This window comes from Phocoena phocoena, chromosome 15 (assembly GCF_963924675.1).
Source record: "Phocoena phocoena chromosome 15, mPhoPho1.1, whole genome shotgun sequence".
NCBI classification, from domain to species: domain Eukaryota; kingdom Metazoa; phylum Chordata; class Mammalia; order Artiodactyla; family Phocoenidae; genus Phocoena; species Phocoena phocoena.
In genome coordinates this window covers 82062078-82203797 of record NC_089233.1, presented here as the reverse complement: position 1 = coordinate 82203797, position 141720 = coordinate 82062078, and the positions used below count along the sequence as shown (strand labels likewise).

The following is a 141720-nucleotide window of genomic DNA, read 5'->3' as shown; positions in this document are numbered from 1 at the left end:
ATGCATTCTCACTGTTAGGACACACACAGTAAGTGCTCAATAAATGGAAGCAGTCGTTACTTTGAAGGCCTCTGGTGGTATCAGATTTCTCTGCTAGAACATTCGGTATCTATAAAAGTCGGCAGTGTTTTTCATTGCCTCACTGTTTGGAAATGCAAAAAACTTGCAAACACTCAGATATTCTCCAGTGCAAGACTGATGCAATGCTTTCCATATACACAGTGGAAAACTCTATAAGCTGATAACAGGAACAAAGTGCATACTGCCTGGCTACCCGTTGGGTGCAAAGGCCATTATCCCACTTTAGTCCATTATATTTGGGGGGACTTCCATCTTCTGTATTATATATGTCTGAAATGTTTGAACCATTTTATAAGATAGGGATTATTTTGTCTTTAGGAAAAAGGGAAGGAGACGTGAGTCTCATGTAATCACAGTCAGCAAAGGATCTTTGTATTTCTGAGACTTTGTCTCCCTCCTTCCCAGACTTGGCTTCAAAGAGTTTGGGGTTCTTAAAGCAGAAATCCTTGTTCCTCATGCTTTTTGGAACTCGTTTTGCTGCTGAATGTAGAGTAAATGGGTCTTGTAGGTTTGATTACAGTCTGCCGTGAGGGCATCACTTATTTCTCTTCACTTGCCCTGTGCCGGTTCTCAGCCCACCTGTCTTTACACAAAGTTTAGTGCTGCCTTATTTGGTGGCTTTAGTGGGAGTTGTCCCCTAGCCCTCACTGTGGAGGTAGCAGCAGATGAGGCCGTACCCTTTCTACCTCGTGCACCTCTTTCTTCTACCTGCCTTGAAAACCATACCCACGTGCTTGAAAACTGTTTTCTTAGCCCTGCATGTGGAGGTGGTGCTGGTGGCTGGGCAACCCTTGAACTCCACTATGTGGAGTGCCCAGTGCCACTCGGCATCCCTGCCCGGTCCTGTCACTCAGGTTCATTTGCCAATGCCAGCCGTTCTGTCGAGCAAATGGGTTTCATTAAGAGACACTACCAGCCATCCAGACCTTCTCAGGTAACTCATTAGCATGTTGTCTAGACAAGGTAAATTCTGGAAAGAAAATAACAGGGGGGCAGGCAGAGGGGAGCAGCCACCAAATCTGTGGTTGGGGAACCTCTCAGGTGATTGTCCCAAAATCACAGGGCATCCAATGACCAGTGGCTTCTATTTCTACCGCATTTGATGGGAAGTTGGTTTGGCGTCTCTATCAAAGGACTGGTTCATGGCTCCGCAGTCAGGACCAGGAGCCAGGACCTCCCTGAGAGCAGCCCAACTTCCCAGCAGCAGGCACAATTCACCTTGGTTTTTGTAGTAGCTAATAGCATATGATCTGTGGCCAGAGTTCCCGGGTTCACACTTGAGTTCTGCCACTTATTAGCTGTGTGACCTTGGGCAAATTATCAGTCTCTCTGGACCTCACTTTCTCTGTCGTTAAGAGGAGGATGGTAAAGTATCTGCCTCATAGGTTGTTAGGAGGATTAAATGAATTAACACGTTTCACCCATTCATTCATTAATACAAACATTCATAAGTAAAGAGCATAGAATGGGGCCTAGCACATAGAAAGTGCTCAGTAAAAATTAACTGTCATTATTACTACTACTGTTATTATTATTATCATCGTCTTACAATTGTGATGAAAATGTAGGTCAGTGTAAGCACATGTTCAAAACTCTGGCCACATCTTTTCGTCTTTCTGTCCATTTCCATCACTTTGATCAAAAGTCTGTCTGTGTTGCCTAAAGGTTATATTCTGACCCCCTTCAAGATCCTGGAGTTTGTTAACTGTAACATCAGCTTTGCCTCCATAGAACTTGGCAATCTCACCTGTTTATTTCGCTCCAGCCATCACCTGCAGTCTCCCACATGATCCTTCATCCTCATGCAGAATGCCACCTTCCCTCCTCTGGTCGGTGTGGTCCATTCCTGGGGACAGTCTCCTCTGTAAGTCTTCCTCACTCCCCTGCCCACCCCATCTCTTGCCACTTCTTGTTCCTACAGCTCCTAGTTTGGGGAGCACTTACATAGAATCTTATATGCAGACCCGGCCGCCTACTCGGTCTCTCATCTAAGATCCTTTTCACTCCAGTTAAGAAAATATTGATGAAACCTTTACAGGGAAAATTATAAAACATTGTTTAAGGTCATGAAAGAAGACCAGAATCAATGAAGACATATGCCATATTTGTGGATGTAAGACTCAGTATTATAAAAAGAAGAATGTGTCCAGATTAACCTAGATCCCATGAAATTCCAATAATTCTTTTTGGAATTTGCATTCTCAATGGACTTACCAAATCAATTCTAAAACTGTATGGAGAAACAAAGGGCAAGAATAACTTAGATAAATTGGAAGAAGAAGTTGGGCCGATTTAACTTACCAGACATAAGGCTTGTTACAAAGCTCCAGTTATTGAGAGAAGCTGATGTTGCAACAGTGATGGATAAAGATGAGTGGAGACGTGTTCCATGACTCAGGTGACCTTGAAGATAAGGGTAAAGGATGGGCTACTTTCAAAACTAGTTGCTATGACAACCATTTTTCCACGTCAAAATTTTTTTTTTGATTCCTACTGTGTATCATACTCAAAATTCACTTCAGAGTGGTTTAAAGACCTATGTGTGGGAATTCCCTGCGGTCCAGTGGTTAAGACTTCCAATGCAGGGGGTGCGGGTTTGATCCCTGGTCAGGGACCTAAGCTCCCACATGCCTTGGGGCTAAAAAACCAAAACATAAAACAGAAGCAATATTGTAAGAGATTCAATAAAGACTTTAAAAGTGGTCTACATCAAAAAAAAAAAAAAGACCTATGTATGAAAAACAAAACTTCAAAAAAGAAAGCACATGACTTTGGGTAGGGAAGGATTTCTTAAATGCTCTAGGTCGGAAAGGTCAGGAAGACTAGTGGCCAGGCTGTGGGCCTGGAGTCACCACCTGCCAGCAGTGTGATGTCAGACACCCAGCTTCATCTTTCTGTACCTCGACTCTCCTCGTCAAGGATGGGTGAACATTTGAGAAGACACTATCAACTGTCTCCCTCCCCCAAGTCCTTCTCCTTGCTGGCAAAGCCCACCTCCCACTATGGGAGATGAACAGTCGGGCTAGTTCCTTGCCAGTGAACGGTGGGGCTAAGTGGAGGGCTCTGCCCCAGTCCTGGCAGACGACACTGGCGGCCTGCGTGCCTTCAGTTTAGGGCAGAGGCTTCCCTTCCTAGTAGAGACGGACAGGACAAATGCCGCTCGTCAGAGTATTGTCACATCTGCGTGTGACACCTGGAGCTGCAGCAGCATTCCGTGACCATGAGGGAAGAAGCCAGTCTGCAGCTGATGGGGGAGCAGGAAGATGCAAAGAGCCTGGTCCTTGGAGAGTTCATGGGGACACCAATCCCACCTGGTACAGCCTGCCAGCAGACATCGAGTGCTGGGAGAAAACCCACCTTCCCCCTTGTTCTATCTGCTTTTAATCGGCCGACCTGTGACCTGCTATCAGAACTGTTCTGACTGATGCAACAATGGTCCCAGTGTCATAGGTTTGCTGGGAAAATTAGTGAGGTAACGATGTTTGTAAAACACTTAGCATGGTCCCTGGTGCCTGAGAGCACCGGACAAAGGGCAGGCCTACAGTCGCTGGAACACAGAAGCCCTTCACTGTGGCAACCGGAGTTAAGCTAACAGGGCCTCAGAGGCACTCGTGGAGCACATACAACGGTTAAAGCTCTGGTGAGTGTTTGATGAGCGCGATCTCACCGAGTCCTCCTAAAGATCATTTGTGGTTGGTGCTATTATTATGTTCATTTTACAGATCAGGAAACTGAGGCTCAGAGAGGCCTCAGGGCCTCAACTGAGGCTGAGGCTCCCAGCAAGAAAGTGGTGGAGCTGAGACTTGAATCCAGGCCTGTCTCCCAAACTCCAGAGCTTGTCCACAGTGCTGGACTGGTTGTCCTGGGACAGGAGCCCTGCTGGTTCCCGTCCCAGGTGGAAGCACTTTTGTGCGATCAATAAACCCTGCAGAATGAAGTGCCTCTCGGCTCCTGTAGATCCCAGCTCAGGGCCTCCGGTCCTTTCTCTTCCCCTGCCTGTGTTATGGCTGGTCCTGACGTGCTCCCCAGAGAGGCAGGGAAGGGCCAAAAATGCCTGGCTCAGACGCCTCCTAATAGAATTAGAATGTTCTTGTCAAGATGGATTTCTTCTGCGGATGGCCAAGCAAGCCAGTACTCAGCTGCCAGAGGCAGAGGACAAACACGATGTGTCACCACAGCTGACACTTTGTCTGCCGGGCTGGGCCTGCGAAGTGGGGCCTGTTATTTGCACTCCAAATCCAACTTGACTGGGAGAGTTTTCATAATTTTGATAACTTTGGGCTTTCCTCCCATGTTTCTGTCATTTCTCCCCTTCTTCTGAGGCCACTCTCCATGTCAGCTTGCAAGAGCTCCATTGCTGGGACATGGTGGCCCCTACCCTCTTTGGGGGTCTGATCAGCCCAAGACAGGGACAGCAAGGTGCTGATCTGGGGTAGGGGCCCCGGTGGTCTTCCTTGACCATCTTAACATCACCTCCTTCATGGAATTCCACAGACCGTGGGGAACCCTGGGTCAGAAACTGCTGTTTCTGTTGGCTTTAAATTCTGTCCCTGGCTCTCTTCAAGGATTTCTTGGCCGGCTTCAACCTGGACCCTGCACAGCGGATCCCCTCCAGAGCACAGGACTGGATGCTAATGAGGTCACCACCGAGCTCCCGGGGGGTTTCAGAGGCGAGAGCAGCTGGGAGGCTGAAGCCTGCAGATCACAGCCTCCTCGCGATGCCGCTTGTGCGGCCCAAGACTTGGTGTCGGAGGACAATTGCACACAAACCTGAGTTCTTTTTCTCCTTGTCCAGTGTTCTGCAAATCTACCCACCCCGTTTTGCATGCTTTGCACCCAGGAAAGCCGGCCATACTGTCCTGCACCTGTGAATCCCCATCTCCGCTGGCCTCTCACTCGTCCAGCTGCTGCAACTCAGGGTTTAGCATCTACATTTTATTTACCCCGTTGAAATTCCATTGCGGTGGTCTTGGTTCTTATGTACTGGTCACAGATGAAGGACGTCCTAATTGAGACTGCGTTGAGCTTTTGGCCACTCACTCAAAAGAAGGCAAAATACAGGACTCGGGAGGCCCCTTCCCAGGTCAGCTCAGCCGGCAGGGGAGGCGTGCGTGGATGCCATCTGCTGGGGGCTGCCTGGTCCTGTCTTCACACTGCTGTCAGCTCTGAAAGCCGGGGTGGCGGCAGGGGTGTGTGTGTAGCGAGTCCACCCCCAGGTCGACCCCATAAACCATCCCTCTCTGTTGCCATTTCAAAACCCCTGGTATAACTTTCACTGCTATGTGGTGGCATTTACTTTGACCAAAGCATTACAGAGTCACAAATACATCCCTTCTGGGACTTTTCTCACTGCCCCTCTGGTTCTAAGATTCCACATTTTCAAAGAAACTGTAAATTGTTTCCCCTTCAGCTCCCGTCTGTCTCTTTCCCTTTGGGCTGCTTCACATCACCTCTGACATTATACTATATCTGATACTCTAGCTGACTCTAAGGCCACTGCCTGTCCTCTCCCACTGGAATGGAAGCATCAGGAGGTCAGGGGCCTCGCAAGTCTCCATCCCCTGTGTCTAGAGTAGTACCCTGGGCATGGCGCGAGCTCAACCAGTATTTCATGACCAATTGCGTTAGTCCATTCACTAAATATTGACTAGTGGATGTCCCACAGTGTGTGTGGAGTCCTGTGGAGGGCATGAATAACAATCAGGTGTACAGTTTATGGACAGCTGGGTGCAGATGCTGTGCCATGTACGTGTTTCACATCCATCATCGTGTTGAACCAGGGATCAGTGGGGCCGGTGGTCAGAAAGCTGGACTCCACTGTCCAAATGCCTGGGTTCAGTTCTGGCCCCAGCACTTGCTAGGTCTGTGACCTCAGGCAAGGTGTTCAGGCCCCCCGCCGCGTCAGTTTCCTCATCTGTAAATCCCTCTTATCTGGGGATGCCACTAGTACGTGTCTCATTGGGATGTTGCCCAGATTAGATGAGGTCATGCCTGTAACACACTTAGAAAGGTGCCCTGCGCGGGATACAGGCTCAGCAAAGGCAGCCGTCACTCATCCTTACAGCAGCCCGACTAAACAGGAACCGCTAGGATCCCCATTTAGCAGAACAGGAAACTAAGCCAGCGTGTTAGCAGACAAAGCCAAACGAGACCCACCCTGCCCCTCAGGGGTTTGCAGTGTAGGGTAGAGGAGGAGACAGCAGCATTGCACTGCGCTCAAAAAAGCCAAATGCAGACAATGTACTTCATTTTCACCACTCAGTTCCCAATCCTTACAGAGGGACTGGCTCCAAAGCCTACACCCAGCTCACAAAACTATACTCCACGACTTCCAGAATGCCTTGGACTGATCTGTGTCATTTCGAGAGAATGCCAATTATGCAAGGGCGCTTGGGGTGTGACCTCAGCATCATGTGATGGTAAGTATCTTACACAAGTAGCAGGATGTTTGAAGAGTGCTCTGTGAATGGAAAAGTCTCCAGTAATAATACCACAGCCCGGGAGCATCCCGAGTGATGGTGTAGGGTGGGCATACTGTTCCAATCCGTTCACAGGCTAAATTCAGTTACGGGTTTCCTAGCATCTCTAGCTAATGTCCATTCATACATAGACCGTTCCACTTCTGCTGTAAGAGTGCTGAGCCTGGGGACTGAGACGACCAGCAGCAGAGTTCCCACGTGCTTCTTATTCCTTAAGCAGAGGTGAAATGCTCCATGCAAGGCGAGGCTGTTTGCTACAGCCTCACCTAAGAGAAGCTCTAGGCCCTGCATAGCAGGCTGGAACCTGCCTTAGACTAAGGCCCAAGAGGGGTAGTCATTACCCGGCCCTGGGCTTTGAATCTTGCCGATGGTGGTATTTATATTCTTAAAGCCTGGCTGAGCAGGCAGGCATTTCACTGGGGTGGACCTCGTTTGAAGAGTTAAGTCATCAGCTAACAGTGTCTGCAGATGATTTCGTGGAGACCACCCGGGAGATGGCCAGGGGCTTGGTCTCCTCTTTAGTCCTCAAGGTCACCGATGGCAATGGGCGTTAATGGGCCAAGGACTGGGTAGAGGAGGTAAGGGTTAATAATAGTCATCAGTGTGGATGAGTACTTCCTATGGGCCATACGGTGCGCACGGCGTATTTATAAGGCTCATGAATGGGAAGTATGATCCCCGTTTTACAGAAAAGCAAAGCAAGTCTCAGAGAGGTTAAGTAATCTCAGCAGAGACTACTTGATGTGTGATCTCTGATGTCTGGGGTGGATGATTCCACATTCCACACTCAGCCTTAATTGGTCCTTAATTCATCCTCTTAGGAAAGCAGGAAAGAAGACAGTCTCTGAGAAGGGGAAGAGGGAGGAGAAATGAGGGGACAGGAGGATCAGGGGAAGAAAGGGTTTCGGGTGTAAAGGAGTGAGGTTGGGTGGCCTTGATGATTTGCCCCGAGCCTCCCGGAGGAGCCCGAGCCTGTTGGGCAGGAGTGTCTGCTGGCAGCCGGCTACGGAACTCCCAGGGCAGATGACGGAGGTGTGGCACCGCAGCAACGCCAAAGCCATTCTGTGTGTTCTGCCCCAGGATCAGCAGGACTGTCTAGGTTGCGAGTGACGGAAAACCTAATCAAACCAGCTTAACAGAAGAAGAAGTACTGGCTCACATAACACGAAAGTGCAGAGTCGATGGCTTCAGGCAAGGCTGTGTCCGGGTGCTCCAGCAATGCTTCTCCCTGCGTTGTCTCCTTTTCTAGGCAGATGGTCTCTAAGAAAGACGGTGGTCAGCAGCCCCAGGCTTAGATCCAGTGCTCTCAGCAACTCCGGTGGAAAGAAGTGCATCTCACAAGAGTTCCAGCAGGAACTTTAGCACTGAGTGGCATAGATGCTGACTAACCTAGCCTGGGTCCATTTATGGCAAGCTCAGGATGGGCCAGTCCGTTGCAAGTGCCTTACTTGTTCTAGCCCACTGCGTTCTCCTGGACTCAGTGAGGTAAGTGTTGTTCTTACTCCCATTTTACAGAAGGGGAGAAAGAGGCTTAGAGAGACTAAGGAAGGACCTTGCCCTTGATCACCCAGCTAGAGCTGCAGAGCTGGGATCTGTAGGCTCCAGAGGAGACCACATGCAGCGGCTGTGACGCGCTGCCCGCCGGCTGCGTCTCCCATGTGTCCCCTCAGTGCTCGTGCCCCTCGTGGCTGAAGACGAGGAGCTTTCATACAACATGGGCCCTAAGGCCAGGGCCTCTAGTGAGTTGGGGCTCTCTAGACAACGTAGTGTCTGTCTTGTCCATCCCCAGGGGAAAATCTGGCTGTACTGGACTCCGGAGATGCAGCAAATGGGGTCTTCACCAGCGTATGTTCCGGAGAGATTTTTTTTTTTACATAGTTTTTTTGCTTGTTTACTTTTTAAAAAATTGAGATGAAATTCATGTAACATAAGTAACTCTTTTAAAGTGAACAATTCAGTGGCCTTTAACATAGTCACGATGTTGTGTATCCATCACCACTATTTAGTTCCAGAACATTTCGTCACTCCAGATAGAAACCCCACACCCATTAGGCACTCACTCCCCATTTCCCCTCTCCCCCCAGCCTCTGGCGGCCACAACTCTACTTTCTGTCTCTACAGATCGGCCAGTTCTGGATATTTCACTTAACTGGAATCATACAACGTGTGATCTTTTGTGTCTGGCTTCCCTCACCCAGCATATTATCTCCAGGTTCATCCCTGTTGTAGTAGGTATCAGCACTTCATTCCTGTTTGTGGCTGAATAATATTCCATTGTATGGATATTCCACGATTTGTTCATCCATCCATCAGTTGATAGACATTTGGGTTGTTTCCACCTTTGGGCTATCGTGAATAGTGCTGCTCTGAACGCTAGTGTCCAGTGTTTGTTTGGGTCCAGAACTGAATGTGTTTTCAATTATTTTGTGTACATACCTAGGAGTGGAATCACTGGGTCATATGGTAGCTCTATGTTTAACTTTTTGAGGAACCGCCAAGCTGTTCGGAGGGATTTTCATTTCAGTTGAGTTACAACTTTTATATTAACTACACGCGTTGTTAGTACACAGCTTGATACATTTTTCCACGTATAAGGACCATTTCCGTCCCCCTACGGTGCTTCCTCAGATCTCTTCCCCAGCAGTACCTCTCCTCGTCCCCCCAACACTCTCACCATAGGTTAGTTTTGGGACTTTATGGAAATAGATTCGCACAGCACGTTCTCTTCTGTGTCTGGCTTCTGTTTCTCGGCATAATGTCTGTGGGATTCATAGGTGTTGCGTACTGGTTTATTTTTTATTGCCGTGTAGTATTCTACTGTGTGAACAAGCCGTAATTGATCCATTCTATTTCTGATGGACATTTGGGTTGTTTCCAGTTCTCGGCTCTTAGGAACAAAGCTGCTTTAGGCAGTCCTGTGCTTATCTTTTGTGGGGATAGACACACATGCTCCTGCACATGCCACGGGGAGAGTGGCTGGGTCCCGGAGTGGGGCAGGGATGTGTTTAGTGTTGGTAGTTGCTGCCCAACGTTTTCCAAAATGTACAACCTACTGTGCTTTCAGGCCAGCAATGCATGAGCTTTCCAGTTGCTCCATATTCTCACCCACACTTGATATATATATTTTTTTTTTTTCTTTTTTGCGGTACGCAGGCCTCTCACTGTTGTGGCCTCTCCCGTTGCGGAGCACAGGCTCCGGACGCGCAGGCTCAGCGGCCATGGCTCGCGGGCCCAGCCGCTCCGCGGCATGTGGGATCTTTCCGGACCGGGGCACGAACCCGCGTCCCCTGCATCGGCAGGCGGACTCCCAACCACTGCGCCACCAGGGAAGCCCGAGCTCTTGATTTTAATACATGAAGAAATTCACTTTGCGGATGTGTCATAACTAGCCCCCCTTGTTGGATATATTTAGATCGTGATTGATCTTTTGCTGCTACAAAGAGAAGTGCATTTAATGACCATGTACAAAGCTGGTCTTGCCCCTGTACAAGGGGAGGTCTCTAGGATTAGTTTCTAGAAGTGGCATGGCCGGGCCTGTGAACTTGGAATCTTGATGGATACTCCCAGATGACCCTCCAGAGGAACTGTCCCACCAGCAACGTATATGGGAGCCTTGCCAGCATGGCGTATTATCCCAGCCTTAGTCTCCTCGGGGAGGAGGGGTGCAGGGCAGGGGCGGAAGAGTAGCTTCCCGGGCATCTGGTCCTCTTCAGAGGTTTCAAACTCCTGATGCCCAAGCCAGCAACTTCCGCTGACATCTTACAGATTTTATAGAAGAGTGGATAGCAAATGCCCGTATCCCTGTGGCCTAAGTTCCACCACTAACATTTGCTAAACTTGCTTTTCCTCATTACCTGTCCTGCTCGCAGACATTAGTATAAGACAGCCCAATTTTAAAAGTTATTGTGAAAAGTTTTTAGATAAATGCTAAAGTTTCATAGATTGAGGTATTATAGGACTAGAGTGCAGAGTTATTTTATTCATTCATTTAGATTTTTGAACTATGTGTTGTCATAGCCTTCTAGGACAAGTGTGTCTCTTTCCCTTCTCATCCAGAGGGTACATCTACCAGATTTGTGACCCAGGAATTTTAGGGTAGCTTTTCAATGTTAAAAGTATATGTAAAAGTTGTCATTCACGTTTGTTCATTCACTCCTTCACTGATTCATTCATTCAAAAACACTGGATGAAGTCCTTTTAGGAGTCAGGGACTGTTCAAAGTACTAGCAGGCATCTCAAGACTAGAACAGGTGAGCAGTGCATTGTATGTAGAAGATGCTCCATCGATATTTGTCAGACAATGAAATGAATCTCTAGAGAACTTTCCAGCAATGACATTCTTGGATATTGGTTGGTTTATTTATCATGTTTGTGTGGGTGTGTGTGAGTGTGATGGTTTCAACATATGAGTTTAAATTCCAGCTTTTACAAGTAGTCAAAATTGTAATATGTACAAATAGATGCGCACATTACAAATTTGTAAATTCCGCAGTTTACGGTGTCTGTGGTTTGGGATAAATTGTTCAAGTCTCTGAGCCTCAGGTTCTTGACTGTCTAAAGGGAGATAATAACCTAACCCACAGACTTGTTCAGGAGAGGAAATAAAATGAGCCTTAAAAAGTGCATAGCACACAGTGCGTGCCCACAGTAACTCTCACTCTAGTTATGCCTATGACCTGGACAGCTCTGTGCCGTCTAGCGGATTCTGAATGGTTGCAGGGGAAGGAATGTCCGAGGGAGAGGGAAGGAAAGGAGGACTGTGCCCACCTTGGCCCTCTGTCCCGCTGTCTGCTCTTTCCTCTCCCACCTTGAAGCAGCCGCATCCCAAAGTGGAGGAACCTGGTCTGCCAGTTCTGAGCCCAGGGTCTCCCTGGTCTGAGCAGCCCGGAGGTCTCTCTAGGTGGCCAGAGCTGGCTGACACAGGGCACTGCATGTCCCGTTCCTGCACCTCTGAATAGCAAGTGTCTCCTGGGCTGGCCCTCGGATCTCCGAGGTCAAAGTCACACTTGATGAGCTGACGTTCCTTTTGCAAAATATGCGACAGCCCTTTCCAGGTCACTGCAGTGGAATTTGACCCCTGGAGCCCAGCTCTCCCCCTTTCCAGAGCCAGGCTCTTGCCTGGTCCGTTCCCACCACCTCCTAGAAGCTCAGCCTCTGCCTCCTCTGAGGAGGGCAATGACGGCCATCTGCATTTCAATGTCTCTTTATTATTATATTACTATTTTTAGATTATAAAAGCCATATAGTCTTATCGTAAAAATATTGAAACATGAATGTCAAAGTAAATCCCTTTCCCCAGAAATCAGCATTCTGTGAAAATTCTCTTAGAATTTTTTTTTGCATATCCCGACAATATTTTTTAAACAAAAATGAGATAACACTCTGCATATTATTTCATCACCTCCTTTTTTTAACTTTAGGGACATCTTGGACATCAGTCTAAATCAAGAAATTTTTTTTTTTTTTTTTTTGCGGCACGCGGGCCTCTCACTGTCGCGGCCTCTCCCGTTGCGGAGCACAGGCTCCGGACGCGCAGGCTCAGCGGCCATGGCTCACGGGCCCAGCCGCTCCGCGGCACGTGGGATCCTCCCCGACCGGGGCACGAACCCACGTCCCCTGCATCGGCAGGCGGACTCTCAACCACTGCGCCACCAGGGAAGCCCGATACATTCTTTTTTAACAGCTGCAAAGAATCTGTTGTATGGATGATCTGTAGTATGTTATTCCCTCCCCTATGGGTAGCTGTTTAGGTGGTTGCTAACCCTTTGCTGTTACAAATCCTTTGCTGCAACAAACAGCCTCGTGCATGTATTGTGAGGCACTTGAGGAATCATGAAACTGAAAATTGGAATCGGAATCGGAAAAGTAGAATCACGAGGCCAAATAACCGTGCTAATATTAATCAAGCACTTACTAGGTCCCAGGCATTGTCTAAGGTGCTTTCCATTTATTAATTAATTTAATCCTCACAGCCATCTTTAAAACAGTCACTATTAGTCCTGTTTCCAGGTGTGGAGACTGAATCACAGAGCAGTTAAGTATATATGAGATCATAGCTAGTAAGAACTGTGTTTTAAATTTTGATCTAGGGACTTCCCTGGTGGTGTAGTTGTTAAGAATCTGCCTGCCGGTGCAGGGGACACGGGTTCAAGCCCTGGTCCAGGAAGATCCCACATGCCGCGGAGCAACTAAGCCCGTGCGCCACAACTACTGAGCCCGCGCTCTAGAGCCCACAAGCCACAATTACTGAGCCCGCGCACCTAGGGACCATGCTCCGAAACATGAGAAGCCCGCGCACCGCAACGAAGAGTAGCCCCCGCCCGCCGCAACTAGAGAAAGCCTGCACGTAGGAACGAAGACGCAATGCAGCCAAATAAATAAATAAAAATAAATAATTAAAAAAATTTTTATCTATATTCCGATACTGACCTCCAGAAAGATCGTTTCCAAGTATGCCCTGCTGTCAGGAACTGAGAACCAGAGCTCACATTTACCCAGAGCTTCATCGGTGCTCTATGTATCATCCCACTGCAGTCTTCAAAAGCACCCCATGGGGGAACAACAATGGTTGCTGGGGATCACCGGCTGGCACAAGGAGAGTGAGGATGATGACGCCTGTTTCATTTCCAAATTAAAGAAAATTTATGTGCAAGTGGTCTTAAGAAGTCCATGGCCACCCAAGGGTTTCCTGGACCCCCCAGATGGCCCCTCTCCCTAGTCATTCCCTGCACACGTCGTTGGTGGATTTGAGTCGTTGGTTATGGCAGTGACAGTGCCTTTGGAGGTCTTTGGGGGCGGCTGGGAGTGATTTGGGCGCAGAGCTGGGCAGAGTTTCCTGAATGAAAAGGCAAGACTCTTCCCAGGGTTAGGAGCATGGGGTGGGGGCAGAGAACCCCTGCAAACGTTGTAGATGGGAGTGACCTTCCACTTCCAGAAACAACCACGTGAGTCCTTTGTGCGAGTTTCTAGCACTCCTGGGGCGGCCACCTCCGGGCCCCTCCCCATCCGCTGTCCCACCGCAGCAGCAGCAGCAGCAGCAGCAGCAGCAGCGAGCACACAGTGGTCTTGACTCCTCTGGGGCCCCGCAGGCATCCACCTCTGGGTGAGGCCACTAAGTCGCTCACACCTGAGTGTCAATTGCTTTACTCAGCTAATTAGATCAGCACCTTGCCTCCTGGATGCCCAAACCTCCCCCGAGGGCTTATCAGAGAGGAGACAGACTTATTTCTGAGGGAAGATAGCCCAAGGCTGACGGGTGGAGCCAGAGCTGCCCTCAGGAATTCCAGGAGGAAGACGGCAAGGCTGTTTCCTGGCCACTCGCGGGGAGGAGGTTGGGGTAGAGTTAACTGGAGAGGGTGGACGGAGGGAGGAAGGTGCCAGGCCTGGGGATGGCTTGGGTCCCAAGGGGACCGGCAAAGCCCTCAGGGTGGCGGGGTCACTCCTGCACTGGTCAGGCAGGCCCATGGCTGCCCCAGCTAGGATGTGACCCCACCGCATGCAACGGGTCCTGTGTACCCAGCTTCTCAGTGGATTCTTTGTGTCTCCTCTTTGGCACATCTTCACCTGCCCACTTTCTTTGTTTCTTTCTGTCTCTGAGTGAAGACAGCAAGCTCTGGGGTGCGGGTGATGCCCTGAGAGACCGCCAGGTGTCCCCCTATCTAAGATCAAGTCCAGATTGCTCAGTATGGTGGACCTGGGGCTGACAGTCCTGCCGCCTGGAGCATCCCCGCACCTCCGCTCACACCCCAGCCTCCAGCTGCACCCAACTGACCATATGTTTTCTCCTCCGAACCTTTGCACAAGCTGGTCTGTCTCCCCAGAACACCACCCCTCACCCCAGCCCCAGGGACAGGGTAGGTTTACCCCCTCCTGCAACAGCAATTTCCTTGAGTGACCCCTCCCTCTGGGCAGAGTGTCCCTGCCAGCCAGGGGGACCCTTGTGTGAATTTGTATGAGACGCCCCTGTACCACGATTAGGTGGGATGTTAGCAGTAGGGGGAGCAGGGTGAGGGGCACGCCGAACCCTCTGTACTGTGTTTGCAACTTTGCTGCAAGTCTAAAATTACTTCCAAAACAAAATGTCAGCAAGAAAAGGCACCCTTCCCTCCGTCCTACTGGGCTTGATTTCCCGTCCCCAGGGCAGGGCAACCTGTGTGACTGGACCTATCGGACCTGTGGGTCAGCGTCTCTTCTTTGTCTGTCCTCCAGCCCCGTGTGGCCCCCACTGATACAGAGCAGGGCCCGATGGAGAAATGGCTCAAAACACACACTCGTTGGCTCATTGATCCTTCTGGTTTTGTCTTCTCAAACCTTTAACACAGTCACTTTGACCTGTAACCTGCTGTTTGAAACCATTTTGCTAAATGTCTCTGCCTTAGGCCGAGTCCCCTTGAAGCAGACACTGAGACACGGATTCACGTGCCCGGGACTTCCTGAGGATGTGTGTCCAGGGCAGCTGGACGGGGCGGGCAGACGCCAAGCATGGGGGGTTGTCAGGCGTGCCCAATGCCAAGCTCAGGACCCCGCCTGGTGGGAGTTCTGTCCAGAGTGTGAGTGACACTCGGAGCTCAGCCTACCTGGAGGCAGGGGCTGGACTCTCAGTCGTCGGCTAAGGGCCGCTGGGACCTCAACAGCCAGGTGTCTTGGGCTCCCTGGGCCTGTGACGCAGCAGGAGCAGCTGCAGGAGGAGAGCACAGAAGCAGAGAGGGGCGTCCGAGGGGGCACAGGCAGACGCTGGCTCTTGGCATCTGCAGGGCAGACAGTGAGACCAGGAAAATGGATGTTCAGTGGGGGAGGAACCTGCCAGAACCCACAGGCATGAGCCGGAGCCCACGAGGACGGACCGGAACCTGTGTTGGTTCTTGTCCCCTCTGACCATGGTGATGGGGGTGTCTTGCTACGGCCGGGACCTTCACCAAGGAGCTGAACACACACCCGGCCCAGGAGCTGGAGGACCTGCAGGAAGAGCCAGGAGAAGGGGGGGCAGTGGCAGCCCCCTGTTATGAGTCGAACTGTGTCCGCCCCAGAAGATAGGCTGAAGTCCTAACCCTCAGGGTCTCAGCGCGTGACCTCACTTGGAGATGGGGTCGATGCAGATCCTATTTGGTAATTAGTTGCGGTGATAAGTTGAAGTCCTGTTAGAGTAGGGTGGGCTCCCAATCCAGTAGGACTGGTGTCCTTGAAGGGAGAGGGCAAGGTGGACACAGATACATGGAAGGAAGACGACGTAAAGATGCAGGCAGAGATCGGAGGGGTGCAGCCGTAAGCCCAGAACGCCGGAGCCGCCAGAAGCTGGGAGAGGCCAGGAAGGATCCTCCCCTAAAGGCTTTGGCCCTGATTTGATACCTTGATTTTGGACTTCTAGCCTCCAGAATTTCGAGAGAATAAATTCCTGTCATTTTAAGCCATCTACGTTTTGGGTGCTTTGTTATAGCAGCTCTAGGAAGTGAGTGCAACCCCCTACCCAGGCACCGCAGAGAAGGGAGTTCCAGGAAACAGGTCGCAGACTGGTCACGGCAGTGTATCAGAGCCACCCAGCCTCTTAGATGAACGTCACCACCTCAAGGAGGAGCCCTGAGCCAGGCCCCTGCCCAGCTCCTTACTGGTGCCAGCCGTGCACGGTTAAGTGGCGTTGGGTCACTGGGCATCCTTGCCGGCTCCCCCGGAGACCATTCGTTCTGGCAGACGAGCGTGCCATCTGGTTCCTTCTCTCTGTTGTCTCTGGCCTAGCAAAGTGCCTGGCACATTGTAGGGCCTTTGGTAACTGACAGAAGGGGGCGGGCTTTGCAGGGAGAGAGGCGTGACCATCGCTGGGCTGGCATCGCAGCCTCAGTGGGCGGGGGAGCTGGGGCCTCCTTTTCCCAGACCCGCACTGGTCAGCAGATCAACGTCTCAGAGAAAACCCGGCTTTTCTTCCTTGCTCCTTTGGACAGACAGCCCCCAACCCTGACTTACCAGTTTCCTCCAAGTGCTGATTTATCAGGACAATAATAATCTTGGGGATGATTTATGGTTTGGAGGGATTACCAGCCTGTAGTGGTGGAGCTGATAGGCGTTTATTACCTACTTAACCATTTAAGTCGAACAAAAAAGGAAAGCCTTGTTGCACAAAAGGTGATGAATGTTTCTGTTAAAACACCCTGTTAACATGATTCATTAACATGACAAAGAACGGCTTGGTCTCCTGACACCAGCTATAGGAGGTTGGAAGATCCCACCAGACCTGCGCTCTGGGGGCAGGGAAGGGGCCGGTGCCGGCGGGAGGCTCCAGGAATTCAGGGATTTGCTTCGACTCTGCTTGGGGTGGGGTGTGGGGCATATCTGCCCAGGTCTCAGGCCAGCTGCTTTGTGGGATTTGGGTCTTTTTGAGAACCCTGACCCACATTCACCTCCGGCAGCGGCGCTGCAAGCTGTACTGGGAAGGAAGTAGCTATAAAAAGAATCCCAGAGGTTTCCCTCAAATCTCCTCCTTATTGAATCATTTCTAAACAGCAGAGGGGTGGGGTAAGGATGTCACGACTGTGCCGCCTGGTGCCAGTGTCAGGTCACTCAGCAGCTGACACAGAATAGTGGATAATGAGCCTTTAATGAATAGAAACGTGGCAGAAAGTGATCCAGTGGAGTGACCAAGAGCTGGGGGTGGGCAGTGGGAAGGGTGCTGTGGACGGGCCTGGGTTTAAACTCTCCCTCCGCCCCGCCCTCACTGTGCGATCTTGAAGAAGTCACTTCTCTCTGAGCCTCAGTTTCCTTGCCTGTAAGACGGAGCTGACACCTGGACCTAGTTCCAGGGTTGTCGCCAGGGTTCAGTGAGAGAATCATAGCAAAGCTCTTGGGTCAGTTCATGGGTGGAGTGCAGCACGGCGCCTGGCACAAGTGGGTGCTGAATAAAGGCTCTTTGGGGGTGTATCCAGGCTGCTTCATGAAATTCCTGGTTCATCAAGGGCACCATCTGGGCAGTGCGCTCCAGGATCAGCCCTTCTCTGGAGTTCTGCCGGCTTGTTACTGTTTTTGAAAAAATACAGATGACGTTTATCCAATACCACCTCGTCTTTCTCCCTTGATTCTCACCCCAGCCCCACGAGGTCTGCTCTGTCATCAGCTCCATTTTCCAGATGAGGATTGTTGAGGCTCAGAAAGGGTTAAGTGACACCCCAAATCACATGGCCAGGAGAGGACGGGTGCCCAGTTTGAACCCTATCTGTCTGAATCTTTGGTATTTAAAAGTGTATCCTGCCAGCTGGGAGAGGCAGGAAATGGGCAAATATTTCTTAAGGAATCACGTACCAGAATCTTTCATGCCCTTTATCTCATTGAATCACTATGGCAGCACTTCAAAATGGTATTTTATTAGTCTTGATTTATAGCTGCTTGCTCATAGAGTGTTAGTCCTTCAGTACAAGGAGTGACTTTGGGGAGGCAGGCTGTCTTTGGGGCAAACCACTTTCAGGTTCAGCTTCACTATGGAGCTGTGTGACCCAGCATAAGTTGCTTAACCTCTCTGTGCCTCAGCTTCTCGATTGGTAATCCTGGCACCTACCTCCTAGGGTGGTTTGAGGCTCCATGACTTTATATCTCCATGAGGGGCTCATGGTCAGGGCTCAGTACTTGTTTTCTGTGATAATTGGGCAGCGGCGGGCAGGACTCCGGCAACATGGCCCCCTCTGTCCCCACACACGTCATTCCTCAGAGGGTTACAGCGATCTACAGGGTTTCCATCACTAGAAACTGTTCACGCCGATCTGACCCCATTGATAACAACTCCCCCAAACACACCTCCCTGTTTCTCTTTTATTTGAAGATGAAATTCATATTTCTACTATCTACTATAGGTGTGTCTGAGAGCAAAAAAAAAAAAAAAAAGTAATTTAAAAGCCTGGAATTCAAAACCCGCAAACCTTTGAAGCTAGAGCCAGCTGAAAAAATTGTAGTCAACTGTAGTCATTCATGTTTATCACGAAGAGAAAAAAAGGTTCACTCCAAACAAAGGCGCTTACCGGGGAGAGGGAAAATATGAGAAGTATTTGGTCAAATGCCGTCCTCTGAGCAGCTTACCCAGCAAGGCATTTCACCCACCAGGGGCTTGGCCTCTCCCCCCCACCCCAGGAAGTTATTAAGTTGAAAATAATTAAGGTTGCTACGTGATTTCACCTCTTGTGAAACCGCTAGAAAGGAATCTCGTCATTGTTTAATTAAAAAACGAAGAAGGGAAAGAAGGAAGGAAAGAAGGGGAGGAAGGAAGGAAGGAAAGAGGGAGGGAAGAGTGATGGGGGAGGGATGGGGAAGGGAAGAAAGGAAACCATGTGATGTGCTTAGAGGATGGGGCTCTCCCGGGGTGGGGTGGGGGGGTGGGGGGAACACCTCTTCTTATCACAGAATGAGCTCATTTCCCACTCAGCTGGAAAGTGGTCCCTGCCAGGCCTTCCCCCTGTTGCTCCCACCCCTTGCCGGCACCTCTGCGGTTGCCTCTTTCCTGCACCCAGGAGAGAACAAAGGGATTCTGAAGTTCTTTTGGCACCATATGCCAACTTCTTCTAAAGGCACACAGGGTCCCAGTTAGAACACCGAGCAGAAGTTCTGGATTCAGACTGGCTCCAGCGTTTCCCCGTTATGTGGCCTGGGGAAAGGTCCCTGGCTTTTGCTTGACTATGATTTTACTTACGTGCAAAACAGGATCGGTAATATACTTGTTCTGCCTGTGTATTTAGACTGAACTCATTTTTTTTTTGGTAGGTCAAAAATGGCCAAATATCAGTAATTCCATAAGGTTCTACCTGAATCAGTTAAAAAGGAAAGAGCATGGGAGTGTTTTGAAAGTGGTTAAGTGTTGTACCGATACAGTCACTAAGTCATCCCACAGGTAGTCGCTGAGTGTCTCCGAGATGCCAACACGGCTAAGTCAGCACGTGCTGTGGACCCCGCTTCATCCTGCGACAACCCCGGGGATGGATGCGACTGTTCCTCATTTTATGGATGAGGAAACTGAGGCTCATATGTCCAGAATCACATACCCTAGGACATTCAGTGGAATGTAGGGCAGCCAGAATTTGAACTCGAGCAGTCTGGCTTCCAAACCCAAGCTCTTCATCGTTAATTAATCAATCATCAGTTATTTTTTTTAAAATCTTTATATTCATTCAATAAATATTTACTGAGTTTTTAAAATGGGCCAGGCACTGTTCTAGGCATTGGGAATACAGTGATAAGGAAGATAAAGTCCCTGCTCCTACGAGAGAGAAAGACAACATACAGCAGATGAGTAAAAAGTATTACAGATGCTGGTAGTAACAGGAAGGAAGATAAGGGGTGGGGTGGAGAGGCTATCGTATAATGGGAAACTCTTAAAACCTTTGGAATTTTCTGAGCAATAGGGATGATAGGAGCATCTTTTGTTATAGTATTTGGTGTTTGGCTCTGGTTCCTGACACGGAGCTCCTAAAGCCTTTGGAATTTTGTGATAGCAACATGTTTTGCTCTAATGAGGCGACTCTGGGCAGATCCCTGAATAGCTTCATGACGGGGACTGGTCAGCGGAAAGACTGGATCTTGATGAGAAGCTTGGGACTTTCAGCCCTACCCCCGCTCCCCATCTCAGGGGAAGGGCGAGGGGCTGGGGATTGAGTTAATAGTTGATCATGCTTATGTGATGAAACTTCCATAAAAACTCTAAATGATGATATTCAGGGAGCTTCCGTGTTAGCGAACACATCCACACGCTGGGAGGGTGGAGCACTCCAACTCCACAGGAACAGAAGCTCCTTTATAATAAACCAGCAAATGTAAGTAGTCCTTGAGTTCTGTGAACAGTTATAGCAAATTACTGAACCTGAGGAGAGGGGTCATGGGAACCCCCAATTTATAGCTGGTTGGTCAGAAGTGCAGGAGGTCCAGGACTTGTGTTTGATATCTAATGTCAGGTTAGTCTTTTGGGACTCAGCCCTTAACCTGTGGGGTCTAACTCCAGGTCGTTAGTGTCAGAATTGAATTGAATTGTAGGATACGCAATTGGTATCCAGAGAGTTGGAGAATTGGTTGGTGCAGGAAAAAACCCACACACACATTTGGTGTCAGAAGTGTTGGGAGTAGAAACAGAGCATATAGTTGGTGTCAGAAGTGGGATTTGTTACAACAGCCCTGGCTCATGGAAACATGTGGCTTGAGAAGAGAGAGGATGAAAGGGTGGGGGATGAGGAACTTTTGATTCCTGGGTGGCCACGTGGTCACCCAAGGTGTGGAACAGCAGGAATGCTGCAGTCAGTTACTAAAGATAAAAGTTGCTCATGGAATTCAGAGCTGGATCTAACTCCTAGGGAGTTGGTTCACTGGATGCATCAGGAAATGTAAACTAATAAGAAAAAAAGCAAAATATATTCAATATAATGCTTTGGTTATTGTTGTCTGTAAGAGCTAAAATGAAATTAAAAGAGAATTCTGGGTTGGACCTTGATGCAAGACGAAGCTCAGATTTCAGTCAGTCTGTGCTTGGCTACCACCCTCAAAGCCACCCATAAAAGGAAAAATTATGTGGGGACCACAGAGAGTACCCCCAAGGCCTCTAGTCACCAAAAAAGTAGTCCATGTGAGGGGAGGGAAGAGTCAAGAAACTTTTGAAACCAAGGGGGATAGTGTGAAGGAGTTGTCTCATTTTGTGGATCAGTGTCATCAGATTCCTGAAGATCCTTAACTAAAATGAATTTTGAGAGTGATTACCTCAGGGGCAGTAGCCTCAGTTTGTAACACTGCAGAGTAGAAGAGGCTCTTCTGATGGGTGGTCTGGCTGCTGATATTGGAGGAGGCCAGGGTGGCTGGGACATCTGGAATGGAGTAAGAGCAGTAAGGGCAGCCAGAGAGGCAGAGCAACCGTGAACCGTGGCCTGGGCTTCTGGAGGAGGCCAGGGCCACCATCCAGGCAGAGGTGACGGGGGCCTGGGTCTGGGTGCAGGCGTGAGAGGTGGGTGGAGTCAGAATATACCTTGAAGGTAGAGGGGGCAGCACCTGCTGGTAGACTAGGTGTGTGAGAGAGAAAGAGAAGGCTGTTGTTTTTGTTATTCCAAGTCCACAGCTAATAACTTGCAGAGGGGGGACTAGCGGTCCAGGCTCTTGATATTGGTCAAATGTTGTCCACCGTTCATTCATTTCACAAGCATTGATTGAGTGCTTGCTGTGTGCCTGTGCCTGGCGCCGAGGCAGACCTGCTCTGCTCTCATACAGCTTACGTTCTCGAGGGGAAGGCAGATTCCAAGTCACAAGTGTCCTAATGGCTACTATAATCACGTGGATGTAGAGAGGTGGGGGGTGCCCCAGGAATACAGGGAGAACCTCATTACCCCAGGCTCCCCTGGACCTGCCGAAGGACAAAGCTGGACCAGAAAGATAGCCAGTGTCTCCTGACCTCCTCCCAGGGGCTGGGCAGTATGCAGAGCAGCTTGCATCCGGGATCTCATTTTAATCTTGGTAAGAACCCTAGGAGAAAGGAATTATTTTTATTCCCCTTTTATAGATGAGAAAACCCAGGGTTCGGGGGAGCAGGGGCAGGTAGCTCAAGGTCACACAGCTGGCCGGGCCGAGACTCAAATCTCGAGATTTGGATCCTAAGTTTCACTGTCTTCTCTGTTCAGCATTCTCTGATATCAGCCCCTTCCCATTACTTCTTGGAGCAAAAGGGAAGTGATTAATAAATCAATATGTCACATAATAAGCATGGTTTACCTCCAGACAGTCCCCTGTGATAGAAGCAGGTGTGTTTTTTTGGGAGGGGCTGAGCATGAGGGAAACTTGATGAAAGTCCAGAATTTTCCCCACAAAGTCCACATGACCTTTAATTACTTACAGATTTAATAGAATATCATTCCACATGATTTATTCCACTGGAAGATTGATTAGTAATATAACTTGAATTGTATTCCATTTCCCCATGCAATTTAAGATGATTTAGTGCCAAATAAAGACTAACCTCAAAGCCCTCGCTTCAAAGAGCAGCAGTCCCCCTTCCTGTTCGAATGCATGTGGGAGGGAGAAATTGTGCCTCCCCCCACCCCCATCCCTCCCACCCACCACCCACCCCCCCATCCCTCCCACCCCCCTCCCACCCCACCCCCCCACCCCCCCACCCCCACCCCCGCACCCACCTCCCACCCCACCCCCCCACCCCCTCCCACCCCAACCCCCCCCACCCCCTCCCACCCCACCCCCCCACCCCCCTCCCACCCCCCACCCCTGTCAGAAAGCAATTCTATCTCTCCTAACCTTTAACTAAGTGAGGATCTGGATCCCTGCAATCTTGGCCGTGGGTCTGGGTCACTTTCTCTTAGCCCAGGGTTTCTCAGCCTCGGTACTGTGGACATTTGGGTCCGTTCCTTCTCTGCTGTGGCCTGTCCTGTGCACTGTAGGGCGGTGAGCAGCACCCCTGGCCTCTGCCCACCAGGTGCCATGAGCACCCCCTGCAGTTGTGAATAACTAAAAATGTCCCCAGGGCTTCCCTGGTGGTGCAGTGGTTGGCAGTCCGCCTGCCGATGCAGGGGACACGGGTTCGTGCCCCGGTCCGGGAAGATCCCACATGCCGTGGAGCGGCTGGGCCCGTGAGACGTGGCCGCTGAGCCTGTGCGTCCGGAGCCTGTGGTCCGCAACAGGAGAGGCCACAACAGTGAGAGCCCCGCGTACTGCAAAAAATAAAAATAAAAATGTCCCCAGACATTGACACCTGTCCCCTGGGAGCAGAATCTTCACCCCTGGCTGAGAACGACCGATCCAGACTTCACTGATGTGGGGAGAACCAAAGTATGTTCTTTAGAAAAGAACAAATGAGCACAGTTAAAATCTCACTTGCACATGTATAATTAAAAGAGGGGAAACTCTCTCGGAGGGATAAATCACACCTTTTGTTTCTTGTCCCTCTGGTCCCTGTTGTTACATAGACAGCATCCTGCAGGTCCACCTGGGAGGCCCTCGGAGGACACTCAGGTGGGCCTCAGGTTTCAACAGGGGTGTTGAGCAGGCAGCACGTTGTGACGTGTGAGTGGCTGGTACATTTCAGTCTGTTTCTTCCCTTCCGTGTCAGATCCTGCAGGAACCAAAGGGACCCCGAGGCCTCCACATGAAAGCACAGTGGTCGGGATGTGGCTCCCCCAATGCAGGCTGAGTTCTCGGGCCAGGGAAACACATGTTGCACTTAGTACATTGGCTCTACCAGCTCCTGGGTTTTCAGCTTTTGGGAACCCCTGTCCCTCTGGGATGACATTTGATGTTACTGTGTGTGTGTGCGTGTGTGCGTGCACGCATGTTTGAGTCTCTTAACACGTTGCAGACACTAATTATGGAAATTTGTGGGACAGTCCGCCTCACACCAGCCCCCTTCCCTTTTCCATTTTAGACAACAAATAAAACAGCCCTGTTCTCCTTTGCGGCAGGACCACCAAGGCTGAGCAAAGGGCCGCCAGCCCCTCCCGACGGTTCCCTTGTGCTCTGCCCCGCTTGGCTCTTTCAAGGACGGCTCAATGAGTGGCCTTGTTGAGACTTCCACTAAGGCCCGGCCTAGAAGGGACCATTAAAAACAGTTTAATCAGAACAAAAGAAGTTCTGTTCTTATTGTCCCCCTGGTTGCAGTTTGGATGCAGCAGCTGAAAATCTATCTGCACTAAGCCACAAATCCGGATCCAGCCATGCCTCGAAGTTCGCCCTCCACAGAGATTTCTGGATGGATCTTTGGAGCAGATAATTTACAACGAAAGCAAAATGCAGGGAGAAGCCTTTTTATTTGGCACAAATGTTTCCTATTAAAAGCCTTCGAAAGCCCCTGGTAACTGGAGTGCTCCTTTTGCTGCCCCAGCTCAAGGTGATCATATTTATGCGTACAGAGCACCTTAAAAGAATTCCTGGCTTGGATGCCCATCCTGTCTGCGAGGAACAGTGTGGAACCTGATTGTGAAAAAGTATACAGAGGCAGAGGCATGTGAAAGGGAGTGTCTTTTGGTTGATTTTAAATGCCTGCCCTGGAAGCTTTGTGGTCAGTGATTTTCTGCTGCTGAGGAGTTCCAAACAGGTAGGGGCATTTGTGGTAAGCTTCCCGAACCGTCCGGAAACAGGGAGAATTGCCCCGAAGTGGAGCCGCTTGTGTGTCGTGAGGGGATGGGAATTTTTGTGGCCAGCTTTCTGGGACACAAAAGAAGCTCAGTGCTGCCTATTCTTTGGAATAGACCATCTAAAAGAGGTTATTTTTAAATTTTTGGTTTTCTAAAATTCGTTTTTAATTCTATTTTTTTCTGTATCGGCAAAAATGAAATTCCTAGGGAGATGAGGTTCAGAAGGTCATCTTATTTGACCTCCAGGTTCCTCGTCCAGATTTTTCCAGAATGGGCAGCTTGTGGGGTTGTGGGCTCTTTTTGCTGGGCAGGGCCTAATGCAGCTCAGAACCGTTTTCATCCCAGCTCATGAGTAGCTCTGAACAAAAGGAGTCAAAGGAACAAGTCTTACTGTTTGGGCCTCAGCTTGGGGGAAAATGTGTCTGTTAAGGCCCGAGGAGGACCCTCCTGTGCAGACATCAAAGAACTAGCCAGAAAGCGACACGGGAACGGCTGGGTGGAAGCATTTCCGTGTGATGTCGAATAAAAGCCCCAAAGAGAATTCAATGCCAGGTGGATGTTTCTCTCCTGGTGCCCAGCAGCCCCAGAGTCCAGGCCCCTGTCATTCTTTCTCCCCCGTGGAATTCCTACGTGCCCATCTTGGGCAGTGAGGGTTATGAGGCTGTCATGAGATCAGTACTTGTGATTAGTCACCATTTCTTTTTTTTTTAATAAATGTATTTATTGTATTTATTTATTATTTTTGGCCACATTGGGTCTTTGTTGCTGTGCGCGGGGGCTACTCTTTGTTGCGGTGCGTGGGCTTCTCATTGTGGTGGTTTCTCTTCTTGTGGAGCACGGGCTCTAGGTGCGTGGGCTTCAGTAGTTGTGGCACGTGGGCTGAGTAGTTGTGGCTTGCGGGCTCTAGAGTGCAGGCTCAGTAGTTGTGGCACATGGGCTTAGTTGCTCCCGTGGCATGTGGGATCTTCCCGGACCAGGGCTCAAACCCCTGTCCCCTGCACTGGCAGGTGGATTCTTAACCACTGCGCCACCAGGGAAGCCCTAGTCACCATTTCTTTTTTTTTTTTAATTATTATTTATTTTTGGCTGCATTGGGTCTTTGTTGCTGTGCGTGGGCTTTCTCTAGTTGCGGCAAGCGGGGGCTACTCTTCGTTGTGGTGTGCGGGCTTCTCATTGCGGTGGCTTCTCGTTGTGGAGCACGGGCTCTAGGCACTCGGGCTTCAGTAGTTTGGGCATGAGGGCTCAGTAGTTGTGGCACGAACGCTCAATAGTTGTGGCTCACGGGCTCTAGAGTGCAGGCTCAGTAGTTGTGGTACACGGGCTTAGTTGCTCCGCGGCATGTGGAATCTTCCCGGGCCAGGGCTCGAACCTGTGTCCCCTGCATTGGCAGGCGGATTCTTAACCACTGTGCCACCAGGGAAGTCCCTTAGTCACCATTTCTTAAGTAATTAGCATATGATGGGCACTTTCCATGGATTTTCTCGCTGACTCTTCCTGGCAACATGGGGGAGATAAATGAGAGAAATAAGTCTCCCCATTTTACAGATGGGAGAATGGAGACTCGACAAGGGTCAGTAAACTGTGCAGGCCCCCACGGTGAGCAGGTGGACGGTTCTGATCAGCAGGCCTGGGTGGGCTTGAGGTTCTGCTCCCAGTGATGCCAGTGCTACTGGCCCACCAACCACACGCTGAGAATCAAGGATTTAATGCAGGAGCCGGTCAATGTTTTCTGTAAAGTGTGGTTTACAGATTGTAAATATTTTTGACTCTGCAGACCATATGGTCTCTGTCCCAGCTATTCAACTCTGCTGTGTAGCATGAAAACAGCCACAGATAATATGTAAACCACTGGCGTAGCTGTGTTCCGGTACAACTTTATTAACTAAAATAGGTGGCTGAATGTGGTCTGTGGGCCTTAGTTTGCCGACCCCTGACCTAGTCCCTAGACTAGATGCGCAGTCTGCACCTCACGGAGATGGAGGGAGGCTGAAATGAGTTCGGCCTGTGATGTGCTGAGGCAGATGCTGCTGGTTGCTGGCCCTGTTTCCCTTCTCCCCTCCTTCCTTTCTACCAGAACCAACATGATGCCAATTAAAAATACCCTCTGATTAGCCTCTGTTGCAGCTAAGGATGGCTGTGTGGCCCTGCGATGGCTGATGAGATGTGAGGATGAGATATGTTGCTATCAGGAAAGGCTGTTGTTTCCCCTTGTCCCCCTCCTTCTTCCGTTCATCCTGCCTGGAAGACTGATGTGATGGCTGGAGCTGGGCAACCGGGAGGACACTGAAACCATGAGGAAGCAAACCACAGGCTTCGGACAGCAGGGCAGGAAGCTTAAGAAGAGGAAGGTCATTGTGGTGTTTTCTGAGAAGCTACATCAACCTTGGACTTCCTATCTGTACACTTCCAGTATGGGAAAAAACCACACCGTCTTTTGGTCAAGCCATTATGGGCAGGTTTCTGTTAATACAGCCACGTGCAATCCTACTAGTCCAATTCTGGATGAATAGTGAGTATTTAATAAGTGATTGATATTCAGTGTTGGTAATGTCAGAAGTGAAATCTTTGACCTCTTGGGCATCTTGAATGATGGGTAGGGTGGTAAGGTGGCATGTTTTGTCATGGTATCAATTTTAATGCCTTTTTCCCCCTTTAATTCAGTGAGCAGTTAGGAGGTTGGGTAAAGAAGTGGAAAGAACAATGCCTTTGTATTTTTCATGCTGTCATAATTGTGCCTGTTTCTCTCCTTTCCCCAAAGACACAGTTGACCTCTGTCTGAATCATCCCTGTGCCCCTGGGTACTGGTACCTGCAACTCACCCACCACATGCTTGTAGAGGCTCGGGGGTGGAGACTTCTTGCCCAATATGATGGTTAATTTTAAGTGTCAACTTGACTGGGCTAAAAGATGCCCAGACAGCTGGTTAAACGTTATTTCTGGGTGCGTCTGTAAGAGTGTTTCTGGAAGAGATTAGTATTTGAGTTGGTCAACTGAGTAGAGATGATCACCCTCACAAGTGGGGGTGGGCATCACCTGATCCATTGAGGGTCTTAATAGAGTGAAATATGGTAGAAGTGCCAATTCAGTCTCTCTGCCTGTGCTGGGACATCCATCTCCTGCCCTTGGACATCCTCACTCCTGGTTCTCAGGCCTTCAGACTCAGACTGAATTACACCACCAGGATTCCTGTTTCTTTAGCTTTCAGAGGGTAGATTGTGGGACTTTTTGACCTCCATCATTGCATGAGCCAATTCCTACAACAAATATCGATAAATATTGGTTCTGTTTCTCTGGAGAACCCTGAATAATACACTCCTATGGCATCACTGTTGTTTGTCCTTCCAGCAGTCTCTCTCCACCTGCTTCTTACAACAGCAGAGGAGCCAAACCTCGTACTTATTTTCCCAGCCTCCCTTGCAGCCAGGTGTGGCCATGTGACCTGCTCTTACCAATGGGATGAAAGGGAGGTCCACTGGGGACTTCTGGGAAAATCTTCAGTCCCAATGAAGAGAGAGAGGGGCAGAGGAGAGGTTTCCATGCCCAATCCCTTCTGTCTGTGGCGCAGGTTGTGGGAGGGCTTAGTACCTGGATCTGTGGCAGCCATTTGTGACCTTAAGGTAGCAAGTCAGAGAAAGAAAAGCCAACCCGATGAGCAGGGCAGAGAAGGGAGATGGAGACAGCCTGAGTCCTTGGTGACTCTGTTGAATTTCTGAGCCAATTCTAAAACCATTTTCCTCCTTACCTGTTGTTCTTTGAGATCATATAACAGCTGTATCATTTAAGACACCAGCCAGGGTTTCCCTACAGCCAAACACATCCCAAACACATCACCTTCTATGCAGTACCCTTTTAAGTTTAGTGAGCAGAGCTCTTCACAGGGTCCCCCACCCCCCAGCCTCTTCTTCCTCCCCGTTCCCCGCCTCAGTCCATGGCACCACCCTTTACCTGGTAATTCAGGCCAAAAACCTTGACATCATCCTTAGTCTCTCTTTCCCCCATGCCCTACATCCAGTCCATCTGGAAATCCTGTTATCTGTCTTCAAAAGGAAACCAGAATCCAATCAGTTCAACATTCTTACAAACTTAGTGACTTAAAATAACACATGTTTATTATCTTTTAGTTTCTGTGAGTCAGGAGTCTCTGTTAGCCTAGCTGGGTCCTTTGCGGGACTGCAGTAAAGGTTTTGGCCAGGGCTGGGTTCTCATCTGAAGGCTCAACTGTGGAAAGATCTGCTTCCAAGTTTATGTGGTTGTTGACAGGACACAGTTCCTTGCTGACCGTTAGCCAAAGACCACCCTCCAACTTTGTTCCCTAATGCTCCAGCCACAGAGACCTCTGGCTGCCTTCAACACATAAGCATGTCTTGCTTCAGGGCCTTTGCACTTTCTGTTCCCTTGACCTAGAATGCTTTTCCGCAGGGATGTGAGCAGCTCCCTCCCCACTGCCTTCAGCAGGCTCTGGTCAGACACATGTCCTCCAGGAGGGTTTACCTGACCACTGTAGCTAAAGTAGCACTCTTGTGTCTCTCTGAACCCACGCTCTGCTTTACTGGGTCTTCTGTCTGACAGCCCCATTAGGATAGAAGCTCAACAAATCAGGAATTGTATTTGGTCCTCGTTGTTCACCCTGTGCCCACCGTTCTCAGGAGAGTGCCTGCTGGGCACACGGTTATGCTCCATGTATATTTATTGCATGCAAACAGGCTGAACCTCTAGAAGGATGAACCCTTGCTCTTGAAGAAGAGGAAGAAAAGAGTTTTAAGGTGCAAGGTAGGAGCAAAGACAGGGAAAAGCCAACCAACACACAAGCAAAAACCACTGGCACATGACATCCGCCCCTAATTAGCATCTACGGCCATGTGCCAGGCGCTGTCCTCAGAGCTCAAGGCAGGTGGACTCTACCGTTTTAGTGAGGGAGGTGGACAAGAGACCAGCAGCTGCACTGAAGCGAGCTGAGTTAGGCTGTGGCAGAAGAAGTGCGGGGGGCTCTGCATCTCCTCTGTCAAGCAGGTAGTTAGGCTGTGGCAGAAGAAGCGCGGGGGGCTCTGCATCTCCTCTGTCAAGCAGGTATTTATGGAGCACTGACTGTGCAGCGTCCCTAGCTAGACACAGAAAGTATAAAACAACGGGATCCAGTGTGCCTCTGGGACCTCAGAAAGCAATGGGCGCGAGGCGTCCGCCCCTAACGTTCGGCCAGCAGTCAAGCAGGGCTGGGATTTGGAGGATGGAGAGGCCATGTTTCAGTGATAATTCTGGCTCCCCAGGGTGTCTGTCTGTCTGCAAAACCCCAGCTCAGCTGGATGCTTGACCAGAGAGGGGATTCTTTGATCAAAGGTGGTGCTGGTATCTGCTCTTTCATTTTCACCCACCTGGTATCCCTTCCCCGCTTTTTCTAGTGACAGCATCCCCTTGTTTTGGAGGAACAGCTCCTGCCCCACAGCAGGCATGGGTCTCTGGTGAGGCTTTCAGTACCTTGATCCCCACCCTGACCCAGGGGCAGTCAGGTGACCCAAGTCAGGAAATCCAGGTGCTCCACTAACTGGTCCACGAGGTGAGCCGAGATCTGGACATCCTCTCCTGGGAGTGGATCCCCCCCGCCCCGCCCCCAGGGTCACCAGCCAACACTGTATGGTGGCAGAGACCCCCTGCCGTGCAAAGAAAGCTTGTCTGTGGTAGGAAAAAAATGAACATTCAGACAGATGCTGAATCGAAAGAGAGAGACAGAGAGAAACTAAGCCACAGAGAAGAAAGCACGGTAAGCCCCAGTACAGCCCACACAGAGCTCCCTTTTAGCGGCACCACTTGGATTTGGGCTGATACCACTGGGCCTTGAGAGACCCCCTGACTTACTGTAACAGCTCAGGGAAACTCTGCACTTTAAAGACCGAGGAGGCCCGCAGTGAAGAAACCTGTTTATCTTTCTTGAGCTCATCATTTCTTAAACTTACTTGACCAGAAAGGCCTTTTTCCGCAGGACACGTGCAGACATTTTGATGACCAGGGAGAAAGAGACGGCACATTCCAGGTGATGAGACAGCAGAGGTGTGGAGGTAATATTTGCAACATAAAAACTCATCTGGGCAATGGGGCTTTGAGGTAGCTTCTTGAAGCCAGAAGTAGGGAATTATCTAAATCCCCCCAAACCTTCCTGCCTCTTGTAGGGTTCACTTCCCGAGTGAAGAGATCTGTGTCCACATGGGACCATTTTTACAAGATGACTTCTCTGAGTCACATTCCGTTGTTTTATCTATAAAAATTCTGCCTCGGAGACAGACCAGCTTTTTAAACACAGGATGGTTTTATCTCCTTGGCCTGTTTATTGCTTAATGCCAAGAAGGCTTTCTGAAGACACAGATGCCTTGAACTAACCTCCAAGCAAGGGGGACTCAGTGTGGTCACGCTCAAAGGATTTTCTTTTTCCTCTTTCAAAAATGGAAATGAAAGAACCGAAAGTCTGTAAATTAAATTTTCTGGTTATAATGATGCTTTTGAACCACTGTAAATCATCCTTTTGTTTCTCGGGTTCCCACCTCCCAGCCCCAGCAAATTCCCACAAGGCATTTGGGAATCAAAGAATATTACCCCATAAAAACAAGATCAGGGCCGTAGTGCCAGAGACATGGAGGGACATGGGAGCCACAGATTACGGTGGGGAGGGGGGTGGCTGGAGGCATGAGCGGCTTCTACCCTTCACCGGAGCCTAAAGAAACCATGTCAGACTCAGTGTCTAAACAGCAGCTGCAGGAAAAGGTCTGGCTCTGAGGTGGCTGCAATCTTCGTAGCCTCTTTGATGTCTGGGAACTTCATGCCTTCGGGCTTTGCAACTGCAGATCGCTGACTGGGAACGCGGTCTTCAGACGCGGCGGGGCAGGGTCTGGCTGGTGAGGATGCTCAGCTTCAGGCCAGAAGACATGGATGAGCACCCAGCAACACCGAGTCTGAACTCTGCTTGGGGACAGAGGCCCAGGCTGGTTTGGGCTGAGTTCTCTTGGCTCTAAGAATTAGGCATCCGCTTAAGTCAACCCAGGGAATATGTTGGTATCGTAAAGACACTCGTGTCCGGGGATCTGGGCACAGGGAACCATCAGACCCCAGGAAGAACTGGAGTTAGAAGTTATTTCTGGAGTTCAGCAGCCCAGGTGCTCTTGAGGTTCACCTCAGGGCCTTTGCACGGGCTGTTGCTGCTACCAGGAGCAACTGTTCCCTGTTTGTCACATGCCTGACTTCTTCTCAGACATCTGCTTTTCAGACAGGTCTCCCCCTTCTGTTTCCCTCAGCCTCTCTCTTGGCTCTGTTTTCCTCTTTGGAACTTCTCACTCACTCGTTTCTCGTCTGACCACCACCCCCCGCAACTAGAATATAAGAAATTTTGAATGTCTTTCCACAACTGCTACCTCAGGGCCTGTATAGAGACTGCCACATGGTAGAAACTAAATACATATATGCGAATGAATCATGAATAAATAAAGTCTCAGGGCTGCCAGGTACAGTCACTCAGGGTGTGCACTGCACAAGTCCAGAGGTCACCACTCGCAGACAAGGATGGGAATGGTGATCCAAGGGAATGTAGTGCACAACCTCCACCTCTGGACATGGAGGCCCAGAGCTCCTTTGCAATGCCGGCTTGCTCACAGCCCATCATGGCTGTGTTCACTTCACTTTCTACCTCCTGACCTGGACTCACTCCCATTTTCTCATGATAGGCCTCATTTTTCTGGAATTTTCTACTTTGAATACTCAAGAGAGTGAATCTGATAAGCCTGGCTAGCGTCTTCCTCTAAGCCATGTCATTGATCACTCTGGCCAGCATGGAATGGTGGCCCATAGGTGGCCTCCTCTACCCTAATCATCTCTGGCTAGAGAAGGGACAGGGTTGCCTGTGGTGGGCACTCGGGCCCATGGAGGTACTTCACACAACATCCCAGCCAGGTGGTACTGTTATTAAACCTGTTTTACAGGTGAGGAAATGGGCTCAGAGCCTGATATCGGGCCATCTGAGCTCATGTTTGATTTTATTGCTTTGTGGTAGTGAAACCCTGGGAAAACTGCTTACCCTCCCTGAACCTCAGTTTCCTCATCTGTAAAAAGAACTGATTTCCGAAGTGCTATGACGATTAAATGCGGACATGCAGGTAAAGTGCCTGGAAACCTAGACTATTTAGCTATTGTCGATAAGAATGTCTGCAAGTGTGTTTTCCTTCCATCTGACGCGGAAGTGCTTCACACTCTTGTCTGCAGTGCTGCTGGGGGCGGGCAGCTTGCACACACTCAGAACACTGGGTAAAAATGGGAAAAGTTGGCTTTTAGGGTTTGTGTCTCCAGGACTCAGTTGTCTGGGGGCACGAGCCCTTGGATGAGAAAAGGAAACCACACTCGAATACTTGAACATGTGGCTTTTCTAATCCGTAGCCACTGTTGAGGTTGTTTTGTCAACTGACCTCCCCTGTGATGCTGGGCTATAAGGTGACATTAAGGACGGTGCCTCGGGGACAGGGTACCAGTGACAATCCCAGCTCCTGATTCTGAGTCAGGCAGTGTTCCTGACAGAAACCAAGAATTGCTCTCAGGGAGTGCATTCATTTACTCAACAATTATTTGTGAGTGTCAACTATATACGAGACGCTTTTCTGGGGTCTAGTGAACAAATCAGACCAAAATCTGCACCCACATTCCAGTGGGGGAGAGAAACAATAAACATGTGACTATATAATATTTCTGGTGGTGGTAAGTGTTATAGAGAAAAAGCATTGAGAGGAGGAAAGGAAGGCAGGAGTGGGGAGAGATTGATTCTGGTAGGGTGGGCGGGGAAGGCTTCAATGACATTTGAGCAGAGACTTCTTAAAAATATTTTTTCCATTTCTGTAATTTTATTTTAATTAAATTAAATTAATTAATTTATTTTTTGGTCTGCGCTGGGTCTTCGCTGCTGCGTGCGGGCTTTCTCTAGTTGGGACGAGTGGGAGCTACTCTTCGTTGCGGTGAGCGGGCTTCTCATTGCAGTGGCTTCTCTTTGTTGCGGAGCATGGGTTCTAGGCCCGCGGGCTTCAGTAGTTGCAGCACGTGGGCTCATTAGTTGTGGTGCACTGGCTCAGCTGCTCTGTGGCATGTGGGATCCTCCCAGACCAGGGCTCGAACCTGTGTCCCCTGCATTGGCAGGCGGATTCTTAACCACTGTGCCACCAGGGAAGTCCCTTGAGCAGAGACTTGAAGGAGGTGAAGGAGGGAGCCGTGTGGATATTGGCAGATGAGCCTTCCAGGCAGATGGTGCAGCAAGTGCAAAGGCCCTGAGGTGGGCATTTTACTACAAGGCAGAACCTAGGACACAACTGATGCTTCTTGCTTTACCCAGAAGAGCCCCTTAGTGTAGAATTGGCAGATATAAAATACGAAATGTCCAGTTATATTTGAATTTCAGATACTCAATGACTAAGTTTTAGTATAAGTATGTCCCACAGAGTTTGGGACATATTTATATTTTAAAATTAATCATGTGTATCTGAAATTCAAATCTAACTGGGTGACCTATATTTTTATTTGCTAAATCTGGCAACCTTACTCAGCGGTCAGTCATTGTGTGAGCTATGGAAATAAAAGTAGTGGGCTGGCTCTATGGAGAGGTATGGCTGGAAGAAATAAGGGAGTCAGAATCAGGCTGCCCGGGATTTGAATGCTGGCTTTGGCCTTCACTAGCCATGTGGTCTTGGCCAAGGTCTTTGACGTCGGTGCCTCCACATCTTCATCTGTGAAATGGGAGACGCGGCATCTAATTTCAGGGCCATTCGAAGATTCAAGATAATCTGTAATAGGAATTCCCTGGCGGTCCAGCGGTTAAGACTCGGTGCTCCATGGCAGGGGGCGTGGGTTCATTCACTGGTCGGGGAACTAAGATCCAGCACGAAGTGCGGCGTGGCCAGAAAAAAGAGAGATAATCTGTAATGTGCTCAATTAATGTCATTAATGTAACTCTCATTAGTGTTAGCTGTGTCATTAATGTTACTCTCATTAGTCTCATTGTGTGATAGATGAGCTGAAATCTGTTAATCTTCCCAAATTATCTTTTTACATGAGTCAGGACTAACCTATTTAGAGTGAGGCTGTGCCTGGCAGGGGAGATGATAAAGATAAAACCCAAAGTAGAAGACAGAATAATTAAAAAACAAAAAAGGGGGGGTCAGAAACAGAGTGAGGGAGGGAAGAGAAGGAAGAAGAAACAGGGATGGAGAGAAGCATGGTGCGGGGCAGTGAAGAGCTCCCAGGACCCTGAAGGCCAGGGGCCCCAGTTCGAATCCCAGCTCTGCCCTGACTTGCTATAGGGTTTTCAGCCCCACAGTTTTCTTCCGGGTCTCAATTTCTCTATCTTCAGGATGAAGGAAATGAACCCCACACCGGGAGGACTTTGGTTGTAACTTACTGGAAACTCAGTATACAACGGCTTAAACTATCAAACGTCCTTTCCAATAAACAAAGAAATAAACTTCCAGCATAAGTATGTCCCAAATAACACATAGGACATACTTAAACTAAAAATTATTCCTTGTTTATCTGAAATTCAAATTTAACTGGGCATCCTCTATTTTTATTTGCTAAGTATAGCAACCCTAGACCCCTTCCTTGCTCTATTGAACCAGAGAAGCTCTGTTTCTGTTTTCTGTGTTGAGCATCTGTGAAAAGCTTCTTGACCAAAAGTTTCAGCTGCTGAAAAAAAGAGAAGGTCTGTAAGCTTTAGATCAGCATGATTTCCATGGCCCCTCCCAGCTCCCTGATGCTGTATTCTGCAGGGTTCATAGCTGTGGGCAACAGAAACCATCTGGGGCTAACTGGTGCAGAAAAAGTGCTCACCAAAGGATCATGAGAGGCTTACAGGAGGCCCAGAAAGGCCAGGGAACCAGGCTTGGGGGCTCTGCAGCTGGGAAGATGGCCCCCAAATGCTCTGCAGGATAATAGCTTCTGGGGTGGGTGCCTCTGACTGGCTGAGACTTGGTCACATGCCAATGCTCTGTCTGCAAAGCAAGCTGGGACAGTGCATGTCAGGGTGTTCAGCTCCTATTTGGGGATGGGGGGTGGGCAGGGGCTGCTTCCCAAATGGGGAATTCCCAAACATAAGAAAAGGTTCAGGGACTTCCCTGGTGGCACAGTGGTTAAGAATCCACCTGCCAGTGCAGGGGACACGGGTTCGAGCCCTGGTCCAGGAAGATCCCACATGCCACGGAGCAACGAAGCCCGTGCGCCACAACTACTGAGCCTGCGCTCTAGAGCCCGTGAGCCACAACTACTGAGCCCACGCACCACAACTACTGAAGCCCGCTCGCCTAGAGCCCGTGCTCCACAACAAGAGAAGCCACCGCAATGAGAAGCCTGCGCACCGCAACAAAGAGTAGCCCCCGCTCGCTGCAACTAGAGAAAGCCCGTGCACAGCAAAAAAGACCCAACACAGACAAAAATAAATTAAAAAAAATTTTTTAAAAGGGTTCAGATGTAGCTGGTAGGAGGGAGGTGCTTGGAAGCAACAATGACCAACACCCTTGCTCCTAAAGAAAGAATTCTGAGTTTTGATGTTTCTGGGTGAATTTTCTGACCTGGGCGGGAGGGTGACTTTATCCGAAAATCAGTTAGAGCGGGAGTGCCAGGGGGAAGCGACTCTGGAGAGGGTGAGGGTCTGACTTTGCCTGGAGGCGAGGGAGTGGCATGTTCTGTCTTTTCCGCCTCTCACTCAGTGTTCCTGGAACAGTGAATTAAATGGAGCTGCTTAGAAATGCCCCAGCCTTGGTGGTCCTTTGGCTTGGGGCAAGGGGAAGGCTGGGTCAGCCCTTCAAATCCAGCAGAGCCCTTTATAAGGCCAGAAGCAAACTGGGTTCCTGAATCAGACTGGTAGATGGGTTTTCTTTGGTCTAACAGTTCAAAAACAAATGGAATTAGTTGCCAACAAATGCACATTGAGAGTTTTCACATACAAACCCAAATTTCCAGCTTCTCTTGAGAATTAGGACTATCTGGTAACACTGGGATCAAATTCCTGGACGGCATCACCCATGGTAATGTGGCTTCCAGTTCACCTCGGTCCCTCCCCTGTTGTATCGGGGCCCCGGGTCCCTCGCCACCTGTCAGTATGTCTGTGCTTATGGTCCCCTTTAGAGGAAAGTTAGCTGTAACTTCAGGCATGTACAGCCTTGCCCCTCAGTGTAGAATCCTCAGACCAGCAGCATCGGTCCACCCTGGGGACTGGGTCAAAGTGCAGAATCTCAGGCCCCACTGGTACTGGCCGTGTGGGAATCTGCATTTTGACAGCTCCCCAGGGGTGTGTGTACAGTCCGGATGGAGAAGTGTGGCTTTAGGATCAAGCAGGGGGGAAAAGATCACGAAACCACCAGACGGTGAGGAGTCTGGGCTGTGTAGACGGATGTGGCTTTGGATAAGAGTTCCGTCGTAGATGAGCTGTGTGACTTTGGGCAAGGCGCTCTCGGAGTCTTGATCTCCTTCCTGCGGTCTGAGAAGCAGAATAGGCCCCTCTGTGCCGGAGGGTGACATGAGCTAAGGCAGCACTGGGCTTAGCAGGTGCCTGGCAGAAGGGAAAGCCCTGGACTTGTCAGCAGCTCTTATTCATGTCTGGGAGGGAGGAAAGGGCTCCCTCTAAAGCCGAATTGAGAATCGTTAAGTTCTCAAAACCAAATCAGATTTCCTCCAATCGAGGAAGAACTAACAGCCATGCTAGTAATAAACAAAACCGCAGCTTCCCACTAGCTGTTTGGGAGACCCTGGCAATCCCTCCTTGGGCATCAGCTTTCTCTGGAGGGGTGTGTGTGTGTGTGTGTGTGTGTGTGTGTGTGTGTGTGTGTGTGTCTTTGTTGCCTGTGTTTTCCATTTGGAGCGATGGCTACTGCCACGTGTATTTAAGACTGATAAAAACTGTTTAGTATCTTACTCCTCTGTTTAAAAAACGGTGCAGAGCAAGTCCCAGCGTGAGCGAGCACGAGTTTATTTCCAGTGCAATGAGGGATTTGCACGGAAAGCAACACTGAATTACAGGTGTGCTAAGATCATTTCCTCTCTAGGGTAGATCTCTTTGCACACAAGGATTTTAAAGCCTGTGCGTGAGAAGGCTCTCGGCCCCTCTTCCCTACTGGGGTCTGAGGCCGAGGTCGTCAGGCCTTGGCCAGGTGGGTGGACAGAGGGAGCAGCCCTCAGGCTCCCTTGGCTGTGTAGGGCGCCCCCAGGGAGCCCTCAGGCCTGCTGCGCTTCCTCCAGGGCAGATGGTATAAGAGTTCTGCCCATGAAGATGAGGTCCCTATCTCCCGCTGAATGTACGTGTCAGCAGAATTCTTTTCTTCTTTTTATTGCTTTGGAGACATATGCTGACTTGGTCAGAATCGCTTCAGCAAGATGTGACTGATGATGTATGAAATGAAAACTGCTTACCCAGTGCTGGGAGGCCGGCGAGTGAGGGCTGTGGACACTCGGCCGGGGCCGGCCAGACACAATAACACCCCTCACGTTTCCAGGCCATCTTTCATCTGGGAGAAGCTGGCCCTGGGGTGGAGCAGATTGGGGAGATCGGGTTACCGCCCAGGAGTCCAGTGCTGGGTGCCCCGGCTTGGGGAACCACAGCTGGGGTCGGGTGGCTGGAGGCTGTCTGCTGGGAAAATGAGATAGGCCCCAGGGAAGTTCCTGGGCCCTGGATGGCCTGGGATGGCCGGGGGTTGGGAGCTGGGGGACAATGAGACGGACCGGAATGCGGGGATCCCCCTTTCATCTCTGATCCCTTCTCCCTCTCTGCCCTGCTCTCTCCTGCTCTCACGCTCTTGCCCCTGCCCTGGATCTCTCCTAGTCAGGATACATTTGCTTTCCTCTGTTTGGCCAAAAAACAGACCATCATGAAAAGTTGTGTTGTTATTTTTAAGCTTAGGAGGCTTTCCTGTTAACATATTTTCCTTTCCATCCAGATGGTAACTAACGTCTATCAAATGCTTTCTCTGTGCCCCAGGCACCTTGCGAAGTCCTTTACATGAGTTGAATTAACTTCTGAATCCTCCCAGCAACCCTAGGAAACAGGTGCTATTTGTCCCCCCGTTATACAGATGGGGGAACTGAGGCACAGAGAGGTTAAATCCCTGGTACATGGCTGCAAGTGGCAGGACTGACGTGTGAACCCAGGCTGCCAGCTCCCACCCAAGACTTTCTCTAAACAATCTCGAAGCCCCTGCTGGTGGCCTCCGCTCTCAAACCAGCATCTGATGTGCTTCCAAGCAGGTATTCTTGTTTGCCTGCGTGCATTCATTCATTCAGCGATCAAGCCGGCATTCAGTGGGGGCCTGGTGCAGTCTGGGGGACTCCTTTAAGGGAGGAAGCAGGGAAAATCAAGAGCCCCCTACCCCCGGCATGAATCACAGGAAAAATCAGGTTAAATAGGGGGTGGTGGGAGTTCAGAGGGAACCTGGTCTCTTCCGGGTCTCAGACATGGAAAGCGTATCGTCTCCCTCTCGCAGGGGAAAAGATGGCATAGCAGAGCAAGGGGGGCGGGGTGAGGGCTCCACAAGATGCCTTAGCCTGGTGCCTGTGCAGTCAGCCCTCAATCCACTGTGCTCTTCAGGTATTGGCTGTGCTTCCTGCTCTTCATTCAACAGGTACTTACTGAGTGCCTGCTGTGTGCCAGGCTCAGGTGAGATGCACAGATCTTGCTTCAGGGCCTTCCCCTGACCGAGGGGGAACAGCGCAGACGCCAGCCAATCAGTTGTTTTCGTTGTAGACTGGTAGCACCAATACCTGCGGCCTCCACCCCCAGCCTCACTTGCTTGTTAAAATCGCCCCCAAGAGATTTGACAGTGGATTAAAAAGCAGAGAAGGCTGCTGCAGAGGGGTAGTATTTCAGACTGGAAGAAAGTAACCTACTTCATCCAAGCCGGCATTGGAGGTGGCATAGCAGTTGCAGTGGCTTTGCCCCTGGAAGGCCAACCCCAGGGGCACAGGGAGCTCTGGGGAGACAGAGCCTGGTGGCCGTTCCTCGCTCTGCAGGGCCTGTGTTGCACTTGCTGCTCTCCCTGCCTGGGATGCCTCTCCCTGGCAAAGCCGTGTCTTTCTCATCCTTCCAGGACTCAGGTCAATGGCATCTCCTCCAGGAGATCCCCTTCCCACCTCCCTCCACCTCTCCCTGTTTATTGACTCCTTCACTCTATCACAGGCTGACATGATCTGGGTTGCATATGCTCTGGTGGACACTGGACCAGCCAGTGCCCCTCTGACTGCCTCAGCAGGTCCCTGTGTTGGTTCTCACTCTCCACAGTGCCCACCCGGGGCTCTCCCCCTTGACCCTCCTGTGTGCCCCGCTTGGCCTGGCTCCAGCAGGTGAGCGCACTGCATCCTGCCTGAGAGAACCGATGGCCGAGCATAGCCTCCCCTCCCACCCCTAAACCATGTATCCGCTTCCCGCTTTGTCTCCCCTGGCCTGAAAGCCAGCTTCGTGGTGGAGGCCACTGGGTAAGCTCACTCTCTCCTGTCCCCTCCAGCCCAGCACTGTGCTGGCACTGGGATGGGCCACATAATTTGCAGGGCCCAGTGCAAAATGAAAGCGGGGACCCTTTATTCGTAGATCTGCAAAGAGCTGCAATGTGGCCATAGCAGAGCATTAAGCCAGGTATGAGCGTGGGGGCCTGGGCACCTACCGGGTCACATGCCCGTGGAGCCCACCCTGCGTGACACCCAGGAAGTGCTCAACAAACCTTTGTTGAAGGAAGGCGTCAGTGGAAGAAGGCAGGTGGAGGGGGCTTTCACAGTGCCTTGATTGACAGGTGGGCAGAGGCCCAGCCCTGGACCAGGGGGCCCAGGACCCGCTCCACCTCACAGCCTGGAGCCTGTGTAACAGGGCCGGGATGTGATTGAAATGGCTAGGACCCACAGCCTTGCATTTCTCTTCTCCTCACCTGGCCTCTGGCCTCTCCTGTCTCCACCCATGTGGACCCTCAGGCTGCCATCTTGTCCAGAAGCCCCCAAAAGGCTGCATGGTGGAACCACCTGTGCTGCAGAAAACTCCAGAAGATCAGGTTCCTCTTTACCAGCCCTGGAGCTTCTGCCTCCCCCAAGTGAGGCTTAGCCAGATCCCTCCCACTAAAGGACACCCCTGTCCCCAAACTCAGCCCTTCACCTTTCATCCCAGAGTCCCTCTGGTCACCCTTCATCTAGCCCATCATCGGGCAACCACTGGTTTGTGGGTTTGCCTCCTTGGGGCGGGAAAGGGAGGAGGCAAGATTGAACTTGATCACGGTACTCACTGCCACTCTGAGTCAAGTGTTATTTTGCTCCCAGTTTTACAATGAAACTGAGGCTCTGAAGAGCAGTAGTTTACTCAGGGTCCCACAGCGGGTTCTGGGTTGTCTGGGGCGCCTGTGTGCCATGCCCAGTGTGAGCTGGGCCCCAAGTGGGCAGCTCAGTGTCATTCGTGGGATGAATGAATGAGGAAAGGAGGCCAGGAGCATCTGGTGAGGTCTCAGGCACAGACACTGAGAGGTGAACTGGATGCAAGGCCAGCTGTGCGCTCCTCAGGTGTGGCCAGGCAGGGGCTGGTGGAGAAGGTCAAACAGTGACCGAGGGACTTCCCTGGTGGTCCAGTGGGTAAGACTCCACGCTCCCAATGCAGGGGGCCTGGGTTTGATCCCTGATAGGAGAACTAGATTCCACATCCACGTGCATACCGCAACTGAGAGTCCACATGCTGCAACTAAGAAGTCCTCACGCCACAACTAAAGATCCCGCGTGCTGCAACTAAGACCCGGCGCAACCAAAATAAATAGATAAATAAATAAGTATTTTTTTAAAAAAGAGGCAGTGCCGGGCCGGGATATCTGGTCTCAAGCTGAGGAGTGGTTGGGTCCCCAAGGAAGGGAGGTGGGGAGGAATTCTCCAGCTCACACAATTTCAGTCATCCAACAAATAACGACTGTGTAGCCACAGTGGCTACCAGGCCCTGGGCTCAAGGACATCTGAGAGAGTCCCACCTCGGCCCCCAGGGAGCTCTGTTTCTAGTGGGAAGGCAAGACAATAAAGAAGGTACGAATAACTCAGTAATGCCAGACGGTGGGAGGAGGAGTTAAGGAAAATAGAACAGGTGTGTGCGGGGGTGACGAGGGGAAGGGACCTTATCTCCGACGGTCTGGGAGGAAGTGGCACCTGAGTGGCAACTGGAGGTGGAGGCTTGGCCAGATGGCAGGGGTGGGGAGGGAGACTGGGAGGGGAGAGAGTTCCAGGCAGAAGGACTGGCAAGTGCAAGAACAAGCTGGCAACAAGTTCGGGGAGGGATCCGCGTGTCTGGAGTAAGGCGGGGAGGTGGGGGGGCAAAAGGCGAGAGGGGCTCGGGTGCCACCTCCGCCAGGAAGCCTTCTCGTATCGCCGCGCTTCCTCCACACTCCCCCAGCTTGCTGTACCGCAGCGCAAATCCCATGGGTGCCGCTCAGGCCTCCTTCCCTGTCCGGACTACGAGTGCGGAGAAAGCAGGGCCGGCTCGGATTCCTCTCTCCGCATCCCCGCGGCGCCCGGCCCGGCGCTGGGCACCCTGTGGGCACTGGGTAAATATTTGCAGAGCGCACTAGAAGGAATGAATGAACCCATTGGGCGCCGCTGGGGGGAGGGCGGGGCCGAGGGCAGGTGGGAGGCCGCCGACGCGGGAGGGGCCCTCGGAAGCCCGTCCTCCTCCTCCCCCTCCCCCTCCCCCTCCCCCTCCCAGGCCCCAGCGCGCACCGCTCTGGGGCTCCCGAGGCGGCCTCTCGTGCGATCAAGGGCGCGCAGGGCTGGGAGAGCGACCTGGGGCCCCTCTTCTGGGCGCCGGAGTTCGGAAGAGGGTGGGTCCCCGCCGCCTAAGAGCAAGAGCGCGAGAAGAGCCGGAGGAAGGAGCGCCCGCTCGCCCGCCGCCTCGCTGCCACCCCGGCGCTCGCTCTCCCGGCTCCTAGGTTTGCTGGCTGCTCCTCCCACCCGCGCCCGCCTCTCTGCTCGCGCTCTCGCTCGCTCAAGCCGGTTTCCGAGCCCCACGGTGCGCCCGGGCGAGTGCGGGGCGAGGGGCCCCGGGGCCAGCGCCGAGCCGGGGGCGGGGGTCCGGGCAGAGCGCAGCCGGCCGGGGAGGGGCCATGTACGGCGCGGGCGCAGAGGGGCCCGTCTACAGCAAGTGACCGAGCGGCGTGGACGGCCGCCTGCCCCGCTCCGTCACCTGGGGCGGCGCGGGCCCCGGTGCCGGGTGCCCGGAGCCCGGGTCGCGCGTAGAGCCGGCGCGATGCACGTGCGCTCGCTGCGCGTCGCGGCGCCCCACAGCTTCGTGGCGCTCTGGGCGCCCCTGTTCCTGCTGCGCTCCGCCCTGGCCGACTTCAGCCTGGACAACGAGGTGCACTCAAGCTTCATCCACCGGCGCCTCCGCAGCCAGGAGCGGCGGGAGATGCAGCGCGAGATCCTCTCCATCTTGGGCTTGCCCCATCGCCCGCGTCCCCACCTCCAGGGCAAGCACAACTCGGCGCCCATGTTCATGCTGGACCTGTACAATGCCATGGCGGTGGAGGAGGGCGGCGGGCCCGACGGCCAGGGCTTCTCCTATCCCTACAAGGCCGTCTTCAGTACCCAAGGCCCCCCTCTGGCCAGCCTGCAAGACAGCCACTTTCTCACCGACGCCGACATGGTCATGAGCTTCGTCAACCTCGGTGAGTGAAGGCGGGAGGGAGGGGTGCGCGTCTCGGCCAGGAGTCGCTTTGGGACAGGGAGGGCGCCGCGTCTTGCATCCAGCCCGCCCATCTTTCCACTCCCGGTAGTTTTCAAAACGGCAGTGCCTGGCCGAGGGTCTCCCACCCCCCTGCCTTAGTGGACCCCAAGCTGCGCGCGCCCCAGGTAGGGCGAGCCGGGCTCATCTGGCCTGTGGGAGTTCGGGGGAAGTAAGGACCGGTCTGAAGCCCGCTCTGGGTTTAGTCGGCGACTGCACCTCTGGGGCGGGAGGCGCCGGGCGGGCCGCGGCTCAGTTCAAAGCGCGGAGCTCGGTCATGTGAGCTGTGCCTGTACGGCTGGGCCTGCGCTACCTGGATTTAAAGGGCCCTGCTCCGCGAAGCTGACTTCCCGCCCTTTCTGAGCCCCTCTCAGCCCTGCCTGGCCCTGGCATCGCGGGCTTTGCGCTCCCTTCCCCGACCTGGCAAGCCCTACCTGTCCCCTCGCGGTGCGCCCGCCGTAGCGTGCTGCGCGCCCCGAGCGCCTCGGGGCCCCTTTCCTGAGCGCTGGGCGCCCCTCTCGCTCTCAGCTCTCCTGGCTGGAGCTGGGGGAAAAAAACGTTGCCATTGCGACCTTTCTATTTTAAATATTTAATGATAGGTCCCGGACTGGCAGAATCCATTTTCAGCGTTTATCACGTGTGGCGCGCAAACCACGGCTTCTGGCTATTGGGTGGCGAGGGATCTCCCAGCAGACGCCGCCGGGGGAGGCTAGGGGACCCGGCTTCCGACTGGAGCCGCGACCGCCCCGGGGATCGGAGGCTGGCGCTGCGGCGGGGGTGGTGCCCTCGCTCCATCTGTGCACATCCACCAGACTTACTCAGACTAACCCCCGACTGCGCGCTATAGGGCTCATGATCAAATATTTGGTTTCTGAGATAACACGCCCCGATAGCGCTGTTTCCCGAGCCGCTTTCATTCTACAAGTGTCACTTGCTGCGAAAATACGAACGAAGTCAAGACAGCAAACTCACGCCCACCGGCGCTGTGTCAACAAGGAAATAATGATCCTGAAGCCCCCCGCGGGGCACCTGGGGCGTGGATGGAGGGCGCCGGGAAGCGCGGATCAACCTTAATGCTTCCCGCGCCAGATAAGGTCCCTGGAGTTCCCGGGACGCCATTGTCTGTCCTTAATAATAGCCCAAAATCAAATAGTGAAACGAGTTTCAGCGAGCAAGGGGTGGGAGGTTTAGATGCCAAAATGACTTCAAGAAAGTTTAAATTATACTAGGCAGCCTGTTAGAATGAGACAGCTCCATATGTCCTGATTTAGAACAATCTCCAAGATGTATGGGGTGGAAAAAAGCAAGGTGCAGATCAGTGAGGTTACATACGTGCTTGTATATCATGCTTTCCCACTGGAGGAAGACGCCATGGATTGGAAATAGATTTTATGGGGGCAGGGCAGAACTGGGGCTGGGGCCTTAGGGATTTGGGAGCTGGGGCCTGATTTTTCATTGTCTGCAGTTTTGTGTATGATTTTTTTTTTTAATGTGCATTTGTGACCTATACTAGAAGCTAAAGAAAAATCCCAAATACGTACATGTAAGTAAATTAATTAAAGCAGAGCTGTGTCTCCATCCTGAAGCCAGGGGTTAACCAGGGCCCTTTCTCTGGCTGGGGATTTATGGTATCTTCTGTTCTGTCGGATACCTGTGACTCCCAGTGAATGCCAGCAGGTCCCCGTGGCGGCCTTCAGAGCCTGGCTGAGGTCATTAAAAAGGTATTTGTAAGCCCTGGCTTCTGTGGAGGGCTCTGCAAACACAGTGCAGAAAGCACCCTGCTGCTTATGGACCAACCGCGTGGCCAGACACGGGCTCCTCCCATGCCCGAAAAGGACTAGGTCGCCAACTGGGTACCTCTGGGAAACTTGGGGCAGGGCTGTTTGCTGCCCCTTGGTAGCGGGGAGCAAGCTGGGACTTGTTTGGGAAGACCACAGCTGGGTGGTTTTCCTCCTCTGGCTGTACACACACCTTTCAACCCGTTAGTCCCATTTCTTTCATCTTGAAAAGACAAAGACCGGCTTGTCTGAGCCTCTTAATCAGTCAGGCTAGCTTTGGGCTTTGTGGGACAGTCCTGACTTTCTCAGGTCTTGCTTTCTGGAGCATCACTCCAAATTAGATGGCAGAGTGGCTTTTAACAGAGAGCAGTGACCTTGCTTGCTTTCTTTCTCAGTCCCTAAAACTTTCTCGGTAATTAGTTGGGTGAAGACCTGGACCGCAGTTGGGCAAGACTCTTCCTGTAGATGTTTCTAAGGTTGCCCTTTAATTTCTGCTCGGCAGCAGCATGGGAATAAACCGCCTGTCCCTTCCATTTTGTGGGGTTCTGGGATTTTGCCACAGGAGGGGCTGGGGGGTAGCAGTGGGGTTGGAGGGGGCGTGTAGGAGACCTGCTTGGAAGCTGAGAAGAAGCACACGATTTTTCCTTGGACTGCAGATCATACTGACCTGTAACATACAAAGTTTTCTAAAGATGCGTTTAGTCTCACACTTTTACTAAGAGTGAGAAAAACGTCGTTTGTTCATATGCAGCTATTACTTGTTACCTTGCAGGGGACCTGGGGGGGAGACCTCGAAGGGAGACTGACTTTCTCTACCACCCTCTCCTCCCCTCAAAGCCCCCTCCTCCTTCCACCACCCCCTCCTCCCTCATTGCATACCGCTGCTGTCCTGCAGTGCTCTGGGGGACTTCGGCCTGAAGTCTGAAGGCTTTTGCAGGGCTGGTGCGTTTATTCTTCCGTCTGCAGCCAAACTGGTTTTTGTTCCTCTAAGTCGTTCTCCTCAGAATTCAAGCTTTTTGCCAGGCTGAGTGGGATCTAAACTAGAGAGGGAACTAGAGGAGAATTTATGACAAAACCAGGTGCTGAGAATGAGGACCTCAGACCGCACCTTGTGACAAAGACCAGCCTGTACAATAAAGCCCCTGTAATGCTAGCTGAGCTGCCGGAGGGAGACTTACATCTTCCCAGGCTGGGCCTCTTAAGTTCAATGGCGAGATTTGTAAACTGGTTTGGATTAACAAGCCCCCAACTCCTCTGTGCAGACTTAAGTTTGGAATTCAAAACAGGCTACCCTCTCTTAAACTGTCCCCAGGCAATGTGAGTTCTGCAGACTGAATCCCGAAGATAGCTACCCTCCCCCCCCACCCCTTCTTTCTTTGGAGAAATCCAGCAGCTCCTTTTGGGGTCTTCTAAAGAAGCCCCTGGCACTGGGGGTGTGCGATCCACATTTATCTCTGATCCAGGTTCTGAAGGAACCAAATTTGTTTAATCTTTGAAGCTAAATTAAAAAGAGGGGAAGTTAGAAACCTATCCTTATTGGGCTCAGTGTCTAAAAGTGGCTTTTGTTAATGTAGCCGAGGAGTGGGGAGAAGGCCGTTCGGTTTTACTTTTATTTTATACCATCTGGCGATCCTTTTTGTTGACAAGTGTTTGGCATTAAGATCTCTCCTTTTGCCCCTTCAGAACAGGCTCTACCACTGTAGAGTATTAGAAAAAGATTCTGTTACAGTTTAAAAATTTCCTTCAGGGAGTGCTTGCCGAGGGAGCACAGGCTGCAGGCGCTCGCAGCTGTAACCTGGCTTGTGTTAAAATTTGGAAGGGGCTGCCCCACATTCCAGCACTGGAGTGCCGGCCCTCACTGGTGAGCAGCCAGAGGTTAATATAGATGTCACACAGCCTTCCCTCCTTCTTTCTTTCTTTCTCTCTTTCTGCAGTGTCTTCGCTATAGGAGTGCACCAACAGCTGTGTTTTTAGTAACCCTTTCAACATCACTTCTTTTAAACCTCATTTTCCTGCTTATATAAATCAAAGATCTTCTCCCCCCTCCCCCCAAGGATATATGTGACCCAGGTTTGAACTTTTTGGGGGGGGTCTTTGTATTTCCCTTCTGGAATCAGAGCAGGTTAAGGCCGAAGCCTGGATGCCAGCTCGCGTGGCCAACAGTTTTGGTGTTTATTCCAGAGTTGTCACTTGGTTGTGGGGCGGCCCTTGAAGGGGTAAGGGAGGAGGCCTAGGGAAGCGAAGGGGGGGCTTCTCTGAACGCACAGAGAGAGGAAACAGCTTCTGAGATGCAGCTCCTGCGAGCTTCGGGTCGGGGCCTTCCGTAGCGTCGTAGCCTGTCAAGCCTCTGCCGGGATAAACACAGCTGGCCCGCGAACCCTTGACCAGCAGCGTGCCTGCGATGTGAGCGAATATCACGTGTCCGCTGCGCTCGGAGAGGATGATGACTTCATTCCAGGGAGAGCCTCATCTGAGTTGATTGATCACCCCTATCGCTTTAATATCTTTTTTTTCCCCTATCGGGTAAGGTCATATTTGGCCCATTGCAAGAATCAGAGTGTCCTAACACTCCCCCAGTCTCCACCCTTCCCCAGCCTGCCCATCCATTTCACCAGCTGACTATTTTGAATGGAGAGCCCTTTGCACCAAGGGGCTGGCCACGTTCATGCTTTGGCGATCCCTCTTCAGACCTAGCTGGGGGCTGTCGGCACGGCTGCTTTTTGGCCGGCCTCTGCTTTAATGCAGTCTGGCAGTGTCACCGGGCTTAGGGCACAGGCAGGGATGTGTGGGACCTGTCACGTTATTGTCAGAAGGAATGCATGGATTAGCCTGTAAAACGTGGCGGTGGGAGAGCGCTGCAGCTGTGTGCGCTTATTATAAAAGATTTAAGTCCCACTGGTAAAATCAGTACGTTGAGTTGCCTGACCCTCTGCTTTTAATTAGTTGGAGTCAAATGCGCCGGTGCCATTTTGCCTCCTCTCGCCTTCGTGGGGTGAGGAACTACCAATATTTACATAGAAACTGTTAATTTGTGGTAAAAAGGATAACACATTTAGCTTGGCACACCCAAAGTGCTCCGACTTGATGGATCCCGGATCAATGTGGAGTAGTGGGGTGATGTCACCTGGGCGAGGGGGCAGGGCGGCCACATCAGTGATGTTTGTCGCCTGGACCCAGGACCCAGGATGCGGTCGCAGGTGCCTGTACCGATGGGTGGGTGCAGTGCGTGAGGAGGCTGGTCTTTCACGAAGCTAGCCGACTCTGTCTTTGCAAGCCAGATACGTTGCGATTCGACCCCGTGATGTGAAATCTTTTAAGCATTCTTACAAAATTGTGAAGCGAAGCGGCAGTTGCCTTTCTGGTTGTTTCGCGTCTGTTCTCCCAGCATGCTGGGTCCTTTGTACTGGGCAGCTCAAGGCACAGTACTTTATTTATTCCAGAGCTTCAGATGCTTTTCTTTCCAATTCCTGAAACAGTTTATAGAGGAAGGGGGGGTGCTTTCACGGCAAACGATCCCATGTACAACCACAGCTATTATGTGAACCGTTCGCTATTAGCTCTGTGTTCAGCTGTACTGGAAATCTGGGTTTTGCAGCAAATGGCATTTGACAAATAATATTTGACAAAAAATGTGACTTGGTATTTCTTAATATGGAACAGATATTTCCCAGTTAACCTTCTGCGGGGAAAAATTGCTCTAACCCGATGTGAAACGGCAGTGCCGATGAATACCAGGGCTGCCGCTGTGTGCTTCCCCCGCTCTCCAAAGTGGAGTGTTTATGATCTGGGGGCATATTAGCAGTGCATGAAGCTTGACACTTACTTATGTGAAACTCAGAGTAGCATGTGCGATGCCGTCCTTTCAACATTTGTGTCGGGAGGCATTGCTGGGAGCCGAGAAAAGCCTTTGCTGATCCGCGTGGAGTGGATTGAATTAATGACAACTCCAAGAGCACCAGTTTTAGGGTAAATTGCTTTATTGTTTTGGAGCCAGGGTGCTTATAATCCGGTTCCTGTACAAACATGTTTAACGTGTGTTAATGCATTTGCAAACCAGGGCCTCTCAGCACAACCCTGCTTTTCATTAATTGATGTCGGTAGCATGGTACAGTATTTCAAAGAGCTGGCCAAGTATAAACTGTGTTTCCAATTTCCTTCCTTTCCTGTGTTTGGAATGCCAATGTTAATTTGTTCCCATGCAGGAGCAGGGGCTGCCAACTGCGGCTTTCTATAAAGGGCTTCACGGTGAAGGCTTCCAGCCCTCGCTGATGCTTGGGGCTGCCTGGCCAAGTTTCCTGACACTTTGCAGCTAATTCTGGGTGATATATGGAGTGGGGGGTTGGGGGGCTTCACTGCCGTGTAACGGAAGTTCTCGGTGACAGCAGAGGGTGTGACTTGGCAAGAGAGAACGGAATGGCATCCACACTGATTCTCTTTAGACACAGCTTCAACCCATGTGTCTGTTTCCACTATGGTTGCCTATTAGCTGTGTGACCTTGAGCAAGTTACTTAACGTCTCTGAGTTTGTTTCTTTGTTTCAGAAATCTGGTTAAGAATCCCCTCCTCCACAGACCCTCATGAAGACAAAGTCATATCTCTCTTGGGTAGAGTCGGGCACCAAGTAGGTGCACAATAAGTGGTAAACCTTGTTTGCATTTTGGTGGCCAGATCACTATTCACTTTGGTATAATAGTCCAAATTTCCGTTTTTAAGTACTTGATCTTAAAGGACCAAGATTAAGCCACCCATGTTGTTTTAGAGATATGAAGAAAATGACCCCAAAGATGTATATCTTTGTATATATGTGTATCCCCCGCCCCCCAACGACACATGCATTTTCGTCCTCTTCAGAGATCAGTGACATTTGAGCACACCAAACTTAGTTGAGGACAAGTAGAGACTAATGCTGACTTTCTCTTGATTTTAAGCATCTATGGCTATTTCAAAGCTTTCCTACTACGGAACCTAAAACTTGTATGAGGGGTGTACAGGAACTCTCTACTATCCTTGCAACTTCTCTCTGAATCGAAAATTATTCCAAAATAAAAACTTTTAATTTCAAAAACTCGCATTACTGACATATTTCTTCCCACCCCTTCCTGGAAGGTGGTCAAAGTACAAATTGTCTTTTCCTTGATTCAAGGGAGTGACAAGCCCAAAGCATTCATTAACAGACCAGCACAACTTCCCCACTTTTTATGGGAGCAGGTGCAAGACTGCCCGCCCCCCGCTCTCCCAGCTGCCGTTGGGATAACAAAGTCCCAAGTGGATTCAGTGCCTTTAGAAGCCTCTGGAGACCAGAGGATGGTGAAGGTCACCGGGGCCTGAGTCTCGGGGTGGGCTTTCTCACACAAGGTTTCCCATAAATTCTCTTCAGCTCTTTCTGTACCGTTAGAAAACTCTGACTTAGCGAGTATTAAGGTTCCCACATCTTTGAGGTCACGTTGTTATTCTTTCACATCTTTATCTCCCCAGAGTAGCTTTCAAGTTTCACTCTTTTGTTGTCTGGCTTAATTAAATTTGTCTGTGAATAAAAACTTGCACTGTTTCCAAAATTGCGGACTTGCATGTTTTTAAACATTGGAGTTAGGCCTGTACCGTCTTGTAATGGCAGCCTCTCTCTTGCCTTCACGTAGTTTGAAGAAAAAAAAAGAATCCAAGCAGTTAGCATGACCATCCACCTAGAATGGCCCCGGGGCTCGTCTGCCCAGCAATTGAACGATGCACTCAAAGGCAGGAGGGTTTTTCTGTGGTTTCGATGGCTTGTGTTTTGGCCTTTGATAAAGGACTTTTTCTTGACTCTTTTCTCAGACATTCTCCCCGTCCCGCTCTAGCACTGCCTTGCAGAATTCTCATGGCACAGAAGGTACTCGGACATTGGCAGCTTGCGTGCGTGCTAGGGGTGAGGATGTTACACGGCAGCGTCTTCAAGTGTTTTTTGATCTGGCATCCCCGCTAGGAAATCTTTGAGTACACACCCTAAGCAGAGATAGATCGTATAACTACTCCTGTTTTAGGATGGTGTGCACTTTATAAAACAAAGACTAAAATAGAAGTTTAAGTAGGAGGCACTAAAGATAAAAAAATACAAAATTCTGATGCTCATTAATACACATTTTAACTCATGCATCATTAGTAATTAATGCAAAGATTACAAGTTTAATTCATTAGCAAGACAAATGTCATTTTGCTGTCCCTAAGATTTTCAATGTGATGGAATTTGATCTTTCACAGCTCCTGGTGCAACAGTTTGCGGTCAGCGAGCTAAAGGTCTGGTCCTAAATTTTGATTATTTTGATCCTTTGTCTAGTCAGCATCAAGAGTTCACAAAGAACCCCACAATCTCGGTAGCCTGAAACCACAGAGCTTTGTTGTTCTTTTGTTATGGCTGCGTCGTGGGTTGGCAGGGGGCTCTGCACATTGGCCGGGCGGGAGGGTGTTCAGATCTCCAGGCCGACGGAGCTGCCGCCCTCTTGAAAGTCACCAGTCGTGGTCCCAAAGGGAAAGACAGTGTGGCTTGTGCACGGGCTTTTCATCTTTCCAGCCGGAAGCTACACGGGCGCTTCTGCCTGCATTTCATTGGTCACAGCCTGTCACGTGGCCAGACCTGACCCAAGGAGGCAGGAGATGACAGTCCCACCCCAAGCTTGGAAAGGGGAGCACTAGAAAGCGCCTGGGAAGTGGCACTCACGACCACACTGTCGCAGGCGAGGGCTCTCTCACCGGGTAAAACGATGGAAATAGAACAGGTGAATTGCTGGCTGCCTTACTGAAAACAAGGTCTGTGTTTTTCAGTCTCATCCATCAGTTATGCAGAGATGCTTGTTGAAGCTCAGCCAGTAAGTCCCCATCTTCCCTGACGCCCGTCAGTCCTTGAAATTTACTTAGTTGCGATTATAATCTTTCCTGCCCCACGTCCCAGTGGATCCCTCTTGCCCCCGCTAAGCGCTTGCACCCCATTTTGGAGACCAGTGTTTCTAGAATCTTCCTGATCACTGAGGTATTCACGTGGTTCAACAAGAATAACCACTTCTCTCCATTCCCACTTGTAAAATGACTCGCCTCTTTAGGACTTGTCTTTCAGCAAAAGCACGCTTCGGCGGCACTCGGGTTCACTACCCAGAGGATGAAGGAGCCTGACTCTGGCCCCAGCTCAAGAGGCCCTTGCCCTAGCCGCGGTCTGTCCGGGCTGTGCAGGTGACTCTCTTGTCATGAGGTCTTGCTTTTTCTTCCTGGGCTTCAGAGGCACTTCCTCGTCCAGGCAGGATCTTGCAAGGCTAAACCTAGAAACTGAATTCAGAGACTCCTTCGTTATCTAAATGCATCGCTGAAGTAAATCCCAGTGATAACGTGGGAGGGTTGTGATCTTTCTGTAGCACCAAATGGATTTATAACAGCCTCCCTTATCAGGCTCCTTATTTAATTCTCTCAGGTTCTGCAAAGCAAGTCGTAGCATTCCCATTTTAAGGAGGAAGAGACGGAAGGGCCCCGAACTTGCAGAGCTACGAAGTGGTGGGGTTGGCGTTTGAAACCAGCTCTTGCTGAATGTACACCCATTCACTCTTCCTCCCGGCCCCGTGGAGGTGCGTGAATGGGGGAGACGGGGCACGAGGGCAGTGGTGATGAGACCACCAGAACAGCCTCCAAGCCCTTGACCTTGACTTTGTGGTTCTGTGCTCTGAAGAGGAAGATAAAGATAAGTTATCCGTCCTGCTTGTGGAAACTCCCCTCTGCTCTGCCTCTATGGCTTAAGAATTATCGACGACGACGGGGCAAAGGGCCCCGAGTGCCCATGTACTGGGGCTCCTGCATGCACCCCACACCCACTTGATGGGAAAATTCCAGAGGCAGCTAGGGACTGGTATTTTAATAGCGATACCTCAAGACACTGTATTGAAAAGATCATGGAGGTGGTTTTTACCATATGTACTGGAATAAATATTGCCTATTGTTTGTAATACCATCGTCACCACCAGCCTAAATGTCCATGAGCAGGGGATTGGAGAAATAAATTTGTAATACATTTATTTATAAATGTGTAAGAAACCAGAAGGGAATGCAAGAATTTCTTTTTTATGTATCCACTTAGACTCAGACAGAAGGTCAAGAGGGAGAAAGCCAGTTGTAGGAGGATGTTTAGGGTGTAAGCGTTTGTCGTTGTGTCAAAACAGACACACACAAGAGCACCAGATAATACTGTGTATCGTTTGTGGGCTCATATATGTGTGGTAACACTACGGAAACATGGCGGTAGGACTCACACCAACCGCCTTTGGGGAGGGAGGCAAGGGATGGGATTGGGGAGAAATTTTAAATAAATTCCAACTGTTCTGGTCAAGTTTCCTTTATTTTAATAATAAGAAACCATTCGGAAGTGCAGTGTGGTATCCTGGACTGGATCTTGGAACAGAACAAGGGCAATAGTGGAAAAACTGGTGCAATCTGAAAAAAATCAGGAGTCTGGTTAATAGTAACCCATCGATATCAAATTCTTATTTTTGACAAGTGTCCCACGGTTATGGAAGATGTGAACCTTGGGAGAATCTGGGTGAGGGTCCACGGGAACTTTATACTGTCCTTGCAACTTTTCTATAAAGTTATTCTAAAATAAAAAGTTTATGGGAAAACCAGGAAGCAACCGTGATATTAACTCCTGCAAATTCTTAGTTTTGTGGGTACCTGGATATTAGTTACATTTTCCTCTGCATTCTTCTTTGTGATTACATTTTTCCAAGCACCAGTGAATCAGAAATCTCTCCTACTGGAGACAAGAGAGTCTTGGCCTGAAGCTCAGCCCTGAGGTGGCTCTTGGTGGTGTGGCCCCAGGGAACCCATCTTAGAGTGTATTCAGGGTATCACGCCCCAAAGGCCAATAACTCATCAATCCACAGACCCATTAACATGACGGGGCCTCAGCCAGCAAATGAAAACCCCACATGGCAGTGTCCCGAGACCTTCAAAACTCTCCCTGCCTCGGTTCACGAGGTACCCCGTGTAAGGCAGTCCTCCTCCGTTTATAAGCAAGAAAGAGAGGGGAGGGGGTCGTTTTAGGTCTTTCAGTTTTCCTCTTGGTCCTGAACTTTGTGAAATGTCCCCCCACCCTCTTCCCTCTTCTCAGGTTCCATTTTCTGACTCACTTGACCTAACATTTGTTGAGGGAGAAGCCCTTAAAAATGGCAGTGGGGCCTCAGAACCTTCCAGGGCTAGTAAACGTTTATAGGGTGGAGGCACCCGTTGGTCATTTCCTTTAGGAGGAAACAGTAAATGAAGCCACTTGCCTTATACCTGCTCAAACCCGGAGCTCCTAATTGTCTTAATATATTGGGGGGGGGGGGCGGTGAGGGTGCGGGGGGATGGGAGAGGAGATCCAGAAATCTCTGGTTCTCATGTGCCTCAAACACCCTAGGAACTTGGAAGTGGCCCTTTCACGTAGGTGTAGAGCAGGGTTTCCCACCCGCAGCGCTGTTGACATTTTCAGCCCGACTCTTCTCTGCCGGGGGGCATCCTGTGCGCTGTAGAATGTTGAGGAGCATCGCTGAGCTCCACGCATGAGCGGCCAGGAGTGGCCTCCAGTTGCCAACCACAGTGTCTCCAGACATAGCCAGATGTGCCCTGAGGGGCAGAGGAGCCCCCGGCGGAGAACCACTGGTTTGGGGTAACTCTCCTCCAACTTGGAAATTGACTTGGGAGCCTTGGCTTCAAACCCATTGGCCCATGGCCGTGAGCGGGGAAAGCGGCGTTTTCGGATGGATGGATCGTTTTCCGGTTGAAAGGAAGACAGAGTGCAAGCAAAACGTGAGCCCTCTCCTGGGGACCCAGCTCTGCCTGGATTTGAAACAGCCTGGAGACGAAAAGGAGGTCAGATCTCTCAAGAGCAGGCATTGTCTCCCGGGAACCAAAATATTTTTACAGCACCTTTTGCCCGATGATACTAAAAACTTATTAAACACACACTTAGAACCGGTCTCTCTTTATTCCCCTCCGCCAGCTTCTCGGGAGGAAATAGGGCAAACCTCTCTCTTACCTTGTTCCCCTCCAGCAGGTAACCTGCTGGGGGGGAGGGGCGGTGAGCGAGGAAGCTGCATTTTCCATTTCTCACTGCAGCTCAGAGCTACGATAAATAAAGCAGGGAGACCCGCTGATTTTTGTGCAGACTGTGAGCCAGAATGGCTTTTACAGTTTTCAGAAAGGGTGATAAAAGAAGAATATTCCATGATGTGAAAATGAGATGAAATCCAGACTCCAGTGTCTATAAAGCTTTATCGGAACTCGTTTTGTTTGCGTCTTGTCTGTGGCTGCTTTCATGCTCCATCCACAGAGCTGAGTGGTTGCAACAGAGACGGTGCGGTCTCCAAAGCCTAGAATATTTATTATCTGGCCTGCTATAGAAGTTTGCTGACTCCTGCTTTAGACTGCCCATACCCTCTACCTGGGGAAGGGTAGATAGTAAAAAAAAGTCTGAGTTTTATCTGACCCCTCTGTCCTCTGCAGACGTCCAGTGACACATAGACAACCCTCTCTCTTCCCGGATGTGGGAGGGCCTCCTCTGAGTTTGACCAAACTCTTAGTTAAACAGATTGTTCCTCTGAAGACTTCCTGGCATCCTTCATGTGGGTCGTGGGTCACAAGTTCCCACCAAAGTGATCAGGTAGATTTCACAGCTTTTCCTAAATTCGCTTCATCCCAGCAACCCCGTCCCATGTTCTCTTTTTTAAAAAATTGTCCTAAAACGTCTCAGGTGGTAGTTAAGACTGGCTCTGGGGTCGGACCTGAGTCTAAATCCCACCTCTGCTACTTGTTAGCTCTGTGACCTTGGGCAGGTTATGAAACTCTGGGTCCCCGTTTCCTCCTCTGGGTTCGTGTTGGTGCCTGCTACCCGGGCTGCTGTGAGGATCCGTCCCCTCCGCGGTGGCGGGAGGAGAGCTGAGCATGGTGCCCACGTGGCAGCTGGTGCCCCATACGTAACGTTAGTGGCCGGCAGCAGCGCTGTCACTTGCCTGGCCAAAACTCGGACCACTGTGGGCGTGGCCTGCCTGTGCAGGTCCTCCGTGCAGCTCCCCCTGGCATGTAGGGCAGTGGGATGCACCGCCTGGCACCTTCTGGGGATGGGAGCGGCGTGGGCACGTGTCCCACCAACTGAGTGCTGTGGGATCTGGGTCGGGGTGGTCCTCCCTCAGCCGGGATGCCCCGTGATGAAGCTGGAAGCTGGCCTCTGTTGACTGGGCACGAGGCAAAGCAGGAAACTGGTTTTGTTATTACGAGTCCTGTTATACTAGAAAGTTACCTCTTGCTGATTATAATCTGTGTTTATCCGTGCAGAGGTTTAAGGAAACACCAGATCATCAGGACTAACCCTCCGCACGTCCGCCAGCTTAGGGCACAGACAGCCCCTCAGATTTAGACACTTGTCTATGGGCGGGCCTACTCTTAAAAAAATGAATAACAAAAATTTCACAGTAAAATTGTACCCTTTTCTCTCTTTTTTTTTTTTTTTCCTGAGCTCTGTTTATGTCAGACTTAGTAGCATTTCCTGTGCCCGACATTTTGTTTTGTTTTGTTTTTGTTTTTTTGCGGTACGGGGGCCTCTCTCACTGTTGCGGCCTCTCCCGTTGCGGAGCACAGGCTCCGGACGCGCAGGCCCAGCGGCCACGACTCACGGGCCCAGCCGTTCCGCGGCACGTGGGATCTTCCCAGACCGGGGCACGAACCCGCGTCCCCTGCATCGGCAGGCGGACTCTCAACCACTGCGCCACCAGGGAAGCCCCCGACATTTTTTGATATGGGCAACTGACCTCCACCTGAAGTGAGGACCCACCCATGCCGGTCATTCTTCAAATAGCACGATTTCCACATTTATTCTTCTGTGTGAGGAAACTGGGACGCAGGGGTGACAAGTCATTTGACCAGCTTTGGGGACAGCAGGTCTGTCTGGCTTTGAGTCCCGGGTCACTGGTGTGTGGCCTCATGCAGGTGACCGGAGGCATTCAAGTGCTCTGGGACCCAGCTTCTGTCTTGGTCAGCTTGGGCTCCCATAACAAAACACCGTTTCCTGGGTAGCTGAAACATCAGACGTTTATTTCTTGTAGTTTTGGAGGCTGGAAGTCCGAGATGAGGGTGCGTGCATGGCTGGGCTCTGTTCTCTCTGGCTTGCAGACGGCTGCCCTCTCGCTGTGTCCTCACATGATGGGGAGAGGGGTCAAGTCTCTTCCTCTTCTTATACGGGCGCTAATCCCATCCCTTCATGACCTCATCTATACCTGATCACCTCCACACATGAATCTGGGGGACCCAATTTAGTTCATAGCAGTTCCCCTCTCATATGGTGTGGCTTAGGGCCCAGGGCAGCTGGGATTAAATGGGGGTGATGGCAGCCATCTCTCAGTAAACAGGGCCTGCCCCGGTACTGCCTTTGGAGCCCAGTCTGGCTGCAGAATCTCTTTTAGGTCCTTCTGTAAACATGGGTACGGCCCGATGTCCTGACTTGTCCTCACTGGGGACGCCTGTAAGTTCCTCTCCAGGTCCAACTGGGGTCCTCACATTTAAGACCCAGCATTTTCCTAAGTAGCGTCACGTTTGAAAAATCATATTTACATTATTTGTTCAAATCCCATTAGAGATTTTGACGAGGCCCGGACATTTCAAGAGCAGCGTGATGCTGCATTTGCCCCTTGGTGGGGGCAGTGGGTCAGACAGAAATTGGGCAGAGTGAAAATGACCCTTGGAATCCCTTAGGAAGCTGCCATGTTGGAGATGGACACACTCTGTGTAAGTCCCTGCTGCTGGTTTTCCTTCCAGCATTGGGGTAGTTTGCCACTTCTAACGTGGCCCATGAGATGAGACAGTTGGCTTAAGTTTAGTGCCATATTATACCAAAATACCTTTTTTTTAAAAAAATTTATTTATTTATTGGCTGCATCGAGTCTTGGTTGCAGCACAGGGGATCTTTCGTTGGGGCTCGCGGACTTCTCTCTCGTTGGGGCTCGCGGGCTTAGTTGCCCCGCGGCACGCGGGCTCTTAGTTCCGCGACCAGGGATCGAACCCGCGTCCTCCGTAGTGGAAGGCAGATTCTTAACCACTGGACCGCCAGGGAAGTCCCCGAAAATACTTATTTTTAAACACTAGCACCACTCTCATGAACAGGAAGTGCTGTAAGATATATATGTCCCAAAGCCTGCTCCTTGTTTCTGTGGAGATGAATGATGTCTCACTTAGGACTTGTTCTAAGTCACAGTATACCTGCCTAACAGTGGCTTCAGCATTAAAAACATGTCAGTATCTCCCATAACAGCAAGTCTTCTGTGAAGTGATTCCAAGTTTGGGGTAGCAGCTCAGTAATATCATCCAGGTATCCATGAGCTTTCCCCCTTGCCTTCACCGTCCTCTAATGTCTTATGTCTTTTACCTCACGGTTACAGGATGGCTGCTACAGCCCCAGACATCACATCTTCATATAATCTCACGTTCAAGGCAAGAGAAAGGGAAAGGGTCCAAAGAGCTCTCCTTGCTTATCTGTCTTCCCTAGACATTCCCTAGAAGTCTTCTCTGTAAGTCCCCTGGCCCAAACTGGTTCACAAGGCCAGATTTTGCTACAAGGAAGGATGGAAAGGAATGAAACTGGCTTCTGGCCCCCACAGTAGGAGGGAAAGCTTGGGGAAGGAAAGTGCATTGGAAGTGTTCGTTATGTAGCCACATTCAAATAATCTAAGTTGTTTCTCTCTCCCTCTTTGTCGTTGTTGCCTATGTGGTGTATAGGTGGATTTACAGAAGTTATTTGAACATGTGATTTGACTCACCTCTTCACTATGCCCAGATAAATGGGGACCCTGAGCTAGTTTCCAAAGTCTCCAAATAATAGCGTGCCGCAGTGAATATATGCAGAAGTTGGGTTGCATGTTGGCATTAATTCAGCCAGACCCTCTGCAGCCCATGGAGAGACTTCAGTTTCTCTTTAAACTCGAACCTGTGAGTAGGTATACCTCTCGCCCTGACTTTGAAGACTGCGTGGGATTCTGGCCAACAGCCAGTTGCCTGTTGAAAACTATCTTTATTTTATCACCATCTCCTTAGACAAGTGGCAAAACTTCTTGAAAATCATCTGAAAAGGTCAGAATCATTGTCCCATGGAAGAAAACAGAGGCCAGGTCTGAGTTCTGCTTGTGGGACAGGTGGCTCCTGTTCCCCTCTGGGTAGAGAACGAACAGATCAAGATACTCAAGGCATGTTACGAATCTGTGTCTTTGTTGGTAAGCCGAGGGTGGAGAGCTACTTGGATGGAAGCCCTGCTATCCTGGTAGAACCTTGTTTGTACCCTGAAAGCCTGTAAGAACTTTTTCCAGTAAGTGGGTTCTGGGCACATGGGTTACTTCTGCTTGTTTCCAAGAGAGACCGATGTGAGAGGGTCTGGGTATATCCCTAGGCCCACTGGTTGGAAGAGATGATCAGTGGAAAAGGAGGTGGAAGGTGTTTTCAGGTGTTATTTCTGTGCAGTGTGTGTTTGGTGTGAACAAAATTATATGTAACAGAATTTTGGGGTTGCAGGCAAGGAAATATATTCAAACTAGTTTAAGGAGAATAAATAGGAAATCGATGCATCCCCAAGACCTGGGAAAGGACATAACAGCGACTAGAATGTCCTTAGAGAGTCCAGGGGTTATTCTCTCCATGTCCCTCACTGAATAGCTTCCCTCTGACCTCTCTGCCCCACTGGATTCCTCTGCTACCCTGCCTATTGGGAGAAAGATGGCCACCCACAGCAACTTGTAGTCACAGCTCTCTGGCTAGCCACATACTTGCCTTACCAGCTTCCCTAGCAGGATGGAATGGACATGGGATGGTGTTCTAACCAGTGAAGCACCAGAGGAAATCTGCTGGGAGTAGAAAGGGATGGGAGATGGTTCTGAAAAATATTTTGCTTCCTGATGAGTGACAGATGAACAAACAGAACAGTCTATCTTTTTCTCCCTTTTCTTACCTTGAATGTGGTTCTGTGAAGATGTGATGTCTGGAGCTGTGGCGGCCATCTTGTGACCATTCGGCAACAAGCGTAAGGACTGAACATCAATGTGCAGGCTATGGCAGAGCAAAAAGATGGAAGAAACTTGAGTTCTTGATGACTTGGTTGAGCTACTGCACCCAAATAAAATTCCTCGGGAGGGACTCTTAGCTTGAATTACATGTTCACTCATGAATCGGTTGGGTCTAGAAGGTAGATCATGCTTCATAAATAAGGTTTCTGAGAGTCAGCCTTTGGCCCCCTGTGGCTGGGTTGGGGAGTTGGGGGTGTGTGTACGATCTAATTATCGCTAAGTTAGCCATAAAAAAAATAATAATCTTTGTAGCTAACATTTGTGAAGGGCTTACTATGTGCTAAGTACCCTTTATCCTCTTTACCTATATTACTAATTTAATCCTCCTAACACCTGTTTCAGGTGGGAGCTCTTACTATCCTCCTTATTTTAGAGATGGGAAAACTGTGCACAGAGAAGTAAGTAGCTGGCCCAGAAAGTGTATTTGAATTTGGAGGTCCAGTTACTGAGCCCTCCCTCTTAAACTTGATCCCGAGCTGCTCCTCAGGCTTGAAGGATGGGATTGGAGCAGGTGAATAAACAGCCTTGCTAACGGGAGGGTCATAGGTCAGGGCAGTAGGACGCCACATACACGTTTCCCAATTAGGTGCTTTAGGCATAATATCCCATTTCTTTGATTATCGATGCTTCTGAAACCAAGATGTCTTAAAATTGATAAAGGTGTTAGTATCTTTTCCCCAAACAGCTGGTATGAGATTGCTCTTACTATAGGGGGACTATGGTGACAGATACTTCTTGAGTACAACTGGAGATGGATAAAGCCAGCCAGTACGTATTGTTGATAAAACTGTTTATTGAAGTTTAACTTGTGTACAGAACAGTGCACGAATCTAGAACAGTTAGGAATTTCCACAAAGTGAACACACCCAGGTACCAGTGCCCAGAACAAGAAACAGAACGTGACCAGCTGCCAGAAGCCCCCTCACAGCCTCACCCAAGGGCGACTGCCATCCTGTCTTCTAACGCCATAGACTAGTGTTGCCTGTTTTAAAACTTTATCCATTTAATTGTACAAGTGTTCCCTTAAATCGCTACCAATCATTTCCAATTATTTGGAAAGATGACTCCATTTAGACCTGTTTCAAGTAAACCAGAGGAGACTCACTTTGGAAATCTGTTTGCCGCTCTGCCGGTTACATTCAACAGAGAATCCAAACTGTAATTTCGGAACCCTTGTTTGGTTTGACCTCGGATTCTCCTTCACTTACCAGAAATAGGTTCAAGGGACAAAAATGCAGTTTTTTTTTTTTTGCGGTACGCGGGCCTCTCACCGCTGTGGCCTCTCCCGTTGCGGAGCACAGGCTCCAGGCGCGCAGGCTCAGCGGCCATGGCTCACGGGCCCAGCCGCTCCGCGGCATGTGGGATCCTCCCGGACCGGGGCACGAACCCGCGTCCCCTGCATCGGCAGGCGGACTCCCAACCACTGCGCCACCAGGGAAGCCCAAAAATGCAGTTTTAAGGGTGTTTTGATAGTTCAGCTTGGGAAGTCAAGTTCAGTTTGTTGCAATGTGAGCGTGAAATGAATAAGGGTCTTGAAGTTTGCTGGTTTCCACCAAACTCCCCCCTGCAAGCCCCCGGGGCGGCTTCTGAGCATCTCTTTACAGTCCTATTTGCAGAAGTGGACGCTGATGCCTCTGTGATGAGTGTTTTGCTCCGTGTATGGGGTTTAGAGGAGACTCTTACTGTGAAAGGGAGATGGGAGTCCGGCATGAAGGAAACGCGGAACAATCTCTTCCTTAGCTGCAGCACCTGCACGGCTCTGGCTTAATGAGTTTAGGTTGATGGAACCCAGACCTCAGGAAGGATTATAAATTCTCATTTGATTTGATTTGCTTCTAAAATACCTTAAGCCAGCTGTGCCTGCCCAGCTGACCCAGGAGTCTCTGGCTGCTTTGGGGGAAGGTCTGAGAAGGCACCCTCCTGTCCTGGGGAGGGGCCCGTGGGCTGCCGCACTGCCCCTCCCACCCCCGGCCACTCCCGGGGCCTCCTCCGGTCTGGCGCTCGTCCTTGTCATGTCCCATGATCGCTGGCCTCTGTCTTCTTGAATTCTCATGACGGCACCATATAACTGGGGACCTCTTCATGTCCCCATTTTGTTGAAGGGGAAGCTAAGCCTCGCAGAGATGGGTTAACTTGTCCTGAGTCACTGCTGGTGATTGGCAGAGTCCGAGTCTGAACCCAGGCCATAGGGCCCCATCTCAACCCCAATTCTCTGCTGCTTCTAGAGCTGAGTGAGACCGAGAGGGGCTTTTCTGCCCTCCTCATAGGGAACCCGGGGGGAAAGTTTCCAAAGATTGTTCACTGAGATACTTGAGAACCTGCCAAGTGCCACGCAAGTGAGTATGGTGGGTGGAACAGTGGAGAACCACAAAACAATCAGAGCTGACATCGTTCAAGACTTCTCTGCGCACCAAGGACTCCACGGACGGGCTCTATTCTGGCGGTTCTCAAAGTGGGGTCCCTGGACCGGCGGCATCGGCCTCTCCTGACAACCTGTTAGAAGTGCAAGTTCTTGGGCCACACCCCAGATCTCCCATGTTACAGATACTGGGAGTCGGTCCAGTGGTCTGTGTTTTGACAGGCTCCCCGGTGACTCTGGAACACGCCGAAGCTTGAGGATCCCTGGTCTGTTTTAATCCTACGCCGACCCAGTGAAGTCAGTGTTATTCTCATCATCCTCGCATTTGACAGATGAAGAGTAACTTGCCCAAGCGCCCCGTGGGTGGCAGGGCCGGGACTTCCCCCCCAGCCTGGCTCCACGTTCAAGCCTCTTACGTTCTGTACCTGACTTCTCTCAGGGCTTACTCTGGGAGTTAAAACCTAGAAAAGAAGATGGTTAATAAACAGGTCAACGGGCCAATGAATCACTTCCTTAAGCCGTAGGAAGGAAATGAACGGGGAGGGGCGGCTGGGAGGGAGTGAACGGCCCGGCTCAGCCGAGGGGAAGGGGTCTCGGGGCCGGGTGGGCCTGAAGCAGAGCCCCTGAACTTGCTGGGTCTGATGATTACCCAGCCTGATGTCACTCAGCAAGTGACAGACTCCCAGGTGGCCCTGTGACCGGGGCAGGGGTCGTCATTCCTATTTTACAGACGGAACCGAGAGCCCAGGGGCCACCAGCGTCCGACGCAGGCCTCTCCCACAGCTCCGGGATTAAGTTCTCCCTACTTCCATGGCATTTCTCACACTGGGAACCTGTTTTTGAGGAAGAACCTCCCCGTCTCTCTGAGAACACGTATTTGGACCCTGGTTTGTGATAAGCTCTTTATGTCGTCATGCTGCTATCAGAAACCAGCGCGCCGATGCTACAGAGCAGCGCTGTCCAATAGCACGTTCCCCGATGATGGAAACGTTCTGTATCTGCCGTCCAGTACAGGCGCCCCTGGGCACATTTAAACTGATGACACTGAAATAAATGTAAACACTGCCACACCGGCCACATTTCAAGTGCTCTGTAGACCCATGCGGTTAGTGGCTGCCATACTGGACCGCGCAGATGTAGAATTCAAGTTTAGGTCGAACTACATATAGGTCAAAATGGGTGGAAATTTCACAACTTTTCATGGTACAACCTAACAGAAGTGAAAGGGGACTTCAGGCCAATTAAATCCATTCTCTTCTTACTGAGGGAAGAACTGAGGCCCACGGAGCTCAGGGTCCCACGCAGCCGATTGAGAGCCCAGGTGGGACCAAAACCGCCTGGGTCTCATGAGGCTTGTGTGTCTGTTAGCTCCCGGATTCTCAACTCGGCGTGGTTGACAGTTGAGGCTGGACCACCCCCGGTAGTCGGGGGCCGTCCTGTGCACTGTAGGATGTTGAGCAGTGTCCTGGCCATTACCCACCAGACGCCAGTAGCACACGCTCCCTAAGCTGTGACAAACAAAAAGGAATGCAGGCATTGCCCAAGAGCCCCTGGGGAGGGGAGGGGAGAACAAAATTGCCCCTGGCCAAGAATCACTAGTTTAGCTGAAATGGTAACTAGTTTCCATTCTTTCCCCTCATTTTCAATTAGCTAAGGATGGGGTGGGGACCCAGAGGTCCCTAAGGGCTGGGTTCCCCCCGCTCTGGGGAGACGGGTACCCCTGGATGAAGGATGGCTGCCTCGATTTATGGCGGAAAGGTTGATGTAAGCTCACAGCCTGTTTTTCTTTTCAGCTCTACCAGCGTCTGGGGCTTTTTAGGCGAACAACTGGCTTTGGCCCTAGAGATAATTAAACCCATCTTTTCTCCGCCTCCCCGCCCCATCCCCTAAACCCTTTGGTCCATTCAATTCACAATGATAACATTGTTCAGGCAATAGCGCACACATGTTGACGCCGGGGTGTTTAATCTCGCGGGGCAGCAATTCTCCGCTCCACCCCCTCCACATCTGCGCGGCTGCCACGCTTATGACAAAGCGCCTGGCCGCCAGCGGGCTCGCCTCCGCACCCGCGGCTCGGGACGCGGCCCCCTGCGTCTAACAAGGAGGCAGTGTCTCGGAAGACCCTCTCGGAGCGCCCGGCGCTGGGGCTCCAGGTGGTCTCGCTGGCAGCCAAAGCATTTGGTGGAAAGTTCGAGAGTTGAAGCGGCAGTTCAGGGGAGACAATGCCGCTTGTGTGCCCTCTGCCGGGCGGGGCCCCGCCCCCTGTTTTGGGGGGCTGGGGAGGGAGGATGGGGAGACGACGGGTTAAGGCTATACACCACCTTCAAGCGGTCGGCCTCCCTCGGGGCGACTCTAGCACCAGCAGGAGCAGTATTTACAAACCAGAGGGACCTGAGAGGGATGCGGAGTCCTCGCTCTCTGAGTTTAGCGTTTAAGGAGATTAATGTTGTGACCGCGTCGTGTGTGCTGAGAGCTTGGTGTGTACTTCAGGGATGTCTTTATTTAACCGTCTCCATGGCTAAGAGGTTGGCGGTGGCTCCCGGCATGAGGGAGAGAGTGTGGCTAAGTGGTGAAGCATTCAGACCAGCTGTGTGGCCGTGGGCAAGTGACTTTACCTCTCTGAGCCTCAGTGTACGCATCTGTAGAATGGACACGCTGCACGTGCTTACTTCTGAGTGGAGGGTTTTATAAGGATTCGAGGAAATGATGTGTGTGTGACACACGTGATGTGGTATCCAGGCCAGTGGGAGGGCTTTGATAATGGTACCCGTCCTCCTCATATCGTTAGGATGGCTGCTATCAAAACAAAACAAATCGTCAGAAAATAACAAGCGTTGGGGTGAGAGAATGTGGGGAACTTCTGTGTGCTGCTGGTGGGAATGTAAAATGGTACAGCCTCTATGGAAAACAGTATGATCAGTCCTCAAAAAATTAAAAGTAGAAGTACCATATGATCCAGGAATTCCATTTCTGGGCATATATCCAAAAGGGTGGAAAGCAGGGTTTCAAAGAGAGATTTGCACACCCATATCTGTAGCTGCATTATTCACAAGAGCCAAAAGGTAGAAGCAAGCCAAGTGCTCCCTGACAGATGACTGGGTATCCACACAATGGAATATTATTCAGCCTTGAAAATGAAACAAACTCTGAAGCATGCTACAGCATAGATGAACCTGGAAGACATTGGGCACAGTGAAATAAGCCAGCCACAAAAGGATAGATACTGTGTGGTTCCACTGTATGAGGTACAGAGGGCTGTCAAAGTCCTAGAGACCGAAAGTAGGCTGGTGGATGCCAGGGGACGGGGTGGGTGCAGAACGGGGAGGCGTGTGATGGGGCCAGAGTTTCGGTTCTGCAAGAGTAAGAGTTTCTGCGTATCGCTTGCACAGCCATGTGAATGGACTTAACGCGACTGAGCTGTACACTTTAAAATGGTTAAGATGGCACATTTTATGTTGTGTGTATTTTTACCACAATTAAAAATAAAAATTTTCAAACGGTGGCTGTTACCTAGCTCAGGGGTTGGGTAGGCGACAGAGCAGCCATCCAAGTGAGCTTTTATCCACCTCTCACCTCTAGCAGGTCAATAGAGGGCTCCTTCCCCCAGAGCGGGCGGTCAAGAAGTACTTGTAGAATGAATACAGTCGGGGTGAGGAGACACCGAAATATTTTCTTGGCAGTGTTTATCATGTTAGACTTTGATGCAGTTTTCCTCTTCTCTAGGACCGTCTCCCTTCTTCTGTAAGAGCAGCACAGTGTATCAACGCTCACGTTATTAACATTTTCCTGTTAGGGTCATTGGTATGTCTCTTCAGTTCTCTAGGACTCCCAATTTATGGCATGCCTCTGGCGGCTTTTTCAAGCTCCTTAATCTTGCCGTGTAAATCTTGGAATGAATGAGGAACCATCATCAAATTTCACATCCCTGAAGCTGCAGAGCCATAAATCGCCGAGTGACAGCAGCCTTGGTAACATCAGCTCCAGTGAATTCTGGCGTGTGCCAGAACCTTCTGGATGAATTGTATCCCCGTAGGACAGGAAGGAGCCTGGGGTGAAAGTTTCAGAGTGAAATCAGGGTGGGGGGATGCTGGGCCACAGGATCCTAAGAAGTCAAGGGTCTTTGAAAACGCAGCTCTAGTCTCTGGTTATATTTTGGACTTTGGTTGGTTCTCAGAGCCTCGTGAAAGGCGTCCAGGGGTCTGCCTCCAGCCCATAACTGGAGCTCGTGGTCCAGTCTGAGCTCAGGGAAACCGGACGCTGAGTGAAGAGCAGACTTCTAATGCTGGACTTGCAGTTTTTACTTGGAAAGTGTCACTTTGCTTATAAAATATTTAAGTCCTCTCTCATAGTTTGGCGGCATCTTTTGGGGACAGTCAGAGGACCGCATAGTCTGGAAAGTTAACTAAGCTTTTTCTAAAAACCATGAAATTTTGGAAGGAACAGCTGGGCCATTAACTTGCTTACTACTATTTATCAGGTCTTCCTAGCCCTGGCCGGGAGACCGGCTCAAGGAGGGAATGAAGGCAGCTTTGTACGGGCTGACAGTCCCCCCTCCACGACGCAAATGTCCGTCCTCTGCAACTGGCCATCTCTTTGTTTCTTTGCCTTCTCTGCACGGCTGTCTCCACCATTACCACGTCCTGGGGTCTCCAAGCAGCCGACGATCAAACCCCGTGCGTGGCCTCCCTATCCCTGTTACCTGACGCTGGCTACCACCTGGTCATCTCATCCTGCCCGTCTCTGGTCCTGTTCCTTCCCCTGGACCGAGGTCTTGCGGTGGCCGTGTCTTCCACCTCCCGCACAGCCCCCCAGGAGTGGCCCGAGGCGGTGCTCCTCTTTCTCATTGGATGTGCATTTTCCCCACAAAGCTAGATGCCTAAGTGCAGTTCAACAGCCCCCAACTGGACATTCAATTGTCCAGTCTAATTTCCCACAGGTCACCTCAAGTTTAGCTTTCTGCATCTACACGTGTTTCTTCCCTCCTACTTCACCTGTGGAGCTCTTCCTCCTGCACTTGTATCCACCACTGACATTATTGCCCACGAGGCGTTCCTAGCCAGCACTGGGTGGCCCTTCTCCATCTCCCTCTCTTCAGAATGCTTGCCCTTGACCAGTCTTTGGCTTCTGTCCATTCCCACTCCTGCTTCGAGGTGTTTACCCAATAGAATTGTGTTCACCAAAAGGAAGGATGTTCACTGCAGCCCGATTTGTAATAGTCCCAAACTGGAAACTCCCCAAATGCCCATAGAAAAATCAGCAGTGGCCTATTCATACGGTGGGGTCCAATACAGCAGTGGAAGTGAGTGAATAAGCGCTCCGCATAGCCACAGAGGGTGCGCGCGGACACAGTTAAGTGAAGGAAGCAGAGGCAGAAGGGGGAGCCCCAGGCAGGCAGGATGAGTCTGCGGTGTTGGGTGTTCGGATGGTGGTCACCTTTGGGGATGAGCAAGGGGCTGGTGTTTGGGAGGGGCCCGGGGTGGGGGTGCCTTTGGCGCTAGTAACGAATGTGCCGTGTCCTGCTCTGGGTGCGTTTGCATTGAGAAATTTCACGAAACTTCACGAACACCTAGGATCTGTGTGCTTTACTGCATGTATGTTATCAAGAAAATAGTTGACTTGAAGACTAGGATTACACGAAGTAATACATTGAATCCAATAGACGAATGGAGCCCTACTGAGCATCAGGCTCTGTGGGGCACTGGAGGCTCACGATCGAGACGTCATTGCCCCTGTTCCCAGAGCTCGCTCAGGGGGTCATCTTATACTGGGAAATTATCCACGTCTGAAGAAAGCTTTCATGGCAAATGGTCACCTGGACATCCCCACTATTACCTGGGTGTGTTTCCTGCCCATCCATTTCTGGGTGTGTATATAATTGGGCTCAATTGTTTTGCTCAGAACTGCCTTGGTTGCAAAGGACAGCAACCTGACTCTAAGTAGCTTACACGGGACTTGTGTGAAGGGTCTCCATGTGACTCACAAATTAGAAGAACTGAAACCTCAAACTTCAGGGAGGATGGGGACCACCAGGCCAGGGGATCAAGCCTGGAAGCCTTCCCCCTTAATTCTGAGCTCTGTCCTCCTTACCTGGAGTCTTCTCACTGGCCAGCTTTCTCTGTGCGGTGATGGTGTGTGGCTGCCCAGAGTGCCACATTACATCCTTAGGGTTTAAGGCAGAGAAAACAAACGGGGCTCTTTCCCACCAGGTGCCAGTAAAAATAAAAGAAATCTTTGTGTTTGGCCCAGCTTGGGGCTTGTTCCCTCCCATCCCTCAACTCTGGAGAAGTAGGTCATGGGACAAGATGGTGGCTCCCTTGGGACCATTTGGCTTGATTGCAAGAGCCACGATGAAGCTCTCCAAGAGAAAGAGATGGCGTGAACGTGGCACCTACTGGTGACATCACAGTGAGCTGTGTCTCAGCACGAAATGAACCCTTAGGGAGCAGGAGAAATATTGCATCTTCTATAGCTCTTTTCCATGTGTATAAGAGTTTATTGTATTCATTTATCTTCGTGTATTATTATGTATGCACATCAGTGTGTGTATATCGGGGGGCATACCCCTAATTTTTAGGGTGTTAAATACAGTTCTATAAAGCGTGGCTCTGGAAACCTCCACCTAGGTACCCTTTATTTATTTTTAAATTTTATTTATTTTTGGCTGCGTTGGGTCTTCGTTGCCACTCACAGGCTCTCTCTAGTTGTGGAGAGCAGAGGCTACTCTTCGTTGCGGTGCGCGGGCTTCTCATTGCTGCGGAGCACAGGCTCAGGTGTGCGGGCTTCAGTAGTTGCAGCACGTGGGCTCAGTAGTTGTGGCTCACGGGCTTAGTTGCTCCGCGGCATGTGGGGTCTTCCCGGACCAGGGCTTGAACCCGTGTCCCCTGCACTGGCAGGTGGATTCTTAACCACTGTGCCACCAGGGAAGCCCCACTTAGGTACCCTTTAAATGCCTGCTGCCCTCTGCAAGTCTGCATGGCAAGCTGCCTTTGGTTATCGTAATCCGCTTGTGCAGAGGACCCTAACTTAGTGAGGGGCACACTTGTACGTATCGTGTGACTGTAAACGGGAGGAGAAACCCTAGGTGCTGAGAGGAGGCAAACGCTCTTGGGTGACGCTTGGGGATCAGGCTTGACCTGTATGTGGGGCAGAGGTCTTGCCTGACATGTCAGAGGGTCATGAGAGGGGATACCGCCTCCTGTTCCACCTGCCTCTACCCTTTATTGGCACCCTCCGGCCCAAAATTTGCCCTCCCGGGGCCAGCTTTGGGGTTATCATTTCAGGCTTTTGTGAAAGAAGGACACCAGAATCGGCTTTGGGGACAGTCGTGAAGCTGGTTGCTGTCAGGATGGTTTTTCTGGAATCTCTTTTCTTTGGACTTAGCTTTTGGTCTCAGGGGTTTGGACTTTTTTAATCTTTTGAAGATGAAAGTCCTTTGTTCATTCCTGTGAGTTCACTCAGTCAGTGGTGTTCTAGACTATAAAGGGCAGTGGGAGAAAAAGCTGGTTTCCTAGGTTCTGGGTTTCCTTGGGTTGCTTTTCTTAATGGGCTCAGGGAGATACCAACTCTAGACATTTATTTTAAAACTCGAGTCTTGGGTAATCAACTACAGTAATTTAACAACAAAGTGTGAAGACAGTTTTCTCCATAAAATGCATGCATGTTTCCATCTGCTTTAGTGGTGACTGTTAAGCCATCTTTTTTTTTTTTTAATTAATGTATTTATTTGTTTATTTTTGGCTGCATTGGGTCTTCGTTGCTGCGCGCGGGCTTTCTCTAGTTGTGGCGAGAGGGAGCTACTCTTCGTTGCGGTGCGCGGGCTTCTCATTGCAGAGGCTTCTCTCGTTGCAGAGCACAGGCTCTAGGCACACGGGCTTCAGTAGTTGTGGCACACAGGCTCAGCAGTTGTGGCTCACGGGCTCTAGAGCGCAAGCTCAGTAGTTGTGGCACACGGGCTTAGTTGCTCCGTGGCATGTGGGATCTTCCCGGACCAGGGATTGAACCCGTGTCCCCTGCATTGGCAGGCGGATTCTCAACCACTGAGCCACCAGGGAAGCCCTGTTAAGCCATCTTGATCCCTGAGACTGAAATGGTGTAGACTCCACACGGTGGAGCGGTTTCCATATAAAATGGAAACCTTGGGAAGAGGAGATTTGGGATTTGCTTTGAACTTTGAATTAGTCGCTGCTCTTCTTTTAAAAAGTGACTGTTTTTTCTTTGATAAATCACAAGATTATGTAGGTTTCAGGAAGAACAGAATAATGACATGGTTCATCCCTCTCATTGTCCTAAAATGATTAATGAAAAAAATTCACTTAGGAAGCCATGCCAAAGAGCCTGTAAATGTTTGCAAGAAATTTAGTTGGACACTTTATCCATTTATCTTTTTTTAAAAAAGAAACCTTATAACCCTGGTATCTTAACTGTCTTAGCAGTTAAGATACGTTTTATCTTACACATGAAAAAAAAGTTACGTATACACCTGCTGCAACAAACTATATTTGTGATTATATATCAGTGTTTTCTTTCTTCATTGCCTGTGACTTTAGTGACTGTACCTGTGTTAATGTCATGCTTATCCAAACATTTCTTTTCTGTTTGATCTATTGTAATTTTTTTCAAATCAAGTTATCATAGCTGAACTATGTAAATACCCACATGCACATATTATGTTTTCTGTACTGATTGTCACTCTTACAGCTCATTGTTTGAGAGGCTCTGTAAAAATGACCCATACAAATGACTTCCCATTTGCCAGGCACTGTTGTAAGTGCCGCCTCCTGTGACCTTCCCTGTGAGAAAGGACCAGTGTAATATCCCTGGAGGAAGGGGACACGCACGGAGGTTAAGTAACTGGGCCAAGACCACAGGCAGCGCACAGCTGAGATCTGAACTCAGGCCACCCGGCTCCAGGGAGCGTCAAGGTCAAGAGTGGGGTTTTGGAGCTCAGGCACTCACCTGACTTGTGGCCTCGGGCAAGTTACCTTTCCTCCCTGAGCTTCAGTTTCCTCATCTGTCAAATGGGGCTCAATCCTGCCTCGCCTGGATCCACCACGTGATGGCCAAGAGTGCTCAATGCGAGAACCGTCACGGAGCACGTGCCTTTTTGCACTTCTGGGTTCTTCAGCCGTCTTCATTTGTAAACTGGGGGTCCGCTGTCCCATTCTCTGCTTGGGTTGATGGCTGTGTTTGCCAGGAGGAGCTGTGGTGAGGCGTGGTCTGTCCCCGCGCTGGGAGCAGGGGCACCGGGGTCTGTCGGGGTCTCGCTGAGTCCCAGGCACTGTGCCCGAGGCTCCTGTGCACGGTGGCACGAAGCCGGCTTGCTCGCTGAATATTGAAGCATCGCACACCTCAGGGGTTCTTTCTGGCCTTCGGGGGTTTGGCTCTGCTGGGGGAGAAGGGAAGACGGTTGGAAATAGAGACGGTATCTGTGTAGTCTGTCAGCATGGGGGGCCACTCCTGGTGTTCCTTAGCTGCGTGTCAACTCCTGTAAATGGAAAGACCTAAGGGGATGTTTCAAGGAGTGGCCAGAAGGATGGGGCGGGGCGGGCGGGAGACAGCCAAGTGTTCACAGTGAAGGGGACTGCAGGAGGGCAAGGTTTGCCGAGGCTGGAAGAGCCACATGTTGGCCGCTGCTACCTGGAGGTCCAGAAAAATGGTGACCATAGGGTGTCCTTTCCATTTGGTTGTGGGTGGTCTCTGGTGACCTTGGCTTGGGTGGGGTGCTGGGCTGGGGGCGACGTGGCTGAGTTCACTGCGAGCTCGCTCGGGGGGGCAGGGGGGAACCCTCCGGCTGCTCGCTGGGGCGCAGGGGTTCTCTCCAGGAGTTGTCGCCTCCCCTCAGCCCCCCACCCAGAGTCCCCTGCAGAAAAAGAAAAGTACCTGAGGAGAACAGGAGTCATCCCCAGACTGTGCCCACGTCTCTGGCAGGACAGACTTGTCTTCTTCCATCACCCCCGCCCCCTGTACATAAAAGTGCTCGGGCGCGATAGCGAACACACACAGCTCCACTTCCGGGTGTGCCTGCCTCCCGGAAATACGGGTGCCCGGATGCGCACGGCAGCACTGCTCTCAGAGCCCCAAACTGGAAACTACCCAAACCCCCGTGTCCCGTAGGACGGATCCGCGGGCAGGGCTGTAATCGAGCTGTGGAATATTATACAGCAACGAGGAGGAATGAACGTCCCCGGCAACACGGACGAATCGCACAAACGCTGTTGAGTGAAAGAAGCCTGGCACAGAAGAATAGATGCTGTATTATTCCCTGTTTATAATGTTGAGAAACAAGCAAAACTAACCTCTGGCTTGAGAAGTTGGGGGGAGAGGAAGGGGGCACTGGTAATGTTCTGTTTCTTGATCTGGGAGAAGGTCCCAGGGTGGGTTCACGGTGACGGTTCACCGAATTGCACCCCTGTGGTTGCGCACGTACAACACGTATGTTGTAATGCAGTGAAAACATTCTAACAGCCACGCCAAGGAGCTCCCCTTGCTGAGCTGTGTGGTTAAGGCCTCGGGTTGGGTGGGACCTCGGTTTCAGCCCCAGCTCCCCGACCCTGGGAGGCCACACCACGCCTCTTGGGTCTCAGGTGCACCCCTACCCCTACCGACGCGGCGTTGTGCTCACCTCCTAGGGTGACGTGAGGGCTGAATGAGCTAGAAGGGTGACCAAGACTGGCCCGGGGCATTTCCCTAGTGACAGAGGCCCCCTTACCCTGGGGTCCCCTCCCGAGGCTCCCTTGATCCCCAGTGGCTGGCACTTCGTAGAGGCTGCCACAGTAGACCCTGCGTCCTCATCTTCTCCATAAATCAAAGTGGAAATGCCCTGGGCCAGTCGCATTATTAAGGTTTAAAACAGATTTTTGGTTTTTAAAGGGCCTTTGGGCTGCCAGTGCTGTGAACCTCCTTCCTCAAAGGCATTCACGCGTTCAGTTCACGTCCTGCTTGTACCCGTGGCAGCCCTAACCCACCCAGCCTGAGGGCTTTCAAGCTGAGAAAGCTGAAGCTCGCCGGTCATGTTTCTCCTCCCTTCTGGCCAAGCTGGTCGCGCTCTCCCTCCCTGTCTCTCTGGTTCCCCACCCCCGAGGCAGGAAGTGGAGATTGGGCTGTTATCTCCCAGGAAATGAAGGGTACCTGCAGACGCTGCAGGCCCACCTGGGCTTGGCCATCCTGCATCTTTGCAGCACTGACGATGCTCACCTTCGTTGCTGCTCCACGTTAGTCCAAAGGACGCACGATCCTTGGGAACCAGGGGCCCACTCCCAGAAGCATCGCTCTTGGACTTATATCCATCTTGGTGTTCGCCGTCTATGAAGTGGACATGATGGCTTAGTCTAGTATCACTGCCAGTATAAGGGAGAAGGGCTTGGTCCCTTGACCTTGTTTTGTCCTGAAGTCCTCTTCCAAACCCCCCACCCTCCCCGCCAAGGTGCTGCCATTCACCTCTTTTTCTTCTTTTTGTCTAAGGCTGTGCTTGTAAACCCTGGCTGCTATTAGAGACATCTGGGGTGCTTTAAAAAGTACAGGTTTCTGGGCCCCCTCCCCAAAGATAATGATTCATTTGGTTCCGAGAGGGGCAGGGTGCTGGAGCCCACTTTGTGCCAGTCTGCCCACCACTGTTCTCAGTGACTTCACTCTGGTAGCTTGAAATCTTCCAAGATGAAAATTGGCAAACACCGCAGATCGGGTCCTAGAGAGCCGGTTATTAAACATTTACCAGCCCCCACTGGGCTAGGGCGTCAGTGTTTTCCCAAAGTTCCCATGGCGATTGTCACACGCAGCCAGGGCTGAGCACCACTGGCCTGGGTAACCCATGATAGGCATAGTAAGGCTGACGTTTACACTGTAGCTCACAGCTATCCAGCCCTTCCAGTGGTTAAGCTATTTATATGAATTAGATCACTTAACTCTCACAGCAACCCATGAAGGGGGATTATTATTCCCATTTTTCAGATGAGGAAACTGAGGTCCAGATAGCTTCCCTGGCACTTGTCCAAGCCCACCCAGCTAGGTAGTGGCTGAGTCTGGATTTGAGCCCAGGCCTGAGTCCCCGGAGCCCAGGCCTGCCCAGGGCCTCTGGGATGACTTGGTCAGTACTCCACTCTCCCCAGCAAGTTGATGCAGAGTTCCTTGTTCTTATTGTCCAAGGTGACCACAGGGTCTGAGCCTGTGACCTGTAGTCTGCTGCAGGTCAGCCTGGAACAGGCAGTCATCACCAGGGGTCACCGGCTCTGGGCAAGTCTCCATCGAGCTTAGGCAAGATGCTTGGACTCTGAGCTGGGAGAGTGAAACCCAGTCACTAATGAGCTTTTGGTGCCGATGTGTGTTTTCTCCCCTTTCCAGTGGAACACGACAAAGAGTTCTTCCACCCACGCTACCACCACCGGGAGTTCCGGTTTGATCTTTCCAAGATCCCAGAAGGGGAAGCGGTGACCGCAGCCGAATTCCGGATCTACAAGGACCACATCCGGGAACACTTCAGTAACGAGACGTTCCGGATCAGCGTTTACCAGGTGCTGCAGGAACACTTGGGCAGGTGGGTGCTGTACTGGTGCCTGGGAGAGGTCCTGAGCTTCTTCAGCTGCAGAGGAGCTGGTGGCCAGAGGATGCGACCAGACTGGTCATGACCGCTCCCCCCGTGGATCACCAGCCACGTGCCCTGGATGGAGTATCTTTTTTTAGAGATGGTGTATGGTGTATGTCTCCACCTCTTAAAGCTATCACCGTCAGCAGATCGAGTTAGGAATAGGGGACAGCCAGGTGAGCCAGGGATTGGGTGGCCCCCGTGGGTAATTATGGGTAGTCTGGGTCAGCCTGTGTTTAGGAGGAACAAGGAAGAGGAAGAAGCGTTTTTGACGGTCTGCCTCTCTCCCATTCATCACTGAAACCCAGCTTGTGATGTCAGGCCACCAATGAAAGTGGTGCTAGGGGATAAAAATCCCCCAATCAAAAGTAAACAGGCAGAGCACTCTCAGCCTTCCAGGAATCTTGAGGTCAGGAACGAAAAGCTTGGGTTGAAGGACTTTCATTTCTTGAGACCCTTCCGTTTCGTTTCAGAGTCCTCTGAGAGGTGAGAAGGCTGAGAGAATGGGCTGGAACTTCTTTTTTTTTTAACATCTTTATTGGGGTATAATTGCTTTACAATGGTGTGTTAGTTTCTGCTTTATAACAAAGTGAATCAGTTATACATATATGTTCCCATATCTCCTGCAGTCCCGAGGTGGTGCTGCCCAGTGGCTGGGTTTTTGGACGTCGCGGGCTCTTGGACTTTTACTCCTACTGGCACCACCTGTCACTCCTCATAACGGGAGAAAGGTGGTGTGGACGCCCCCTTCTGCTGGGCTGTCCTAGCGTCTTCAGCGGGAAAGGGGACCTCGTAGCACGTTTGGGGACATAGCGACTCTCAGCACCTGGCTTGGCAAGCACTGTCATTTGGAAAGTCATCTTAAATACTAAGAAAACCAAGCTTTTCTTGAGTGTTTCCAGTGTTTTGCCTTCGTTTTTAACTGCCTCTGCGCCCAGTTTCTCGCGTTGTCTCAAATCAGCAGATATGTGTGCATTTAAATCTTTTCACAAACGGCATCTCGTCCTAGACTCTCTCCTGCACCTACTTCTATCACTAAACCTTGACCGTCTTGGCAGTAAACCTTGACCATCCTTCCACGTCCCTTCCCAGGGGGCATCCTTGTTCTTTTCATCACCACGCGTCTCCAGTCGTGTGGGTTGTGCTCTAAGGTATTCAGCCAGTTTCCTGCGTGCACAAGGTGGATTCTCAACTTCTCCGAATTATAGACGGTGTGGGTGGGGCGTATAACACACGTGCTTGTCTATCTGTCGGATATAGTTCTAGAAATAGAATTGTGGGGTCGGGGGGCACATACATTGGTGACTGATAGATTTTGCTGAACTGCTCCCTTTGGAGGCTATGTCAATTTATACTTCCGCCAGCCACATAGAGGGGGCCTGTGGCCCCATGTGCTCCCCAGCATGGGCTCTTATTGGACTCTTTTGATCTTAGTCTGTCTGATGGGTGACACATGCCATCTCAGTGTGGATTAAATTTGCATTTTAGAGCCCTCGCTTGAACTCACTACCCTGTACTGCTCCTCTGCTAGAAAGGATGGCAGACCCTCCCTGAGGGGATGGTACCTTTCTGGAATGTGGGTGTGGCTCGGAAGGGGGGGCGGGCAGCAGACAGCCTTGGCAATCACCTCCGAATCTTACTAAAGGCACTCAGGTGCCCCACTTCACCCTGGTGGGCTGGACCCTGGCCCCCAGACCCAATTTCAATAAGAAGCATTGAGTTCAGTCCCCCAGAGTAACATATGTTTGCTCTGTACTCTGACAGATCCCCCGGGACTCTTGAACAAGAGCACGTGTTTGGCTTTTTTCTCCTGAAGGCTGACCAACTGGGGGCGAGGCAGGTACCCAGAGGCTACTTGTCAGTAGCACTCGATCGGTCCACTTGTGAAAAAGCCAAGCCCTGCTCACACCCCAGGGCCTCCTGGCAGGCTCCCCAAACCTGCCTCAGAAACCTCCACCCAGAGGTTTAACCTCAGGAATGTAGCTGCCCCGATGGCCTTTGGCTGAGCAGGACCGGAAGGGTTGGCTGGTGTCACCTGTGCAGCTCTTCCCCCAAGTTCTCCACGCAGGAAGGCATTCGCCCTCCCTGGCCGGTGGTCTCTGGGGTCAGCTGGGATGCTGCTGATGTGGGCCCCTCCCTCACGTGCGTGGGAGCTTGCTTCGTGTCTGGAGCATCCTCAGGCCCCGCCCTTGACGCGAGGGGCACCCCACCCCTCGGCCCCACGCCTGCCGTGCGCGCCCGCTCCACTCCACGCGCTGGGAAGAGCAGCGGAGACCCAGCAACGGGCGAGACGGGCCTGGCGTGCACGTGCCTCCCTCGCGGGGCGGGTGGGCTGTGCAGAGGCCACTGCATTTGGAGAGACCCGTGGGAGCCCAGCCATTTGCTTATTCAACCACTGCTGCTAAACCGCTGGGATAAACCAGCCCGGCTCACGGGGGCAGGGACCTCGCCTCAACTCTGTGTGAGGGGTGTACCGGTTTCCTGCCCTCACGAAGCACCACACACTGGGTGGCTTGGAACGATAGAAATGTGCTCTCTCACAGTGCTGGGGGCCGGAAGTCTGAAATCAGGGTGTCAGCGGGGCTGTGCTCCTTCTGAAATTTGCAGGGGAGGATCCTTCCTGCCTCTTCCAGCTTCTGGTGCTGGCCGTCGATTGTGTTCCTGGCGCTCGGCTGTGCCGCTCCCATCTCCACCTCCGTTGTCACACGGCTCTGGCATCCTCTCTGTGTGCCTCTCTCCTCTTCTGATAAGGAGACCAGTCATCTTGGCTTAGGGGCCGCCCTGCTCCAGCATGACTTTTCATTACCTAACTGATTGTGTTCATAAAGACCCTAATTCCAAATAAGGTCACATTCAGAGACACCAGTGGTAGGACTTGAGCGCATCTTCTTAGGAGATACAATTCCATCCATAACAGGGGGTGAAGACGGGCAGTCAACAAATAAGCAAATAAATAGGCCCACTGGCCAGACAAGGTGACTGGTGGTCCTTGACGGCCCGTTGAGCTGGGGATATTTGAAGGGCTAGAAGGAACTGAAATGGGGTGCGGGGAGAGTGTCTCCGGGGAACCGCAAGGGCCGCCGTCCTAAGGTGCAGACAAGCATGTTTGTTAGAAGGACAGAAGGGAGGTGATGATGCCGGGGTGGGTGTGAGCCACTGGGTCCTCCCTTAGAAGAAACACAAGCCTTTGGCTTCCCTAGCGCCTGCTGGCAGCCCCCCATCCTCCTGTCTGTGTCAACCTGCTGACCTCATGGGTACTGGTCCCATAACAGTTTGAAGTGGCTGCCTCCTCGGCCCTGCCTTAGCTCCACGGGGTGGATCCAGAGGTCCTGGGAGGGGAGTAGGCCTGAGTCACTGTGGTTGGAAGAGGGACAGGCAGGACAGGACAGCTGTCAGTGGCTCTGTGGCCAGCGTGGCAGGTTGCCCCGAAGAGCAGCTTGGCCACAGGCCACCTCTGGGGACGCTCAGGCCAGCGTTGGGAATTCCTGCCTCAGGGGGCTTTGGGCTTTGCTGGGAGACCGAGTCCCCCCTCAGCAAATGTTTGAGTACCTGCTGTGCTGGGCGATGGTGGACGTGACCAGACCCCAGTCCGAGCCCTCGAGGAGGTCACATTCAAACAGAGGAGGAGACGCAGGAGGACACGGCAGGTGCAAAGTATAAAGCAGAGCAGAGAGTGGACCGAGAGGCCGCAGGAGGGCAGGAAGGGGCCGCTTGCTTTAGATTTCTAAACTTCCTATCTATACTTTTTTTCCTGGAATTTATTTATTTATTATTTATTTGTTTTGGGCCGTGCCGGGTCTTCGTTGCTGCACAAGGGCTTTCTCTAGTTGCGGCGAGCGGGGGCTACTCTTTGTTGTGGTGCGCGAGCTTCTCATTGCGGTGGCTTCTCTTGCGGAGCACAGGCTCTAGGCGCACGGGCTTCGGTAGTTGTGTCTCGTGGGTTCTAGAACACAGGCTCGGTAGTTGTGGTGCACGGGCTTCGTTGCTCCGCAGCATGTGGGATCTTCCCGGACGAGGGCCCGAACCCGTGTCCCCTGCCTTGGCAGGCGGATTCTTAACCACTGCGCCACCAGGGAAGCCCCCTATCTATACTTGAAAGAAGGAAGCAAGGCCCTCATTCTCCAAGAGTTAAAAGGTGAACATTTTTTCCAGAAAATTACTGATTTTTCTTCTGGGTAGGTTCTGTTTTTGACTCCAGAGCAAAATGATCCTGTTATGTTGTTCCCCAGGTGGGATAACCCAGCTTTGAAGAGTGTAGATTCGCATCTCGACATTATGTACCAGTGTGACCTTGGGAAGTAGTAACCCCTCAGAGCCTCGGTTTCCTCCTCTATACAATGGGGATAATAACTGAATCTACCTCCCAGGGCTGTGGTGAGGATAAAGGGAATCAACATACCTACTTAGAACATAGTAAGCTCTCAATAAAGGCTTACCCGCTATTAGAATCATCACCGTCGCTGTCACCATCACCACCATCCTCACCATCACCACCACCATCACGGGGAACACAGAGACCTGCCTAGGAAAATGAAGGGCTCCAGGTCTGGGTGGTGGTACTGCCTTTGCCCTCTATGCTAAATCCCTTAATTTTGCCGTTTCTGATGGGGATGCGGGCCTAAGCTTGCTTGGAGGTGGAGCGCTTGTTTGCATTTCCACAGCCTGGGCCACGCGTCCTCTTCAAGCAGAAGGCCTTTGGCTCATCTGAGCCCGAGAGGAGTTCTGATCCCGCCCCCGCCGCCCTGCTGTGTGGCCCCCTGCTCCCTCTGCTAAGGGAGCCGTGGCCTCCCTGACACCGACCGCCCAGCTGCGCAGAGCTCGGAGCTGGGACATCTGGCGAGCCTCTGCCTGAGCTCCAGGAAAGCCCTGGGCGTGCCGGGGCTTAGCTGGCTTTGGGTCGGCCTCAGCATCGCTCCCCCTGTGACAGCCACTTTCTACAGACTCCTCTTGATCTCTCGGAATCCAGATTAAATTCCGATAATGAGCCGAGCTGGAGGCCTTCCACGGCCTTTGGGCTCCACTTGCAGCTGGAGAGGCCGCCCTTGGCCGGCTGTGGGGTGAGCGGGGGCCGAGAGGCAGGTCTGGGGATGGTGGCCTTGGCTCCAGTGGCCTTGCTGGGGAGGGTGGGGGGTGGCGAAGGGCTTGGAGTCTTGCCCTCCTTTTAGGAACCCTGGGTCAGGGGCTGGCCAGTCGGGGCTCGGCTTCCAGGAGCTGGTCCCACTTCTGTCCCCCTTGGCTCTAACTCTGGTTCCAGCTCAAGATGAGGCTGTTTGAGGTGGGCGTCCTGCAAGCTAACGGGCTTCATTCGTGGAACTCAGGCTGGGCGTTTTCCAGCCTCACCCCGCCCCGGCCCTCTCCTCGCAGGTCCACGCTTTCTCCCTGCAGTGCTGCCCCACCGGTAGGGGGTCCAGCTGGTCAGTGAGACACCCTGGGGCCCGCGGGCCAGCAGAACCCGCTTGCAGGGAGTCAGTCACTGCCAAGGTCGAGATGAAGTTGACAGCTGGATAAAAACTGTCCCTCGGTCTGTCCCAGGGACCTTGGCTGCCAGGAGGGTGACCTCAGAGTGGTCTCTGGGGCCAAGATTGGATCAGCCGTAGCCTGAATCACTCTGAGGAAGAGGGAACTGTCCCTGTGACGGGCCGGAGGGGGAGGGGGGCCGAGGGGCTGCTCGCCAGTTCCCTTCACCCCAAGGCAGCCGCGGGCATTGAGGAGGGTGGAGGCCAGCGCTGTGCCCGTGCTGCCCACGTGGGAACCTTGTAACCTGCAGCCCCGCCAGCAGCCCCGCCCCAGGGCTCCCAGCTCCCTGCACAGAGGACGTGCCACGGGTCTCCTCAGCCGGTGTCTCCACCCTCCAGGAATTCGCACGCCTGCTGCAGCTCCTGCCTTCCCTCGAGAAGGAAGCTTCATCCAGAGCTTCCCTGACCCAAGCCCAGGGCCATCCTCGCCCTTTAAAAGCTCAGCTCAGTGACACGGCTCCTCCGGCATCAGATGAAAACGCAGGTTCCAAGTCAGGTGGCTGGGGTGCAGCCTGAGCTTCTGTGTTTCTGACAAGCTCCCAGGGGATGCGATGCACAGAAGTGGGCGAGAAGGCGCTGGGTGGACAGGGCCTCCCACTGTGGGGACATTGTGTTCCCCATGCCCCAGGGTGGCCTCAGGGCGGCGGGTCATCGGACCCATCCCAAGTCTTTGTCGCATCAGATAAAGGTGAAAAACTTGGTAACGAGACTGCTTTTTTTTTTTTCTAATTATTTTATTTATTTATTTTTGGCTGCGTCGGGTCTTCGTTGCTGCGCGCGGGCTTTCTCTAGCTGTGGCGAGTGGGGGCCGTTCCTTGTTGCGGTGCGCGGGCTTCTCATTGCGGCGGCCTCTCTAGTTGCAGAGCACGGGTTCTAGGCACGCGGGCTTCAGTAGTTGTGGCTCGTGGGCTCCAGAGCGCAGGCTCAGTAGTTGTGGCGCACGGGCTTAGTTGCTCCGTGGCATGTGGGATCTTCCCGGACCAGGGCTCGAACCCATGTCCCCGGCGTTGGCAGACGGATTCCTAACCACCACGCCACCAGGGAAGCCCATGAGACTGCTTTTTATCTGACTTCAGTCACCATGAGCATGTCTGGACAAAGGGACGTGGTCGCACCGCAGGGCACTTCACCTTCCTTGAGGACCTTGGAAATGATTCTGCGAAGGCTTGATATCCCCATTTTACAGGTGTAGAGACCGGCTCAGAGGGGAAGTAACTTACCTGAGATCCCACAGCTCAAATGGGGCAGAGGCGGGACTTAGCCTCAGGTCTCTTAGACTCCAGGGCTCGTGTTCCCGGCCACAGCAGCACCCTGGGGCTTCTTGCTTGTACGGATTTCCTTCCCTGGAGAAAACAGGCTCAAACAGGGCGACTGTGAGTCCCCAGCTGCGGTCCTCACCCTTGGCTGTGCATTAGAATCACCTGCGGGGGTGGGGTGGGGCTTTTCCGACTCTGGCTACATCAGGGTCTGGGGTGTGGCTGGGCCTCAGTATTTTCTGAGCTCCCAGGTGCTTCTCTATGTAGCCAGGTCTGAGAACAGGTGGCTGAGCTCTCTCTTCTCCCTCCCCTGTGGGCTGTCCTATGCGCCCAGGAGAGAGAAGGGGAGAGATTTCTTCTAGCCCAGGCCCCCAAGTTCCTCTTGCCTTGGTCTCTCCAAGAACACTGTTTCTCTCCCATTGGACTGAGCCCCAAGTGTGGTCCAGGCCCCGATTAACAGTCTCAGTGGCACAGGGAAGGGGCAGGCTGAGGGTGGAGGTCCTGCGGGCTGTGGTTCTGAAGGCTTCGGGAATCTCCTGGAGCCTTCCTGCTGAAGGCCTGCGTGCCGGGTTCCACTCTCCTGGCTTTCACCTTGCATCACGACCCTCCGCCGCAGGGCGTGAGCTCCGCAGAGGGCAGGGAGGGAGCGCTGACTGCCCAGGCATGGCCGGAACGTCCTGGGAGGTCCAGGGAGAGCAGCTTGGTCCAGGGCACCCAGGCACTTCTGACTGCCTTCCCCCAGGCCCCCTCCAAATCCCAGCACAGAGCGGCTCCAGCAGGAGCCAGGGCCCTTGGGATCCACTCAGGTGTCCAAGAGGCTCACTCTGGAAAAAGCCTGCATCCGGCGGGCCGGCCCCCCCGCCCCCCCCCCCCCCCCCCCCCCCCCCCGCTGAGCAGATGGCACTCTGCTGTGTCCAGCCTGCGTCATGCCAGTCAAATCGCAGTTGGGCTGCCCTGCTCGGCAGCCCGGGACCAAATGTCCACGTGTCCGTCGGTTTCCTGTCCTGCGGGCTAAGGCCATCGTGGGCCTTGTTACTTTTTAAAATCTTGGTGCCTTTTGTTTCCTTCCGTAATTCATCCCCTAGCTGGCTTCGCAGGGAAGATACGAGCGGTGGTCAGGGAGTCGGTGGCGACAAACTCTGCGTCAAGTGCTTGCAAGTTGCACGCACGCTAAGTCCTCACGACGACCTTGAGACGTCTGTATCCTCCCGTTCTGTGGATGTGGTCATTGGGGCACAGAGAGGTCAAATGACCCTCCCAAGGTCCCACCCTCCCTGCAATTCAAAACCAGGCACTAGGTAAAATTTCGGGCCCCCACCCTCAGAATTCTGATGTAACGGGTCCCAGTATCGCCTTGACACTGGGTTTTTTTAAAGTCCCCAGAGTGGACTTGATCCTGTCCTTTCCTGTTCCTTTGAGGATCTGCGGGACCTTGCAGGAGTCACGTCATCCGTTCAGCGTGGGTGGAGACTCCTGCCCTGCGTCCCCTTCCCGGGAGTGCGTGAGATGTGGTTGATGCTGGTGAGTGCCAGTGTGGGATTCCCCAAGGCGAGCGGATGGCAGCCTAGATGCCTCTTTGGGAGAGGAGGTTACAGACGATGACGCTGGGGAGCCTTTAGGAGGACCTTCTTCTGTGCCTGCTCTGTTCCCATCATTCCATATGGACTCAATGCTTAATGACCGTGAAGGTCAAGGAGACCAAATGTCCCGTGAGTCAGTCCCCTCGCAGACCCGCCTTGTAGAAAGGGCCGCTCCTTTACCTCTTGTCCATTAGGCAGATGCCTTCGAATTCATGGTGTAATATACACGCTCCCAGTGGGTAACAGTTCTCTGAACTGAGAGAATTCGAATTCACGATGTAATATACACGCTCCCACGTGGGTAACAGTTCTCTGAACCGAGAGAAGAGTTGGCTGCCTTTGCTGACGGTGACGACGACAAAGCTGCTTGTTCAGAGCACTCTGTCCTTCCCACCACAACCCCCTGAGGAAGGTACCATCACCCACCCCATTTTACAGGCAAGGAAACTGAGGCACCGCAGCAGGTTAGGGTTAAGGAAAGGAAGTTTGCATCTGTCCCCAGTCATGTCTGGTTTTCCTCCTTGGCTGATGGATGCACATTTCCTTTTCCCTTCATGGCAATCCTAGGAATTGGGTGATGGGAGGGAAACGTATTTTCTGTACAAGGAAACTGAGGCCGAGAAGATGGAAGACCTGCCCCGCTTGCCCCAGTGATGCTGTGTGGACAGCTGGTAAAGACCAGGGGCTTTGGAAGCAATTGGATTTGCCTCCCACTCCACCACTTGGAAGCTGCGTGAACTTGGGTGGGTCGTGGCCCGCCATGAGCCTCATCAGGCTTTTCCACAAAGATCTGAGTGGGAGCCGTGGTGACCGTGATGGTGGCCCAGCAGCAGGGCCAGAGACGATCTCTCCGTGAGGGCAGGCGTCCAGTGTGTTTTGTTCACTGTTGTATCCTTAGTACCTGGAAGCTGGCATATAGTAGGTGCTCAGCAAAACACGTGTACATGAAGGATCTGCCCTTCTAGCCGTGGGCTTCCTGACTTGACAGACTGTGGCTGCGTCTTGCACAGAGGAGTTTCGGTACCAAGCACGGGGGCTGGTACGAGACCGTGTGAAACAGGTCCCTGCTGGCCGGGGGAGCGCCGGCCCTCCTCTCACACTTCCCACACCTCCCACCTTGGGCCCGTCAGTCCCAGCAAGCCTTCCAATGTGTTCTCCTCCAGAGCTGAAACCCGAGAACGCCTCGTTCGCAACCTTTCCTCAGCATCTGAGCCCAATTTCCAAAAAGTGAAAATTGCCCATAATTATAATACTTTTCAATCCCAGGGAAGTTTTCCTGTGATGATTATAATTATATTATTTTGAGCTTGTGTGCCAGTGGGTACCCAAGGGTGGATTGGTTCTCGTCTGCAAGTAGGGGACATGTCAGCGTGTGTGCCATGGCCCCGGATTCCCTACACTGGAATGAATTTTGGAAGAATGGGCTTCAGTATTGGGGGCTGGCTGTATAACTTGATCCCAGCGCCTTAATTCCAAAAGCACTTCATACTTGGACCTCTGCTCGTCCATAGGAGTCTATTTTTCCAAATGTATTAACATCTGTGTTTCATATCAGGGCCCGTAATTGCTTTAGCCCTTTTGGCAGGAGACAGAGAGAATTAATATTTTTCAGTTTGGTCATGAGCAGTGGGTCATCTGTAGCTGGGAAGAAAAGTGCCTGCTCAGATGTGAACTCAGTAAGGATGGGAAATGCAGGCTCACCGGGAAAGGGACGTTTTAAAAAGAGTCAACCATGGTTAAGGAAGCCCTTGGTTATTTCAAGTTCAGGCTGGAGGTCAGCATCTGGGTAAATGCTCAAGGTTCTTCCAGACACTGGTCCTTCCTTTGTCTTCCTACCACCAGCCCCCAGCAGCACCATTTTCTTCTTTTCTCCACAATGTCCAAGGCTTTGCCTTTTGTCACTCCAAAAATGGAGGAAGGAAAGCTGACACCTGGCCTGCAGTCCAGCGAGCATGCCACCACACCCCCTCAGGGACCCAGGGCAGGCATCGCTAATAGATCGCAGAGCTCCTTCCTGCCTAGCCGGGCCTTGGCCTGAATCCACAGTACAGCTCCGCTAGCTGAGGCAGCTGCTGCTAGTTGAGTGAAGCTGCCATCGAGTGAAGCCTGCTGGCCACCCGTCTCAGGTCAGGCTTCCCTGAAGTCACACCCTGAGGTGAAGACTGTGTGAAGGTGCACGTTTCCAGAAAAAGCAGGTGCATGGGGAAGTGGGCCTGGAAAGACAGGCAGCCAGGCAAGGGGGTGGCGCCGGGCAGAGCCCCACGGAAGGTGACTTTGGCTCCCTCGTCCTGTAGGGACTTCTGGAGGGGTGAGTCGTACCCCTCCCCCGACTCACGGGTCAAGGAGCTGAAGTGCTTCTACCTCCTCATCCGCCAGTGCTGTTTGAGGCAGGTTTCTCAACCTGGCATCACGGACACTTGGGGCTGCCCTGTGCACTATAGGGTGTTTAGCGTCCTCCCTGGCCTCCGCTCGTGAGATGGCACTGCCAGGGTGCGACAACCCCAAATGTCTCCAGACGTTGTCACATGTCCCCTGCGGGACCCCTGGGGAGGGGGAGGGGCACTTCCACCCTGGATGTTCACAGGTGAAGGGGTGCTGGCACCTGGGAGGGAAAGCCCCCGGGAGCCGGGGAGCCCAGGCAGAAGCATCTGAGATGTTGCACTTGTGGATAAGCCGGAGGGGGTGCTGTTGGCCCTGACCCAGGCTTGAGTGGGGAGTCCCTCCCCACCCTGTCTCCTTCCTGCCTCCCATTCATCGTGCTCACTGCTATCCTCCCCCTAAAGCCCCACTAAGCTCCAGCCACGTACCTGCTCACACGGGTCCATCCATCGGCCCCATGGTCTGGGATGGGAGGGCCCAAGCTGAGCTGTTGTCAGGAGCTGTTGTCAGGACCACGTTTAAAGAGAAAAATACAGATTCGTGTGTTTAACCGCAGCCAATCTGATGTAGGGACCGGAAGTCTTTGTTAGTATTCTTTTTTTAAAAAAAGATTTTTTTTAGAGCAGTTTCAGGTTCACAGCAAAATTGAAGGGAAGGTACAGAGACTTCCCCTATAGCCCCCATCCCCACACGTGCACAGCCTCCCCATTATCCACATCCCACACCAGATGGTACATTTGTTACAACTGAGGAACCTCCATCGATACATCATTATCACCCAGGGTCCCTAGTTTACATCAGGATTGACTCTTGGTGTACATTTTATGGCTTTGGACAAATGTGTATGACATGTATCCATCATCACGGTATCTTTATGTAGAGTATTTTCACTGCCCTAAAAATCCTCTGTGCTCTGCCTGTTCATCCTTCCCCTCTCCTCAGCTCCTGGCAACCACTGATCTTCTTACCGTCTCCATAAGTTTGCTTTTCGCAGAATGTCATACAGTTAGAATCATACAGTATGGAATTATTATTATTAATTGTTAAAAAGAAGCTCCCAGGACTGGTCACATACTTTGTGAGACCCAGTGCAAAACGGAAACATGAGGCTACTTGTTAGAAATGCATTAAAGGGGACTTCCCTGGTGGTCCAGTGGTTAAGACTCTGCCCTCCCACTGCAGAGGGCACCAGGTTCGATCCCACATGCCGTACAGTGCGGGCAAAAAAAAAATGCATTAAGGATTTCAAGGCAGTGACTGCTGCAGAGCATTAAACCAAGCACGGAGCCCTCGTATGTGTGGGCCCCTGGGTGATTGCCCAGGTCACATGCCCACGAGGCTGGCCCTGCAAGTGACCTGGGTATAGATATCTGTTGCTGTCTATACACATATGAATGCTTCTCATCTGTACCTTGAAAGTCCAGTGCTTTAGTGCAGGGATGCACACCTTCCACAGTCCAGCTCCAGCCTCACCTCCAGCTACCACCTGTATACACACACACACAGAGACACAAAGATTCACATACAGACATATACACACACAGAGATACAGGCACGCAACACACACACATACACATACAGACGTATACACACACAGAGAGACACACAGGCACACAACACACACACACACATACACACACACATGACCTGTGGTCCAGCCAGCTTGGCTCTCGCACACCCCCCTTTTCTCCAGAGATACCTTGTTTTCTGGCCTCTGCTTTCCCCCAGCTGGTCTCCCTTCCCTGTCTCTTCAGTCCTCTCACTCTAGTTTAATCCTTCCACTCCCCTGGAAACCAGAGTTTAGAAAAATATAATTTACTTTTTATTACTAGATCTTACTTTTCAGAATGGGTTTAGATTCACAGAAACATTGACTAGGTGGCACACAGAGCTCCCATACGCGCTGTACCCGGGCTCCCCTGTTAACCTCTTACATTAGTTTGGTGCATTTGCTATAGTTAAGGAACCCATGTTGATGCGTTATTATTATGAACTGAAGTCAATAATTGACCCAGATTTTCTTGGTTTTTACCCAGTGTCTTTCTTCTGCTCCAGGACCCCATCCAGGACATCATATGACATTTAGTCACACGTCTCCTTAGGCACATCTTGCCTGTGGGTTTCTTAGGCTCTGCTTGTTTCTGATGACCTTGACAGTCAACCAGCTTTTTTTTTTTTTTTTTTTAATAAATAAATTAATTTATTTATTTTTGGCTGCGTTGGGTCTTCGTTGCTGCGCGCAGGTTTTCTCTAGTTGGCAGCGAGCAGGGGGCTACTCTTCGTTGCGGTGCGCGGGCTTCTCATTGTGGTGGCTTCTCTTGTTGCAGAGCACGGGTTCTAGGCGCGTGGGCTTCAGTAGTTGTGGCTCTCGGGCTTCAGTAGTTGTGGCGCACGGGCTTAGTTGCTCCGCAGCATGTGGGATCTTCCCCGACCAGGGCTCGAACCCGTGTGCCCTGCATCGGCAGGCGGATTCTTAACAACTGCGCCACCAGGGAAGCCCCTCAGCCAGCTTTTGACGGAGCGTTTGTACATAATCCTCTCCCACTGTTGCTTCGTCTGTCTCAACCTTACCTCTTTCAAACTCCAACTCGAATCCCACACCCTCTGAACCTGGACGCAGGTGGTCAGGATCGCTAGGTCCTCAGCCTGGAGCGCCCTGTGGCCTCTGGGGCTTTCGACCAGTGCACACCACCCCTTTCTGGTGCCTGGCCCAAAGCCTGTGGTTTCCCTTCTTGCATGGAAACTAGATTATGAGAGCCTTTTCGGAGTTAGGATTTTAAGTTTTTTTGGTTCTTCCTCAGAACCTAGTTAGGGACTCTTTAAAGATGACACTTGGGTCCGAAAGCAGACTTCTTATTTCCCCTTGATGTGAGGTTAGGGATTTGGGCTCAACCTTTGGCTCCAGGGTTGGGCCTGTAGGCTGGGGAGGTGTAGGAGTGCTGATCTGTGAGCCAGGTTTTCGATAGGGACTGAGCGTTAGAACGAGTAGCCTGCAAGGGAGTCGGTCATTGTCAAAGGGAAGGAAATGGGGCTCTCCTTGGACAGCGCTTTCCAGCAGAGCCCTGCTTTGTCAGGCATTACACGTGCAGCGGATCGGGGTGCATCCCAGTGACCCTGAATTCCTAGGAGAAGAATCTGTGAGGCCCATAGTCTTGATTCCTGGGCTGGAAGAGGGACCTCCCACCGGCTTCCCCTTCAGCGCTGGGTCTTCTCTCCCAGGTCCCACCCCTACCAGCCATCGTGGGACGGGGGGTCCCTGCAATTTCTCCTGCAGCCCATGTCTGGCCTCCAAGGGTGGGCAACTCCTGCCGTGTTGGCCTCGCCAGCTGTGACCTGGGACAGGGCCTCCGTCCTTCCTCAGTGCAATGGCTGACTGGCGCCGCACGCGAGATACTTCCGCTCAGCACCGGCCTCTCCTGCCCAGGGCTTTCTCTGCCCCAGGAGTCAAAGCCCCTCACCTTCCATCGCAGGTGGATATATAGCCCAGCCTCCTCGCACCCAGGAAGCACCAGGCTGAGCTGTGTTCACGCAGCGCCCCGGGGGCCCAGCGGGGGTGAGCCCCAGATGCCCACAGCTCCGTGTTTTGGCCCCTTTCCATCCCTGCCCCCCTTCCCGCCCCGCTTCAGGTGGTTCCTGGGGTCACTTCTCAGACGAACCACTTGCATTCAAGTCCTTGACTCAGGATCTGCTCCTGGGGGGCCCCAGAATATGACAGAGGACGAGAGAGTGCACCTGGTAGGCTGTCGGGGGTCCAGCAGCGTAAGGCACCTGTGGCACCTGGCACAGCAGGTGTGTCCTCAGCCTCGCCTCTTCCTGCCGCCACTCTTTGGTTTAAGGAGCCACTGGTCTCAGACACCCCCTCCCTCCTCCGCATCGAGTTTCGGGTCTGGCCTTTGTTTTCGAAAACCTTGACTGTGGTGCTCAGGACACTTGCTTCTGTCTGCATACTCCACTGCTGAGTCCATTTCCTCTCTCCCTTGTCTGCCTGGTTCACTTAACTTTTCTTCGCCCGGGTTTGGAATCTTAAAACAGCCTGTGGTTGTTTTAAAAAAAAAAAAAAAGTAGGAAAGATGACACAGCACAAAAACTGGGTTTGTGTTGGTGTGTTTATTCCTTGAGTGTGCGTGAAAGAGGCTGCATTTACCTTGTGCTATTTCGGTCCGGAGCTGGAGGCCGGAGGAAATGGGGCAACCGGGGAAAGTCTTGAAAAATGAGTCTCCCATCCTGGGCGTCTCGCCCGCCCACCTCCACGATGCCAGATGCCGGCAGCTGCCCGGCCACGTGGGACTTCCCATCTCAGAGCTCCGTGGTGCTCCCTACAAGGCCTGGTTGTTCTGGGGCGACCCCGGGGACATTTATGTTTCACCTCCGGCTCACTTCTCATCGTTTGGTTTCTGTGTGGATCCCACCCAGGGTGAACAGAATGCCAGGTCTCCAGGGTTCTGGAAAGTTCTGGGGCCCAAACCTTGGGATCTTAAGTAAGGAGGAGCAACAGTTGGGTCCCAAAGTAAACCTGAGATTGACTTTCTTCCCAGCCGCAGCCCCCTGCCTGTCTGCGTCCTGTTGGTTTCTCCTGACAGGTGCAGACCAAGGAGCTGACCTTGACAGGGTGCTGAGGGCATAGAAATGGAGGAGGTGAAGCCCAGGCAGCCGGGCAGCCTCCAGCTGCGGGTTGGCTGGGGGAGGTTTGGCCACCCTGTGATTACCTAGCCAGGACCTGTGGAAGGTGGGGAGCGTGGAGGTGCCTGGGGACGGACCAGTGTGTGTGACCAGGCAGCCTAGTGCCCGTGACCTGGGAGGGGGCTCCCGGTGGGTACAGGGTGGGTGGTGGGCCGAGGCCCAGGGCACTGGAGGCAAATCCATCTCTGGAAGCAGCTGAGTCATTAGGAAAGGCACTCACTCTTCCGTTTTAATAACGCACTACAGAGGTGACACCAGAAGACCTCCTTGGCTGATAGGAACCCCAAAGATGCCAGCACATTCATTCAGAGGTCTTCTATTTGAGACCTACTATGTGCTATGTTGTTTGCTAGGTGCTGGGGCTCCGACGGAGGTGAGCAAAGTAGGACTGGCTCTGGCCGATAAGGAGCTTAAAATGTGTTGGGGAAAGAGGAAAACCCAAAGAACTACATGAACACATTTAAACTCTAGCCTGAGCACTGGAAAGGAGAGGCTGCGAGGATGTATAATGAGGACGTACCCATCAGGGCGTCAGTGGAAGCTTCCCTGAGGACCTGCAGGATGCCCAGGTACGACAGAGGCGAAAGGACAGGGAACAGTCTTCCAGGCAGTGGGAGTGGGCCAGAATCTGGTATGGATAGCAGCCTGAAAGGAGGCTGGAGTGGCTGGCCCTGGGGGGCAGGTGGAAGGACAGTGGAGTGAGAGGAGGTGTCGGGGAGGGAGGGGGGCCAAACCACCCAGAGCCTATAGGCAGGGTGACTAAATGCCCCCATGTGCCCACCTGGAATTAATAGTGGCCTCCTTCCTCTCCCCAGAGTTTCCCAGTTTGGACCGGCAGTTACATCATCTCCCTCATCATGGAACACATTAGTGAATTTTGGCTTTTTTATCCTAAGACCTAATAAAGGGTTTAGGGCAGGGCAGTTAGCTGTTCAGAATCGGGGTTCTGACAGCCTAGCCGGCTGCTGGGGACACACGGAGTGGGGGAGGAGGAGGGTGGAAGGAAGGCTCTGAGGTTCCTCCAGGTGGCCGCTCTCCCTCCACCCCGGGAGCGTTTGTAAGCTTCCCTGAGCCTCAGTCTCCCACCTGTGCAAGGGGACAACAGCACCTGCCTGCCTCTCAGGTATCGTAGGGTTCGGTGGGCCGTCTCCATGCCAGACCCGTTCTATGATCATGGCATCTCGAATGAGAGTCAGAACGGCGTGGTTGTGAGTGAATCTGCTGCATCCTGGAGCCTTCAGCCTTGAGTCTTCAGCTCTGTGCCGGCATCTCGACTGTCCCATCCCGGTTGATGCATCCTTAGAACAGTCCTCATTGTTACCCCCACATTACAAACAAAAGAACCTGAAGGACAGAGGTTGGCTTGCCCTGGGTCACTCCACAGGGATTTGATTTCGGCTTTCCTAGGACCCAAAGCCTTGTGTCGTCATGCATACATCCCTGACCCCCCAAAGTGTGACCCAAGGGCCACCCTGGGCTTTGTGACTTCATCACAAAGAGGATCCTGGGCTCCACTTAGACCTCCTGACTGTTTCCTCCTGCTGGGAGCTGCATCCCATTTTTAGGTCCAGACTTGATCCCTTTCCCCTCCTGCCCCCGTGATCTGCTTTCACACACAAGTTTGAGAGCCTCTGCAAGCACACTCCATGGCTGGAGGAGACATTTCTTTGCAGCAGGATTTCTCAGAACCTTTAAGGAGCCAATGTGCATTATGAAATCTCTTAAGAAGCAGTGATCATGTGATGCTTCCTGATCTTACTTGAATACAGAGCCTTTGTGATTTTCAGCTGTGTCATTTTACCCCCTTGGACATCTTGTTCATGGGAGGCAGGTTTTTTTTTTAATTAATTTATTTTTGCCTGTGTTGGGTCTTTGTTGCTGCACATGGGCTTTCTCTAGTTGTGGCGAGCGGGGGCTACTCTTCGTTGTGATGCACGGGCTTCTCATTGCGGTGGCTTCTCTTGTCGTGGAGCACGGGCTCTAGGCGCGCGGGCTTCTGTAGTTGTGCTGTGCGGGCTCAGTAGTTGTGGCGCGCGGGTTCTAGACTGCAGGCTCAGTAGTTGTGGGACACGGGCTTCGTTGCTCCGCGGCATGTGGCATCTCCCCGGACCAGGGCTCGAACCCGTGTCGCCTGCATTGGCAGGCAGATTCTTAACCACTGCGCCACCAGGGAAGCCCGGGAAGCAGTTTTTGAGACCTTGGTAAACTCCAAATCCTTCCTCTTGCAGATGGACAGATTGAGCCCCAGGCCTTAACGGCTGCTGATTTGCTCCCTGACTCCAGTGACACAGGCCTCTTGGACCCTGGACAGGGGTGTTCTTGACCCTTCTGTGAATGCCCAGGTGGAGGATGGGAAAGGGAAGAGAGGAGGGAGAGACAGACAGACAGACAGGCAGACAGATGGTCCTGGGGCAGGGACGCTGTGGGCTGGTGACTCGGGCTCTGGCTGCGGGAGGAGAATATTGTGCCACCTTTCTCCCCAAATGACTTAATTTTAGTCTTCCTGGATAGGCACAGCCTTAAAAAAAAAAAAAAAGTGTTTAAAAAAAGGCTTGGACCTCTCTGACTTCACCTTCCCGCCCCGGGGACACCAGGGACTGTCTGGGTGACTCGGAAGAAGGTGGGGCATTCCCTGAAGCCCCAGGTTGGGTGGGGGGACCTGGGCTGGGTCCTCCCTGACCCAGGAGCCTCATGACAGCCACGCCCCACTTCCTCTGCCGGCTCCTTTGATCTCCTTCCCGGCTTCCCTGCAGGGCTGGTGTTTGCAGGCTGGGCTGTCTCCAGGTGCACAGCGGGCTGCTGGCTTCCCAGCCTGACTCAGCCTTAGCAGCGCCGTGACTGCCCCGCTCCGTGACATCACGTTAGCCTGGGAAAGCTCTGGCTTCTCCGTCACTCGCTGCCTTCTGAGGAATGTTCTCGAGGCCCAGAAGCGGTTTGCAACATGCAGGGTTTTAAAATAAAATGTCCAGCCATGCAGTTTCCCAAAGAGCCACAGGGTGAGGGTCAGAGCAGGGGTGAGGGAGAGTTTGCCCAAAGCCAGTTATTTCCACTCCCTGGTTAAAACTCTTGCCAGCCTCTCAGTTCTCCCAGCATCTGAACCTTCCCGTGGCCAGGACACCCTGCAGCTCCGTGCCGCCGCACGCCTCTGTGCTCACCAAGTACCTGCACCCCCTCCATGGTAGCCTCTCTCATGAGGCTTTGCGTATTCTGTTCCCTCTGCTGCAATGCCCTTCCTGCCCTGTTGGCTGCATCGGCCTTGCTCACCCCTCTGGCCTCCCTCAGGAGACACTTCCCTGGACAGCCTCGCCCCCCCCAAATCCAGTGCTTTGCTCTGTCTTGGTCACCCAGAGGGCACTTCCCCTCCTCCACTCCACTTAGTCAGGGTTTACTTGCCCTCACTATGGGATGCATTCATGGCCCATGGACCCAGAGCTCCGTCTGTGGCTGCCTTTGTACCTCTGGTTCCCAGCAGAACTCCTGAGACATAGGAGGTGTTCAGAGTGTGTTTCAGGAGGGAAATTCTTAAGTTCTTCTGGCTGCAGTAACAAATTACCGCGAACTTAGTAGCTTAACACAAATTTGTTATCTTTTAGTTCTGGAGGTCAGAAGTCTGAAATGGGTCTCGCTGGGCTAAGAGGGAGATGTCCCCAGGGCTACCTTCCTTCTGCAGGCTCTACGGAGAATCTGTTTCCCTGACTTTTTTTTTTTTTTTTTTTTTTTTGCCGTACGCGGGCCTCTCACTGCTGTGGCCTCTCCCGTTGCGGAGCACAGACTCCGGACGCGCAGGCTCAGCGGCCATGGCTCACGGGCCCAGCTGCTCCGCGGTATGTGGGATCTTCCCGGACCGGGGCACGAACCTGCGTCCCCTGCATCAGCAGGCGGACTCTCAACCACTGCGCCACCAGGGAAGCCCTGTTTCCCTGACTTCTCCAGCTTCTAGAGGCACCTGAATCCCTCGGCTGGTGGCCCCCGCCAGCAGTCACATCACTCGGCCCTCTGCTCTGTCCGACATCTCCTGCTCTGACCCTCCCGTCACCTTCTTTCACTTATGAGGACCCTTGTAATTACACGGGGCCCACCTGGATAATCCAGGGTCATCTCCCATCTCAAAAATCCTTGATGTAATCCCTTTTGCCACGTAATCCACGGGTTCTGGGGATTAGATGTGGATGTCTTTGAGGGGGGTATCATTCTGCACACCACGTGATCTCAAGTTCTTTCCCCTTTTTCTAATGGCGTTGGGGGGAACCTTGGCACTGGGCCAGCCGCATTCTCTCTTGGATCCTCTCCACCTCCTCTACCGTCAGGGAGGGATTCTTGGCTGGGGGCACCGATGTGAAGAACGGGCCCATGTGCTTCATGTCACTTCCGGTCGGGGGCCGGCTGGTCACTAGCTGAGGATGCTGTCTTAACTTCCCTGCAGCTCAGTTGCGTCATCTATGAAGTAGGGGCTGTGATTACGTCTACCTGGTTGGAAGAGGAATGGTTCGGTGAGAGAACGTCACTCAAGAGCTTGGCGCACAGTGGGTGCCCAGGATATGGAGCTGGGGTGCTAACGCCCCCTGCCACCAGCGAGGCCTCCTGGAGAGACCTTGGGTGACTCTGAATGTGGCCCTTCCGAACCCCAGCCTGCGTCTGCACCCTGTCGGTGATGGACTGTGTCCGAGGGATCCTGGAGGGAGTCAAGCTGGGTCTCGGCCTCCATCACACTGGCCTAGACTGAGGCCCAGGACTGGGTTCTAATTCCCGTGCAGCCACCAGCGGCCTGTACACCAGACTCTGGTCTTCCGGCTGAAAATTAAAGCATCTGGAGTGGATTTCCAAGGTCCTTTTTGGCTGTGAGGACCCTGCACTGCTGGGCCCCACTGGCAGGTGGAAGGCGGTGTCCTTCCTACAGCGCTATAGGGTCGGGGGGGAAGGAGAGTAAACTGGGTCCTGAGACTGGACAGGGACAGTCCCAGGTGACCAGGCAATGTGCACTGGGTGACCCCGTTGGAATCTGTTTCCCATGGGTCCTGCTCCTGCCTGGAAAACCCCAGGGGTCAGAGGAAACCCCAGGCTTCCAATCTCAGTCCCGGGGCTGTTTCCCTGGGAGCTGAGTGTATGCAAAGCATTAACAATGTCTCTGAGGCCCTGGTCAGAGCCGGTGGCGCCTTGCATCCTGCGTGGGGCTCTTACTACTCCCAGAGAGGCTCGTGGGCGAAGGCCCTTGAGATCACAGTCTCTAAATAGTCTCTAAGGAGCCAGAGGGCAAAAAAAAAAAGGACTTTCCACCTTCCCACGTTGGAGATTTTAAAATACCCACTTTTCCGTTGTGGTTGGACTTTCCAGGGGAAGGTGGGCTGAGATGCTGGAAACTAGGTGGAATCAGGTGATGGTGTGGGCTTCCTCCTGCTTCCCCCATGGGTTAGATTTCGGCCGCTCTCATGGTGTCCCTGGGAGGAGGAGCCCGCATGCCCCAGCAGCACTGTGTCCCCAGGCCGGTGGTTAAATATTAACGCCCCTTCTGCCACGGAGTTGGGGTCACTGGCGGTTCACGCCTCGCGGAGAGCAGGGCTTTGGGGGAGGCTGGGTTTCAGGAGGGGTGAAGTCTGCCATCTGGGTCTCCCCCGGCTGCCTTGTGAGCCTGGAGGAACGGGCAGGACTGTCCCCAGGAAAACATGGAAACAATGTGGACCTCGTACTATCTCACTTCTTTCAGAAATAGGTTGTGCTTGCTGACTTGCGACAACATTGATGTGTGTGTGTAGAGGCGAGAAACAGCCTCAGGGGGGGTTGTTGCTGCAACTCCAGAGTATATGCATCTAGGCTTTCCACGCATAGGTGTGTTAACCTTAAGGAAATGTTAGCATCGTGACACCGTCCTCTACATTTTGGGCTTATTCACTCTTTAAAATATAGCTTTATTGGGATCTATTTCACATACCATCCACTTCAATCTTGCAAAGTGTGTTATTCATTGGTTTTTAGTATATTCAGAGCTGTGCTATTTAAGGTTACCCTATTTAATCTTAGATGATATTCACCACCCCAGAGGAAACTCCATACGCATTGGCAGCCAGCCTCCCCTCGTTTTTCCCCATCCTCGGCTACTGGCAGCTACTCATCTCCTCAGGCTCCGTGGATTTGCCTCTTCTGGGCGTTTCATTTACATGGAATCCCACAATATGTGGTCCTTTGTGTCTGACTTCTTTCACTTAACACAATGACTTCAAAGTTCACCCCTGTCGTAGCATGTGTCAGTGCTTCATTCCTTTTTACTGCCAAATAGTATTCCATGGTATGGGCTTACCATGTTTTGTTTATCTGTTCATCACGTGATGGATATATGAGTTGTTTCCATTTTTTTTTTGGCTCTTATGAGTAATGCTGCTACGAACATTCATGTATAGGATTTTCATTTCTCTTGGGTAGTAAAATTATTGGGTCATTTGGTAACTCTATGTTTTACCTCTTAAAAAACTGCCCTTCTGGGCTTCCCTGGTGGCGCAGTGGTTGAGAGTCCGCCTGCCGATGCAGGGGACGTGGGTTCGTGCCCCGGTCCGGGAAGATCCCACATGCCGCGGGGTGGCTGGGTCCGTGAGCCATGGCCGCTGAGCCTGCACGTCCGGAGCCTGTGCTCCGCAACGGGAGAGGCCACAACAGTGAGAGGCCCGCGTACCACAAAAAAAAAAAACAAAAAAAAACACCTGCCGTTCTATTTTCCAAATTCACTGCACCATTTCATGTTCCCACGAGCAGTGTCTGAAGGTTCCAGTCCCTCCACATCCTGGCCAATACTTGCTATTGTCTGTGTTTCTGGTTTTAGCTATCCTGCTGGCTGAGAAGTACTAACTTACTGTAGTTCTGATTTGCGTTTCCCTAATGGCTCATCATGTTGACCCTCTGTTCATATGTTCACTGGCCATTTGTATATCTTTAAAGAAATGTCTGTTGAAACTGGCCTTATCCATCTTTGGAATCAATAACATGCTAGCTTTACAATACTGATTCTTACTTTTCCCTCTTCCATTTTCTCGACCAATTTGTATAAGAAGGAATTCTCTCTTTTTTAAAAAAGTTATTTATTTATGTATACATTTTATTTTTGTCTGTGTTGGGTCCTCATTGCTGCACGCCGGCTTTCTCTAGTTGCAGCGAGCGAGGGCTACCCTTTGATGTGGTGCACGGGCTTCTCACTGCGGTGGCTTCTCTTGTTGTGGAGCACGGGCTCTAGGCGCGCGGGCTTCAGTAGTTGTGGCACACGGGCTCAGTAGTTGTGGCTCGAGGGCTCTAGAGCGCAGGCTCAGTAGTCGTGGCACACGGGCTTCGTTGCTCCGCGGCATGTGGGATCTTCCCGGACCAGGGCTCGAACCCGTGTCCCCTGCATTGGCAGGCGGATTCTTAACCACTGCGCCCACCAGGAAGTCCAGAAGGAATTATCTCTTGATAATATGGCAAATATACAGCATAAAACCATCTGGGTGTGGGGAGAGGCCTTTTATTTCAATTTGTTAGTGCATGTTGGGTGACTCAAATTTTCTATTTCCTTTTTTTTTTTTTAACCAATCTTAGCATATTGTATTTTTCCAGAAATTTGCATACTACACATCCTGTTTTATGACACCTTTTTACTTAATACCGTGTTTCCCTCTTGTCAAGAAGTATGGATTTATATGGTCCTTTGACACAGCTGTGTAGCGCTTGGATACACCCTCTGTTATTACCCGTCCCTCTCAGTAGATGGTTCGTTTTCAGTTTTTCTGTTCTAAACAGTGTGACTGTTGTTTGGGTTCTATCTCCGTGGTGAACAAACCACCTACAACACAGTGGCTAAAACAGCAATCATTTAATTGCTCAGGAATTTGGGCAGGGCTCAGCTGGGCAGTTTTTCTACTTTTGGTAGCGTCTGCTGTAGTCCCTGATGAAGCTGAGAGCTTGGCTGGGGCTGGAACACCCTGGACGGCATGTCTGCTGAGGGCTGGCTTGGCTTTTCTCTCTCTCCCCTCATAGACGCCCCTCCTCCGCAGCCTCTGCCCCTTCCCCTTCCATGTCATCTCTCCCGCAAAAGAGTCAGAGTTGCCAGTGCAGTGGGCTGCAGAAGCAGATCTGCTAAGCCTCTTCCGTCTTCCTCCTGGACATGGCAGGGCCTCCCTGCCACTGAGTCCACAACAAGTCAGGTGGTCAGCGCAGACGTCAGAAGTGGAGCAGACCTCCCCGATTTATGAGAGAGCTGCATGTGGGGAGGGAGGGGAGGAATCGTTGACGGCCGTATTTGCAGAAAATCTCCCGACTGCGAACACCCAGAGACCCTTGTCTGATGAGTGTTGGCGTCCAAGGCGAACGTTGTTTGAGTGGATATGTGGTCTGTTGTTCCATGGATCTTGGGCAGTCATGTAATGACTGGGACCAAGATAGATAAAGTTCCCATCCCAGAATTTCCTACTGTCCAACAGGGAGTGTACACCAGCACTTACATGACTTGTAGTAATTACAGCGTTGCTCCAGGGGCCTTGGGAGTTTGTCACTAGGCTAGTCTTCAGTCGGCTTCCCCAGCTGCTGAAGAAGAGGGCGTTCTCTCCATTTTACAGAGGAGGAAAGTGAGGCTCTGGAATGAGCTAGCTTGCCCTACTTGCCTTCTCTTTTCCCTGCTCCCTGGACGTCATCCCCCCTCTAGTATTTTCTCTACTCCACACAATGTTGTGACAATAACACGCATCATGCAGCATTGAACAACCTCCTGGGTCTCTTGTCCCTTGGCCAGAGGGTGAGTTAAGGAGGTGATGGGGCTTAAGTACCAAGTCCTCAGGTCACACTTCCGGCGCTGTATCCTGGTTCTGTCACTTAGAAGGTTTATCGATGTGGGCAGTGGGCTTCCCCTCTCTGAACCTCACTTCCCTCATCTATAAAATGGGAACAATAACCTGACTGTTGGAGATCAGGGAGCTGGTGCGTGGAAAGTACCTAGATTCTTAGCAGTGGGAAAGGGGAAGGAGTGCATTTAGGTTCCCCGGGGCTCCCACCCTGAGCCGTTCTGCCTCTGCTGTCACCTGGGCTCGTCAGGGAGGCCAGTAGGTTCATGGTAAATAAAAACATCACAAAGGGCTTGTTGGTTCCTCCCAGTTGTGAGAACCGTTGTGTTCGAATAAGATGCTGGAGGTGGCAGCGAGGCATTCCCACTTTCCCAGCAGTCCGGACGCAGCTGCTGGGTAATTGCTCCCTTGTCCCGTTCACACGGCCAACCTGGGGCTGGGCTTTCTGTCTCGAAGCAGAGTCTGTGTTAGCATCTCACTCCTCCCGCCTCGACAGGGCTTTCCTGTCCCGATGCCTTCCACGAAGGTTTGGCTCTTCCCAGCAAGCCCGGAACGAACTGCGAACTAGGGCTCAGGAGAGGGAGTCTGCACACGCACACATGTTGATTCACGATGAGTCAACGCTCGCCTGTAACATCTGGCCCTCGGTGTCCTGGCTGTAATAAGAGAACGTGTAGTACCGTTTGGCAAGGCGTTCACTGTTCAAAGGCCCAATTCCATTCCCTAAGTTGCTATTCATTGTTTTACTGTCCATCAGGGCCTATCCAGATATCTGGTCACATCTTCTGGCAAATAATTTCCCAGCGAAGTTGCCACCCAGGTCTGTGACTTGTGCTGTGCTGTAGAGGCTTCCTACCGGGGCCCTGGGAGCCTGAGCCAGTGAGGGAGTTGTTTGGATTCGGAGTGGTGCTTCTTCTCTCATCTGTTAATTATCTAGAGCAGCGAACTGGTTCATCGACAGTCTTGGTATCTCCATAGCCAGGAAAGCCATCAAGGCAGATTGGAGATGAAGACAGTGGAAATTCTTGTTTGGAAGTTTAAAATCTGTGTGGACGTCCCCCCAAGTCAGTTCTGAAACTGCCTCTGAAAAGGCACTGGGAAGAAGTAGAAGTAAACGGGTCATGAAAGATTGTCTCGTTATTTTAATTCAGTTTGGCCGTGAAAGTGAGTGTCCTCAAAATATTCGGTGGCTCTAAAAAGACGTCCTTGCCCCTCTGATGTCTCTGTATTACAGAGGCAGCAAGTGTCCTGCAGTCACAAGGGACTGCGGTTTGGCTGGTCAAGAGACCATGCACTGTCTTGTAGTGTGGCTCCGTTCTGCCGGCCGTACGATCAGAAGTCGTATCTCGTTCACACGTGTGGCATAATATAATTGAGCATTTTCTGAATTGGGTTCCGGCGATTACTGAGTATCACTTAAAAAGTGGGATTTTGGGGGGCGTGAGGTGGGGATAACCCGTTTTTCCATCTCGTGGTCCCGGTGATGTTGTCCATCACCGTGGAGTGCTCAGCCCTCCCGTGGCCAAGGGCGGGGCAGGGACTTGACCAGGCCAACTAGATCCTCTGCCCTCAGACGTTTGGATGGAGAGAGTCAAAGAGGGAAATACAGCTCAAATTCATTCCCTCACTCCCCAAAACTGTGCCTTGATGAGACAGCCCTGCACCCTCACACCTGTCTTGGCTCCTGTCTGCTTCTGAGCCTGCTTCTCCAACCTGTGTAGACTTCTCTGAGTGACCTGTTAATCTCCCGGTGCATTTCCACTGGGTTCCGAGTGAAAGTACATTTGAGACACTGGGTAACATTACCAGTTTGTTTTCTGCATGCATGCCTTCTCTGAGTCTCATACATTTTAAGATGCTTGGTAAATGTCTAATGTGTTATGATGCGACAGAGACCTCACCAACTTGGAGGTCTGCAGACCACACAGGAAAGATGAAGAGGGTGGTCAGCCCTAGATTTTAGGAGAGAGAGCGGGGGATGGGGTCAATAGGGAGATCGTGCCTCATCTCAAGGAGCGGGTATCTGCCGCTCGCTTCGGCCGAGGGCTTAGTGAGTTATATACAATGGGTTTAATTCGCCAAAGGCTCTGAAATGATGACAGCTACACTTGAGCAAAGGCAGCGTCCAGAAGACCTTCTCTTCTTGTGTGGTTGCAAGCCTCCCAGGGGGCCCGGTGGGCTTCCAGTCCTGCCTCAGCTGTGTGCTAGCAGCGTAACCCTGCGCAAATAGCTTTGCCTTTCTGAGCCTCAGTTCTGAGACCCGCACAGTGGTACAGGTAATATTACCCACCTCAGAGAGTTATTGTAGGAACTCAGTGACATGATCTGGGCAGGCAGTGCAACCCAGGGCTTGGCAGGTGGTAAGTGCTCAATCAGTAGTTGATACATCTGATAAGGTGTGGGCAGAGAAAATTCACCTTAATTCCCAGGAAAATTAGATCCCTCCAGGTACGAGAGAGACTGTCAGTACCCCGGGGCAGGAGCTGGTTGGGCGCTGTTCATCACTGTGCCCACAGCCTGGTACAGTGTAGGAGCTCAGGTGCCCTAACTGACTATCGAAGGACTCAAAACATTTAAACTTTGAATCCTTATAATTAAAAGTGCAAAAGAGACATTAAGATATCTTACATACTAGAATTCTACTACCTAGGAATGTAAAAGTCCATCCATCCATCCTTCTGTCCATCCATTCATCCATCCATCCATCCATCCATCTCTCCATCCATCCATCCATCCATCCATCCATCCATCTTCCATCTATCCATCCATCCATCCATCCATCCATCTTCCATCTATCCATCCATCAATCTTCTATCCATCCATCAATCTTCCATCCATCCATCTCTCCATCCATCCATCCATCCATCCATCCATCCATCCTCCATCCACTACAAGGTCAATTGTGGTTTTACCCATTTTGCTACTACAAATCTGAGGAAGAGAGAATTAAAGGACTCCCTCTATTAATGATGTCAGTCTGCATGGGGGTCCACCTCCTAACACGTGGTGGGCTCATGAAGAAGTTGCACAGTGTGGAAATGAGGAGCGTTTGCACTGGTGCTCAGCTGCCTGGGCTCCAACCCCCAGGCTAGCAACTTCCCGGCTAAATGACCTTGGGCATGTCATGGTTTTACCATGGATTCATCGGAGATGATAGTACTCCCGCAACTTAGGGTTGTGAGAACTGAATGAGAATGTGCATACCACACTGGGGACAGCGCCTGGCAAGTGGTGAATAAGCCAACGAAAGGGCACTTCTGTTTCCTGAAACTTCCGGCATCACGGAGGCTGTGTAATTGCTGCCTTCCTGTGCTCTGTCTCACTGGAATCCCCCCTAATGAATCTGAAGGGCGCATCTGTCTCGTAGCAGTGCGTCTGTCTCCTGCACGTATCTCTTTACACCTCTTCTGCACTCTGTCTCCCCACCACGGCTGCTACCTGGGGGTCTCCATGGCTGGATCTTGGTCTGATGAACCCACTTTGGGGGGACTGGCAGACCTCCTGCCAGCTCCCCTGCCTCACAAGGTCCTCCTGTCCATCAGTGGCTGGCTGGCTGACGGGGGGCGGGGACCGAGCCATGACCTGCTGACCCGGAGCCTGTGTCTCTCTCCTCTCTTGCAGGGAGTCAGACCTGTTTCTGCTCGACAGCCGCACCCTCTGGGCCTCGGAGGAGGGCTGGCTGGTGTTCGACATCACGGCCACCAGCAACCACTGGGTGGTCAACCCACGGCACAACCTGGGCCTGCAGCTCTCGGTGGAGACTCTGGATGGTAAGTCCCCGCCAGCACCCCAGCTCGTGCCGGTGCGGCCCGCAGCCGTGGACTCGAGGAGGATCTCGGCAGTCCACATGCTCGTCTCCATCAGGACCAGGCTTCCCCTGCCCCCTCCCCCATCACTATTTACTGTCCAGCTTTTTGATCCACAGTGAAAGCAGTCCCTACCTCTTTTGCATAAGATGATTACACAGTTGGCCAGAGCTGGGTTGGGTGAGGCCTCGTTGCTCACAGCAGCGTGGGTGGCCTCCCCCTATTAGAAATGCAGACTCTGGCCCGTCCCAGGCCCGCGGCGTCAGAACCTGCACTTGAGCTGAGCCTCCGGTGATGCCCGAACATAGAACGTGCTGATGCAGGCTCCTCAAACTCAGGTGTCCTGGGCATTGCTGGATGTTTAACAGTATCCCTGGCCTCTACCCACTGGATAGACAGATAGCCTCTTCCACTTGTGACACCCAAAAAATGTCTCCGGACGTTGCCAAGTGTCCCATGCGGGCACAGTTGCCCCAGTTAAGGACCACCGCACTGATACGAGGCATTACCGTCTTCCAAGAGATCGAACGTGGCGCTGAGTCCCAGATACTTGGAGAACGCGCTGTCCGCCCGCCCTCCCCCAGCCCCTCCCCCGCACCCCACGCCCATCTTTTCTGAGAAGGGCAGACAGGAGAGCACGTGCGGGACTAGGGTTGGGCCCGGCTGTGCCGATTTCTCCTTCCCCAAAGCGTATTTCTTATTAAGTGGGGATGCCTTTAGGGTGTGGGTAACTTCTTCCTTACACCAGTTTACAGAAGAATTATTTTAGAATAGGTAATACATGTGCCTGGCTCAACATTCAAAAGTTACAGCCGTGTGCAACAGTGAGTAGTTTCCCTCTGACCTCCTTCCTCCAGCTGCCGAGTTCCACCTCCCAGCGGCAGCTATCTCCATGTTATTGGGTGTCTTTCTGATCAGAGATGCCTTCTGGGTATCTAAGCAATTACATATAGATTCTGCTGTCCTTTTTTTTTTTCCTCCCACAAATACTATCATAGTATATACAGTGTTCTTCACTTTGCTTTTTTCACCGGACAACGTATCTCGGGGGTTGGTCTTTTTTCCACTGTTAAAGAACTTCCTTAGTCTTTAGAGACTGTTGTGTTTTTGTATACATGTGGAGTGGATGCAGCTCTGCCGCTCACCCGCTGTGTGACTTTTTGGACAACTTCGCTAACGTCCCAGAGCCTGCACTCCTCGCCTCCAACCCTTGGGTAATAAGAGAGCCTGGGTTATTGGGTTGTTCTGAGAATGAGTGAGTTAATACAGGAAGAGTTTTAAAGATAATGCCCTAAGGTACCAAGGAATTCCCTGGGACTCTTGTGAAAACGCAGATTCTGTTTCAGCAGGTCTGGGGCGGATGGGAGGCTGTGGTCCAAACAGCCCCCAAGTGATGCAGAGGCTGCTGGTCCCTGGACAGTGCTTGGAGTAGTGAGGGCTGAGAACAGGACCCGGCTCATAATACACATGCCCTAAATGAGAGGAGGAGTTGTTGTCGTTGTTTTTGTTGTTTTACTACCACCAAGAGTAACTCATCCAGTCCACCCGGGATGGACGCCTAGGGTTTTTCCATCTTCCGCTCCTATAAACAGGGCTGCAGCGGAGAACCTCAGCGCACGTGTCCTTGGACACTTGAGTAGGTGTAGGTCTAGGAACAATTCCTGAAAGTGGCATGTCTGTAGTTTTTTGTTTTTTTTTTTTAATATTTTATTTACTTGTTTAGGTGGCACACAGGCTCTTCGTTATGGCACGCGTGTGGGATCTAACTCCCTGACCAGGGATCGAACCCGGGCCCCCTGCTTTGGGAGCGCCGAGTCTTACCCACTGGACCCCCAGGGAAGTCCCTGTTTGTAGTTTTGATCGGTATTGCCAACTTACCCTCCGGAGAGGTCTTTCCATTTGCGCCCCCACCGGCAATGCACGCGGGCACCCGTGTCCCCTTCTTTGTCGGGACAGCCTCTCAAATGTACCTGTCTTTGCTAATCCGATAGATGATGCGTGGGATCTTGTAGTTTTCCTTTGCTTTTCTCTCCTCTGTGCGAGGCTGAGCCCTTTCTCGAATACGCCGTTTGCAGTTTCCTCCCTGGGAACCTCTGTCTCCTCTGCCCATTGCTCGCATAGGGTGTCGGTCTTTTTCTGCTTTATATTTTAGGGACATTTTGCCCTTTGTGATTTGAGCTGCAGATATTGTTCCAGCTTTTAGTTCTTCTTTTTACTGTGGTTAATGCTGGGTTTGGCCAAGTGGATTTGGAAAATGTAAATAAATTTCATAATTTTTTCCCCAGAATTATCCGCCTAAGGTCACATGCTGTGTGGGAGGGGGCCACAGAGTTTAGGACCACACTTGTCTTCTTTCCAGTCTTCTTTCTACTGATGGTCTCCCCCAGGCTCCCCAGCCCCCCAGACCTTCCCCTTTTCATGCCCCTGACACTTTATAGTGAGGTCCTAGAAGATGCTGGAGTTTCCCATTGCTCTATACTGGGTTGGCAAACTACGCACGGTGGGCCAAATTCAGCCTCCAGACTGTTTTTGGGTGCTTGTGAGCTAAGGATAGTTTTCAAAATTTTAAATGGCTAAGAAAAATTTTAAAAAGAAGAATATTTTGTGACACATGGAATTATAGGAAATTCACATTTTGGTGTCCATAAATAAAGTTGTGTTAGTACACAGTCACACTTACTGGTTTACGTATCACCTGGTCCTGCTTTTGTGCTGCAGCAGCAGAGTTTAGTAGTTGTAACAGAGACGCTATGGCCCACAAAGCTGAAAATATTATTTTTAGAAATACTATTTACAGAAGGAGTTTGCAGCCCCTGCTGTATACCAGAATTTCTCAAACTGTGTTCCGTGAAGAGTCACGATCAGTTAAGTGCAAGAAATGCTAGGTTGGATAAACTAAACGGGTTGCACTGCAGGACTTATCAGAGCCTTTATTTTGCTGATGTCCATTGTGAATCTCCTGATAGGGTATACAGCATAGAAGAATTCCAAACTTATTTGGCGACAGAATCATTCAACTCTTGCTTGTCCTTAAAAGCCCCTGTGGAACACAGTGGAGATGAGGCACAAATGAGGCTAAGGGAGACTTGATTGACCTTTTCAGGGTGACCATTTCCCTGAACTTGTGGGTGTTGGCTTGACCTGCCAACTTGATCCAACGGGTCACGTGCTCCTTTATCCTGCCTGCCCTTCTGGCTCAGCGTGGCAACAGGTTTGGTTTTTCTCTTAAGTGACACTCAACCCAGGCCTGCCATCCCCTTTCTCCCCCACAGTCGGGGCCTTTGTCCCCCTTTTGCCTCTAGCGTCTGCTCCCCCCCAACCTGTGGCTGAGGCTCAGTGTTTATTGACGTGGCACAGCCTCATGGTTACATGGGCTTGGGCTCAGGAGCTGGCCAGACTCCCCAGGTTCAAGTCCCAGCTCTGCTGTTTCTAGCCACATGACGCAGGGTGAGTCACTTAATGTCCCTCATCTGGAAAATGGGGTTAATAATAGTTTCCACCTCCCAGGGTGGTTGCAAAGGATTAGATGAGCTCATGCAAGTGAAGAGCTTAATCGCTTAACATGTGGTAGCTGCTAAGCGCAAAGTAAGTGCTTTCTGCCATCGTCTCATGTGATCCTCACCATTACCAGCGGGGTAGATGCTATCATTAACATCCCCGAGGGACAGGTGACGAAACTGGGGCCCCTGAGAGGTGCTGAGGCCTGGGGACCCCTCTCCGTCCAGGGGGAGCGTAGCCTAGTGGCCGCAGGGTGCTGCCTGGAGCCAGGGTAAGGCTTAGACGCCGTGCCCCAGACTTGATGCCCCATCTCCTCCCCTCCTAAATGGGGCCGTGGGGGCTGGGCGTGGACGCTGCCGCCCTGAGACCCGGCCTCTCCGGGTGCTGTGCACGCCGACACAGCAGGTTTAGGCTGGCTGCCTGGGTCAGGGAAGGACCGCCCACCCAGACCGTCAGGGAGGAGGAAAGTATTCAGTGGCCAACTGAGGGTATGAGTTTTTGCATCTTTGGGGGGATGAGATAAGAAGCAAGTGAGCCCAGCATTTCTGAGACCACAGGCTCCTGGCTGGGAACTCGTTTGCCTCCATGGTGTTTCTCCCACGTGTTGTCCATCACAGCCCCCCTGGGTGGCACGTTGAGCATACAGGTTCCCGGGCTCCACCCCCAGACCCACCGATGGTGATTCCCCAGGGATGGGCCCAAGAATCTGCCTTTTCTCACAGGCTCCTTCTAACTTGGGGTCTGGCCCAGTGATAACACCCCGCCCCATGTTTTGGGGTACCCTGTTTATGAGATGGTGCCTGGGCTGGCCAACTCCATTCAGCTCTAAACCTGGGTCAGAACCTTTTCACGTTGGATGCCTACACAGGTGAAAGACCAGCAGGGCCTGCTGGGGAGTCCGTGGATTCTGGGGTGCATTTGCTGGGCAGGCTGATGCACACATACTGTGTGCCAGCCCTGTGCTGCCTGTAGGGACAGCCTGGCCCCTGCCCTGGGACCACCTACTAGCATTAACATAAACTCCGACAGCACCTGGAGAAGACGGGGTTTCAGGGCGTGGCACCCGTGCCCAGCTCCCAGTGCCCCATCTGGGAGGGGAGGAGGTGGGGCACTGAGTCGGGGTACAGCATCTTGCAGCCACTGGGCACCTGCCAGAATATGCAGCAGGTCACCTCCGGGCCTCAGTTTCCCCACCCCATACAATGGGCGTGTTGATGATGGTAATTCGGACCAGCTTGCTTAGTGAGGCACAGACGTCACAGACCCTCTCTCCTGATGTTTGGTGCGGCGTGAGGTGAGCCCCGGCTCACCGGGTCTCCACACGCTGCCTGAGACCACCCAGGAAGCGCGTGTCTGTTCTGTTCCCTCTTCCTCCAGCTGCGGCCCTCCTGTTGGTCGCCCCTTAGAGCAGAGCGGAGCGGAGCGGCACAGCTGAGGCCTCCGCCAGCCGGCAAGCCTGTGTGGGGAGAAGCCCATAAACTCCCCGGGCACCTGGGGCTCGTCAGGAGCCCAGTAGGGAGCCTCGTCTCATCTCCGAGGACAGGACGCCGCGGGAAGGAGGGCTGGCGTCTGCTGTCTTTCCTTGTACAGAGGACAAGAGGAGAGGCACAGCCCCTCCACCTCCCAAGCCACACAGACTGCGCCCCCCTGAACCCCCAGGGCAGTGGGAGAGGGGAGAAGAGGCACCCTGAACAGAGGGGACCTGACACGAGTGTGGAGGGCTTGCCAGCTGGCAAGGGGGCTGTGTAGGGGGCGCTGGTGAGAGCTGCGCCCTCGCTGCCGGCCAGGCCCCGTGCTCAGGTCCGGTCCGGGACCAGAGTGGGGACATTCTGGTGGCTCCTGCACCGACTCCAGCGCCCGATAGCCTGACGCTCCGCGGGGCGGCCTCGTGTGATCTGGGACGGCTGGTCCAGCCTCCTGATGCCTTGTCCCTTCATCTGTTCCTCGGGCATAATTATGGCTGGGAGGAAGAAAAGAGTGAATTCATGTAAAAGTGCTGAGCCCTGGGCCGGCACCCTGTCCGTGCTCGTGAGTGTTAGATATTATTATTGCTGTTATCGATGTGTTTAATTCTCACAGTGACCCTGCCCAGGTAGCACGTTTGTTATGGCCAGCATCTTACAGATGAGGAGACAGAGGCCGCGAAGGCCAAGCAACTTGACTGAAGTTACTCTACTCCCAGGGTGGACCTGGGCTTCGCTGCAGATTCTGACCCCAGACTTGCTCGTTGCTGGAAAGCCTTCGAGGAATGTGGTCACCAGCGGCCGCACCTTGAGGGGCAGTGTGTAATTGACAGGCCCCTGCTGGGTGCACGGCTGGGCCATCCAGACAGAGAGCCTGGGACCCTATAGCATCCTGGTTTCTGCCTGGCTCTTCTCTCCACATCCCCTTTCCTGCGGAGAGAGTTTGAAAAAGGACCCGGAAGACAGTGGGCTTCCCACAGGGCTAACTGGAGGAGCCAGCGTCACAGAAGTGGCCAGGGGGTCCTCCCTGCATTCAAAAATGTTAGAACTCGGTTTATGACCATCTTGATATAACGATGAATATAATCCTGGCTGGATTAAAAATGAAAACATTTTCTCCAACACTAAAAAGTTCATGTTTTTTCTTCTGATTTTAAGAGACACTATAACGTTTTCCCAGGCCCCCAAAAGTGCTGTGGGTCTGGCCGTGGTGCCTGACGGATCCCAGCCTGCAGAGCAATGCTGAACCCTCCCAGCCCCAGCACCTGGTGGTCAGAACTGGCTTCCTACCGTCAAGAGCCTTTTGCCCATGTTGAAAGCACATTTATTCACTCAACAAACATTTGTGTGGAGCTGTGATGGACCTGGGACTGTTGCAGGCACCAGGGCTACGGCTTGGATAGGACAAGGCTTGTGCTCACATTCTCATAGGAGGAGGCAGACCGTGAAGGGACCATATGCTGAAGGTCAGGAATGAGGCCGTGAAGACAAGTGCTGAGGTTCCGAGGGTGGCTCCGGAGGGCTTCCTGCACACTGTTCCTGGTGCCGCTGTCCGTCCCAAAGCGGCAGGGAGGTGAAGACTGCTTTGGGCTGGAGACTCCATTGTCTTTGCAGATACAGAAGCACCTCGTCCTTTGTTCCCAAGGCGAGGACTCCAACATCTTGTCCTCGTTGACAGGGTCCCCCTCCTCTCCCTTGTCCACAGAAGAAATCACTTGATGGCTCAGGAGGTCCGCGGTGTCGATCAGCCCTGGCTCTCTGACCCAAGAAGACGACCTGGGGGCCTCGCTTCCCCCCTCACACTCCCTTGCTGGGGGCCTCCAGCTGCTGCTCGACACCCCCGGAGCTCCAAGACCAGGAGGGCCCCTTCTTCTCCCTCCAGAAGGGCAGATACAGGCACATCCTGGACGTCTGCATGCAAAGAGGGCCTCGGGCTTCTCTCCGGGGCCCACGAGAGCACGTATCACTGTTCTTGATCATCCCAGATGGGATCAGATGGGATTGTGAGGCATTTAAAGGATTGAGGGCGTATGCCGTGCAAGCGTGATGCCGGCCGCGGCAGCTGAAGACGGGACCCCGGGGGCGAGCCTTCGCCCACGGAGGCTGCGGAGACTAAGCTCCGTAAAGCCGAGGTTGGTGAGCGATCCCGCCCACGGCGCAGCTGGCTCCCAAGTGCCTTCGCCCTTGCGGTTGCTCCACATCCTGTTCGTCCAGAAGCCGAAGCAAGAGAGCAAAGAAGAGGCCCTGGTGACCCAGAGGCTGGGATGGGACCTTCCAGGGCCGGTGCGCAGTGGCGGCCGCGGTGGCCTTGGGTAACTGGACCAGGCGGATGTCACAAGTATTAACTGCGTTCTCACTTGTCACTCAGGCCTCGGTCCATCAGGAGAAGTGGCTGGAATTAATGCGTTTTCCACAATTAAGGAGGAACATTCTTATGCTGTGGGCCTCCTAGGGGCACCCGATGGCTCTAGCCCTGGAAAACAGAGAGACCACAAGAAAGCCAAGGTGCCACCCTCTCTTGGGCGAGTTACATCCCCTCCTTCCCTAAGAGGCCCCATTTGTGCTCCCTGGCTGCTCCGGGGCTCTTCTGGACTGGTCATGCTCTTTCTGCCCGGGCCACCCAGGCCTGCCAGTGGTGGCCCGACGCACTGGCTCGACCCTGTCCTCAGCTCAACTTCCCAGAGTCCTGTATCCACACCCCTGCCCACCTGGTTTGCCTCTGGGAAGGACCTCCCCTCAGAGCCTCGGTGGACCCTCCCTACCCCTGGAGGCCCCCGTAGGCTGCCCACACCCACGCCTGGGCAATCTCTCCTTTCCGCATTTCCATCCACCTTCCCTCGGCAAAGGTTTGGGGGTCAAGTTCGTAGCCTCGAGCCAGCTTTCCCCGTCTGTAAATGTGGGGCCAGTAGTCCTGCCCGAGAGCAGTGCAGGGGGTGGGCTCCGCAGTGCCCGGTACAGAGCACACACTCAATAATCTTCGCTGTGAACCAACAACGGGCAGGACCCTCTCTGCAAGGAATACGTTCATTGGCAAATAATAGACAGTAAAGGCATCTTATCTCATTGCGACATTTTATGGTTTTCTTTACAAGTCTAGAATTCAGTGGATCTGGGGTTGGTTAGAGCAGAGGTCAACAAACGCCTTCTCTAAAGTGCCACATAGTAAATGTTTTAGCTTCGCGGGTCAGACACCCTCTGGCCAGGTTCCTCATCTCGACCGTTATAGCGGCAGTACGTACGTGCGTGAAAGCGGACAGTAAATGTGTGCACGGGTGTTCAAAGCTCTGTTGCAGTAAAGCTTCTTTTTTTAACTTTTTATCTTCTATTGGAGTATAGTTGATTAACAATGTTGTGTTGGTTTCAGGCGTACAGCAGAGTGATTCAGTTATACACACAACGTGTCTATTCTTTTTCAAATTCTTTTCCCATTTAGGTTGTTACATAATATTGAGCAGAGTTCCCGTGTTACGCAGTAGGTCCTTGTTGGTTATCTGTTTTCAATACAGCAGTGTGTACATGTCAATCCCAAACTCCCTAACTGTCCCTCCCCGCCCCACCCCATAACTGTAGGTTCATTCTCTAAGTCTGTGAGTCTGTTTCTGTTTTGTAAATAAGTTCATTTGTATCTTCTTCTTCTTTTTCTTTTTGGATTCCGCATATTTCTCTTTCTCTGGAGAGAAAGAGAAATGTCCAATAAAACTTTATTTGCAAAAGCAGATGGTGGGCTGGATTTGGCCCACGGGCTGTTGTTATCAACCCCTGGTTAGAGTGTGAAGGGCAGGCAGGGCCTCTCCCCCGGCCCCCGTCTTGCGTGTGTTGGCCGCGTGTCCTGAGACTCACCTTAGCGCCGCTGGCAGGAGGCTGTCTCCACGTGCCCAAGCCTGGAGGAGGGGAGCAGGGGCCGGATGAAGGCTGTTCTCTGCCTCTACGAGGAGCCTGCAGCACCCATCCTAGAAGGAGCGGCACACGAGGCTGGGAAGGGTCTCCTTTGCAGCCTGCTTCGGTGGAGGAGGGCCAGGCAGGACGGGGCTGGGCACGGTGGTGGGCGCGCTCCTGGGGTCGGACCTTCCCGGCTCAGCTCTGCAGCCTCCCCGGCCTCTCCAGGTGGCAGGCGGGTTGATTCCAGCACCGACGGACACCTCGAGTGTGCGAAGACTGTGGGGAATAGGCCACACCAAGGATTTCACCTCTGCTTCACGCCACAGAAATGAAAGGGTAGGTCCACACAGAAACCTGTACGGGAACGTCTGTCATGACGTTCATGCTTACGCACACTGGAAGCAGCCCGGGTGTCCTTCGGCAGGTGACTGGGTCACCAGACTTCGTGCATCCACACTGTGGACCATGAAACATGCAGCACCGCGAGTGAATCCCAAAGACATGCAGGTTGAAATAAGCTGACGAAAAAGACTGTGCGTCCACGTATATGAAATGTCTAGAAAATGCAAAGCTGTAGGGATTAGAACAGGTCAGTCGTTGAGAGTCGGGGAGGGAGTGACTGAGAAAGCAGGGCTTCTCCCCCTCGGCACTGTCGGCGTGCTCTGTGTGTGCGTTGGGACGGGGTGCGTCCTGTGCACTGTGGGATGTTTAGCAGCATCTCTGGCCTCCACCCGCTTAATGCCAGTAGCACCCCTGCCCCAAGTTGCGAAAACCAAAAATGTCTCCAGACGTTGCCAGTGTCCCCTGGGGTGGAGGCGGGGGCGGGCTCACCCCTGGTTGGATGCACTGAGGTAAAGCAGCAAGCACGAACGAGTTCTTAGGGACGCAGGAGCTGCTCTGTATCCTGAGAGAAGTGGTGCTAACATGAACCTATGCACGCATTAAAACGGACAGATCTGGACACCAAATAAAAGTCAATTTTACTAGATGTTAATTTGAAAACTAAGATTTAAGAAAAGCCAGAAAACAGGAACAGAAGCAAAGCACTCACTCTGCTAGAGGCAAAGCCATGAATCCTAAGGATGAAGAAATCAGCAGAGTCGTTACCTGCTTGTTGGGTGGGCCGGAGACCCCATCGTGGTTGCTGCAGTGTAGCAGGGTCAGTTACCATCACAGGCCAGGAAAGGCTTTCTATCCTGACTTAAGGAGCACCTCTTGGCAGATAAAATACAGATGCACGCTTAAATTTGAATGTCAGATAAACAACAAATAATTGCTTAATATAAGTTTGTCCCACGTATTGCAAACGTTATTCATTTATCTGAAATTCAAACTTAACTGGGCATCCGGTATTTTTATTTGCAAAATCGGATAATCCCATCCTTGGGCAAACCTTCAGGGTTTTTTTAACCTATTAATCCTTGTCTAGAATATAAATCTTTTTCGAAGATACAGACCTCTGTTCAAATATTATGCGTATCCTTTCTTCCTGCCTAGATTAATGAATTCCCCCACCTCAGCCCCTCTGCCTGATGCGTTTGGCCTGGCTCCCTATTCAGTGTGGCTTGCTCTGGAGGTTTAAATACAAATAATCAAAACAAATACTTGCAAGTGCTAAGTGAAGCCTTTATATTGTAACAGCATAAAATGAAAAGGAATTCCTCTCTCAGCTAACCCACACGTCTTCTCCCCCAGTGTCACCTTTCTCTGCCCTTTGTGGGAGTATTAAAACAGAAATAAACTTTATGTATATACATATCCACATCTGTTGGTATATGCTTCAAATTTCTTTTCTCCCATGTGGAATCACACTGTATCACGTTCTGCCCCTCACTTGGCAGCCCTTCCTTCTGTCGGTCCCACGAGAGCCTGGACCCGTCTTGTCCCCGTGGTAACCCCCAGGGCGCAGAGCTTTGCTGGGCTCCGGGCGTGTGAGCCAGGAATATTCGTAAATCGACGAGTGAATTGTTTAGGTGGCTGGTTGGTACTTCATGCCCGCACCCCCGCATTTAATTATCCTGTCGTAACAAAGCGCCACATTGTCTGTGCTCGACCTGGGACACTTGGCAAGGTCGGGGAACATTTTGGGGACGCATTTTTGGGAGCAGCCAGGGGTGCTGCTGCACATCCTCCAGTGCCCACGACGGCACCCCAGAGGATCTTCAACCCAGACGCCTGGCGCCAGGTGGAGAGGCCGGCTGTGTCTGCGATCGCCTGCTCAGCGAACGGGCTTTGGGCCCCATCTTAAGAGCTCTCACCTGTGCAGGGACGGTGGGTGAAGGGGACCATCCCTGCCCTGAGTCGCTGAGCCTTTGGAGGAAGACGACGTGTGTGCAGGGCCCCGAGAGGCCGCCCCGAGCGTTACGGGGGTCCAGAGGAGGGCGTGGTGGGATGGGGCTGGTTTCTGGACCTCCACATGGCTTCCTCTCTCCCCACCCTATCTGTTCGCCACACACCAGTCCCAGGGGGCCTCTCATCACAGAACTCTGGCCACGTCCCCCTGCCAGACCTAGAACACGAACCGAGGCCCCGCATGACCCGGCCCCTGACCGGTCCCCCCTTGCCCCTGAGCGCGTCTCCCTCTCTGGTCAGCTCCTGGGGGCTGTCACCCCGCACCTGGCACGGTGCCTGGCACACAGAGGGGGCTTCACGAATCGTTGTTGACTGAACTGCTAAATGGATAAACAAGTTGTTTGTTCAAGCCTGGGACGGAAGAGGATGAGGCCAAGGGATTTCCAGACGCGAGGCCCCTCTGCAGCCGCAAGACACGAGATCAACGTGTTTCATTGACGAGGGAAGATGCCCACAGTGCGTTGCCCCCAACCCAGGTTTATGTGAATCAGCAGGGACGCACATCTCAGTTATGAGGAACTGCACACACGTGTTTCCGTGTGTCTGTACGTGCACGACGGGAATGGCTTCACGGGTGTGTGACCCGCACAGGACCCTGTACTAGGACCCCATGCTGGGTTTGATGCTCTGCTCTCTCCGTCTTGCGATTTTTAATAACATTAGGTCAAGGGGTCCTGCGTTTCCACTTTGCACTGGGGCCCGCGGATGCTGCAGCCAGTCCTGGTGCCCGGGGATGGCTGGGAGGTCAGTGCATCTTCTGGAACCCCAAATGGGCTGTGAACAGCAGGGCCCACTCTCTTCTCTGCAGTTTGCTCCGGTTGCAGACACCAGGCAGAGTTTTTATAACCCTCCCAGCCCAAGAGGAAGCCGGGGGGATGAACTCAGTTCAGGGTCCTTCTTTCCACATTCTTCCAAATGACCGTGGTCGCATAGTTGACATTTCAAGGAATACCAGGGAGGTGAAGACCAGCCTGGGAGAAAGCTGTCTCCTCTCCACCTCCAGGTGGCTCTTTGAGATGCGGTCCTGGGCCAGGGGAGCCTCCGAGCTCACATGCCGCTCCCACCCTGTGTTGGGGAACCTTGACCCCCTTTTAGCACGTGGGGCAGCCCAGGACACACTGGTGTGACGCTGAGAGCTCAGACTCTGGCTTCCAGCAGAACAGGGTTCGAATACTGGCTCCACCACTGACCCGCTGCAAGGACTTTATCGCGGGAGCTTGTTCCTCTTTGACAAGTGACATCACGATGTCTGCCCCGTGGGGCCGTGGAGAGGGCTGGCTGGGTTGTGAGCTCTCGGCCCACTGCTGGCACAGGAGACGTTTGTTCATTTAGTAAACGGTCATCAGGAGCCCACGAGTGCCGGGCACTATGACGGACATCCTTACACTGTTTATTAACAAAAACTATCCCCCGGGGTTTGGTTGATGGGTCATTCCTACTCCTGTTTTTTTTGTTGTTGTAATTCATGTACTTCAAAAGTTAAGATATAGTCCACATGTATGGAATTCACCATCTTAAAGTGTACCGTCTGGTACCTTCTAGTACATTCGCCTTGTTGTGCAGCCATCCCACTAAACAATGCCAGAATATTTCCCTCATCCCCAGAAGAGACTTGCTATCCATTAGCACTCCCCCCATTCCCTTCCCTCTCCTGGGCCCTGGCAACCACTAATCTACTTTCTGTTTCTATGGATTTACCTATTCTGGAAATCATACAACATGGGATGTTTTGTGACTGGTTTCTTTCACGTAGCATAATGTTTTCAAAGTTCATACATGTTGTAACGTGGATCCGTACTTCATTTCTTTTTCTGGAGAATAATATTCCATTGTATGGATACACCATGTTTTGTTTATCCACTCATTAGCTAATGGACACTTGGGTTGTTTCCACGTTCTGGCTATTATGAATAATGCTGCTGTGAGCACTTGTGAACCTGTGTTTTTAGTTCTCTTGGGTATGTACTTAGGGATGGAATTGCTGGGTCGAATGAGAGCTCTCCGTTTAACTCTTTGAGGAATTGCCAAACCGTCTTCCAAAACATCTGCGGCATTTTTATAACCCCATCAGCAGCGTAAGAGGGTTCCACTCTCTCCACATCCTCAACAATACTTGTCTCTTGTCTGCCTTTATTTTAGTGGGAGCGAAGTGATATTTCACTGTAGTTTTCCGTATCCCCGTTTTTTGTTGAAGGTGAATGTCTGTTGTGGTGACAGTCAGTTTTACCTTGAAAGCTCTCATCTTTTCTCATACTTGGTGATAGTATGAGAGCCTGACCTGTGAGTGCCTGCTCTCTACCAGGCCCAAGATGGCTTGCTACCCTGTTCCCTAGTTCTCCAGCCTCTGAAAAAGGGGCAAGGATGACCCTAAAATGGCAACTTGGACTGAACAATCAAAGGGGTTTATTCGTTTGGCTGGCCGGGGCAAGGATTCAGCTTCAGGAATGGTGTGATCCAGTGGCTCGGTGATACCACCAGAGATCACATGTCTGTTTGTCTCTCTGCTCTTCCCTCCAGCAGGTCAGCCCCATTTGGACATGTGGTCTACTCGTGGTTGCCAGATGGTAGCTGTTTCTGGGACTCTCTCCATCCCTCCTCCCTCAATCCTGTCCAGGGAAAGAGAGGGCTGCTCTGGACTTGGAGACTTCTAGGATACCTGTGCTCCATTCATTGACTAAGTTGGGTCACGTGCCCACTCCTGAACCAGTCGATGTAGCTGGAGGGTTGGTTGCCGCGTATAAGGCCGCAGGTCCCGCCCTCTCTGGCCAGGCTGGGGTCACTCTAAGGCACGGCTGCCTAAATAAAAATTGGGTTGGGTAGGAAGAAGAAGAGGGCGTGGGTGAGACAAATGGCATCATCCCTATTTCACAGATGAGGAAATGGAGGCCCCAGCACGTGACTTCCCCTCTCTCAGCCCACACAGGCTGGTCAGCGGCAGGTGTGGGTTTCAACCCCCTGGAGACCCTCTTCTTTCCTTTCTGTCTGCCCATGTCTCAGCTGAGGCTGTGCGTCCCTGGACGTGGCTGTCCTGACAGTGGCCAGAGCGAGCCAGACACCCTCCCTCAGATGCCCAGCGACTGCCCCCAGTGCTTGGATTTACTGGATCTGGAACAGCATCAGGTTTTCGGGGAGGCGTTTTTATTTTGCCCTAAAAGCCTTCCGGGGGGGACACAGTTCCTGAGGGCTCGGCTTTAATGGTTTCTTTTATAGAATCATTCAAATTATAGATGGGTGAACTCGAGGAAACCCCGCTAAAGAATGCAGGAAAGCCGGCATTAAAAGCGACTAAGGTAAAGTAGCGGTGAGTGGAAGAGCTCGCTCTTTAAACATTTGCTGTTAAACAGCCAGAGAGAACCCCCTAATGCTGACCTGGCCCTTGGGAGGCCGGGTTTCGGGACATCTGGCCTGTCTGGAGGGCTCCAAGTGAAGCTGATTCCAGATGGGGATGGGCCCGGGGCCTTCAGAAGCACTGCTTTCGCTGACCTCTGACCCTTCGCCCCCAGCTCGCAGGCACCATATTTGCTGTGGTTGAGCAGCCTCACCTGGGTTCAGATCCAGCTGCCCTGCTTCCAAGCTGGGTGTCCCTGGGCAAGTTATTCAGCCTCTCTGAGCTGTTCTGTCATGAGTGAGGTGGGCTTTCTTTGTCCTCTTGCTTTACCTTCCTTTGGAATACTTCTCACCACCAGACGTGATGTTAAGTATATACTGGCCAATGGTCTCATCGTTGCCGGAGCTGGTAGCCTGTTGTAGGCCCCCGTCACACTCGACCCGCCCGCGGAGCACAGGACACTATGACTGCTTCATCCGCCTTCTCCCCCAGGATCCAGAGCCCCACATCCTCTCGGCATCCCCCTTCCTCCTGTTCAAGCTTCTTCCAGATCCTTCCCCGCCGGGCACTCGTGCACAGCCTCTGCTGCATTCCCCGGATCTCTCAGGTGGAGACAGGGCATCTGGGCTCAGTCCTCACGTTGCTTGTCCAGCTACACACTCTCCCCGGGGTGCAGTCTCCACTCCGGCCTGGACCGCTGCCCTTAGCCGGTGGTTAGTGAGCACTTCCGGCGTGCAGAGCTCTGCTGGGAGGAGCATCTGTGTGTTGAGTGGCAGAGGTGGGGCGTGAACCCAGGAAGGCGGGCCCCGGGCCAGAGCACGTCTTGGCTCCAAGGCTGTCTCTCCCCCTAGATCAGGAGCCAGGCCTGGGCTGGGATGTCCTGCTGTCCCCTGCCCGTTTTCCTCGTGCGTCCAGTGGGGATTTCAGAGAGGAGCTGCTCAGTCGCACTGTTTTGTCCTCTGTCCTCCACTTCCCAGGTCTTCTCCCCACCCCTACCCTCCGCCTTGGTTTCCCCACCTCCTGAAGGGTACATGGGGCCTCCCCGTACATTTTAATCACAATTTCCTGTGAATCTGTAATTATTCCAAAACAAGACACTGAAGATAAAATAAATTCTAAAGATGAACTTCAAAATGAACCATCGAGGGTCTGAGGGTTTCCGGCCGCCTCTGCCCTCACTGCCCCCCGTCCAGTGCCTGTCACGTCTTCCTGTGCTTTTCCGTCGCCCCTGCCCAGACTCGCACTTCCAGCCCCGCCCCCTGCAGTTCAGTCTCCAGCAGTGGCCTGGGTTGGTCTTTTACAAACAATTCCAGCTGCCCACTCCTCAGCCCAACACCCCGTGGTTTCCACTTCATGCAGACAGGGTGTGTGTCCTGGGACTTAAAGCAGCAGAGCTTTATTGTCACGGTCAGGAGGCTGCAAGTCCAAAACCAAGGTGTCCTGGGCCACACTCCTTCCAAAGGTGCCAGGGAAGAGTCCTTCCTGGCCTCTTCCAGCTTCTGGTGGCCGTCGGTGTTCCTTGGGCTCTGTCTTCACAAGGCTGCCGTGTGTGTGTGTGTGCGCGTGCATCTCCGTGTCTTCATGTGACCTTCTAAGGACACCAGTCATTGGATTAGGAACCACCTTAATCCAGTATGATCTTAACTAATTACATCTACAAAGATGCTATTTTCAAATAAGGTCGCATCCTGAGATTCTGGGTGGACATGAAGTTGCGGGAGTAAACGGAATAAAGGTAAAGGGCTCGCTGATGCCCCCAGGACCCTGCGTTGCTTCTGCCCCCTGCTGTGCCCACCACTTTTGCCCTGAACTCCCCTGGCCCTCTCACCCTTAGTCTCTGCTCCAAGAGGAGGCCAGTTTTCTCACTGCGCCCCCGCCACCTCCGGGCCTTTGCCTTTGCACTGCCCCCTTCCCTGACATGTGGCTCCCTCCCTCGCTGTTACCCACCTCTCTGCTCAAGAGGTCCCTCCGCGCAGAAGGTGGCAGTCACTGGGGCTGCTTGTGACTGTTCCCACCCACCTGGGCACCAAGCGGGACTGACCCCACCCTTTGAATTTAGGTGGATCACATGACATGATTTGGCCAATGAGATGCGAGTGGAACTTCCACCAGCTGGAGTCCTTCTGCAGACATCAGCGTCCTACCCCTCCCCTGCTCCGTTTGTCTCCACACACGTATCACCACGGGCTCCCTGCCCTGCGTGTTTCCTGGCCGCCTTCCCCACCAGTGGGCGCACCCAGGGGCCAGGGAGTTTTCTCTCTGTGGTTCCCACCGTGTTCCAAGCTCCTAAAGCAACCTGGTGTAGGGTCAGAGCTGAGGCCACACTTGCGATGGACGAGTGGTGGGCGCGCGGATGGATCGCGAGCCTCGGGTGAAACGGAGTCTGTGCAGCCCTTCCCACTAACCGCCTCTCCTGTAACCGCTTCTCTGTGCATTTGACTCCTTCCTGTCTAGGGCAGAGCATCAACCCCAAGTTGGCAGGCCTGATCGGGCGGCAGGGGCCCCAGAACAAGCAGCCCTTCATGGTGGCCTTCTTCAAGGCCACCGAGGTCCACCTCCGCAGCACCCGTTCCACGGGGGGCAAGCAGCGCAGCCAGAACCGCTCCAAGACACCCAAGAACCAGGACGCCCTGCGGGTGGCCAACGTCGCAGGTACGCCTGGGGGCGGGAGGGTTAACACGTGGACACCCGCCGCCCGCCCCCGAGGAGCCCACAGGGGGCCCCCTGTGGGACCCCAGCTGGGGTGGGACTCAGAATCCACGCATGTGCTTGACAGATGGTTCTGGAACCAATGCCGCAGGAAGCACAGCCCACAGAATCCCTTCCACCCCAGAGCTCACCATCTTCCGGGTATAAATTGTGTCATAAATTCATTTCTAAATGCAAGTAGCAAAACATGAGTGTAACAAGATGCCAATCATGTAAATTTCTAAGCGGACGAAACAATAGCTCCAAAAAAACGGAGGGAGGGAGGCCGCTGCCCGGGGAGCGGGGAGGAGGAAACGGGGGCAGTGTGCTGCATCTTTAGTTTTATTTCTTCAAGTGAAAGACACTTGAAACTCATGGCAAATTTTAACACTTGTTGAATACGGCTGGTACGATTTTCCTGTGGAGCCGTCCCGGCTCTGGGTTCATCGTGAGCTGGGAGAGGCCTGGGGCTGGTCGGAGGAAGCGTGGAAGGGAGACACGGGGGTCGTGTAGAAGGGTGACGGCGAGGTGGGAAAGGGGCCGCCACCCTCAAATTCACTTATATTGTCAATGGCTTCTTCTGCCTTACCTGGACAATTTTGAAATTTCTGTTCATTTTCCTTTTCGAGGAAAAAGAAAATTACAGTTACTGCGGTTGGTGACGTTTTCGAGAGCAGGGCGTCCTGCTGTGTGGGTACTAGTGGGTACGTGGCTTCAGAGCTTGTGTGCAGAGCTTTTGAATCTAAAAGAATCTTTAGATTCTTTTCTGGCAGGTGCATCCATTCTTTTCTAGGCTGCTCCAAGGGCATCTGTGATCCCCCAAATTAAAACCCAACCGAATCTCTTCATTTGTATTAGAAGCCTCCTCTGCGCTGGGCTCTTGGGGGCTGGGATTCACCAGTGAAAGCCCAGCCGTGGTGCAGAGATGATTCAGGATGGGCAGGAGCCTGCCGTCATTCACAGCCACACTGACACCAGGCCCGGGAGTTGGAACGTGGTGACGAGGGACTCTTGAGGGGGTGGTTCAGAGAAGACTTTGCCAGCTGAGAGCTCCGAGGCGAGCTGGTGCCCCGGGGGCCAGGCCGGGCGGGCAGGAGGCCAGCGCTGCAGGCAGTGGGACCTGCAGGTAGAGGGAGTTTGCGTGGCAGCTCTGGGAGGGAGGGTGGAGGGGGGCAGGCCATGTGGCTGGGCTGGGGAGTGAGCACAGTCAAGAGTCCTCTCGGGAGCCTCATCTTGGGTTTGAATTTCATCCAAAGCAAATTTGGAAGCCTTTGCAGAGTTTCCAGCTATGATTCGGGGTGGGGTTGATAAGAAGCTCATTCTGGCTGCTCTGAGAATGGTGGGGAGCAGGGCGGGGCACTCAGGGAGGGTTGGAATAGGAAGATTTATGAGAGGCTTTTCTATATCAATCAGGCAGGAAGGGCTAGCAAACGTCATCCCCGCGGAGACTCCCGTGGCTCGGAGGTCTGTCAGGTGTAACGGTCTAACCGAGGTAGTGAAAGGGGAGGGACTGGTCTCAAAATCTTAAAATTGGACACTCGGCTTCCCCCACTGCATCCTCTGGTGAGGACCCCCATCAAGTCTGCACTTACGTAACCCCACAGGACGGGGCGCTCACTGTCTCACGTGGCAGCTGTTCTTCCTTGCCTGGGATCTGCTTCCTTGCTCTGGATTTCTACTTCCTGGCCCTGTTTAAAGTTCACCTAAACCCTGCCTGGGAGTTTAATTTTAAAAGAATACCGAAGCCTGGGCCCCACCGCAGGCTTAGTAAACCAGAATCTCTGAGTGTGTGTTTGTACGCACACGCCCGGTTGAAGTGCTTTGCCTCCCGCGATGAGCTGGGAATCCTGCCGCAGGGCCACACGAGTAGAATCCTCTCTCCTGTGGCAGCCCTTGTGTGCTAGAGAGACACGTCCTGCAGGCCAGCCCTACCCCGCAAAGGCCTTCAGCTGCTCTTCAGACCGTGTGGTTTGGGGCGAGAAACCGGGTCCCTCGCCTCCCTTCCACTTGCCTCTCACCCGCGACTGGACCCAACTCCCTAGTCATTAGCCATTTTCACCAGATGACCCATGGGGGTGGGAGCTGAGTCCCAGCACCGGTTGTAACTTGTCGGCTGCTCTGGCCGGGTTTGCGGAGGTGGGTGAGCAGTAGCCTCTCCACTCCTGCTTGCCTGCTGCCGTGGCCTGGGATGGGTGGGCAGGACAGGAGGAACAGGGGAACTAGGATTCTACTTCTTGAGCATCTCTTTTCTTCCCTTTCCTCATCTTTCTGCTAGTAAGAGGTCAGAGTGAAATAGGAGTTCCAACCACTTCTTCCCGGAGCAGCCACGTTCCAAGGAGGCCTGAAGGACCCAGGTGTCTGAGGTCCCTGATGGCAGGGCCAGGGCCCACCCCGTACTGATATGCCCACAACTAGCTTCATGAGCTGCTCTTGTCCTTGGTCTGTTGGGCCTTGGGCTTCAAACATGAAGCCACGTATCATTGCTTTGTTTTCAGACAGGGTTGGGAAAAGTGGCAGTAAGGTCCCTACTCGCCCTTCCTCTGCTCATGGCAGACATTGCTAATCAATCCTGGCACATTCTTCTCACTGAGCCCACACAAAGCTTCAGATCCTTCTTTACTCAGGGCAACAAACAGCCAGCAGCGTTGGCCCTCCACGCACAGCTTCTTTGCCACATCCCTGGCCTAGGCTGACGCCTGGGGCCACAGGCATGGCCACAGCAATGGAGGCCTTCCTGGATTTCCACTCAGTGTCTGTGCCTGCCATATGGCACAGTGAATGGTCCAGGAGGTTCCTGGGCTCGCCTCTGATGGTTCCCTTGAGCTTGACCTTTGTATATCAGTGACCACCTGGCCCTCCAGCAGCCCTAGTACCTCTGCAGCTGGTTTTCTCTATCTCAAGGCCCTCAGGCTAGGTCCCAAAGTGGGGAAGGGGGGCCCAGGACTCCCCATTCCTGCTCCATCCTCCCTAACCTCCCCCCGCCCCCAGCCGTGGAGCTCAATCCAGCGAAGCAGACCTCCCCCCTGCACGCCGCCGGCCGCTGACCCCAGCGCTGCCTCCTCATTCCTGGAAGGCTCTAGTGCCTGCTGCCCGTCCCTCTGCGAACCGCCACTCCTGTCCTGGTTCTTGCCGACTTCCTAACCCTCCTCTGCATCCTGCTCCGTCCTCATCCTGGGACCTCCTCCCTTGGATTCCTCCCTGGCCCGCCCTCTCACTTCCTTTCGTTCTTACACGAACATCACCTCCTCGGAAGGCCTTGGTTAGCGCCCGTGGCACAGACCCCTCAGCCCGCCCTTCCTGTCCTCCTCTCCTCCCTTAGTTCCTCCACAGCGCTCGTCTAGATGGAATGGAATTGGCGTTTCCTCATTTGGTCATTATCTGCCTCTCACTGGAGGATAAGCCCCTCGGTGGCAGGGCTTTGTTTTGTTCACACTTGTAGCTCCACTGCCCAAAATAGCATCTGCAAATCTGTAGATATTAACAATTTGTATGAATGAATGAATGACATACCAGGCACCAAGGTAATGAGAGCCCGAGATACCCGAAGGTGGCTGCTCCCTCCGCACCAGTCTAGGCCCCCCTCACTGAGATCCTCTCACTGGTCCTGAGTGTCTCCTAGGAGCCAGGATCCCTCCTAGAAAGACACATGCAATTCTGTCATAATCAATTGTGTCCTTTCCTCATTGGTTTGTACATTTTAAAAAATCGCTCTTCTGAACTCTAGATATAAAGATACGTGTACAATTGGGGATATTCAAAAAAGCTGATAGGAAGCCCCTGGGAAGTTTTAGGTGGAGGAGAGACAGGTCGTGGTTAAGAAAAAAAATGAATCCCTCTAGCTTCTGGGTTCAGGGGAGGTTGTGCAGTGGCAGCTGTGTGTGTGTGTGTGTGTGTGTGTGTGTGTGTGTCAGAGAGAGACAGAGACAGAGAGAGACATAGACACAAAGAGAGAGAAACAGATTTCTACATGTTTACAAGGGCTCAATTCCTAACCCAAAGTTCCTACAAACTTTACATACTTCTGGAAAACCCCAGTGCATCATTTTCGTTCCTCAGAGAAACCTCAGTATTGTTTTTCTGGAAGGTCAGTGGGACTTGACTTTTTGCCCTGTCATTTCTTCTCGCTGGTGGGGCTTTGTCCCAGGCCCTGTCCGAGTCTCCTTCCGCCCGCTCCACGGGGCTGAGCGTTGTGAGGTGGGCGGGCCTCACAAAGTGAGGCTGAGTGGAAGTAACCCCTCTGAGTAGGCTCTTGCAGCCAGTGTGTGGATGTGGATGGAGATGGACCCCCACACGGAATCCACGCAGATGTCCACATCCAAACAAGAGAAAACAGTGTCCACAGAAGGATCCAGAGAGAGCTGTGAGCTAAGACTGCGTAAGAGAGACGGGGGCATTGGCACCTCCCTTACAGAGGCCGTTTGCTGGGGATGGAAATGAGTTTTGAGGCTACAGGTGCTTGAACGGCTTCTGTGTCAGGAGGGTCACCCTCCAGCTTTCAGAGTTTGCTTGGGATCACACCACTGTCTTAGACTGAGGAAACTCTAATCTGTGTGTATTTCCTTTTCCTCCCCCCGGTGCCGCTCCTCAGAAAACAGCAGCAGCGACCAGAGGCAGGCCTGTAAGAAGCACGAGCTGTACGTCAGCTTCCGGGACCTGGGCTGGCAGGTGAGGGCGGCGGTGGCTGGATCGGCCCCGGATGTGTGAGGCCTCCGGTGTGGGCTCCCCCGGTGGTGGGGCTGGGTCCCGCATGTGCAGTGAGCCGTGTTTCTCATCTCTTGAGACTCCAGTATCGCGTCCTAACCAGAGGCTCCAGGGATGCCCCATGAAACCCAAGAGCAGAAACACGGTTGAGACTCAAGCTAGAACCAGAAACCCAAACGATGTGGACTCTGAACCTCATTCTCCATGTGAACCCCATTTCCATCCTGCACTGGCTGCTTCTCTCAGACGTGGCCGAGTCCGTGTGCTGGAATCCAGCTGCCTGGAGGATGGGCTTCCACCCTCTGCCCTGTCTGCTTCTCCCTCCCCTGTCTGTGATTCCAATTCCCAGAGAAGGTGCTGATTGGCCCAGCTCGGGTCAGGTGCTTGTTCCTGAACCAATCAGCTGTTTTAGGGCTGGGGTCATGTCCTAGGACTGTGGCTGCCCCTCTGGAATCATTTGACTGGAGCAGGGCAGGGGATGAATCCTAGAAAAAGGGTATCTCAACTCTTTATGAGTATCTATGACATTCTGGGCCCTTTTCTAGGCACTAGAGGTGCAGCCCTGGGCACAGCTATGTGCCTGCCCTCATGGAGCCCAAATATCCCCGGACAGGGTGTTGTCATCGTGAGATCCTCAGGGCCACTGGTTTTGTTGTTCTCCCTTCAGCGAGCTTGTAGTTCAGTGGGAGGGTCCAGATTCTTCCCAGGTCATCATGTCCTCAGATACACCCCCAGGGCACTTGTGCACACAGCCGGCTTGGAGTCCTCCTGCGATTTTGTCCTCACTCTTATGACAACATCCATGGTCTAAGAGGTGCCAGGCCGTGCTTACGTTCTAGTGCTGGAACAGAGCCCCCAAATGCACTTGAGTCCCGGAGGGGTATGTGTATTGCTAGCACAACATTTCTGTGCTAACCCGACCACGTGCATCCTTTACATAGTCGCACACGTGTGTACCAGGCCCTGTGCTGGGTCGGCTCTACTGTCATGTCTCTCCTGGGTGGGTGAAGTGAGGCCTGGAGGCTTTGTTTAAAGCAAACCGCCCACGGGTTACCACCTAGTAGGGGTAAGGTTGATGCCACCCTAATCACCCCTCTCTGTGCCACCTTCCGACGAAGAGCAAGTGTTCATTCTGGGCTCAGCCCAGCCCCCGGCGGTCTTTCCCTCACTCTGCAGTCTGTTGGGACCATGGAAGGCTGCCTCTGTAGGAGCCCCAGCTGCAAATGAGGAGGTGGGCCGTGCCTTTGACCTCTGGGAGCTTCGGAGTCTGGCCCACAGGAGGAATGTTGCGGCCTAGAGGGCAGGACCCTGCGGCTCCCACTTTCCACGTGGTTCTGAACCCGCCCCCCGCCTCGTCCTCCACTCTCTCCCGCAGGACTGGATCATAGCGCCCGAAGGCTATGCCGCCTACTACTGCGAGGGGGAGTGCGCCTTCCCTCTGAACTCCTACATGAACGCCACCAACCACGCCATCGTGCAGACACTGGTGAGTGGCCTGCGCGCCGGCAGGGGTATGGGCAGCTAGGGGAGCAGGGCTGCCACATCCCGCCTCGTGCTCCTCCGAGCTGGGGCCACAGCAGGTCTCTGGCCAAGACCACGTCCTGGCTTTCAGGAGCCCAGGGCACTTTTGCTTTCGTGGGCCCTACCTCCGTAAAACAAGACTAGAAATTATAGTTACTAACATGTATTATAATCTTTGTGTATGTCTTCAACCCTAGAGTGCCTTTATTTCTCCTAATTTTAGAAGCAGTTAGAACAGTTTCGTGGGCTCCTAAAGGTATCGTGGGTAAAGGCCACTGTGCGTAACAGCGGTCGCCCTGGCCCTGCCTCCGTCAGGCGACTGCTGTTCCTGGCTGTCAGCATCCACATCCACAGGCCCTGCAACGTCTGGGCTTCCTCCAGGTCGGGTAGGCTTGAGGGCTCATCCCCTCCCAGAGCTCGTGGCTTTGCCTCCTGGCCTTGAACTCTGTGGTTCAGCCATTCAAGGGTGTTTATTGAGCATCTACTACATGTAGACCCTGCGCTGACAGCTGGGGACGCTGCAGGGAACAGCATACAGGGAACATCACAGACGTGGTCCCTGCACTCAGAGCCTCATTTTCCAGGCAGGGAAGCAGTCAAGTGAACAAATGCGGGGACTTCAGGGAGAACAGAGAAGGGAACGACAGGAAGATGGCAAACAGGACAATAGGGTAGAGAGATGGGGGGCAGCCATGGGGCTCTTTGAACTTTCACGGGGTCATTGGAGGATTCGGTGTGATGATGCAATTAAAGCTCTTAACGGGGTATCCAGCACAGAGGACACTCAACAGATGTTATTTTTACTACTTTACCAACAACAAGAGTGATATGAGTTCGAGACTTTGTTCTTTAGCTTAGAATCTGAGGCTCAGAGACGTTGTTTATCTTCCTTCTTGCTGTGAACATGATCTGGGCCTTCCCTGACAACTGGTCCTCCTCTCTGGCTTGAATGCTTCTAGTGATAGAGAGCTCACTACCCAGGCCCATCTCCTCTGTACCACGGGTCTGTCTGTTGCAGAGCTCTGTGCTGCTTTTGCTTGGTAACCTGCCTCCCTCTTCCCTGTCCCTGCCCCGTGTGTTACTTCTCGCTCCCCTGTTCCGTTTATTTGGATTAGGCTCTGCCCTTTGAGGGAAGGCCTCTTTTTTGAAGCATTGCTTTGCCAGGACCCCCACTCCCACAGCAGTAAACTCTGAAGCCCTATTCAGGACCGAAGGTCTTCAGGCTGGAAATGAAGAGTCACCCCAGCCTGTTCCTTGGCCTGAACTTGTCCCCCGTGCCAGTGTCCCCCTGTTCTGTCCTGCTCCGAGGACCAGAGTGACGGGGGTGTCTCCCAGGCTGCCAGGAGCACACCTCCACCCTTCTTTGAGCCCTGCCCACGGAGCAGAAGCCTGGCTGCCCTGTGACACTCTCTCCATCTGCAATTTACCAGGAAGCTGTAGGATCAGAATGAGTCCTTTGATTATTCTGAAACGGAGGTCATGTTTGAAAAGGAAGTGAATCCCTGCTTTCTAGAGAGTCCTAGCGAAATAGAGGAAGCGAGCTAACATCTGGGACTTGCTTTAACATTATTCAAGGATGGAGGAGATGGGGGAAGGTTTAGATTTGTGAGGTTTGAGATTAAACATAAAAAAACAGTTTAAAAAGCACGCTGACCTACGTGGGAGGTCATAGACTGGGGCTTGGGGGCGGAGGGTCATCCACAGGGTTTCCGGTTGGCCCACCTGGAGGTTTCTCATAAAAACAGAACAGGACTGACAGCTGGCCTGAGCACTCGGCACATCCGATCGCACTGGCTTTGGGCAGCTTGTGTCCATCTCCCTTTGGTTTGCCCCGGTCCTCACCGTCCCCTATGGTCTGACTCCTGGCCCAGTTTGGTCATCCGTGGCACTTGCGTGGCCGCTGCCGACGTTTGAATTAGTTTGTCCCCGAGCCCCACCACCCGTAAGGTGCGTAGGCGCCCACGAGCCAGAAGGAACAATAAACCTGGGCAACTGGCTGACCCCTTTCCTCGTCCTTACCTCTGGACCTCCTCCCTTCTTGTGGGCGTCCCCCCCACGGGTTTGCCCATCCCCCCACGGGTTTGCCCATCCCCCCAAGGGTTTGCCCATCCCCCCACGGGTTTGCCTGAATTCTCTGCCTCCCATTTTCACTGCTTAAGATGCAGAACAGCCTAGTATAGTCTAGGCTCACACCATCCGATACAGTGACCACTCCTGCGTGGTGGCTCTTCAGTGAGTACTGGAAACGTGGCCAGTCTGAATCGAGATGTTTTGCAACTACAGAAATACACACTGGGTTTTGAAGACTTAGTATAAAAAAAAAGTAAAATATCTCATTAATGATTTCTTATGCTAAGTATATGTTGAAATGATAATTTTTTGAAATCTGGGATTAGAGTAAATATACTGTTTAATTTCACCTCTTTCTTTTCCACCTTTTAAAATGTAGCTACTAGAACGTTTTAAATTACACATGTGGTTTGCGTGATAGTTTTCTTGGACAGGACAGGTCTGGCCCAGAGGTTGGCGACCTTTTTCTGGAAAGGGCCAGATAGTAAATATTCTCGACCTCGAGAGCTGAAAGTCCATGCTGCACCCTTTCACCACAGATGCTGTGTAATGCAGAAGCAGAAGCAGCCACAGATGCTGTGTAATGCAGAAGCAGAAGCAGCCACAGATGCTGTGTAGATGAATGGGCGTGGCGTGTGCCAATAAAACTTTATTCATAAAAACAGGCGGTGGAGCAGGGATCGGCCTGCAGGCCGACCCTCGTCTAGCCCAGTGGTTCTCCACTTGGGGCAGTTTTGCCTCCCAGGGGATATTTGACAATGTCTGGAGACATTTTTAGTTGTCCCGGTGCGGGGGTGGGGTGGAGTGCCTCTGAATTCTAGTGGGTGTAGCCCAGGGATACTGTCAGACATCCTACCGTGCACAGGACAGCCCCACATCCTGGCCCCAAGTGTCTTCCTCGCCATGTGCTGGGTGACCCTCTATGCTTTGGTTCTCTCATCTGTGAATCAAGAATAACCCCAGAGCTGAGTTAGTTACCCATCAAGCGCTTAGAACTGGGAGTGACCGGTGAGTGTCACCTGCGGGGGACTTTTGTCCAAGCAGTACCTGTTCCTTTTAGGAATACTGAGGCCAGGGAGGAGTGACTCACCGGGTCTCACCACTGCCACCGTTTTGGTGTGTGTTCCAGGTGCACTTCATCAACCCGGAAACGGTGCCCAAGCCTTGCTGTGCTCCGACTCAGCTCAATGCCATTTCCGTGCTCTACTTCGATGACAGTTCCAACGTCATCCTGAAGAAATACAGAAACATGGTTGTCCGGGCCTGTGGTTGCCACTAGCCCCTCCTGGAAGTCAGACGCTTCGGGGCCACGTTTCTCCAGATCCTGGGCCCCTCGCCGCCCAGCGTCTCCCACCACCTCGGCGAGGAGCCCGCAGCCCAGCTGCCTTTCGCGAGGCCTTCCCGTCCCCCTCTCCAGCTGCAGCGCTGTAGAAGCGTTAAGGAATCTGAGAGGCAGATGGCTTTTGATCCGTTTTTCGTTGGCATCCTACAGACAAGATCCTACAAGCTGCTGCAGGCAAAACCTAACAGGGAAAACATATATCAGGAAAAATTGCCGGGCCCCGATCGCTGGCTGTGAAGTCTCAGCTGTGCACCGACTCGTTCCCAGGGGTAATGATGACACCCTTCAGCCCGGCCACCAGCAGCGGGGGGAAGGGGCCGCGGCCAGGGGTGGGCACGTTCGTCTCTGTGCGAGAGGGAGACTAACGCGGAAGTCCCTGTAATAAATGTCACAATAAAACGAATGAATGAAAATGGTTAGGATGGTAGAGATATATTTTCCTAAACAATTTATCCCCATTTCTTGGTTTACTCTGATTTCATAAACAGAAGCTGTGGCCGGCGGAGGGAGGGGAGGCCCCCTCTCCGTGCCATTCCGGTTTCATTCTGAGGCTTGCCGAGGCCCACTGTTTACGTAAACTCACCCAGAAGCCAAGATTTGGCCAGCAGGGGAGAGGGAAATTTTCTGCTTGGAGTGGACCTCGAAGAATAAATAGGTTCCATCGTTCAGCCGAGTGCGTGGTGGCAGAAGTTAAAACAGGCATGTGAAGCAGCGGCAGACGCCTGGAATTGGTTTGCCAACACTCCCCGTGGTAGGAGGTGAGTGAGGGTTGGCAGATGGAGGCGGACAGCTCAGGACAGAACCTGCAGCTTGATCCTGAGTTCCGGCCACCATAGCCCTACTTTCAGAAGCACGCTAGCCTTCAACAGGGGTGGGTGGGCAGGGGGACCGTCAGTCCCCCAAGCCAGCTCCTCCGTTGGTCATCGATAGCAGTGTCCTGGAGTCTGGGCTCTGATGAGGGCCTCCGTGGTCACCTCTTTTCATTCGCAGACCCCTTTTTGAGGACTCTGCGCAAGAATCGGCCCCTCGAAGTAAGGGAAAGGTGACACAGTGGGAGGTCTGCTGGATGCAGGGTGTGCAGATGTGAATCTCAAACAGAAGCCTCCAGAAGCTGTCGTGAGAGTGTCCTGACTCGAAGGTGCCATTTCTGACGCGGCTCTTGGCGTGAGCCTCCCTTGCCTTAGCTGGTGGGTCCCCTAAATGGCGTGCACCCAGCCTCCAGCTGCAGTGCAGCCTTGGAGACGACCAGGCTCTCTGTGAAGAAAGAACAGGGTTATCCCGGTGAGGCCTGTGGCCCCGGGATCTGGTCTAGTGGGAAACTGCTTCTCCATGTTGATTGAGTTGGTTCCTGGAAACACAGGGACGCTGTTTTCATTTTCTTTTATGTTTTCTTCTTCAGTAGCTTGGGCTGCAGCCTTCACCCTGCCCGGTCAATGGGGAAGAGTCGGTGTTTTTGTTACATTTTGTTTTGTCTGTCGACAGATCTGGGGGTTTTGCTGTGATTCTCTTGGTGCACGTTTTGTCCCCACGTACACCCCAGCCGACATCTGGCTCGTATCATTTGTACACTGAAGCATGTAAATAGTTGTTACTAAACAAAGAAATTATTTATGTCCGTCTGAAGCTCATTTTAGACCCTCTCCAATCCCTTGTTCAGGACGATGAGCTTACTCGCTTCCCTCCAACCTGTTTATTTTCTTATTTAAGACTATTTATTCATGGTCAGACCAATGTACCTTCAGCCGTTGCGTAGAGCAGTCCTCAGAGAAAATGCTGTATAAATAGACAAAATAAAAAGGGTTCTGGTTTTGGGCCTGTGTATGTCTGTGTTGTTTTTTCTCTCAGCGCCTGGATATTGGAGTTCTCTTGGTGTGCTGAGAACTCTTTGCCTTGGCCTCCACCATCAACACGCTGTTTATCATTCAGGCCCTGGGGAGAGAGGGACGCTCGTCAGTATTTGATGCAGCTGTGTGGGGCTCCGGGCAGGAGAGATGGAAGCAAACAACAAATGTGAATTTGGTGGAGGCTCAGCTACAGCGATCCTTGATTGAATTACACTGCAGCTGTCAGCAGCTGTTTCGGAGAGGCAGGGGGTAAATTAGCTGTGTTTACTGCTAACATAGTTGAAAGATTTAGTCATCCCAATAAAATGGAGGCACAAGAAAGAAAAAGAAATAGTAGTGGGGGTAGGGGGAGTGTACACCCAAAACTTTAAAGCAGCACGGACCCCGGAGCCAACACTGTCCGGTGCAAATTATTTCGGCGGCTTGGGGGCTGCTGCTGGCTCCCGGCTGGAGCCGTAGACGGCCCACAGCGGGCCTGGTGAAGGTAGCCAGGGGCCCGCTGTGCATGCAGCAGCCTGCAGCCGTGCAGCGTGGAGCAGCGTCTTGGGTCCCCTTCCGCTTTGAAGTGCACGCTGAGGTCACCTGATGGTTGTTAGAATCTGGGCCCATTCCCTGGCCGGCTGCTTCATCTTGCCCTGTTGTCTCCAATGAAGCAGCCGCTCCTAACAAGTTCCAGCCCCTGTGATTTCCAAACCCTCCTGTCATTGTCCTGATGCGTGATGTAGCTTTTGTTCTGTTTCCAGGCTGAAGACCAGAGCTGCAAACCAGAGGGCCAGATGCAGCCTGCAGACGTATCTTATTCCTCCTGCATGGTTGAATTCGTTGCCAACACATTTTTGAAACTCAGAAGATTGGGGTGAAAAAAACCTCAGATTCTGCCTTCCCTTGAGCGGTCTGCAGATCTGGCCACCCTGGGCCCCGTTCCTGCGTGGCAGCTCCCGGCTGGAGCCAAAGAGCAGTTGTTGCCACAGTCTCCACTGCTCCCTGTTGTCTGTCTCATGAAGGTGCGAATGTCAGTTGCTGTTTTAAAAATTGTAGGTATTTGTTGATTTGTACCCATGTCTCTATTAAGAGTAGGAAGGTAAAGCCTGGACTGAAAGAGCCACGCACTTCGGGGGAAGAGGAGAAGCCTTTTGTTCATTTCTGGCTCACTTTCCCCTTTCCAGCTGGACCCCTGTAGGCAGGCGTGTCTGTGGCTGCAGCACGGCAGGCGGCCTCATCTTTGGCCTTCACCTTGCCCTCTCCTGGTTCCTACCTCTCTTGCTCGTTGTTACCTTGGAGCATTTTGCGTTGGTGCCTCTTCTCCCTGTCCCACTTACGGAGCACCTCTGTCAGGGACCATGGTTTCCACCACTTGGCCTGACATCGTTGCTGGCCGTGCTGAGAGGGCCTGAAGAAGTGAAGGGATTTACTCAACGTCACCGGCTAATAATTGCTGGGACTGGAATTGGGACCCAAAGCCTGGCCTCGATCCCATGCTCACCTGAGTTAGTCTCCTGGGTCTGCTCACGAAATGTGGGGATTCCCGGCCCCCAGCCCTGCCTCTCCAAATGACCTTCCCCAATTCCTTACGTCCATCCCTGAATCCGTGCCAAGTTCCTGGACCACAGGCTCAGGCTTTTGGTCTCCCTCCTGCTTCCAGGCAGCTCTAGGGCCTTCCTCTGTGAGCATGTTGCCGAACTTCTAGCATCCCCCCTGGCTGGGCCCGCCAGCCCTGCCTGCTGTACATATAGCTTGCCTCACCTCTGATTTCTGCTTCACTGCCTGGTGACGGTAGTGTGTGGACCTTGCTGGGAGCCTGGGAGGGTCAGCAGTGGTCACTGGGGCCATCTGCTTAGAAAATTCTCACATGTGAGTCCTTCCCTCTGTCCAGATCTTTTGGAGAAGCTGAGCGTATTAATTTCCTGAGGCTGCCCTCACAAAGTACAAACTAGTGATTTAAAAAACTAGAAATGTATCCTCCCAGTTCTGGAGGCTGTAAGTCCAAACTCAAGGTGTCATTGGGGCCACGCTCCCTACAGATGCTTCAGGGGAGGAAACTTCCGTGTCTCTTCCGTCCTTTGGTGGCTGCCGGCAGCCTTGGCTTGTGGCTGCATCTCTCCAATCTCTGCCAGTCTTCACATGGCTTCTCCATTTTTCTATGTCCTTCTTCCGCATGTCTCTTAAAAGGACACTTGTCAGCGGATTTAGGGTTCACCCAGATGATCCAGGATGATCTCCTCGCCTTGAGGTCCTTAATGACATCTGCAGAGACCTTTTTTCCAAATAAGGTCACATTCCCGGGTACTAAGGACGAGGATGTGGACATATCTTTTGGGGTAGCACCGTTCGGCCCCCCGTCATGAAGCTACACGTCCCGCTCCTGAGGCCTTGCCCCCACTTTCCTGCTGCAGAGTTTTGGGACCTCGTAGAGCACTGTGGTCCTCAGAATGCCCCTGGCCGCCACCCGCGCTGCTGTGTGAGCACTGCAGCTCCTTGTCTCATCCCACGACTAGAAATGGGCTTGGGAGCCCAGCCCGGCTTCCCTCCAATTCTGAGCCTTCACCCAGTCATGCTGCAGCCAGGTGCGGCACGGGGTGCCGGGCCGTGTCAGCTCTGGAGGAGTGGGCAGACCATAAACAAGGATGGCTGAACCACGGTGCCCTTCACAGGCGCAAAGGTGTCTCTGAGGGCTTCACAGGCTTCCTCTTTGGCCAGAAGCCTTCATTCACTAGTTCCTTGTGCGTCCTCTGTGTGCCAGGCTGCGGGCACTGGAGATACAGGAGCAAAGCATCCGCTCAGGGAAGCACATGTTCGAGGGCACAGGAAACATATAGTATCTGGTACCGCACCGTGGCTGCGTGGGCTTCTTCTTCCATATAAAATAATACAGATTTTCCTTCATGACTGCGTTGGTATAGAGATGAATATTAACCAGGCTGCATCGTATTTTTTTATCTTCTCATTTCAAAAGATATTAAAATATTTTTGTGAGCTCCTAAAAGTACCGTGGTTCCCGAGCATGGTGTCTGCTGTGCTTGATGGGCAAGCCGGCTAGGGGTGACCCATTTAGTGATGAGTGCTGGGAAGAAAGAGTGAGCCAGGGAAGGGTGGGTGGTGTCAGCAGAGAGGCTCTTGGAAAGCATGGTCAGGGAAGGACTCTGAGTGGGGAGCGATAGGGGTCCCCATGGGGAAGAGCATTTCTGCCTGAAGGATTTGCACATGCAAAGGCCCTGAGGTGGGACTTGCTTGCCAGGTTGGAGGAACAGCAAGGAAGCCTGCCCTTGTGGCCGGAGCAGAGTGAGTCGGGCAGGAATGAAGTCAGCGAGGCAAAGGCTTTGAGGGCCCCAGAGGGACTTTGCAGTGGGGTCGTAGGACGTGCTAAGAGCAGGAGAGGACTTGATGGGAAGAGCTGGGGCGGGGGGAGGTAAGGGAATAAGGGAGGGCTTCAAGGAGGACGTGGCATTTTAATCTCCCCTGCCCCAGTTGAGCCTTTCCCGTCTCCCATCTGCAGAGGCTGGTGGTGGGGTGAGCACTCAAACCCCTCTGCCTGGTGTTTGGGACGGGAAGTGGCACCCGGTCAAGGTCACACACGGAGGCAGCTGAGCGCGCGCTCGCTTCCCCTGGGAGAAGACCTCCGCTGCCTTCTTACACGTATTTATTTGAGGTGGAGGTGAATCCTCGTGCCACAGAGGGAGTGCATGCTGGGCAGAGGGGCCTGGGATCAGCGCCAGCTCAAAGCCTATCTAACTTATTTTGTTAGCTGTGGGACCTTGGGCAACTTCCTACCCTCTCTCCCAGGACCCAGTCCTTCTTGGGGCCCCAGCCCTGCACTCAGGTTGGAGCCCGTCCACCCCTTCTAGGAATACTGACCGTGACCTAGACATGCTTCCCCTCTGCCTGTGGATCGGGTCCTCCTGGCTCAGACCCTTTCAGGACTCTGGCCCCAGCCTCTCTTGGTCTTAGATTTGAGGAAATAAAAACAGAAGAGGAAGAACACAGAACTCTCCAAAGTCTATGGATTTGCGACAGCTGTTGAGACAAGAAAGTGCACCTGGCCCAGGAGGACAGCGCCGCCTTCCCTGGCACTCAGTCCTTCCCACCCACCCTCTCCCAGCCACGGCTCCCTGGTGACAGAGGAAGTGGCCGAGTGGGGCAGGGTCTCAAGCCCCCCACTCCATGGAACGCAGGCCCTGGGCTGGCCCTGCTTTAGTGCTGTGAGCTCTGCAGTATGGCCACAAGTCATGTCCCAGCATCAGCGGCCAGTGCTGTGAAATGGTGCCAGCTACCCGCCCCCCCTCCCCACCACGAGGACGTGTGGCCTGGGCAGTCACCCGGGGCTCTGTGCCCCAGAAGGCCCTGCGTTTCCATGCTGCTCCAGGTCCTGAAGCTTCCTTAGCCAGTCCTGTGCCCAGTGGACAGAACAAGAACTTTGGTGTCAGGCCCAGGGTCCGATATGTCCTCTGCCACATTCACTGTTCAGCAAGGACATTTGGGACATATATGGGCTGCGGACAGTGTTCTGGGCACTGAGGATACGCTGTGAATGGGGGTGGGGGGGATGAGGCCCCCCTCTCTTGGATGGCGCATGCAATGGCAAAGAGAGCAGGCGAGCAAATGAATGGTCAAGGGAGAGGCCAGACGATGGCCAGCGTTGGGGGAAGGATTCGCACCAGCTGAAGAGATGTTAGCCAGGTGTGCGGTCCAAGTGTGCAGAAACCCCAGGTAGAAGGCCCTGAGCCCACGGAGCTGAGGACAGACCCCAGGGGAGAAAGCCAAGGCCGGCGGAAGACCTGTGATGGGAAGAGGTTAAGTGAGGGGATTCTCAGCCTTGGCACCACCGGCATTTGGGGCCGGGCATTCTCTGTTGCTGGGCCATCCTGTGCATTGTAGACGCCACCCTCTAGCCCCCAGTAGCATCCCCCTGTTGTGACAACCACTAATGTCCCCAGATATTGCCAAATGTCCCCTGGGAGGCACAACCGCTCCCAGTTGAGAACCAACGAATTACGGAAACTGAAATCAAGCCAACAGAAGCCTGGGAGCTATGGGGAGATTTTGAGGGGTGGGGTCCACTTACTTAAGAACTCAGAGCTGAGGAAGGGAAGGAAATGGGGTTGGATCGCCCCCATCCGGCCTCCTAGAGACACCCCCCCCCCCCCCCCCCCAGTGATATCCAGCCCCTGGATTGGCGCTCAGGAGTCTACTCTCTGGTGTTGTCTGCCTCTTGGGAAGGACATTTGCAGGAGACCGTGACGGGGGAGAGTAGAGAGCTGGGCATTTATTTTAGGGACAGTTGAGGGGAAACTCCTACAGCGAGTGGGGCCACTAAACAAAGGATCTTGTATGCCCCATTAAACGATGAACTTGGAGCCTCTTATGAGCCGATTGACCTTGGGCACGCCGCATGGCTCCTCAAGCCTCAGTTTTCTCTTCTGTCAAGTGGGCACAACAATAATAACCTCTTAGGGCTGTTGGGAGCATTAAATGAGATGATGTAAGCAGAGCACACCTTGGCAGCCAGAGTGATGCTGTTAAACAAGAACTCTCTGCTCAAAGCCCCCCACGGGTTCCCACCCTGCTCAGAGTAAAAGAACCAAAAAGAACCTACAGGATCTGACCCTCGCCCCCGACCAAGTTTCCCGTTACCAGTGACCGCGGTGACAAACTACAGTCGTGCCTCATTTTCCAGGACCCCTCTCTGTACTTGCGTGTAACCTACACACATCCTCCATACACTTTAAATCATCTCTAGATTACTTAAAATACCTAATAAAATGTACATGCTATCCGCATGCACCAAGTTCAAGTTTTGCTTTTTGGAACTTTCTGGAATCTTTTTCCGACTATTTTTGATCCATGGTTGGTTGAACCCATGGATACAGAGGGCTGAGTGTACCACAAACTTAGTGCCTTAAAGCAACACAGATTTATAGTTCTAGAGGTCTGAAGTCTAAAGAGGACTGGCCCCTTCACCATCTCCAAGGCCCGCAGGGTAGCATCTTTAGGTCTCTTCACATCTTTCTGTCCAGCCCTCCTCCTTCTGTCTTTCAGGGAACCTGTGCTTACATCGGGCTCACCCACACAACCCAGGAAAATCTCCCCATCTCAACATCCTCAATCACATCTGCAAAGTCCCTTTTGCAAGGCGGGACATAATAAGAAATAAATATTTGGTCTTTGGTCTCTAATTCCCGGCACAGAGCTTCTAGACGCCTTGGAATTTCCTGAGTGCTGGGGAGAATAGGAGTTTTAGGATTGTCTAGTTTTCATAACTAGCTCCTTTCAACCCTACCTGAGTTTATGCTAATGAGGTGACCCTTGACTGAGCAAAGAGACTCTGTGATTGGAGGGTCGAAACCTTCAGCCCCACCCCTGACCTGAAGGAGGGTTTGGAGAGCTTCCAGGTTGGGGACCGCATGGAGGTGAGGGACGGTGGTGGTTGGGAAGGCCTGGGGGCCGCGGGCTCCTTCTCCCACTGCACTTTTCCCTGAGCATCTCTTTCACGTGGCTGATCCTGAGTTGTATCCTTTATAATAAATGGGTAATAGTAAGTAAAGCGCCTTCTTGAGTTCTGTAAGCTGTTCTAGCAAATTATCAAACCTGAGGAGGGGTGTGTGGAAACCCCTGATTTATCGCCAGTCGGTCAAAAGTGCAGGTGACAACCTGGGATTTGCATTTGGTGCCTGAGCCCTTAAACTCAGGGTCTGTGCTATCCAGGGAGATAGCGTCAGAACTGAATTGAATTGTAGGACACCCGGTTGGTATCCAGAGATTTAGAGAACTGGTTGGTGTGGGGAGAACCACCCCCCCCCCCCGCCAACATTTGGTGTCAGAAGTGTTGTGAATGAAAATGGTTGATACAGACCAACGTACGTCACCTTCCGTAAGGTAACATTCGCAGGTTCCAGGGATTAGGACATGACCATCTTGGGGGGGGCCATCATCAGCCTCCGTCACCGCCACTCTGCCGCCCCTCCCCTCACACACTCTGCTCCAGCTGCAGCACCCCCGTTGCTGGTCTCCACATCCCAGGTGTGCGCTCCTGCCTCAGGGCCTTTGCACTTGCTGCACCCCCCAGCCAGGAATGCAGTTCCTCCAGACGGCTTGCAGGCTGTTCCCTAAGCTCCCTCAGATCTTCTCCCCAAATCGCCTTGTCCTCGAGCCTTCCTCTGCTGCCCGCTGGTGACTCCACTCCCCCCTCCCACCCTTCCTGTCTTCTTCCTTGCTTGTTTCCCCTCCGTAAAGCTCGTTGCCACCTGACAAACTGAATGTTTTTACTTATTTATGTGGCTGTTGTCCATCTTGGTCTCCAGAGGACAAGGGATTTTGTCTGTTTTGGTCGCCGTGGTGTCCCTATGCCCAACCCAAGTCTTGGTGCACAGCAGGGCTTCCTTGACACGGTTTGATGAATAAATGCCTGTATTGCTATTAACAAGCCCGGAATCAGGAGACTTGGGCTCTGCTCCTCGTAGCTGAAGGGCCTTGGAGAGGGCTTTAACCCTGGCCCCCTGGGCCTCGCCCTTTCAGATCAAGGTTAGATCGGGGGTGTCTGCTGGCTCCACCTGATTGGCCCCTTTGGCATCTGGGCAGCGTTTCGGGATCATCTGTGAGACGTTTTCTCAGGTGTAGCCAGGAGTGTGCTTTAATGGAGCAGTGAAGTGACCCTCTGAGTTTCATCCCAAACCCTGTGGTCTTTTCTGCTTTTCCTGCTCTAGGAAAGGCAGGGGCTGGGGGAGTTTAGGAATGATGACTCTGGCCTGAGATCCATGTTCTCCCAAACTCGTGTCATTATTTAATGGCACAAACAAGCCGCTGAGCGACAGACTAAATAATTCCCGAGAAAAGTTTGCGCTTGTGTGCTGGGGTGGGGGTCTGGGACGGTGGTGGTGAAGGTGGAGGTCCGGCGGGCGGGGCGGGGCGGGGAGACGTGGCCACCATTTGCTCAGAGGCCCACATCCTTGCCCTTGACCCTTGATGGTGCACATAGAACTTAATCACGTTATAGAAATGCTGAATAAAAATCGTTTCAGTTGCTAAAGCCAACAGAGAAACTGCATATCTGAGTTTCTGACCCTTCCTGACCAAATCCAAATCCAGATCTCTCTATTTCAGGACATCTTAGCAGAAATCATCTTACCCTTTTTGTCCAGCCCAGAGTTGGGGAGCAACGGCTTTGCGCCTCCACCTGGCAACCCACTTGGCCTCGGGGTGGGTGGGTCGCCCAGAGGTGCTCTGAGGGGGACGGAGAGTCGCTCTGAGCAAATTCCTTCCCCGGGTGTCTTTGCAGAGGGTGATTTTCTGGCTCAGTGGCCTCTCCAGCCCTCCAAACAAGCACTGGTCTTCGTTCCATTCTTGTTTCGAGTGTTGATGAAGGGAAGGATGACAGATGACCCGGGCCTCCATCTCATCCTGTCCTTCTGAGTGGTCCCTAAAATAACACCATTAGTGGGCCAGGCGGAGGCTCCTTATCTTCAGAGGGGTCTGCTGATAACACCAAGTGGGGCTTCTCGGATGCCCTGGGCCGAGACTGGGCGGCGGCCGTGGCCTTGATGCATTACAAGGGTCTTTGCTTCCCGGCGGCCTGGTGACATTCCAGGGGTATAAATAGTCTGGCAGGCTGGAGGCCTGCGTGCACGGGCGTGATGGCGGCGGCAGAGCCTGGCACGCCTGGTTCATGACACCCGCCGGCCAGTCACGTGTGTACGCAGACCTGTCACTGCTCCTGCCCGTGTGTCCTCAGCCAGGCGGGGCCTGTGAGCAGCGGGGTGCGGGACGGGCTCATCTGGGCAGCATTTCTTCCCAGCCCTTGCCCAGCCGTGACCTTCCGTCCCCGCCATTGGCTACGGGGTGCTCAACGTCAGCGTCATTCCTTAAGCCTTTCTCTGGCCGCCTACGGCTCATCCTCAGAATGCTACTTTGGCTAACATTGATCATTCCTGATCAGAGATTTGGAAATAAAGAACAGCTCACGGGAAAAGGTAACAAATGACCCATCAATCTACTGTTCTCCCCCTCCCTGGATGTAAAAATGATGCACGTTTCCACTCCTCTGTTCTGAGGACAGATATCTGACTAGTCCGTTCAGCACCTGACACTCACAGAGCCTCCTTCAGCTCTGCCTCTGTGCCAGCCGCTGTTACGGAAACGACACAGAGCAGGAGGAAGACGGACAGGACCCTGCTCTCCTGCGCTCACAGGCTGGGAGGCGAGGCAGGCACGACACAATGAACCATCGGCACCAGACCGGCAAGTGACAATCCACCAGCCAGAGAAGGCAGCCCTGAGGGAGACAGTGACAGGGTCGGTAGAGAATTCACAGGGCTGTGGTGATGCCAATGGCCGCTTTGGGACAGGTTTTCAGAGGAGGCTCCTCTGAGAAGGCGACATTTCAGCTGAGACAGGATGTTGGGGAGCCACCGTCAGCCTGGTCTCCACAGCCCTTGGATGAGGGAAACACGATCAAGATGATGTGACTGTAGTTACTTTCAGTTTTCTACTGAAGTATGATATCCACGCAGGATGTGCAAAATGTGAACACAGAGTGACAGTTTCTGCACCTGGAATAAATCAAAAAATAGCATCATGGTCCCCAGAGTTGCCCTTCTAGTCATCACCCCGGCCCCCCAGAGTAACCACAACTCTCACTCCGTAGGTTGGTTTTGCCTATTTTAGCAAGTTATACAAACAAAACAGTGTAATACTTCTTCCACTGTACCTGGCCTCTTTTCCTCAATGTCGTGACTTACCCATCTTGCTGTGTTTAGTTGTAGTTTGTTTCCTTTTCGTTGCTGTATAATATTCCATTATGTGGCCATAGCAAATTTGTTTCTTCATTCTACTGTTGATGGGCGTTTGGTAGTTTCTGTCTAATAAGAAAATGCAGCTGTG

The 141720-nt window shown here is 52.3% G+C and overlaps 1 protein-coding gene across 2 annotated transcripts; it reads left to right on the top strand.

The window, feature by feature from the left end:
• The first annotated feature begins 42408 nt into the window (after positions 1-42408).
• On the top strand, positions 42409-130436 carry BMP7 (bone morphogenetic protein 7). Of its 2 annotated transcripts, XM_065893683.1 has the most exons (7): positions 42409-43299; positions 74915-75107; positions 102980-103128; positions 120139-120336; positions 124961-125037; positions 126449-126559; positions 129794-130436. In XM_065893683.1, exons 1-7 carry the CDS (start codon positions 42882-42884, stop codon positions 129941-129943), a joined length of 1296 nt encoding a protein of 431 aa, XP_065749755.1. In that variant the 5' UTR covers positions 42409-42881; the 3' UTR covers positions 129944-130436. The 2 variants fall into 2 exon arrangements, with proteins under 2 accessions (XP_065749755.1, XP_065749756.1); XM_065893684.1 differs by lacking the exon at positions 120139-120336 and having other exon boundaries at positions 42882-43299; positions 129794-129943.
• Positions 130437-141720: the final 11284 nt, after the last annotated feature.

Excerpts from the sequence above, each read along its gene's own strand:
- BMP7 (XM_065893683.1), top strand. The coding sequence starts at position 42,882 with ATGCACGTGCGCTCGCTGCGCGTCGCGGCGCCCCACAGCTTCGTGGCG. Across the intron at positions 43,300-74,914 it reads CATGAGCTTCGTCAACCTCG|TGGAACACGACAAAGAGTTC; the intron begins GTGAGTGAAGGC and ends TCCCCTTTCCAG. Across the intron at positions 75,108-102,979 it reads CTGCAGGAACACTTGGGCAG|GGAGTCAGACCTGTTTCTGC; the intron begins GTGGGTGCTGTA and ends CCTCTCTTGCAG.